At 37.3% G+C, this 144179-nt stretch overlaps 2 protein-coding genes across 2 annotated transcripts; one reads left to right on the top strand and one right to left on the bottom strand.

Annotated features, from left to right (window-relative positions):
- Positions 1 to 31948: 31948 nt before the first annotated feature.
- PTEN (phosphatase and tensin homolog) lies at positions 31949 to 130912 on the bottom strand. Its single transcript, XM_068961215.1, has 9 exons — positions 130711 to 130912; positions 101771 to 101855; positions 68505 to 68549; positions 62182 to 62225; positions 60178 to 60416; positions 46078 to 46219; positions 40648 to 40814; positions 38060 to 38284; positions 31949 to 35617 (listed from the first exon to the last, which is right to left on the bottom strand). The coding sequence occupies exons 1-9, from the start codon at positions 130787 to 130789 to the stop codon at positions 35432 to 35434; spliced, it is 1212 nt and encodes a 403-aa protein (XP_068817316.1). The 5' UTR covers positions 130790 to 130912; the 3' UTR covers positions 31949 to 35431.
- Positions 130913 to 132263: 1351 nt separating this feature from the next.
- KLLN (killin, p53 regulated DNA replication inhibitor) lies at positions 132264 to 133361 on the top strand. The gene is made up of 2 exons (XM_068961780.1): positions 132264 to 132344; positions 132822 to 133361. The coding sequence occupies exons 1-2, from the start codon at positions 132264 to 132266 to the stop codon at positions 133359 to 133361; spliced, it is 621 nt and encodes a 206-aa protein (XP_068817881.1).
- Positions 133362 to 144179: the final 10818 nt, after the last annotated feature.

Here is a 144179-nt window from a genome sequence, read left to right as displayed (position 1 = left end):
CATGTATGGACGTGAGAGTTGGACTATAAAGAAAGCTGAGTGCCAAAGAATTGATGCTTTTGAACTGTGGTGTTGGAGAAGATTCTTGAGCGTCCCTTGGACTGCAAGGAGATCCAACCAGTCCATCCTAAAGGAAATCAGTCCTGAATGTTCACTGGAAGGACTGATGTTGAAGCTGAAACTCCAATACTTTGGCCACCTGATAGGAAGAACTGACTCATTGGAAGAGACCCTGATGCTGGGAAAGATTGAAGGCGGGAGGAGAAGGGGATGACAGAGGATGAGATGATTGGATGGCAACACTGACTCATGGACATGAGTTTGAGTAAACTCCGGGAGTTGGTGATGGAGAGGGAGGCCTTGGTGCTGCAGTCCATGGAGTTGCAAAGAGTCAGACATGACTGAGCGACTGAATGGAATTGAATAATTTTTACCTTTATTGGTGATTTTATTCCACATTTTTAGGTCATATACATTTGGATCTACTTCTTGTATGTTTTTAAATGTTTCATTACCATCTTCTAACTTTCAGCTGATGCTCTAATAATTTTTCCTCCAGTTAGGAATTTGGAATATTTTAGTTCTGCCAGTGGTTATCTTTTTTAAAAAACTACTTAAACCCATGCTTCTCTTCTATATTCTCAAATGTCTCTGGTCACAAATGAACGGTATCCATTGGTGTCTCCTAAACTTTACATATTTAGAAAGACTATAGATTTTAATCATGAATATAATTTAAAATGTGAAAAAAGTATTATCCATTTACTTGAAAAATATAAAAAGTATAATTTTAGACAGGCATATTATGCATACAGTATATTATGTATATACTTTATACATATATTTCCTCACATGTCCCCCAAAATGTTTAAGATGAAATAGAAAAATAAAATGGAAAAATGAAGACAAAAAAAAAAGTTATGGAAATCAGCATGTGTGTATGTATATATATTGGTGGCTCAGTGGTAAAGAATCCGCCTTCATGAAGGAGGTGTGGGTTCAGTCTCTGGGTGGGGAAGATCCCCTGGAGAAGGAAATGGCAATCTACTCTAGTGTTTTCGCCTGGGAAATTCCATGCTTGGAGGAGCCTGGCAGGCTATAGTCCATGGGGTTGCAAAGAGTCAGACACAACTTAGCAAGTAAAACAGCAAAATATATATATTTACCCTCTTACCACCTCCCTTCCAGCTGCCATTTAACCCATTTTGGGTTAGTAAGATACATTATTGTTATTTATCTCCTTAATCTATTATATTCTTTCTAGTTCTCTAATCACTTTGTCCTTTACCTGTGTTCTCAAAGAGCTTCTTACTTGCCTTTCATTGAATTAATTCTCTGCAGTATCGATTCTGCTCTTTATTGCGTCTTATGCCACCGTAATTTCTCTTATACTCTTCCTTGTTTCCTCACATATCAGTCTCACATTTCCATTTTATTTTCATCTTGTTGTCTCACCATAACGTCTTTTATAGCTTATTCAAAGAATTCACAATTTCCTTAAGTACCCTGAAAACACTGAGCAAATTTTCCCTAACATTTAATTGTCTTTCTTAAAGTATGCTCACTCTGTGTTTGGAAATACTATGGTAATCCTCTAATATATGTGGCAGAATTTTTTCACATATCTCAATTTTGTTTCATTGCTCTTTAGTCACTTTTGAAACCATTCATTTAACTGAAAATATGTATATTAGTGGAATATATATAATGTATTATATATACATTAGCGGAAGATCTCCACAGGTTTGGCCCTGGAAGAAAAATGGTGAAATGGAAAAAAAAAATCCTAACTTACTAGCACTAGTTTACAGTTTCATCCTCTAACATGAAAGACAGACTTTAAGTAGGTGAGAAAGTAAATATCCAAAATGACAGGCGGAGGTGGGAGGGACCAAGCAACATGGGGGAAGGAGGGTTCCCTGTTTGGGGTGAGGCTTTCATTGGCCTGCAAGCATGCTCAGTCACTCAGTCCTGTCTGGCTCTTTGCAACCCTACTGACTGTAGCCCTCCAGGCTACTCTGTCCATGGGATTTCCCAGGTAAGAATACTGGAGAGGGTTGCCATTCCCTTCTCCAGGGGATCTTCCCAACCCAGGGATCAAACCCAGGTCTCCTGGACTGCAGGCAGATTCTTTATCATCTGAGCCACCGCGGAAGCCTTCATGGGCTTGGCCTGGGCCTTCTAACCATCTCTTGCTGGTTGTAGGAAGTTGCCCACATGAAGACTGATCTCTTTGCAGATGTTGTACCTAAGATGGCCAAGAATTTTAGGCAGTTCTGAAATGGAGAATTCAGAAAAGATGGGGTTCCAATAAGATACAAAGGGAGCATCTTTCGCAAGGTCATAAAAGATTTCAGGATGGAGATTTTGTTAATGGAGATGGTACTGGAGTTGCCTGTATTTTCCAAGGGCAATTTGCAGATGAAAAATTTAAGTTTAGACATAGCTCCAGGCCTGCTTCCCATGGTAAACAGTGGTCCCAGTACAAATGGCTGCCAGTTTTTCATCACCAGCTCTAAGTGTGATTAGCTAGATGGGAAGCATGTGGTATTTGGAAAAATCACTGAGAGACTTCCAGCGATGAGAAAGATTGAGAATGTTCTCCAAGGCCCCAACAATAAACCCAAGCTGCCTGTGATGATCTCACAATGAAGGGAGATGTAGAGCAGAGGGAGACTGAATCAGACCCTCCACCTCTGCGACTATAGGCCTTCCCTTGCTCGGGGTAATGCTCTTCAGTAAGATAAACTGGACTGGCCCCTTGTTGGCTGCACTGCTGGCTGCTGCCCCATTTGGTCAAGAGACCTTGGAAGCCTCACAGATTCAGAACCCAAGATTTCATGTTTAAGTTTTCAACTGTAAATGAAGTTGTTGTTTTTGAAAAAAGAAAAGAAATATCCAAAATGAATCGGGACAAATTATCAAAGAAAAAGAAAGGAGTCTTATGAGAGAAAATCTGGGAGAACCTACCTTACATTGGGTAATCCAAGAGACCTCTTTTTTTGTAAACAATATAGATTTTATTAAAATGTTCCTACGTGAAACATTGTATAATATACAGTTTTACTGATACACATGCTGAGAAGTGACATTTAAGATGAGATTTGGAGGATGGAAATAAGCAATCTATATGAAGAAAGAGTGTAAGAGTGAGCAAGGTAAAAAAAATATCCCCAGCGCATGTGAAAGCCCTGAGGCCAGAGTCATTGGCACTCCTCTACCCTCAGCACTCTGGAAGAGACAAAGTTCAAGAGGTCGGTAAAAACCAGGCCATGCCCAGCCTTATACAAGCTTGGCTTTTCTTGGAAATGTTAAAATAAATTACTAGGATCTGTAAAGAAAAGGAGTGTGTGATCCGATTGGCCTTGTGAATGCACTAAGCTGCTGTCTGAAGCATGGAGCAGAAAGACAAAAGTAGAAGCTGGGGACCAGTTAGGAGGCTGGGTTGGGAATCCGGATGAGAAATTATAGTCATTTGGATCACGGCAGAGGGATTCAAATTATATTTTGGAATTAGAACCTTGGAGTAGATAGACTGGATTAAATGTGGCAAGAAAGGGCTTATTAAACAAGAGGAAGAAATAACAAGGCTTGAGGCGTGAGCAACTGGATTGACAGTGCTGCTGTTTACTGAGATGTGAAAGGCTAGTGGAGGAACAGGTTTAAAGCTGAAAGTCAAGAGTTTGGGACAGGTTACATTTGTGATTCACTTGAAAAATAGATAAAATTGAGATTCTAAGGAAAGATCTGGGAGAGAAATATAAATTTGGGAGTTGGGATCCAGAGGTATTTAATATCTCATAAATGCATTAGAGCATCTCAGGTAAAGTACAGAGAGAGATGGTCATGTACCATAGTGTGGGGGCCTCCACAGTTTAGATGCATCAGTTCAGTTCAGTCGCTCAGTCGTGTCCGACTCTTTGCAACCCCATGAACCGCAGCACGCCAGGTCTCCCTGTCCATCACCAACTCCTGGAGTTCACCCAAACCCACGTCCACTGAGTCGGTGATGCCATCCAATCATCTCATCCTCTGTCGTCCCCTTCTCCTCCCACCTTCAATCTTTCCCAGCATCAGGGTCTTCTCCAATGAGTCAGCTCTTCACATCGGGTGGCCAAAGTATTGGAGTTTCAGCTTCAACATCAGTCCTTCCAATGAACACCCAGGACTGATCTCCTTTAGGATGGACTGGTTGGATCTCCTTGCAGTCCAAGGGACTCTCATGAGTCTTCTCCAACACCTGGTAAATAAGAAAAAAGTGAGAACAGAATCTGAGGACTGTGGAGCCACAGAAGCAAGGAAAGGAAAATATTTTAAGAAAAAGTGGTTGACTTTCATTTAAAATTGCAAAGTAAAGATAATTCTTCACACTTTTTCTCTCAGGACTTTCCTCCAAACCACAAGGACAATGAGAACAGAAACACAAATTCAACTTTAATGAATCCTGGAGACATCTGCAAATCATAAAAATATGAAGAATGGAAAAGATACGGATGAATAGTAACAACCTATCAGAAAACAGTAGAAAGTAAAACTTAAATGCCTGCCATGAAAGATACTGATGAGAAGAAAGTCAATTTATTCTGCCAAACCCAAAAAAAGGGGTGCAAAAAGCAGAGTGTTATAGACAGAGGGGTAAAACTGAAAACAGAGCTTTGAGATCTGGATCTCTTGCTTCTCGTTATGAATGGACAGCCAAGCAATATTTCCAAGCAATATCTGGAAAGACATTTCCATTAATGTGAGCAAAAATAACCAAAGAAACTTTAAAAAAGAAGTTGAAGAAGAAAAAGACAATGTAAAAGAGCAGATGAAAACTTAGAAATTTTAAAAACTGTAAGTACTTCCCTCAGAATAATGAGAATATGTGTGTCTATAAATCAACAACAGGAAGCCACGCAGAAGAGAAATTCAGAGAACAAGAAAGAGATTCTGGAAATGAAAATGTAACTTAAATTCTTTTTAAAAAATCAATAGGACTGGAAGATAAAGTCAAGAAAATTCATCAGAAAGTAGAACAAGGAGAGAAAAGATGTTTAAAAATCCAAAAATTCACATATGACTAAGAGGAGTTCCAGAAAGAGAGAAGAGAGAAAGCAGTGGGAGGAAAATTATCAAAGACACACACACAACAATTTCCAGAAGTTAAAAGACATGAAACTATAAATTTAAAAGATCTACTATCAAGAAAATGAATTTTTTAAAAAGTCCCTAGGGCACATGATTTTTGAGCACCAAAAGTAAAAAGATTCTGAAAGCTTCCAAAGAGAGAGAGAGAAAAAAAGAAGGGGGTGGAGGGGGCTGTAAAAGAAACAGAAATCCAATGCTATGAACTTTACATCAGAGGTGGCACCATCATGGAAAAGTTGGGAACCTGGCTGCCTGGGTTAGAATCCTGACTTTGATTTACATCCTTTAGTCAAGGCTATGGTTTTTCCTGTGGCCATGTATGGATGTGAGAGTTGGACTGTGAAGAAAGCTGAGTGCTGAAGAACTGATGCTTTTGAACTGTGGTGTTGGAGAAGACTCTTGAGAGTCCCTTGGAGTGCAAGGAGATCCAACAAGTCCATTCTGAAGATCAGCCTTGGGATTTCTTTGGAGGGAATGATGCTGAAGCTGAAGCTCCAGTACTTTGGTCACCTCATGCGAAGAGTTGACTCATTGGAAAAGACTCTGATGCTGGGAGGGATTGGGGGCAGGAGGAGAAGGGGACGACTGTGGATGGGATGGCTGGATGGCATCATGGACACGATAGACATGAGTCTGAGTGAACTCCGGGAGATGGTGATGGACAGGGAGGCCTGGCGTGCTGCAATTCATGGGGTCGCAAAGAGTCGGACACGACTGAGCGACTGAACTGAACTGAACTGAATGATGTAACATTGCACAGTTAATAACTATTTATGTCTCAGTTTCCTCATCTGAAAAATGGCACTAACAATAGCATTATCCCACAGAGTCGGACACGACTGAGCGACTTCACTTTCACTTTTCACTTTCACGCATTGGAGAAGGAAATTCCTTCTCACAATTGGAGAAGACAACCCACTCCAGTGTTCTTGCCTGGAGAATCCCAGGGACAGGGGAGCCTGATGGGCTGCCGTCTCTGGGGTCGCGCAGAGTCGGACACAACTGAAGCGACTTAGCAGCAGTGGCATAGGGTTGATATAAGGACTTTGATGTTGTTCAGTTGATAAGTTGTGTCCGACTCTTCTGCAACCTGGTGGACTATAGCCCGCCAGGCTCCTCTGTCCATGGGATTTCCCAGGCAAGAATACTGAAGGGGTTTGCCATTTCCTTCTCCACGGGATTTTCCTGACCCAGAGATCATACCAGCATCTCCTGCATCTCCTGCATTGCCAGGTGGGTTCTAAGCCACTGGGGAAGCCCGTTCTAAGGACTAGATGAGTTAATATTTGTAAAGTGCTCAGAATATTGTCTGGAACCCAATATTCCCAATTTAAGTATCTCCTACATAAAGTTAAAGAAGACAAATTGAACAGGACTTCAAAATTCTATGGCTAGGGACTTCCTTGGTGGTCCAATGGTTAAGAATTCACCCTATAATGCACGGGACAATGGTTCAGTCCCTGGTCAGGAAACTAAGATCTCACATGCCATGGGGCAGCTAAGCCAGTGTGCCACAACCAAGACCAGACACAGTCAAATAAATAAATATATATTTTTTAAATTCTAAGGATGAGTTGCTACCGAAAAGTCATAACTAAAACTCTTAAACAAGTATGAAAATAGAAAAAAACATATTTTCAGATGTGCAAAATAGCACAGAAAAAGAATTTATTTCCTCTGTACCTTTCCTTAGGAAGTTCCAGAATTATAAGCATCAGTAAAACAAGAATTAAACCAAGAAAGAGAAAGATACAGCAGCCAGGAAAGGACTGGAAGATAAAGGGGGGAGGAATGTAACACAAGAGAAAAGGAAAGTCCCAGGATCATATCAGGCCAAGAGGGCAACCACTGACAATCCAGAGATGGCTCCAGGGAAATAAATGGAATGAATATGTTACAGTTGGGTTTGCCCACGTGGAACACTACTTGAAAGAAAGGAGGAAAAATACCAAAGGGTACAAGGCACAAGGAAATAGACAAATGGAGGCAGATCAGGCAATTACTAACTACAGAAAAACCAAAAGTTATTTAAAAAACAATCAGCACAGTGCTTGGCAAAGAGAGCAATATTTATTTAGTCCAGTGATACAAATATTTAATAGTGATTTAACTGAAAAATGTGATATATCGATACCAAGAGGATTGAAAAGGGGTAAAAATATGGGAATATGTGTGCTAAATGGCATCTTCCAAATAGTAAATCAATATAAACTTCAAAATTAAAAAATAGAGTGCATATTGACACATCATTTAGACACATGGAGGTTATTATCAGATTGGGTATTCACCTCCAAATAGTGTGTATAGATTCTTCTTGCTAATCTTGAGCACCAGCAACACCACCTTTTAGATCCAACTGGAAGGCTGATGATGGGTGTTCTCATAACCACTCTAAAAGAAGTTTACAGAAGGCTGGAGAGAGCAGAGACCAGAGCCTGCCCCAGGGTCAGATTGGGGTGGGGGAATTTTTCTCTGCTGTTGGACTTCCATATTTCATTCTCTTGTCACAGGAAAGCAATTTTCCATGCCTTGTGCTTAGTCGCTCAGTCATGTCCTACTCCTTGCGACCCCATGGACTGTAGCTTACCGGGCTCCTCTGCTCATGGGGGTTCTCCAGGCAAAAATACTGGAGTGGGTTGCCATGCCCTTCTCCAGGGGATCTTCCCAATCCAGGAATCGAATCCAGCTCTCCTCCATTGCAGGCAGATTCTTTACCACCTGAGCCACCAGGGAAGACTACTGAGAAGATGGATCAAAGAAAATTCCCAATTTGCCCTTGAGAGATCCCCTCGAGAAGGGAATAGCTACCCACTCCAGTATTATTGCCTGGAGAATTCCATGGACAGAGGAGCCTAATGGGCTATAGTCCATGGCGTAGCAAAGAGTCAGACACGACTGAACGACGAACACTTTCATATTATTATTATAGCCACACCTCCCATCCTCACTCATAACCTTAATCACTTTAAATTAAGGTGTGTCAATAGAGTTTCCAGGATTTACCTTCTTCTCTGTCACTTCTGTCTGGTCCCATTGCACTATAGCTAATAGAAATTCTTTGAATTTTGTGGAATATAGTTGGCACCATTCCCTGGTTTCAAAACAAATTAGTTGGGGATATTTTGGTTTTGTTTCTTCAATGTCTTATCCATTTCTAATTCTGAGAAAGCTTCAGAATTTTGTACTTAAACTACCATCTTTCCCAGAAATCTGTGGCAACTGGCAAGGTTTCCTGATTCTCCTAAATGTGTTTAACACATATCTAAATATTTTTACAAAATGTATTAAAAATAGACCTTTTCAAATTCATAACCTAAAAAGGACTTATGCTTCAACCTATATTACTTCACACCACTTAGTCCTGTATTGATTCAATTATACATTGTTAGCAAGGATGTTTAAAATTTTAATGCAAACAAAAGGTGGTATACCCACACAATGGAATATTATTTGACCACAAAAACAAATGAAGTACACCATGGATAAAATGTGAAAGAAGCCAGTTACAAGTGGCCATATGCTGTATGATTTCATTTATATGAAATGTCCAAACTAGACAAATCTGTAGAGACATAAAGTACTTTACTGTTTCCCAGGAGGTGTGGGGAAGGAAAATGGGGAGTGACTGCTAACAGATACAAGTGATGAAAATGTTTTGGAATTAAAAAGTGGTGATGTTTGCACAACTTTCTGAATATACTGAAACTACTGAAGTATATACTTTAAAAGTGTGAATTTTATGGTATGTGAATTACAACTCAATAAACAATATCTCTTGCAATCTCCCTGGGGGCTTGAGACCTGTTGAAAAATTTCAAGCGATAGCATACACAATTGAATGCAAAAAAAAAAAAAAAAAACCCAAAAAACATGGTACTATGGAGAAAATCCCAAGCCCTAAATTACCTAAGGTAGAGCTTTATGTACCAATAATAGAATAAAAAATATTATTAAATGTTAAAACAAAATGGAATTTCTGAAATGCATATTGCATGCTACCATTTGTATAAAAAAAAAGAAAGTAGAGGCTATATAAATGATTTTAGGTATACATAAAATATCTTTAGGCAATACATAAAAGTTGGTTACAGTGGTTTCCTCCAAAAAGAACTGGCTAAGGAGAGTATAACAAGGTGGTGAGACTTTTCGCTATATACTTTATACTACATATACTGTATCAAACTTCAGGAGATGGCGAGGGACAGGGAGGCCTAGGCTGCAGTTCATGGGGTCGCAATGCGTTGGTCATGACTGGGCAACTGAACAACAACAACTGTATACACCATAAACTATTTAAACCATATGAATGGAATAATCATTCAAAATAAATCAAAATTATTCTTGCCTAATTATACTTCATATTACAAATGCAGTCTCCACTAGAGTTGTGGATTTGTCTATTTCTCCTTTCAGTTGTATTAGCTTTGCTTTCATATAGTTGAAACTCTAATATCAGATGTACACACATTTAAAGCAATTACAGCTTCTTAAAGAGTTGACCTATTTTATACTAAGAAATGTCCCTCTCTCGCAGACATAGAGAACAAACTCGTGGACACAGTCGGGGGAAGGAGTGAAAGTGTTAGTTGTTCCATGGTGTTCAACTTTTTGCAACCCTATGAACTGTAGCCCGTCAGGCTCCTCTGCCCATGGAATTCTCCAGGCAAGGATACTAGAGTGGGTTGCCATTTCCTTCTCCAGGGGATCTTCCCAACCCAGGGATCAAACCTTAGTCTCCTGCATTGCAGGAGGATTCATTACCATCTGAGCCACCAGGGCAGGAGAGGGCGAGACAAATTGAGAGAGCAGCATGGAAACATATACTTTACCATATGTAAAACAGATTGCCAGCGGGAAGTTACTGTATGGTGCGAGAGCTCAAACCGGTTCTCTGTGACAACTCAGAGGGATGGGATGGCAAGGGGTGTGGTAGGGGGGTTTAAGAGGGAGAGGACATATGTATGTCTATGGCTGATTCATGTTGAGGTTTGACAGAAAACAAAATTCTGTAAAGCAATTATCCTTCAATTAAAAAGAAAAGAAACGTCCCACTATATTTTGTAATATTTCTTGTTTATAAGTTTATATTGTCTGATATTAGTATAGCCAGGTTTCTTTTTATTAGAATTTGCATAGTATATTTTTCCCTATCCTTTCACTTTAAACCTGTCTTTATATAAAAAATGAGTTATCGAATTTGATAATCATGCTTTCTTTTCTATCTTTTAATAGATTATAACATTTTCAAAAACTATTTTAAGATCATTTTCTACTAATTTCATCACTGTTATTTCCAGGTCTGTTTTATCAGTCAATTATTTTGGTAATAGACTTCTTTAAAAAGCAGTTTTAGGTTCACAGCAAAATTGAAGGGAAAGTTCCCATATACATCCTGCCCTAACAAATGCATAGTCTTCCCGTTATTAGCATTCCACACCAGAGTGGAAAATCTGTTACATTTAATAAACCTTGACACATCATTATCACCCAAAGTCCATAGTTTAAATCAGGGTTCACTCTTTGCATTGTATATTCTATGGATTTTAACAAATGTTTAATTGCTATTGTAAGTTCATGCAAAATGGTTTCACTGCCCTGAAATTCTTTGTTCCACCCATTCATCCCTTTCTCCCTCTAATCTTTGGCAACCACTGATTTTTTTTAACTGTCTCCATAATTTTGCCTTTTCCAGAATGTAATATAATTGGAATCACAATATATAACCTTTTCAGATTGGCTTCTTTCACTTAGTAATACACATTTAAGTTTCTTCCATGTCTTTTCAAGACATGATAGCTCATTCTTTTTAGTGCTGAATAATATTCTGTTGTCTGAACATTTCACAGTTTATTTACCTGTTCACCTACTGAAGGACATCTTGGTTGCTTCCGAGGTTTGGCAACAGTGAATAAAGCTGCTGTAAACATCTGCATGCAAGTTTCTGTGTAGAGATAAGCTTAGAAATCCTATGAGGTTGAAAATATGCCAGAAGAGGAAAGGTATTAGGGCGTCCCTGGTGGCTCAGATGGTAAAGAATCCACCTGCAATGTGGGAGACCTGGGTTCCATCCCTGGGTTGGGAAGATTGCCTGGAGGAAGGCAGGGCAACCCACTATAGTATTCTTGCCTGGAGAATCCCCCTGGTGGGCTACAGTCCATGGGGTTGCAAAGAGTGGGACACGACTGAGCGACCAAGCACACAGAGGAAAGGTATAAGACTAAATGAGTAAAAATAATGAAGCAGTAGAGAGCGGGATGCTGAAAACCAGAGATTTGGGAGGCATTTGAAAATTGGAAATGGAAGGATCAAGTCTAAGAGAATGATAGCTGCTAGTTGAAGTGGAGGGAAAGGAAAGATCTATGAAAGCAATCATGTCAAGGAACTGTGGGTCTATCAGATGATAACCAACCAGGAATCCTAAGATTAAGGGGTAAGCCTGAAAAATTCCATGGACAGATGAAGCTGGCAGGCTACAGTCCATGCGGTTGCAAAGAGTTAGACACAACTGAGTGAATGAGCACACAGGAAATCAGAAAGTAAGGTGCTAGTCATCAGTGAAGAGAAACAGATGACCAGGAAACTGCAAGATGGAGGAGTACTGAATTGCAAAGTCTAATGCCATAGACTTCAGAGGGGATGTGTTTTTTGGCTTTGGTTTTTCAGGACAACAGAAGTAACAGTGAGGAGCAAGGACCATGCCTATCCCATCACTCCATCCCTACCAAACCTTGAGTTATCTGAAATGTAAAAGTAAAGTCCACTTCCCCTTGAGGAGGTCACGGGGAAAGCAGTGCCTTGGAGGGAGGTCAGATATGAGTTATAGATTACTAATGACAGTTAATATCATGAAATAGAAAAAAATCACCCAAGCAAGCTGTTGGTGTAAAAGAAGGGAAGAGGGAAAAGATCAGAACCCTGGGAAACATGGGCATCAAAATCTCACACTGAATTTTTAATTATTGTGAATTAAGATAACACATGCATATAATTTTTTTGGCCATGCTGTGAAGCGTGCAGGACCTTAGTTCCCCCACCAAGGACTGAATCTGTGCCCCCTGCACTGGAATGCAGAGCAGAGTCCTAACCACTGCACCTCCAGGGAAGTTCCATGTGTACATAATCTTAAACTTCAAATAATGCTAAAAGGCTTATACTGAAAAGGGACAGATTCCTACCTCTACCTTTGTTCATGCCCTGACCCTACTCTTCAGAGGGTCAAATCCATTGTCAGCTATTCTTGTTTTGCTTGGTATTTGCCTCCATATGTTTAATTAACCATTATGCTGCTATCTCTTGATTCATCAATGTTAGACTTTAGGTATTAACCATTGCCTTTCGATTATGGGGGATGAGGGCTTAACTCTTCCATAACATCATCTTTCTCCACACACCACCACTGCACCTCAGCCAACGTCTTAGTAATTTTTGATAAAACCACTGATCAGTGTTTATCTTCTAGTAATGCATGTTAATGCTTCTGAGGAACCTTTGCTATCATATGTTCTTCCTGTATTATTCAACCCTTTATTTTGCACAGAATCAATAAATATCCCATCTTTTCATTTGTTTGATTTTCAATGTACTTCTAACATTTTTTTTGCCCAAATGTTCTAACATCTCTGTCATCTACCATCAATAACTTACTGCATATACTCAAACACATCAGTCCCATTTATTTCCCCTGGAGAGCTTTCTCCCTGAAGACTCCATGTTTCTGCTTCTTGGCTGGTGTTTCTCTAGGCGTGCTGCACAGCTCTTATTTTTAGGACTTCTCTTTGCTGCTTTCCCTCCCCTTTTCCAGATCCCATGTCTTCCTCTTTCTTGGTTTACTTCTGCATTTTTGTTGAACATATTCTCATATACCTTCCGAAGAGAAGTCTCATGGGAGATATAGTTTCTGAAACCCTAAACTCCTGAAAATTTGTATATTCTACTTTTGTACTTGATTGATAACTTGATGAGGTATAGAATTTGATATATTTTTTACATATATGATTTTTGAATGTGGATTTATAATGGGATTAATGCATTAGATATTATAAATATAAAAATGAGATGTGAGGGAGTAGAGACAAGGGCAGATGTCCTTTTTGAGCTTGGGACTTCCCTGGTGGTTCAGACGGTAAAGCGTCTGTCTACAATGCGGGAGACCCGGGTTTGATCCCTGGGTTGGGAAGATCTCCTGGAGAAGGAAATGGCAATCCACCCCAGGACTATTGCCTGGAAAATCCCATGGACAGAGGAGCCTGATAGGCTACAGTCCATGGGGTCGCAAAGACTCGGACACAACTGAGCGACTTCACTTTAAAAAGCAAGAGGAGAGAGATAACTAAATAGGGTGCAAAAGAGAGTTTTTTTATTTCTTCACAATATAAATATGAAGGAATTTAATAATATTTGTGGATTTCAAGGGCTTCCCAGGTGGCTCAGTGGTAAAGAATCCACTTGTCAATGTAGGAGACGTGGGTTCGATTCCTGGATCAGAAATATGTCCTGCAGAAGGAAATGGCAAGTCACTCCAGTATTCTTGCCTAGGAAATCCCATGGACAGAGGAGCCTGGCAGGCTACATAGTCCAAGAGGTCTCAGAAGAGTCAGGCATGACTTAGTGACCAAACAACAACAACATTTATGTCAAAAGAGACTAAAGAAGAACAGAAAGAGAATCCAGTAAAACATGATCTTTGCCCTAGGAAAGAGAGGGATAAAGGCATAGTTGAAAAGTTATCCTTAAACAAGAAGAAAAATATTTTTTCCTCTAAAATTAGAGGAAGGCAGATTGAGGGAGGTAGAGGGTTCGTTGATGATGGCCATAAGAAGGTCAGGATGTTGAGGCAGTCGACACAGCACAGTGACCTTAATTTTCTCTCTTCAGTAGAGGCATGCATGGGTTCTGAGAGAGAGAATAGAGATGATGGGAGCAATAGACTGAGTAGGGAAGCAGAAGTTTAGGGATGGGAGAAAGCTGGATTAGTTGAGATCAGTTCAGTCGCTCAGTCATGTCCAACCCTTTGCGACCACATGGACTACAGCACGCCAGGCTTCCCTGTCCATCAACAACTCCCGCAGCTTACTCAAACTCACGCCCATTGAGTTGGTGATGCCATCCAACCATCTCATCCTCTGTCGTCCCCTTCTCCTCCCACCTTCAATCTTTCCCAGCATCAGGGTCTTTTCCAGTGAGTCAGTTCTTCACATCAGGTGGCCAAAGTATTGGAGTTTCAGCTTCAACATCAATCATTCCAATGAACATTCAGGACTGATTTCCTTTAGGATGGACTGGTTGGATCCCCTTGCTGTCCAAGGGACCTTCAAGAGTCTTCTCCAACACCACAGTTCAAAAGCATCAATTCCTTGCCGCTCAGTTTTATTTATAGTCCAACTCTCAAATCCATACATGACTACTGGAAAAACCACAGCTTTGACTAAATGGACCTTTGTTGGCAAAGTAATGTCTCTGCTTTTTAATATGCTCTCTAGGTTGGTCATAGCTTTTCTTCCAAGGAGCATCTTTTAATTCCATAGCAGTAGTCACCATATGCAGTGATTTGGGAGCCCCCCAAAATAAAGTCTGTCACTGCTTCCATTGTTTCCCCATCTATTTGCCATGAAGTGATGGGACCAGATGCCATGATCTTAGTTTTCTGAATGTTGAGTTTTAAGCCAACTTTTTCACTCTCCTCTTTCACTTTCACCAAGATGCTCTTTAGTTCTTCACTTTCTGCTGTAAGGATGGTGTCATCTGCATATCTAAGGTTATTGATATTTCTGCCGGCAATCTTGATTCCAATTTGTGCTTCATCCAGTCCAGCATTTCTCATGATGTACTATGCATATAAGTTAAATAAGCAAGGTAAAACCTTGACGTACTCCTTTCCCGATTTGGGACCAGTCTGTTGTTCCATGTCCAGTTCTAACTTGCTTCTTGACCTACATACAGATTTCTCAAGAGGCAGGTAAGATGGTCTGGTATTCTCATCTCTTTCATAATTTTCCAGTTTGTTGTGACCCACACGAAGGCTTTGGCATAGTCAATAAAGCAGAAGTAGATGTTTTCCTGGAACTCTTTTGCTTTTTTGATGATGCAACAGATGTTGGCAATTTGATCTCTGGTTCCTCTGCCTTTTCTAAAACCAGCTTGAACACCTGGAAGTTCATGGTTCATGTACTGTTGAAGCCTGGCTTGGAGAATTTTGAGCATTACTTTGTTAGTGTGTGAGATGAGTGCAATTGTGCGGTAGTTTGAGCATTCTTTGGCATTGCTTTTCTTTGGGATTGGAATGAAAACTGACCTTTTCCAGTCCTGTGCCCATTGCTGAGTTTTCCAAATTTGCTGGCATATTGAGTGTAGCACTTTCACAGCATCATCTTTCAGGATTTGAAATAGCTCATCTGGAATTCCATCACCTCCACTAGCTTTGTTTGTAGTGATGCTTCCTAAGGCCCACTTGACTTCATAATCCAGGATGTCTGGCTCTAGGTGAGTAATCACACCATTGTGATTATCTGGGTCATTAAGATCTTTTTGTATAGTTCTTCTAAGTATTCTTCTTAATATCTTCTGCTTCTATTAGGTCCATAATATTTCTGCCCTTTATTGTGCCCATCTTTGCATGAAATGTTCCCTTGGTATCTCCAATTTTCTTTAAGAGATCTCTAGTCTTTCCCATGGAGAAAGCAATGGCAATCCACTCCAGTACTCTTGCCTGGAGAATCCCATGGATGAAGGAGCCTTATAGGCTGCAGTCCATGGGGTCGTGAAGAGTCTGACAGGACTGAGCAACTTCACTTTCACTTTTCACTTTCATGCATTGGAGAAGGAAATGGCAGTCCACTCCAGTGTTCTTGCCTGGAGAATCCCAGGGACGGCAGAGCCTGGGGGGTCTATGGGGTCGCACAGAGTCAGACACGACTGAAGCAACTTAGCAGCAGCAGCATTCTTTCCCACTCTGTTGTTTTCTTCTATTTCTTTGCACTGAGAAGGATAGCAGAGTATAATAAAGCTGGTTAGCAAAGTATAAAAGGATTGCCAAGTAGCTGAGTTACAAAAATAATTGCTACTCACTATCTTTCTCTGTATTTTAGAATGGTAAGTCAGCCCCATTGGAAAAGACCCTGATGCTAGGAAGGATTGAAGGCAAAATGAGAAGAGGGCAGTGGAGGGTGAGATGGTTAGATAGCATCACTAATTCAATGGACGTGAGTTTGAGCAAACTCTGAGAGGACAGAGGAAGACAGAGGAGCCTGGTGTGCTGCAGTACATAGGTCACAAAAGAGACGTGATTTAGTGACTGAACAACAAGTCAGATAGGTGTCCAAGCCAAACACTTCAAGTTCCCTTTCCATGCTGCCAGGATGAGCAGGGTCAGCTTTGAATGGGAAAGCCAGAAGTAGAGAGAGAACGTGTAGGATCTCCTTGTGCCTAACAGGTCTTTACTGAATATGAAGTTCCCACTTCCCCACAAGGGACCCTCCCACCCTAAGATCAAGTTGCTCAGGGTGCCCAGCAATGTACCGAGCTGCCTGAATCACAAGCGCTGTGGAATTGCTTCAAAAACATGCTGCACAGGTGGTGACAGAGCCAAGGAAGTGAGAACATGTTTAATAACTGGTTTACAGGGCTTTTGGTTGTTACGTGTCATTTTCTCTCACAAGATATGATTTATGCAAAGCACTGCCAAATATGTTTAGCAACATGCCCTGTTTCCAGGGAAATCTACTATACTATATTCAAAGCTGTAAATGCAAAAATGTGCATTTTTTTTTTCAGATGAAGAAACTGAGGCACAGAGTGGGTGAGTAAGGTCAGAGCTAGTAAGCAGTGGCATAGAGAATTAATGTGATGATATGACTTGGTCCAAATCATGAACTCTACTACCATTTTACCTGAAGTATACACACACATTTTGTACACTCAAGCATTCACTCAGTTATTACATATTGAAGAGTTGTACACTTGGAGAGAGGAAGGGAGGAGACAAAGAGGATGGGAGAAGAGAAAGTCTCTCAAGTCCACCATAGACAAAGAGCTGGCAGAGCGCTAGCATCCATCTGAGAACAAACTGATAACACAATATAAACCAAATGCACCACAAATGGAGTCTTCTTTGAGGCTCCCTTGTAAAAACTGTGACCCAGCCCCTGCTTATATATCTCAAAACGTACAGCTAAAAGCAAACTTAAGTTCTTCTTCAAGCTATAATTCTTCTGTTGGAAATTCTGTTAGCTAGAACTGCACTGTCCAATAGAAATAAAATGCAAACCTTACTAGTAATTTTTAGTTCTCCAGTAGCCATGCGTTTTTAAAATAGGTGAAATATTTATAATAATACATTAATTTAGCCCAGTATATCTGCAAGTTATTTTAACATTTGATCAATATAAAAATTACTGAAGAGATATTGTACATTCCATTTCTCACACTAAGTCTCCAAAATCTGGTACATAACTGATACTTCCAGCAAATCTCAATTTGGACGAGTCATGAATTTCAAGTGCTCAACAGCCACATGTGGCTAGTGGCGATGGTATTGAACAGTGAAGAGCTGAAAGTTACTTATTGGGAGGCAAACTCGGCCTTCAAATATTCCATTCATAAATGCTGGTTATACTCCATGGAGTGAGAGAGTACAACTCACCCCTTTCAGGGGCCTTAGCCTCTTTAGTATTAACAGCTAGAGTATAGATCTAGAATTGAAGCAACTTGCCCAAGGTCATCCACTGAGTGATAGGAAACCCAAGATGAGCACTCAGATGTTCTAACTTCCAGGGCTGTGCTCTTTGGAAAACACCATGCCGTTAATACTTTCTCTCACATGGCAGACTTCAAATGTTTTACAACGTTTGGAAATACCCTTGGACTTCTTTTCTCAAGGAAAACTCTTTTAGCTGACCTCCATATGTGCCTCTCAGACCTGCGTCTTGCCTAATAGGGTATTTTACATATTGTAAGCGCTGTAAAAATGGTTTTTAATCAAATGAGATTTGTGCATTGTACAAGCAGTACATATAGAAATTATTATTCAACTGCCATTATGTAGTTATTCAAACATTGTCACATGTACACCATGTAAAAGCACTGGGTCAGATGATCATAAAGGAAAAATGAAACTTGAGATGACCTAATTTGCCCTCGTGACATCGGATAATCACTCGATTATTTTCTAATATTCTTGAATTCCGTGCTACAGAATATGGTATAGTCTTTTTCTGGGAATCAGTGTTAAATACCCTGGTCTTCATTATCCAGAATGTATCCCTCTGGAGAGTTAAGGCAATCTTTTCTCATTTCTATGTGACAGAACTTTCCCCCATTTCCCCTAATTTGTCACAGATTACTGTGAATGATTCTGAGACCTCATTTTCAAGTTCCTTCATCACTCTGAAAATTAATTTGTTTGGAGCTTTGTTTTAGGTAAATGTCCTCTTACTTGCCTATTCCCAATCAAAGCTCTTACGTCAGTGATCCTCAAAGTGTGGCCTCCAGCCCCTGCAGAATATTGAGATCCTTTCAGCAAAACAAATGAATACATTTCCTGTCAGTAATAAATTTCAAGCTTTAGAATTAAAATTACTATTTTTTAAAACTTATATCTGCCACCATTAACTTGACAGCTTTCCAATATTTAAAGACTTTTCTAACGAGCCTAGAGTGATATTAGCAACCATGATTTTTTTTTTAACATTGCGTAAAGAAATGCATCAACATTCGGAAGATCTACGCAACTCAGTGAACCAATATTTTCCAAATAATCCATGTATGATGTTACAAAATCATGCATGGGTGAAAGATCCATTCAAAGAACAGGATGAATCAATGTGTTTGCATTAACATAGAATACAAAAAGTTCAGTGAAGGTTTCCAATTCCACATTGTACCTAACTTTAAGGAAATTACAACTTGATGGATTGGTAGTACCAAATAAAAATATCTACCCTGGTAGCTCAGACAGTAAAGAATCTACCTGCAATGCAGGAGACCCAGGTTCAATCCTTGGGTTGGGAAGATCCTCTGGAAAGGAGCATGGCAACCCACTCCAGTATTCTTGCCTGTAGAATTCCATGGACAGAGGAGCCTGGCAGGCTACAATCTGTGGGGTCACAAGGAGTCAGACATGACTGAGCAACTTTCTCTTCACTTAACTCCACTTAACAATTATCTGAAAAGGCTGTTAACATACTTCTTTTCCTAACTACAAACTTATGTGAGGCCATATTTTCCTCACATACTATAACCAAAAACCATACCATAATAGATCAAATGCAAAAGCATGTATGAAAGTCCACGTAAAAAAAGATATGAAAAAATGTTTTTTTAAAAGCTACCCTTATCACTAAATTTCTGTTTCGGAAAGCATATCATCTTCATCAAAAATGTTATCTTAATATGTAATGAATGTATTTATTGTTACTTTAAATTAGTAAACATATGTCAGGTAATAAGGCTTGAGTTTTAATTCTCCCTTTTTTTTTAGCTATAAAGCATCTTTCTTTTTGGGGTTCCCTGGTGGGTCAGTGGTAAAGAATCCACTGCCTGCCATTGCAGGAAATGCAGGTTTGATCTTAGGGTCAGGAAGATCCCCTGGAGAAGGAAATGGCAACCCACTCAAGTATTCTTACCTGGGAAATTTCATGGACAAAGGAGCCTGGTGAGCTACAGTCCGTGGATTCGCAGAAGTGTCAGACACCACTTAGTGACTAAACAGCAACGAACTACACATGTAGACCTCACCCTGATACCTCATCTGAAGAGGCCTCCCCTGCTTATACTCGGTCTTATCTCCTGTCTGTTTCCATCAGAGTATTTGGCTTGGTTCTGTAATTACCTCATTTACTTCTTTACCATCTACTAGCTTTCTCCATCCGGAGAAGGCAGTGGCGCCCCACTCCAGTCCTCTTGCCTGGAGAATCCCATGGATGGAGGAGCCTGGGAGGCTGTAGTCCATGGGGTCACGAAGAGTCAGATACTTACTGAGCAACTTTACTTTCACTTTTCACTTTCATGCATTGGAGAAGGAAATGGCAACCCACTCCAGTGTTCTTGCCTGGAGAATCCCAGGGACGGGGGAGCCTGGTGGGCTGCCGTTGTGGAGTGGCACAGAGTCGGACACACCTGCAGTGACTTAGCAGCAGCAGCAGCAGCAGCTTTCTCCATCCACAAAGGACACGTGTGCACTGCCAGTGGTGGGCACAGGAATAGGACCTTAATTGGGGCTTCCTATGTGGCTCAGCCATAAAGTCTACGTGACAATTTAGGAGATGGGTTCAATCCCTGGGTTAGGAAGATCCCTTGGAGAAGGAAATGGCAACCCACTCCAGTATTCTTGCCTGGAGAATCCTGTAGACAGAGAGCTTGGTAGGCTACACAGTCCATGGGGTCACAAAAGAGTCAGACATGCTTAGTGACTAAACAACAACATTGACCTACAGCACTATGTTAATTCCAGATCCTGGAATGCTTCACAAATTTGCAGAAGCCATGCTAATCTCTGTATCATTCCACTTTTACTATATGTAGTGCCAAAACTAGTACTGAAGCTTAGTTTCTAATATGGTGAATATCAATAGGTAAAGCACACAAACAAAAGCTCGTTGAGATCCTCGATAAATGTTAAGAGTATAGAGGAATTCTGAAACCAAACACTTGAAATGTGCTCCTTACACCATTGTTCTACCCATTCCAGGTTGAAGACCATGTTCCCTTAAAGAAATGAAAGGTTTCCTCAAGTTGTTACAGGAAGTAGCATGTATAACACGATAATTAATGGCCTCGGGTCGGCAATCAGATTGACCTGGATTTAAGTCCTGGTTCTACTACTTACTGATTTTGCTATGTTCAACAAGTTGTTAACCCTTTCTGTACCTCAATTTCTCATGTATCAGATGGATATAATCATACTTCCTACCTTATGAGAATTAAGTGGCAAAACTTGTTACACTTTTTAATCCAGAATATTCATTGTCATCACAAAGTTTTATACTAACAGTTGAAAGATTATTGCTGGTGCTACAGCAATAATGGGAGATATTCTAAAGTCTTGAAATTCTCTTCCTTCATCAGGAAGTCATTTTTTTCCAGATGACTGCAACACCAGTTCAGTTTTTCTCCAAACCAACCTAGAAACTTGTCAAGATTTCTAGGTGCTAGAAACTTTAAACATCAAATCTTCTCTGTTGGAAAACTGAAAAGCATGTGTTTGTTATGCCTACATGATTGGTCAGTTTTCTGAGGATATCTCTGTAATAAAATTCATATCTAGGAAAAGGCCCAATTACAAAGGTTAAATCAAAGAGTTAACATGAGCAGGTGAGCAAAGTGATTACCCAGTACTGACTCTGAGGATGAGCTTAACCATTATGTATCTGGTGATGACTCTCCCATGTTTCAAAATTGCTTTAACTGTGGGTATACAAGACAATAGACCTAATCAGATACTATTTTCTGTCCATGCCACTTTGGAAATTGTAAGTCACAGAGCATTTGAAACGGGTTTTTACATATTGCATGCATGCTTAGTCATTCAGTCACATCCGACTCTTTGAGACCACCTGGACTTTAGCCCACCAGGCTCCTCTGCCCACGGAGTTCTCCAGGCAAGAATGCTGGAATGGATAGCCATTCTCTTCTCCAAGGGATCTTTCTGATCCAGGGATGGAACCCGGGTCTCTTGCATTGCGTGTGAATTCTTTAAAGTCTGAGCCACCAGAGGAACCATTTACATATTAAACCTGCATAAAACACTGTAATATAAAATTGACATAATCATGTTTGGACCTATGATAATGCTAATTTTTCACTCAGTGTTGTTGACAAACAGCAGGAACTTTATATATAGCTGAGGGAGTCCCATGAATGTTCTTGGTTTAATATCTTATTAAGGTACTTGTAGCTAATTGCAATCAGATATATTTTGCTTTTCAAGCACTCATCCACCTTTAAGGCTTTAAAGTCAGCATGAAAATCAGACATTTATTAATTTATCTTCAAGTTTGCTGACTCCAATCACTTCCATTTTTCTGTTGTCCATGTAGTGGTTTTTATTTTTAATATTAGATGGTATACTTTTGGTTGTAAGATTTCTATGCGATTCTCTTCATAATTTCTGTTTCTCTGCTGAGAACTTTTTCCATTCAGTTCAAGTGTGTTTATCTCTTTAAGTACAATTATAACAGTTGTATTTACATCTGATAATTCTAACATCTGGGTTATCTGGAGGCTGGCTTGTCGACATTTTTTTCTTTAGAAAAAGTTTTCTTGGTTCTTCCTGGTTATGTAAGTTTGGATATTGGTTTATACACCTCTGATCTTGTTGGAACTTGGGGGGATGGGGAAACATTTTATTTGATTGTTTAGTTAAGCAATCAACCCAATAAGGCTCAGACTGCAAATCCTGCCTCACTTTTTGTGAGTGGGGGCCCTGACCTGTTTCATTTGTGAAGGCTGCTATGGTGCCTTAGGTCTCTCCTATGCATGCCTGCTCAGAAGTGAGCCCAGGACACGTGGAATGTCACACAAAGAATTAGAGGGTTTTCTAACTCTGGATTTTCCTCAGGATATCTTCAAGATGTCCCCACTCTCCCCAACCCCATGCTGTCTGACTTAGATGAAACTCTTTTTTCTGGTTCCTCTGGCACGTAAGCTGGATGTCTCCAGCCATGTACAGCTCCACATGAGGCCCACTCTTAAGGATGAGCTGTAAGAGAAAAGAGAAATCATGGGAAATCCTCATACAAGTTGCTTTTCCAAGTTTTGACACTCCTTTATAGTCAGCTTGCTTTTGTTTACTTTTCAGGGTTCGTAGGTACTATACTTGCAGAAGGCAATGGCACCCCACTCCTGTACTCTTGCCTGGAAAACCCCACGGCCGGAGGAGCCTGGTAGGCTGCAGTTGGAGAAGGCAATTGCAGCCCACTCCAGTGTTCTTGCCTGGAGAATCCCAGGGACGGGGGAGCCCGGTGGGCTGCTGGCTGTGGGGTCGCACAGAGTCGGACGCGACTGAAGCAACTTAGCAGCAGCAGCAGCAGCAGCAGGTACCATACTTGACTTCCACATTTGCTTCAGAGGTTGCCATTAGCAAGAACTGAGTGGTCTGGGCACACTTGACTGGATCTGTAAGTTCCCTGCCTACTTCTCCAAATGCTTTCTTCCACCACTCTCCACTGTCACCTACTCTACACCAGCCTTTTTCTTCTTACAGGTTCCTACATGACTAAGTTTGCACCTACAACAAGCTATGGAGCTCGCTCTCCCCTCTACCCGAAATCTGTTTCCCTGCTCTTGAATAAACACTCTATGACCTTTTCTGACTTCTGAGTGTGCTTAGTTGCTAAGTCGTGCCCAACTCTTAGCGACCCATGGACTGTACCCTGCTAGGTTCCTCTGTCCATGGGGATTCTCTAGGCAAGAATACTGGAGTGGGTTGCCATGCCCTCCTCCCCGGGATCTTCCCAACCAAGGGATCAAACCCAGGTCTCCCTGGGTTTGCAGGTGGATTCTTTACTGTCTGAGCCACCAGGGAAGCTTTCTGACTTCTACACTACCATAATGCCCACTGGACATGGAAAGCAGGCAACCTGTCCTTGTTGGATGGCTAGCTGGCCTGCTTAACTGATAACCAGTTACTTTGAAGAGTCCAGGTATTCTGGTCCAAGCAAAAATAAAATGTGAGTTTAGTTGATCAATTTAATAATAAACTAGTAAATAGAAAGATCTCTCATTCTGTGTCTTGATATGAAAATGTGTCAACAGCTTACTATCATACCTGCCAAGAAGTTTGCAAGATAGATTTTCCTCTTTTATGGCCCTTGTAGCTCACTTGGTAAAGAATCTGCCTGCAGTGCAGGAGACCTGGGTTCGATTCCTGGGTTGGGAAGATCCCCTGGAGAAGGAAATGGCAACCCACTCCAGTATCATTGCGAAGATCCCCTGGAGAAGGAAATGGCAACCCACTCCAGTATCATTGCCTGGAAAATCTCATGGACAGAGGAGCCTGGTGAGCTGCAGTCCATGGGGTCTCAAAGAGTTGGGCATGACTGAGTGACTAACATTTATGGTTCAAACAATTCAGTATTTCTCTTTGCAATTCATTTTGCATGACATACCCTGAGCTGACGCTTGCTTTTCTCCTGTCAGTAATAAACAATATAGGCATGACTTCATTACCCACTAGTTGTTGAGGCTTTGTTTGCTTTGTAAATTCGATTCTGTTTAACAGGTAGGAAACAACCCTGTTAAAATCTGGATCTACTTACTAGTTGTCAGATGGGAAATTTAAGGACTCTGAACTTCAGCCTTTGTGCAGAAAATGAAATACAACTATCTACCCTGAAGGGTAGGTAAAGTACGTGAAATATCTACCACAGCGTCTGGCACATACTGCAGACTCAAAAGAACATTTTTTATTTTCCCATCCGTCCACCAGCCCCCAGTACTGAGTCAGTTTGAGCTCTCCCATGCGCTACTTCCTGCTTTCCCTTCTTTTCTTACTTCAGCTTCCTCTCTCTGTTTCATTTCAGTCTCTAGGTACCAGACCTATCATCACAGAATTCCCATGAATTTTAAATATGGGCCTTCAGGTTTTCTGATGTAGAACTGTGTTTGATTTTCCTGAAAAAGATTCAAGTTGCTTGAGGTTTCCAAGGACCTCCTAGTCAAGAATTTACCTCAGTAAATCATGTTCGTAGTGATATTCTTGTTTTAATCTTGGTGGATTTTTTATAGAAACAATGGCTTCAGTCTTCTCCAAGGACAGCTAAAACACATTAAATATCTGCTGGGTCTGGCAAAAGTGAAATTTTACCTTATATGCACCTACTATTTTATAAAAAGACTAAGATTTATTTTCACCTTCAAACATTCATTACTATACAGTACTAATAATCATAACAAGCCCATGCATTATTCATATGAATTGTGATAGCTGTACACAGTACACAATTAGCCAATTAATTACTTAAAGAACACTTGTGGTTCCCTTGTTGAATATAACCATGCAAAATGTTTTCTGACCAAATATACTTTCATGGAAATATTGAATAAAACTGGGAAGTTTGATAATTTTCATATCCATAAAATTTAAATACATTTATCTTCCTTACCGATAATAAGAATTAGAAAACTAGGAAATTTTTAATTTCAAAAATATTATAATAGAAAAGGAAAGCATGAGTTTCACAGTATCTATAGGTCATATTTTTGCCTTTGCATACTGCTCACTGACAACGCTAATGCCTTTGACTGTGTGGATCATCATAAACTGTGGAAAATTCTTCAAGAGATGAAAATACCAGATCACTTTACCTGCCTTCTGAGAAATCTGTATGCAGGTCATGGAGCAACAGTTAGAATCGGACATGGAACAACAGACTGATTCCAAATTGGGACAGGAGTACAACAAGGCCATATACTGTCACCTTGCTTATCTAACTTATATGCAGAGCACATCATGTGAAATGCCAGGCTGGATGAAGCACAAGCTGGAATCAAGACTGCTGGGAGAAATATCAATAACCTCAGATATGCAGATGACACCACCCTTAAGGCAGAAAGCAAAGAGGAACTAAAGAGCCTCTTGATGAAAGTCAAAGAGAGTGAAAACGCTTAGCTTAAAACTCAACATTCAAAAAACTAAGATCATGGCATCCGGTCCCATTACTTCATGGCAAATAGATGGGGAAACAGTGACAGACTTTATTTTCCTGGGCTCCAAAATCACTGCAGATGGTGACTGCAGCCCTGAAATTAAAAGACACTTGCTCCTTGGAAGAAAAGCCATGACAAACCCAGACAGCATATTAAAAAGCAGGGACATGCCGACAAAGTCCGCCTAGTCAAAATTATGGTTTTTCCCATAGTCCTATATGGATGTGAGAGTTGGACCATAAAGTTGAGCACCGAAGAACTGGTGCTTTTGATTTGTGGTGTTGGAGAAGACTCTTGAGAGTCTGTTGGACTGCAAGGAAATCAAACCAGTCAATCCTAAAGGAAATCGGTCCTGAATATTCATTGGAAGGACTGATGCTGAAGCTGAAGCTCCAATACTTTGGCCACCTGATACGAAGAACTGACTCACTGGAAAAGACCCTGATGCTGGGAAAGATTGAAGGCAGGAGGAGAAAGGGACAACAGAGGATGAGATGGTTGGACTGCATCACTGACGCAATGGACATGAGTTAGAGCAAGCTCCAGGAGCTGGTGATGGACTGGAAGCCTGGTGTGCTACAGTCCATGGGCTCACAAAGAGTCGGACACAACAGAGCGACTGAACTGAACTGATAGATCATATTTACCTGGGAAATATTAAATAGAAAAATATGACTAGCTCATTTTTTCCCAAGTCTCAGTTATTTCGAGAATAAACACTATGGTAAAAGCGTAGCTTATTTCCTTGAAAACTAGGTTGGAGACTTATTTATCAAAGCTTAAAGGAGCAAGTCACAAAAATATTCCAATGAGAGGTTCAGGAGATATTCCCAGTAAGTTTAACCCTTTAGCCAAGACCAATGGATATATGCAGTATGGTTTTCTAAACTGATTTGGCAGTTCGCACGTTAGGGAAGCCCATTCAGATACCTTAAATTCTTTCTGAAGTAAAATGCACTAGGAAAAAAAAGTCATGGACTCAGAATAAAAACAAAAAGCAAGACTGTCAAGGAAATCTTTTAAACCACTTAAAACCCCATTTAAAAAAAAGCTAATAGATAACATTTTCTTTCAAAATTTTATGTCCAGTTATACATAACTGCCTTGCTAGGAAAAGAAACTGGTCACTAGCAAATACCAGTTAAACAATGGCCGGATAAATAGCTGCAAATTTCTATTGTATCGACTTAATTTAAATATACTGTTTCCCTTTGATCACAAAGTTAAACTTCTTGTTTCTTGAATGGAGTAACAGAAGTGTGTGTGGGGGGGGCGGGGGGGGCCTCTGTGAAAAGACATTTCTTTCACTATTATACAGTTCCACAGGATTTTGCTTATGAGTTAAGAATATAAAGCACTAGGCCATAAATTTCACTTTTCTTGAGTAACTCAAAATTTACAACTTGTTTCCTATCAATAAATCGTAAGTGACATTTCCTTTCAGCTTTACAGAAGTGTTTAAGGCCATAACAGAACTTTAACGTCTACTGAAAAGTGCTATCAAATATTGCCAAAATACAAACACACACATTTAGTAAGACTGCAAGAAATTTAAAAATGAACACAACTCTAACAATGAAGAGAAACAGATTATTCATACAGATTTTGCCAAACCAATTTAGAAAATAACATACCTTAGAACATCGTAACTATTTTGAGTAGCAGTCTTTAAAATTCTCCCTAGATATACCAACGTGAGCACCTGCGTCCTCAGTAATGTCCGACTCTTCATGACCCCATGGACTGTAGCCCATCACGCCCCTCTGTCCATGGGATTTTCCAGGCAAAAATACTGGAGTGGGTCACCATTTGCTTCTCCAGGGGATCTTCCTAACCCAGGGATGGAACCCGGGTCTCCTATGTCTCCTGCGTTGCAAGTGAATTCTTTACTGCTTGGGCCAAGGCTCAGATATACCAACAGTAACCCTAAAAACTCAGGAATCAATATAGTTGTAAAAGGCGAGAACAAAATTTTATACAGGATGAGTGCATCTTGCTAATTAAAAGGATGAAAAAGTCTAACTACTGTTTCAGGGGAGGCCTATCGGGACTTACCCTATTCAACAGTGCAGTCTCTGCCTCCGTGTACTTGGTTCGTCCTTACCCTGTTCACATTCCCCACCCCTCTCCCCACACAGCATTTATTAACTTATAAGTGGTGTGGTGACCATTCATTATCTGTTGCTATTATCCCTTACTAGAATGTAAGATCTATGAGGACAGGGATCTATTGTTCACTCATTTGTATCCCACGTATCTAGATCAGCACCTGATACATATCAAGTGCTCAAGAAAACTGAGTGACTTACAATTTAGTTTCTTTATTGCATCATGCTGTTTTGTCGCTGTTTTGCCTTTTTTTTTTTTCCAGTTTGCTTTATTCTTAACTCCCTCTTCTTTGCTCAGCAAAGCCTTCCCGGTTTTGTTGTTCAGTCGCTACGTCGTATCTGACTCTTCGCAACCCCATGGACTCTCATGTCCTTCCTTCACTATCTCCCAGTTTGCTCACATTCACGTCCATGAAGTCGGTGATGCTATCTAACCATCTCATCCTCTGCTGCCCACTTCTCCTTTTGACTTCAATCTTTCCCAGCATCAGGGTCTTGTCCTTCCAAAGCATACACTAGAATACAATTAATGATGCAATGTAACAAACTGTCCCCAAATCTCAGTGGAAGCTAATCTTTACTTCTTGCTCATGCTAATACCTAACACATTCAATACAGGGGGAGGATTTGAGGAAGTTTTGCTGCATATAGTCACTCACGAGCCAGGCTGACAGAGTTGCACCATCTGGAACACATCATGTCCTTGGTCACTGTAGTAGAGAAGCCTAAGGATTGTACAAGGGATTTTATTTTCACTGCTTTTCCTTGGAAGTGTCATACCACTTATCACTGCTAACTCACGGGAATAAATTAGTCAGAAGGGCCCCTTCTAACTTAACGGGGGTGGAAATTTAGAGGAGCATATGGAACGTGTGGTAATCATCATGGTGTCACGTATCAATATTATAACTATTTTAATAAAGTTCATTTTCTCTATTAGGATGGAAACTCCTGAAGGGCCAGAGGATGTTGGTTGGATCTCTAATATAATCCAAACATCTACAGACTTGACAAACATTTGTTGAATAAAAAGTTTAAAACCAAGTATTAAAAATAATTAACCTTTTTAATTTTTTAAAGAAAACAAATACTGTCCATAAGAAAGCATTTCTGTTTTTATGTCCATCAGTAGCCAAATGGAATTTTGATATAAACATTTCCATCATACCAACTTTGGATAAATGCACAACTTAGAAAATAATTCAATAATGCACGTATCAAGATTCTACCAACAAATTCATTAATATCCAAGATTCATTACTGAATGTCAAAGTCAACCAAGGTTAAGATTATTTTCATTATGATGAACTGTAAAATTCCAGTGCCAACTGGTTGCCTGAATCAAACTGTTTAATCCCTAAAACTGGAATCTAGCACTCTCAAACACGTAGTTCACCCAGCCACCCAGACCTCACTACACACACACCCTCTCACACTCTCTTTTAAAAACTGCCCATTAGGGCATTATAATGGAAAAAGAAAATAGAAACTGAAAGAGCATTTGTAAACATGGGATATCACTTAGACAACAGAGTAGGCAGAAAAATCCTAAAAGTGTACATGAAAGCCGATAAATGATAAGCTACAGAAAGCCACATTTAACCATTTTAAGAATTTCACAACAGTGAGCAGATTTGACAAACTGAAACACCAGAGCCAGGACTATGAGCTTTGCTCCACTCCAGAACAAACAAAATCTCTAACCATTTTAAGAACAGATGAGAATCCACATGCAACAAAGGAGATATAAATATTATTTTTAATTGAAAAAATGAAAAATATAAATCCTTGTTAAACATTTCATTTAAAAATATGCAGCTTTATTTTAAAATGTGGTAATGCTCAAAAATGGCAGTTGACTTCACTCATATATGTAAAAATGTTGGTAAAATATCAATACATTGGTTTGTAAGTTATGTACTGCCCTCCAGCTAAATTTTTTTTCACCAAACTTAACTGTCAAGAAAAGTCTTATGTCCTAAGCCCACCATTATTAAACATGGTTAAGTTCCAGAGCTAAAGGCAAACCATTCAAGAAATAGGTTTTGATGTGACAGAGGCCTCATGAGCACAGATATAGAGGCAGCTAAGCGATAAACCAGCAGTAACTTTCTTTTTTGCAGGTGTTTAATTCACTCTAAATTGAGCAACTGTTTGGGAATTATAGAGTGAAAAGCTCATCCTTCTTTTCCAACTTATAAGGGAAATAGAAAGGTGATGATGAAATTAACTACTAATAGTGTTTCATACATTCTGTTTAGCACATAATTCCAAAATGCAAATGTTTGAAATAGTTTTTGGAGAAATATCTACAATCTTAAGCCTGTCTATGCTAAATAAATGTAACTGTCTTATCTACCTAGACATGTATTATTCTGATGCCAACAATATTTAAACGTCTATGACTGACCCACTGAATTGGAAAGGGCTCTCCAGTACACACACAATCTGCATCTGCAGCACTAGAAAGAATCCAATCAATGTCCATTTTCTGATGTAATTTAACATTCTACAAATCCATGAAGAGAAATACTAAGCTTAAAGGCTTTGAGAGTATGCACAGTACAAATTTCACCATTTAAAGAAAATATATACATGAATATACAAGAAAAAAAACAGGATTGTATAGTCACTGAAGTATTAATAATGGCTATTTCCAGGTGGTGGGATTATGAGTGAAGATTTTTTATGGGAAACTGTTCTCAACATAGCTAACTTAAAAACCAAAGGGTATTACCAACCAATGAAATTACTGTCCTTTATGACTTCACATTACAAACTTTTAAAGCTACCAACATATGTATTTGTCAGAGTGGCTACATATATTCTGATACACTTGGAAGATCTCTTAAAAGATGGAAAAATAGCAAGATCATAAAAGAATATATTTACTCTAAAATTAAAAACCACTGATAAACATTAGGTTTCCTACAGATATATAATTCCTTAGGAAAATCAGTCTCTTTCATCTCATCTTTAGAAGTTTTTAAATGTTTTTCTCTATTATCTTTTTTGCTAGTTTTTTATGTATTTATACCAGTTTGGACTGAATATTTACACTATTTCCATTCACAAACATTCCTCTCTGAACTAGTAACAGCACTGCTTATCAAAACTTACACTCAAGCCATTTAAGACTAAGTTTTAGATCTGTGGCTAATTATCTGACATGAATAAAAGAATAAGAAAAGTTTCATATTAGCAGCAAATTAACTAGATTTAAGGGTCTTGATTTGTTGTGAGCCTTTGGAAGCCTGCATATTAAATACCGGTGATTTTTAAATTCTCAATGGAAATGGTGATGGCATTCACTTAACCAAGCTAGCTCAAATTAAGGGTAGTGAGAACATGCAATTAAAAAAAAAAACTACAGTAAATTCCTATTTTTCAGACATCTCCAAGATCATCTTATAAATCAGAATGATCTTAGACTCCAGTATGGTTTTCATCCATACTTAAATATCTAAAAAGAAAAAAAAATGTGTGTACTCACACACACACACTTTTCATACTTTATATATTATTCACTTTTTTAAAGTTAGAGAAAATGTAAACTTGAAATAACATTAAATTGTTACATAAATGATCTGCTTTAACATTTCTATAAGCTACACTTTCACTTATTACCTTACTATGCTTTGTGAAAGGATATGCCTTACTTAGTCTTTGCACTCTTAAAAATATGAGAAATAACAAGATTAAGTTCAGGAACATAAAGTCTTTAGACTATTGTGGAATATCAATTTTTAAAGAGCATAAGTCACAATGATCAGATGAAGCTTCCCATGTTGATGGCGTATTACAGAATCAAAGAAAGGAAAAGCCACAAAATTGAAATCTGAGATATCAAATCCATTCTGGGCAATTATCTTCAGATACCCCACTTAGTAGAATATATATATATATAGATATATGCATGATTTTTCAAAAATCGTGAACATTTTGGGATTGGCATATTATTTAATATGTGCAATTTAAATTGTGCTTAAAACAATTTACTAAGTATTAGACTAAGATCCTAAAAAAGCTAGATGCCTCTCAAACATGAGTAGATTGGTACTCTACTCCCAAACTGATAAGGGCCCATGTTTTTATGTAACTGTAGACTTTGAAGGACAGCAGGGGGTTCAAAAAAAACCTTACAAAAAACTTATTAATCACATTTGGCTGCCCATCATTAAAATGTCAGTGAACCTAAGCAATTTAAATTCTAAATATTCTCATTTAATAAAACACCCACACAATGACAAGAATGAGACTTTAATCAGTTTTAAGTGGAGTTTATAACACTAAGAGATAAAGGGTTGTTAACAAACACAATAACAAATGGACATCTGATTGGCAGGAGGCATTATCCTGTACACATCGTATTTTTTGTGCATCCTCAGTGCATAGCATTTACACACAGAGCCACTGCTGCACAGCACAAGAGTATCTGAAGAGGCTGAATCAGAGTAAGGCTGTTGAACAGACTGAAGTTTTTTAGTATATATATTCTATATGAAAACAGATTGAACTTTTGAACTGGCAGGGTAGAAGGCAACTCTGCCAAACACTGCAGTTAAAGCCCCCACTTTAGTGCACAGTTCCACCCCTTCCATCTGCATGCATGACACATTAACAGTATTTAAAGGTAAACGAGGCACTTTGTGGCAACCACAGCCATCGTTATGAACATATTGCACAAATTTTCTAGAACTAAACAGTAACTTGTACCCTACTTTTATTTTTTAAAGCTGAAACATTTGATGCTGCCGGTAAACTCCACTCAAGTTTATAACCTGTGCCACAGTGAAGAATGGTGATGCTATTTACTCAACTACCCTTTAATAATTATGGCAGAAAGATGTTCAAGAGGAGCTACAGAGGACTTGGGATGGTACAGAGCCCAATTGTAAGCTTTCTTAAAAGTGATGCCTTCAAGTAACTTCAGACAAGTAAGCGGCTGCACATCCAAAAAGTCTAAGAAAACATTCCAGAAACTCAAGAGATTTACCTACAGAATGCATTTCAGGCTAATCATGAATACTGTCATAAATAAAGTTTTAATTAGGACTCGGAAACCTTTCAGTCATAGCAATTCTTGTCAAATTCTATGGGCATGGTAACTGAAATAAAGGAGAGTAGTATGTATAATATATATTTATATATATATATAATATATATAATGCCATTTTTCCATTTCCAATGACTACACCATAAAATGTAAGCAAGGCTTCTCAAAAACATTGAAACATTCAAAATCAAAACCCTCATTCAGACCTTCACATTCCAAAGGAAAAATAATAACAGTGCAAAAGCCCATTATAACGTCATTATTTATGACCTGGCCCTCCATGTTACATATTGGAACAATACAAGTTATGCTTTAATATACTGTGCCCAAAACTGTAACAAATAACAGTATTAATAACTATCTTCAAAACACAAATATTTGATTTTCATTTTAGTCAACAGTTTTCAGCTTTTATGAAAGACAAGGTGAGATAAATTTCAATGATGAGAGCTGAGGAATAGGTGTCTCTAACTTTACCAATTTAACTTATGAGCAGTCAATCAATTCTCATATATCAATGTTTAAATATAAATGTGTAAATACTAACCACTTTGTTAAAAAATTTTAAAACCTTATTTTTTGAATGAAACTGACGAGGTATGGAAAACATGTCAAGATTATTTACCAAAGAATATTTTAGATGAAGTTCTGCCTAATCTATTTACCATCAAACTCTATAAATGCTGCTCTAGTAGGTCCTATGCAATCTGTATTTGTAAATTAACTAGGTCAGACCACAGCTAGTGAACAATTTCAGCACCAATAAGTTATTGAAAATGAGATTTTACACCATTAAGAAATAAATTGGCTGGATAGTCAAACATTTCAAGGTCAAGGTGTAATTTGAAAGATATCAAATTTCTGGGGAAAAAAATTATTTTTAATCATATCTTCACATTAACTTTACAATAGTAGTTGTACTCTGCTTAAAATCATATGCAGTCTGGGCATATCAAATATATGATATTTAAGAAGTGAAATTGAAGCCCTAATCCTAACTCTAGCACTATGAAGAAATGATTCAACACTGCACATTTAAAAAAATCTATTCTTTCAATAGCAAATTGATAAAAGCATTATGTGGGACAATTTCTACTGAAAAAGTAAATGACTTATTATTTGCACAGTGTTGAAAATTTACTGCAACTCTAATTTCCTTTTTAACACAAATAACGTCCTTTTAAATATAAACATTATATGTATTCAATATTCAAGTAAAATTCCCTAACAGTTAATGACATTTAAAAAATGTGCAAAACTGCAAAACTCATTGTAATAGAATGTGTAAGGTCAAAAGGGTGGAACGGCTGACATCTATTGGATTGAATAAGTGCATCATAAATTTTTAAAGAAAAAAGAAAACCGCTTACTGTAGAATCTCAAATTGAAATTTCCTGTGCAGCATTACAAAATATTGTATATTTAATGAGAAAAAAGAAGCTTGTAGGCAGCACATGAAGCATCCACAGCAGGTACATGATTGAAAACTAATAACATAAGTGTAAGTTGTTGACTGATGTAGGTACTAATAGCATCTGACTTTTAGCACTGGCCTTGATTACACAGGAGATGGAGCAGTCATTACAACTGAGAAAACATATTTAATAAATCATTGTCGATTTTTATAATGTTTCAAGCCCATTCTTTGTTGATAGCCTCCACATTTGTATGGTTAAGTCATTGTTGCTGTGTTTCTTATCTATGACCACATTACTTTTATATCCCTTCATTTGTGGATTCTTAAGATGTTGTGGAAGGTTCATTCCTGTACCCCAATACAGATTCACTCCCTCTAGCTGCCTTTTCTAGCACCAATATGCTTAAAAAAAATAAAATGCACAAATAACAAGCAGTGACAGCGGCCAATTCTTCAAACGTCCAGATTAATAACTGTAGCATGCTAAAGAAAGGTGCGTGTAAATAGCTGGAGATGGTATATGGTCCAGAATCCAGCACACAACAAATGCCTTTCTGAGCATTCCCTCCGTTCCCCTAACCCGAATACATGCATTAGAATGTAGCAAAACCTTTTAGAAACTCCTCTTAGCCAACTGCAAACTTATCTGTTGCCACAAGTGCAAAGGGGTAGGATGTGAACCTGTGTATCACAAAGCTCTTTAGCCACTTCAGTTGGTGACAGAACACAAAATGAGAAATTCCTACGTATACACATCAGTCTGTCTCCACTTTTTATAAAACTGGAATAAAATGGGAAAGTGCCATCTTTATTCATCCTAATTGAATTTTAAATGTCCTTTTGACACAAAAAGGTATATACATGACACTACACAATCTTTTTTCAACTGGACAACAAGTGTCAAAACCCTGTGGATGTATAGGGTAAAACAAGATTGGTCAGGAAAAGAGAATTGTTCCTATAACTGGTAATCTGACACAATGTCCTATTGCCATTTAAAAAAAAAAAAAAAAGGTCCATTTTCAGTTTATTCAAGTTTGTTTTCATGGTGTTTTATCCCTCTTGATAAAAAAAAAAAAATCAGACTTTTGTAATTTGTGTATGCTGATCTTCATCAAAAGGTTCATTCTCTGGGTCAGAGTCAGTGGTGTCAGAATATCTGTAATGATCAGGTTCATTGTCACTGACATCTGGCGTTACAGACGTTGAACTGCTAGCCTCTGGATTTGATGACTCCTCTACTGTTTTTGTGAAGTACAGCTTCACCTAGAGAAAGAAGAGAAAGTGTAAATGGAAAATCCATAAATCTGACCACTCTCAAACATACATATCTTTATCGGATTCAGTTTTAAGTACTATGACATACATAACCCTTAAAGAGCCTTTTCAATGACCTTCTCAAGATTTCCTACATTTTCTTTCTTGGCATACACTGAAAAGAAACTGAGATGTTAATATACTACGTGTTTTTTTAAATAAGCATAAACTACAGGCATTAACGAAATAATTCTACAAAAGAAATGTATTGATTTCAATAGTCCACATAATATTTTTTCGATCACAAAATTCAACTCACATAGAGTTGAGTTTCAAAAGAATATTTCACTTACAGCCTGTCTGAAATTCAATGTATTTTCTAATACAGATAATATTAACAATGATGTTTAGGATTCCATTCACCCTAAAAACTTCACTGAAAGGGAGTAATAAAAAAGTTAATATCATACAGTGCTCTAAATAGTGAACCAACAACCTTTACAAGCAGAGGTGAAATAACTGTCAAAACAACTCTACAGGATAGGTCTTTCTGTTTTAAAAGAGAGAAAGCTATAGTTCAGCAAGGCTAGGACACTTGCTAAAGGCCACATATCTAGTAGGCAGTGGACGTGGGATTTAAATTAGATCTGACATCCAATTCTTTGATCAGTCTATTATAGTGTCCTAGCTTTCATTCTTGCCCTCCTCTTGCCTTTATTTTAAAGGAGAGGACAGAGTAAACTTTTAAAGACAAAAATCAGATTACCTCTCTCCTGTGGAGAAGACACTCAATGTATTCACACTTGGACTGATGTGTGTTAGTCAAAATGATTTCTTATCTATTGCCCTTCAAATACACTAAGCTCACTCTTGTCCCAGGGTTCCTACACCTGCTCTTTCCTCTTTTCCCAGGCATTTTATAGCTCCCTCATTTCACTTAGGCCTCTAATTAAAGTCAACTTCTTGGAGAGGCCTTCTCTAACCATCTCACTAAAAAATACACCAAGGCCACTCTCTCTCCTATCTCTGCTTTATTTTTCCAAAGCACTTACCATTATATGATATTATATGTGTTTACTGATAACTGCAATAGCTTTTGTTTGTAATAATAAATATAAAACCTCTTGTAACATTAAAACAAAAAAATAAAATTAGAGGAAGTTACACTTTAAAAGCTAGTAACTGAGGAAAATGTAGACGGAGAAAAGAAAGTAAACAAACTTACAAATTCTAAAAGACACTTCAAAACACTTTAAATATGAGATCTCAAGGTACTTATTCGCTCCATTTTCACTTGAAACAGGTAGCCCCTCTCTATTTTTATTACTACCAGCAATATCCTTAAACTTAGGTGAAGAAAGAAGTAGGAAGGAACTCAGCCCTTTAGGAATGATTCATATGGAATGTTTTCACTGCTTCTATCATTCTCCCTCTCCATTTTATTGGAATGGAATGAAGAGAGAATTTATTTAATGGGATGAAGAGAGAATTTTTAAAAAGAAAGGAAGAGGGTGTGGCAAAAGGGAGAGAGAAAAATCAAGTACAATAGAGAAGAAGAAATGAGAATAAGAAAAAAATGGCAAACAACCATTAGGGAATGTTCACAAGTCAGATTTTTAACCTGATTCCATCTAGAAATATAAACAAAAGTACACAAATACATGTGACATACAGATAAAAGTAAAATGAACCAAATAATTCTGTAACAAGAGGAGGTAGGCAGAGTTTAAAAAAAGGAAGAAGAGCAGAGGATGATCAGAGAAGGCCTTTCAGAGCACACGAGACTGAAGCGAAGGTTAGAATGTAAGGACAGCCAAGTGAAGGGCAGGGAGAGGCTGCGGGCTGGAGCACTATGGGGAGAAGGAAACGAACTGCAAAGACCTGAGGCAACTGAAGAACTGACAAGAGACCAGTCTGAGTGAGCTGCAGAAAGAGAATGTGGCTAGACTAGACGCAGAAAGTAGTCCCATGCTAAATTACACAGCTCTCTGTAGGGCCCATCAAAAAACCACAGATCTTTAAAAAGTATAAACAAGACTGATGATTACAATCAAGTCATTTTTAAGATAGCTCTAAGGAGTTGAGAATAAAATGGAGAGGGAGAATGGGAGAAGCAGTGAAAACATTCCATATGAATCATTCCTAAAGGGCTGAGTTCCTTCCCACTTCTTTCTTCACCTATTCCTACTTCATATCCAACTTAAATCCCGTCCCCAACTTATGCCCCATATTTCACCAAACTGCAAAGAACAGGGTAAGGAAAAGGTAGCCTTTTGACTCTCTGTGCACCCTGGATTTCATTAGAAAGTTTTAGGTTACTGCTAGGTAAACAATGCTTATGAATATACTTAATTTAAAAATTAACCATTTAAGTCTTTCACCAGCTATATACCTAGAATAAAACAAACACACAGAGTCACTCACCAACTTCTCAGTATGGTTTTAACTGACCTTAAAATTTGGAGAAAAGTATCGGTTGGCCTTGTCTTTATTTGCTTTGTCGAGATCATTTTTTGTTAAAGTGAGCACTAGATACTCCTTGTCATTATCTGCACGCTCTATACTGCAAATACTATCAATTTCTTGATCACATAGACTTCCATTTTCTACTTTTTCTGAGGTTTCCTCTGGTCCTGGTATGAAGAATGTGTTTACCCAAAAGTGAAACATTTTGTCCTTTAAAAAAAAAAAGAAAGGCATATTTGAATTTTTTTTTTAAAGACAATGCTAATTTATTCAACATTTGTCCTAGGAAGTGAACAAATCATGCCATGTACTATTTAATATTCTGAACAAAGGTAAACACAAAAACTAATACTGGACAATCTATGGGTTATCTATCTATAGCATCTAATTCCCATAGGAAGTTTCCTTTAATTCTAATCTAGACCAAAAATGTATTTCCACAAGTGCTAAAATAAACTTACTTTAATACCTTAAGTAAAATATCTTTTCTAGTCTAATGTTAGTTTTTTTAAGTGTTGAGTTTATATTATATACTAAAAAAATTCAGAAATGGATTTAATTTCCTCTGTGTTTCAACAAGCTATTACAAAATTTACTTTAACAAAAGCTCTTGAAATGTCAGTTCAACTTTCCAATGAAGCACTGAAGGGTGTTACGAACTTCAACTTTTCGTTGTTACAAAATGCCTGCCTTAAAAAAAAAAATCACTTCTTACTAATAATGAGGTCTTGTAAAAAAAAAAAAAAAATCACATCAGAAATTCACTACTTCAAACCTTTCCTGATCAACATAGAAACTGTTCTCTCTCTAGATTAGTGGAACTGGCCTGTATGCATCATTTGACAATTAATGATGTACAACCCTGTGACATCTTATCTGGTACCTTAAACTGCCATTTAAATCTTTTATTCTAATTTATCTTCAAGTTTTTTTCCTGGGAAGATGGTAAGAACCTTAAGAAACTTATCTCTTAAATGTTTTTGTATCTTTTAACAGCACCTAGCACAGCAATAATGTGGTAGAAGTCTTTTAAAAATGTTTTATTAATTTCAATTATTTTAGCAAAGTTACTTAGTAACTACACACATACTTAAGAGTCAGAAGAAAATAAACTAGCAAAATTTAAAACTTCAAAAACTGTGGATTGTGCTAATGCACTAATTATAGAAAAACTGCTTTGTTTAAAACAAACCAAACTCTTACAACATGCAAGGAAAATCACATAAAATGGAAATAAATAAGGTAATTCAAGATAAACAAATTATTATAAATATTTAACTTAACCTTCAATTTTACATGTGTTAATGTAAATTGAAAGAATAAGAATTAGTGCACTCCTAAAAGTATAGAAAAAGTGATACAGGTGTTTATTTTTAAAAGCAAAATATAAAATTTTTATGTGTGCTAGTCTTATGATGAATAAAAGAAAAAATTTACCTTAACTGCAAAACATTTATTAATACCTCTTGGATTATTGAAAAATATATTTTCAAAGTTATGGAGATAATACTTAACTTTTATTTATATAGTACACATAGGAAATGGGTTTCTGGTGAAAAGAAATCAGTTTTACATCTTGTGATTTTTCAGCTACTTGGATTCTGGATAAAAAAATATGTATTTCTTCTGATAAGCAAAATGGAAGTCAAAATTTTTGTAGTTAATGAAGCCTCCTCATTTTCTCTCAACAACAACAATAAAAAGCTAAAATTCAGGAAAATGAAATCAGTCTGACTATGGAGACTGTCTAAAAATTAGTGATACACTACTACCTGGTATGTTTAGGAGGCAGTAACAATACACACAGCTACTGTTTCTGCTCATTACTACCTAAATATTTTGTACCTTAGGCTCACCTTAAATGTTCACATTTAGTATTTTAAACCAAGACTGTTTGTTTTAAAATGAGCTCCTATATTCTCTAAACATAGCTCAGTGAGATGCAAACCTCACTAACTTTCTAAACGAGTATATTTAAATACCACATTTTTTCATTCTTTATTACTTCCTCTTCATATTTATTCCTCGCCTAGCTGAAAACTGAAATAAATTTACTTCCTCAGTAAATCTGAGGAAGCTAAATATAAAATGACCCAGTCTCAACAAACATTAACCAAAATGGGGGAAACAGATTTTATTTATACAAACAGACCAAAATTTCTTTTCAAACTCATGCCCCATGCTTACTTCTCGGTTTAATCAATCGTCTCTTCTAACAGGACTGTAACCGACTGAACGGGGTACATATGCAATCTTCAATGCTTTTATAGAATTCATTTGCATAAGCCAAGTTAAGAAAAATTCATCTCAAATTACAAAGTCAGATGGCCTTTTCCTTCTGCTAGGACTATGTACCACTATAACGGCTCACTGATGCCATAGTAAGCAAAGCGCGTGCAGATTTAGTAGAAAACTATTCATGATTTATTAGATGTCAGACAGAAAACACATCTTTTAGTCTCTCCTTTCAGAATGATTTCTGCCCAACTAAATGCTTTAAGCAAAAGATCTGAGGTTACTATTCAAGGTATGGCTATTTTGGATATTTTTCCCAACAAAAGTAAAGAGCAAACCTTTTTTAGCATCTTGTTCTGTTTGTGGAAGAACTCTACTTTGATGTCACCACACACAGGCAACGGCTGAGGGAACTCAAAGTACATGAACTTGTCTTCCCGTCGTGTGGGTCCTGAATTGGAGGAATATATCTTCACCTTTAGCTGGCAGACCACAAACTGAGGATCTGCATGGTCAAATACATACTAGTATCACTTCACAGGAAATGTTTTTAACTGTCAAAAGCTATTTTGATGATTAGTATTAGCAACAGACACAAAGTAGTAATTTTGCATCTTTAATGCCCCAACTAAAACAAATCAATGGATACAAAATAACAGAGATACATAGATAGAAATAAATCAGTGGATATCATCTACAGCAAAATATAATCAATACCAGATTTTCCCTAATTTGTACCATCAATATGAGGTAATATTAAAAGGAACTTTTAAAACAGGTATTTGCTGCAGTATTTTAAAGTCTGTAAAACAGAATAAAAACCACAAAATACCAATCCTTACACATTCAGAAGAAGAAAATATAACCTATAACAAAGTTATAATACATTCCATAAACACAAGTTTCAATAATTATAAAAATATCAACCATATTTCATTTTACCTATAATTCATATTTTATTTTTAAAGGTATATAAAGCCACCACCACAAGAAACAGGAGGAAAGAGACTTGAAGTGTTTGCAAAGAAATGCAACAGACATCAAGTACAAATTATAGCACAATCTCCCTCTCTTCAAAACACATTCCATTTTCATTAACAAGTATTTTGACTTTGGTCCATGTCTGTTTTAAAATATATGGTAAAAATAATAATAATAATAAAAATAAAGTAATCTCAAAATACATCGTGTTTATATTAGCAATGCAATTAAAAGGCAGCTAAGTGTGAAAAGAAAGGCTTATGTGTTTTATTTTTTAAATCGACTCATAAATACATTTATACTAATGACACTGATGACAGAATTTGGCTTCAAGTCACGGACATTAAGATCCTAGCAGTTAAGAAAGAAAGTAATTAAACTGAGGGGGGAAGAAATGGGTTTTTCAAGTTTCAAAACATACCAAGATAATTAAGAAATAAAAACATAAGCTTGCATAAAGTGAATGAGAAATATATAAATATATAGACATTAAGTTCTCATCACCAAAAGACATCATTCTTAAATATGGGGGGAAAAAATGTATCACATTCTTTATCAATGTGACCACAACTCTGGACAAGGCAAAAAGCTTATTCAAGCTAAATAAATTTTCCAGTATAATAAATACCTACTGACTCATCTATACAATATTTAATGCAGTATCATCAATCACATAATAAATAAATAGTAAGCTTGATAAAAAGTATGAGTGCTTACTGCAATATGGATTTGAGAGACATTGATGAGAAAAAGGAACTCCAAAATGAGAAATGTTACTCTAACAACCTATCAATAATCTTCACTTCCTTGACTAAAGATTCAAAGTACAATGCGCTATTTTACAAGACTTAATTTGATACTGAAAATTTCACTGAGAAGTCCAGCTTGAAGAAGCGAACAAAGTATGATTTTAAAACTGTGATAAAAACCAAACAGGATGAAAATGCCTTGTAATCATATTAATTCAAACTCCACTAATTCAGAATCTGATCATCTTAATCTTAGGCGTTTAAAAAGCAAATTCACTGTGAAATCTGAATTAACAGATTTTAATTAAACTACGTCTAAAATGTGCACCTTTAAGAATTTTCGAATTGTATAAATATTCTTATTAGAAATTAGTGTTACTTAGATATTTCCTCAAAAAACTAAGCTCAAGTTTTAGTAACTGAAAAATATTCCCTCACATCCCTAAAGAAGACAATTTTCTTTACAGTATGAATTTCACATTTTAGATAGATAAGACCACACTTAACAGAAGTCCAACATCAGTATGGTTCTTTTGACTAAGACACAACTGATATATATATGTCTTCGATAGGACAAACGGTGCTCTAATAAAACAGAAATGAAATAAAACTTAGAATTTTATATGAGAGAAAAATCAGTGATCATCTTTTATTAACTTTTTTAATCCTTTTAGATATATAGAAGATAGTAACTTTTTTTAAATTCAGAAATATTAAGACAATAATCAAAAAAGAAAAAGGTTGTTAACCCCTGACAACTTTGCAGAAGATACTTTATTTCCACGTTTTGTTTTCTTCACTGATTCCTCTTCCTCCTCCTAAACCAAAACCATTATGGATCCTGTTTGTCTCAGCCCTCACACCATTTCTGTCTGAGCCTTCCCACATTCTCAGCTCAGTTCAGTTGCTCAGTCGTGTCCGACTCTTTGCAACCCCATGAATCGCAGCACGCCAGGCCTCCCTGTCCATCACCAACTCCCGGAGTTCACTCAGACTCACATCCATCAAGTCAGTGATGCCATCCAGCCGTCTCATCCTCTGTCGTCCCCTTCTCCTCCTGCCCCCAGTCCCTCCCAGCATCAGAGTCTTTTCCAATGAGTCAACTCTTCGCATGAGGTGGCCAAAGTACTGGAGTTCCAGCTTTTAGCATCAGTCCTTCCAAAGAACACCCAGGGCTGATCCCATATTCTAGCCCTATACCAAATTTATATGAAAGGCTTAACTACCATGTCTCATTCCTGATGCTTCTAAAAGTATGACATATCTTTCACATAAGTTCAAATCCATACTTTCAAGTACCAATTGAATATGTTCATGTAAAGAGCTCACCTTTACCTGATTTAAAACATATGTTTAAAACCAAAATATCTAACATTCATGTCTCCAAGTCTCAGATTCCTTTTTCTTTCTTCCCTTTTCTGTGACTTATTCACCTGACCAGAGTAAAATATTTAGATATAAATGGCAAAAGAAAAACTAATCATTTGACTGCCCCAGCAAAGCATACCTGGCTTAAAGAAAGTCATGTAATTCAACTGTTTAATTTTCCACTGTTTTTCCTTCCCTCATGCAGTCACTACTTTCTACAAAACTGTACCTAACTACAGCTTACGCCTCTACTATGATCACTGACAACACAGCATGTATCAAATCAAGTCCAATATGCCTATTCGGAGTCTTCTAACAGTCAGCCACACATTTTATTCCTATTCTGTTCTCCATCCCTATATTCTTGTCCAGCTCATTTCCTTCTGCTGTGCTTCAATTCAAGCTATTTCCTACTGCCTGTAATTTTCTATAGTTTAAAGGCCAATCTAAATTGCATGCTTTCTCCAATATTCAATAAAGAGCTGGACTTCCTTCACAAAAGTATTTGACAACTCCCCCCAACTTGATTTTTCTGAATATACTATTTGTAATTTACACGTACAACCACACATTTAGTTATATATTACAGCTTTACTAGACAGTATTGAATCATAATATGTAAACAAAGAACTAGAAAATTGGTAAAGATTAAACAGATCTCAGTAGTAACTTGCAAAGTTTAAATATAATACTAAGAGGTCCAATATACACAGACACACACAACACACATGGTTTAAAGGCAGAGCACAACTATAGAGAAGAACTGACGGATGTTTGCTAGAGAGACCAATATGGAAAAATAAATTAGAGTAGATAAAATTACTGAACTAAATGTGTATTTCTGTAATATTTTGTACCTTGCCATTTGGCTCTTACACTGATATCTAACACTATAGGAAGAACATGAGTTTTTTTGCATTTTTTTTTCCCCTTTCCCTTCTCTGCTATAAATCTAAGTTCGTATGTCAATCACCTCTTGACAGCATAGTACCTTGTACTCAGCAGTTTTTAAAATTGTACTGAGATGACAAAAACATCAATGAGGTCTCTTTGAAGTCTTCCACATGCTATGCTAAGGTCTTTGGTAAATAAAATTAACTTGCCCTAAGAATACAGGAAAGATCTAATGAAGGTGATCACACCTGACAACATAAACAACATAAAGAAATTAACTCCCTAGGTATAAATTAATTCAGCGTCACAAGGCTTTTAAGTTACATAAATACTGTAAGAAGAAAACTTTAGGCTAAAAAATAAAACCACCAACAAATTGCAAAGAATCACTGAAATACTGTTAGAGGTATTAGAAAAATAACACAGTTACATCTTATCTAGAAACTACAAAACTGTATTCTAAATAAACAAAACACAGTTCTTAAACACGAAATGCAATAGGAAATGGCAACCCACTCTAGTATTCTTGCCAGGAAAATCCCATAGACAGAGGAGCCTGGCGGGCTACAGTCCATGGCGTCACAAAGAGTCAGACAGAACTGAGCACACACAGACACAAACATGAAAATACGACTAATCACTTCCAAGACAGAAACTAATACAAAAGACTCTGTAACAGAAAAAAGCAGCACAGTCTGTTCTTTTATAGGGCTGTATTAACACTTCCACATGTTCTCTCGTGACCGCCTGCTCAGGGTCAAGGTTTTAAGGTTCCTATCAGTCTAGCTTAAGAACTCTGGCAAAGAATAGGAGAGAAGCAGAAAAGGACCAGGAGGCCTGAGGTAGGCTTACAGAAGTCAGGATGAGAGAGAAAGGCAGACATCAATGACATGATCTTCTTTAAGCACTTTTCTAGGAAGTTTCAGATTTCAGAATATCCTCGTATTATTGATAAACAAAGACAAAGAGAGGTGCGGTAGATGATGTGCCCTTGGTTACACAGCACATTAATGACAACTGTAGCACTGGAGGGAGACACAGGGGTCTCAGTCACTTAGTCACGTCCAACTCTTTGTGACCCCAGGGACTGACTGCAGCCCGACAGGATCCTCTGTCTATGGGATTTGCTGGGCAAGAATACTGGAAAGACCTGCCATTTCCTCCTCCAAAGCAATCACGCTTGAGGGCACCCATGGATCAAATCCACATCTCCTGTACTGATAGGTGATTCTTTACTACTGAGCCATTTGGGAAGCCTCTTTAGCACTGGAACTCAGATCTAAAGCTAGGCTTTCTCTAATACTCCACACTCAATCAATATACTTCAGCATGTTGCTATGTCTTATAACTGTTTTTTTTTAATGTCCTTATCACCATTTCTATTAACATCTGGTCTTCCTAAGATACTGAGGAATTGGTTCCTACCCTAACACCACTGAAGTGCTGAATCTCAATGCTACTCATACTGAATCACTGACAGGACAAGCTTTAAGTCACCAAGTCAGAATATAGGCTGCATTTGGTGGTTGTGGCATGGAATACTTCTTTCATAAATATAATATGGCTTCAAAGTCTTTCAGACCCAATGGTCTGGGCTTCCTTAGGCCAATGTGTGCTGAACAGCTGAGTTAAGTAATCAGTTTGGACACCTCAGAAATATACAAACTTGCATAAAGTTTAAGTGTGCTAAATTTCTTTATAGACTTTTTATAAACTTCTACATATGTTAAGAAAAGTGTTATAGTAAATGAGAGGATGAAGATTTAGAGCACTTACTGCAAGTTCCACCACTGAACATTGGAATAGTTTCAAACATCATCTTGTGAAACAATAGTGCCACTGGTCTGTAATCCAGATGATTCTTTAACAGGTAGCTATAATAATACACATAGCGTCTCTGACTGGGAATAGTTACTCCCTGGTGAACAGACAAAAAAAGACAGAAAGGCAAAGTCAGAAGAAAAGTTTCATTGTGTCTGCTGAAGAACATATATACATTAAAAATTTGACCTTTAATGATCTAACATTTAAACCTAGCTTGGTAATAGAGTAAATCAAAGCAACATCAATATGAAGGAAATATCACAGTAACTCTCCTCCCTTAAAATCAATTATCATAGCACTCCCATCTATTCAATGGTCACAACAACCTTTGAACCATGCACCCAATAAGCAAAGGCCAGTGCATATCCAAAACAACTGTCAAAAGCCTTCACACATAGGGTTCCCCCCAAGGATTTATAGAACAAAATTTCTCACAAACCTGGATACTTATTTTCTAGGCAAGAGAATCAGCAAACTAAATAAAGACATATTGCCTTTATGAGACAGAAATAGCAGCAGCAAAAAAGATGTTGGCTTTAGAACCCAACAAAAACAAGAGTGTGTGGCTGACACAAATGTATGCTATAATCTGATAACAACGGTACTTAGAGGTGTCCCTGAGCTATGTTACCTTGGAAATACATAATGTTTTAGAAAAGTTAAGTATGTTCTTGTTCAATTGCGAAGTCATGTCTGACTCTTTGCGATCCCATGAACTGCAGCATGTCAGGCTTCTCTGTCTTTCACTACCTCCTGGAGCTTGTTCAAAATCATGTCCACTGAGTTGGTGAGGCCATCTAACCATCTCATCCTCTGTCATCCCCTTCTCCTCTTGCCCTCAAACTTTCCCAGCATGAGGGTCTTTTCCAATGAGTTAGCTCTTCGCATCAATCAGGTGGCCAAAGTACTGGAGCTTCAGCTTTAGCATCTGTCCTTCTAATGAATATTCAGGGTTGATTTCCTTTAGGATTGACTGGTTTGATCTCCTTGCTGTCCAAGGGACACTCAAATATACAAATGCTAAAAAATATATACAATTCATGTGGTGTTTAAATGGAGACCCTGACTTACCTCAAGAAAAAAAAAAATCTAATGTGGGCAGCAATGCATTCACTAATGGGCTGAGTAAATGAGGTATTAGGGAACTTACTGAAGGTTTCTTTTCCTGTTACACAATATTACTTCAGGAAAATTTAAACATTCAACCTAGAAGTTGCAGTATTTCTCTTTTAGATGTTATATCAGCATCTAAATTGCCCTATGTTGTAAAATCTCTGGACTTTTATGTTTTCCTTCTCCAATGAATAGTAGAAAGCACATTTATGTAAGTTTAAAGATAAGTATGTTGAATGGCAGGTATATAGGTACTCATTTCAGCACTTTCATAAAGGTTAGTATGATTTTATTACAATTAAAAAAATACATAAAGTGCCAAATAATGGATAAAAGTCACTTCAAAATCTAAGATTATGGCTATAGCACAAAGATCATTTAATCAGGAGACTTGGATGTGAATGCTGATAGTCAAAACACAAATTTTGTTTCTTCAGGAAAATGAAGACAATAATACTACCTTCACAAGATTCTCATGGGGATTAAACACTAAATGAAGTTTACACAAAACCATGCTAAAACAACAAAATGTTACAGAAATCCGAATCAGTGATTTTAGAAATTCTACCAAATATTTAAGGTATAATTTTTGGAACTGTAGTATTTTTAGTTCTACGTATTTTCTTAAACAAACAGAACTAAAGCTGTGTTATTTTAAGAGCTGCTACACATACCAATGTAAAAATTTATCATTAAATTTTAAAAACTGTTAAGCTTAAAATTATTCTCTATATCATATTACTTAATTCCACTTAACCTTGTCCCCCCAAAAAACCCTTTTCATGTTTATCAAGATAAAATACAGAATTGCAAAGCAGGTTGGGGGAAACAGCACACAGAAGATGGATGGGGGGGAATCTTTTTTGAACCATGTATATTTATAACCTAGTCTAAAAATTAAAATCAAATTAAAATTTAAAAATTAAATCAATGGAAACCTTTAAGACGACCAAGCTGTCAAGTTTTTATTGGGGTTTAGTGGAATGAAAGATGATCTTTTTCGTCCTTATCTTCATTCTTGGTATAAGTGTGCATGAAATAACTAGAAGATTTTCAAAGTTTTAATTTTATTCAAGTAGCAAGTGATTGGTAGTTTATCTGTAATACAGGTTTTAGAAACTCAGTTAATCCTTAACAAAAAGGCAAACGCATAGAGAAAAAATACTATGAATCTAATAGCTGCTAGCAATGAATGAGTAGTTAATGTGTAATTACAAGAATCAAAGTTACTGACACATTTCAAAGAAAAATGCTGGAAAATGTAATTTAAATGTATTATTTTACTATCAAATTATGTATAATTAGTCTTCTGTATCTTAACTTTGCAATCCTTATCTGTTAGCTAACCAGCATCTCAAATTCAATGTGCCTAAATTAACAGAAATTTAAAACTTGTGGAGAGATCAAAAGCTTCACAGATACAGACAAGCAAATGCTCGGAGTTCAGCACCACCAAGTCAGGTTAGTTTTCTGTTAGGTCTCTACATTTGGTAATACATAAACTCTAGCTTTGCTTGGGAAAAAAAAAAGTTGGAAGGTCCAAATGTGTACTATAAGCCCCTGAGATGTTGTCCTCACTCTATTCTTGTCTCTCACAGCAGAGATGCACCTAACTAAAATTTAAATAACAATACAATGAATCACAATGTAATCTAGGATTTGAAATAAAACGACTAAAACTTCCACACTAAGTTGACAATGTGATTTATAACGTTTTAAACATCATATATCCTGAATGCATACACTGGAAACAACGATTCATGTGCATGTTTTACCTACAGCATCTTGAATATTACGATTAAATTTAAATATATATACATATTTTTAAAAAAATCTAAGAAATGAACTTACTGATCTTAAAAAAAAAAGGGCTGACCTTTAAAAGCTCTTGAAGATTAAAAATTACATGTTCAAATTTTTCCATTTTTCATTAAATTAAGACTAATAAAATCAATTCTATTCTTGAATTAGTAATTTTAAAGCTAAACTGGTCTATAACTACATCCCCCAAATATAGTTCTACTCTCTACCACTAAATATTCTCCTAGAAAATTACTTATATTCTTAACTGTTTTTCCTCAAGTGAAACATTAAAATCACTTTAATTCTAGCTAAACTCAGCATTCTAAGGTTGGCTTAGCATCACATTCCTGGCCATCATCTCAAAAAGCAGCCACTGCCTCCTCTTCAATCCCCTTTTATTCACTGGCCAGGAGGGTGTTTAGTGCTCCTCCCACTCTTCCTCCTAACTTACATTCTACTGTCTTTACTTAGCCTCACCAATGCCAAATCTGTATCATTCAATAACTTCCCCCTGGGATACACTTATTAACACCTGACTATAATGTTTTCAGCATTTTGTTTATCCACCTCTCTTTCTGTCCAGTCCCAAACATCATGGTCAAATAACTAAGTTCTCATTTTACTGGAAACCCTGAGGTAACCCAATGTGAGCACCCTCAGAATTATTTTCTCTCACCTTAAAATCTTTTTAGTGCTGATATTTTATAGAAGTGTCTCTTCATGTTCACACTGGTTCCATTTCTGCAAGTGTTCTATTAATTATCGCCTCTCTGACATCGGCCTTTATTCTCTCCACCTGTCCATCCTAATAAAAAGCTCAGATAACTCATCCTTTATCCAAAATAAGCAAACAACTCTAAGACCAAAAACCTATTCTCTCCCCAAATCTTATATCCCTCTCAAACTTCCATCTTCTCTCTCTTTATAAACTCTTGAAGAGAAGTCTCCTTAACTCTTGGAAATCTGTTAGCATAAGGCTGATTTCTTTAAGGTCTTTAGTTCTAATGGTCAATAGTGGTCATTTTCTATCATTTTCCTACTACCACTGTGGCTCATTTGTTTGGCTGCCATTCTGAAAACTCCCTGCTTCTTTCACAGGATACACTCTCTAAAGGTATTTTCTTATCTTTATTGGCTATTTCTTCTCTTCTTGTCCCCCCAAAATCGATCTCAGCTATCCCCTCTTTATATCAATCCTATCTACTTCAGTCTCAGTTTAGTCGCTCAGTCATGTCCGACTCTTTGTGATGCCATGAACTGCAGCACACCAGGCCTCCCTGTCCATCACCAACTCCCGGAGTACACCCAAACCCACGTCCATTGAGTCGGTGATGCCATCCAATAATCTCATCCTCTGTTGTCCCCTTCTCCTCCTTCCCTCAATCTTTCCCAGCATCAGGGTCTTTTCAAATGAGTCAGCTCTCCAAATCAGGTGGCCAAAGTACTGGAGTTTCAGCTTCAACATCAGTCCTTCCAATGAACACCTGGGACTGATCTCCTTTAGGATAGACTGGTTGGATCTCCTTGCAGCCCAAGGGACTCAAGAGTCTTTTCCAACACCACAGTTCAAAAGCATCAATTCTTCAGCGCTCAGCTTTCTTTACAGTCCAACTCTCACATCCATACATGACCACAGGAAAAACCATAGCCTTGACTAGACGGACCTTTGTTGGCAAAGTAATATCTCTGCTTTTTAGTATGCTATCTAGGTTGGTCATAACTTTCCTTCCAAGGAGTAAGCGTCTTTTAATTTCATGGCTGCAGTCACCATCTGCAGTGATTTTGGAGCCCCCAAAAATAAAGCCAGCCACTGTTTCCACTGTTTCCCCATCTACTTCAGTAGTTTAATTATAAATCTTACACATTAACTCCAAAAACTGTGTCTCTCAATACGACTTCACTCCTCACTCCCAGTCCAGAATTCACATGGCTGGACATTTTGAGCTGGAAATCTCACAAGTATGTGAAAAACAATATATCAGAGCTGAAGCTTTCATATTCTTGCATGGACCAACCTCTGTTAATTACTCACTTACTATTTTCTCCAGCAGCTGAGGGCCAAATCTCTTCTAATACCATCACTATCATAGAGCAAAGGAAACACACTTTTTATTTGACAAAAATATAAGATTAATCACATAAACAATTAATTCAAAATGTTAAATGGCTTCCCAGTGTCTACCCAAATAAGAACAAGTTTATCAAATACTGTAATTCTTCATGTTTGTTGTTTAGTTGCTAAGTCATGTCCAACTCTTTCACAACCCCAGGCTCCTCTGACCATGGGATTTCCCAGGCAAGGATACTGGAGTGGGTTGCCATTTCCTTGTCCAGGGAATCTTCCTAACCCAGGGATCAAACTTGCGTCTTCTGCTTGGCAGGCAGATTCTTAACCACTGAGCCACACCAGAGAAGCTCGTAATTTTTTAACAAACATAAAAATAAAGTCCAACTTCATTTTCTACTCTTATCTCTCACTACTCCTTTCCACATACTCTTACTTTTGGCCAAACTTTTAACCTCCCTGTATTATGCTTTCTGGTTTTAAAAATGTTATCCTTATCACACTGAGGTTGGAGGGCAATGTGAGCAGTCCTCTGGAAAGCTACATCCCTTCCAACACCTGGACCAATTTAAATAACATAATTATTTGATGCTTCAAGGTATTATAGCAGGCTGAAATACAAATCTGGTACTTAATTCTTGAAGGCTCCTACACATTTTCACTCTTAGATGGTCTATTCAGACTTTGTATTTCATCTTGAAACACTTATGATAACACACTTATTAAGAAAGTCGTGGTACATATACACAATGGAATATTACTCAGCTATGAAAAAGAACACATCTGAATCAGTTCTAATGACGTGGATGAAACTGGAGCCTATTATACAGAGGAAGTCAGAAAGAAAAACATCAATACAGTATATTAACGCATATATATGGAATTTAGAAAGATGGTTATGATGACCCTATAGGTGAGACAGTGAAAGAGACACAGATAGAACAGACTTTTGGACTCTGTGGGAGAAGGCGAGGGTGGGATGACTTGAGAGAAAAGCACTGAAGCATGTATATTACCATATGTGAAACAGATCACCAGTGCAAGTTCAATGCGTGAATCAGGGTACTCAAAGCCGGTGCACTGGGACAACCCAGAGGGCGGGGATGGGGAGGGAGGAGGGAGGGGGGTTCGGGATGGGGCCACGTGTGCACCTGTGGCTGACTCCTGTCAGTGTAAGTAAAACCACCACAAGACTGTAAAGTAATTAGCCTTCAATTAAAATAATTTTTAAAAAACTGTCCATTTTCCACTGACATTTTCAAATTCATTAGCATAGATCTGAATATAATTTTTAATACCACTTTCACACTGTCGTTCTATCTCTTCTCTCAAACCTAACATCTGATTTTTCTGTTTTCTCTTTTTCCTTTGATTGGCTTCCAAACAGATGTGTTGATTTTAATGGCATTTTTATACAATCAGTGTTTGGATTTATTAGTTCAAATGACTTACTGTTTGCTAACTCATAAATTTATATTTTCATCTTTATTAATCCATCTCTCTACAATTTGCTATTATCTTAAAAATACCTAATATGAATTTCTATTTCTTCAATGACCAAAAATTATTTGAGTTTTTAAGTTTCCAAACAGTTGATTTAGTTTGATTAAACATTTTAACAAATTTTCTCATTCTACTGAGTTATAACAAAGGGACGGAGCTTATATATTTCTACCTGGAGATGAGATTTTTATGGTTGGCCTAATGAATTATTAATATTTATAACTTTTTAAAATGAGAAAACCAATATATTTTATGGGAGTTTATTATATTATTCAAGGACTCTACATATCTTCTTATTTTGTATCTTTCTGGTCTTCAAGTGAGGGCTCCCCAGGTGGCTCAGTGGTAAAGAATCTGCTTGCCAATGCAGGAGACACGGGTTTGATCCCTGCGTCCAGAAGATCCCCTGGAGGAGGCAACAGCAATGCACTCCAGTATTTTTACCTGGTGTATCCCATGGATAGAGAAGCCTGGTGGGCTGCAGTACACGGGGTTACAAAGACTCGGACACGACTGAGCAGAGGAGCACGCACGTACAATCTTAAAGTACGTTAAGAAGATTTCTACTAGCATTGCCATCAATTTTTCTAATTTCTTCCAGTTTTTGCTTAATATATTGTGATGTTATGTTTAACACCCTATCATTGCTGAATCTGCATTGTGGAGTGTGCCCTGTGTTAATACAAAATGGTATTCTTGGTCCAGTTTTACACAGTTTGCTGTGCATCAACCCTCTTATATCATCTTCTTCAAGATGAACTTACAATCTAGATTCCTCAGCTTAAAAAGTAATTTTCTTCCTCAGTACTCACTGGGACATCTAAACTCAGAAACAATGTAAATGTTTTAACATGACACTGTTTGCTTAAAATTTGGAAACCCATGTTTCAGAGTGATCACAATAAGATTATTACAGGAAAGTAATTCAACAAAGGAAGAAATATGGTTCTTAAGAATGGTGATTATTACAATGACATCATATAACAGTGTATGCTCAGATGCTCAGTCGTGTCCGACTCTGTGCAACCCCATGGGCGCAAGTTATTGTATATTAAGCTACAACTACAACCACTTTATAAGATAGATCTCTTCTATTTTAAGGATAAGAAAACAGTCCTAATGTACATAATCACTTGGTTAAAATACAAGATCTGAACCTAAATAAGAGTCTATTTTTTTTTTACTCCTATGTCCTGGGTTTTCTAACAGTATGCATACTAACTATGTAAACTGAAAGATGTCACAACCTCTCAGAACTCTTGTTTTTCCCACTGACAAAAGACCTCCAAAGTTTAGAGTACTACTGTGCTTCAGTTCGATGAAACTAACTATAAACAGTGTGCTGAATAGTGGTACATTAACCACAGAATCCTTGAGAATAATATGAAACAGAACACTGCTGCTTTTCTCTTTGTGTAGCTACAGGTTTATATGCTGTCTACTCTGGCAACTGCAATGGGAAGAGAGCAACGATGCTCTCTATGTAGCATCCTTTCCCCTTTGGGACGCTCTCTCTCTCCCTGTGACTTGCGGGGAGAAAGAGGTGGGGCCTAGTCTTCAGCTTTGGATATATGCTCCAAGCCTCTGGCTAGAATGTTTGGTCAAGGATAGGGACATACCCTAGTTCAGGTAAATTGGAACCTAAACCAGAAATTTTTGCTTGAATTGTAGCTCTCGTCCCATTGCAGTTGCTAAAGTCGCACGCAAACCCGGAGCTACTACCTTGCCATTACTTGTGAAAAGTCTGCCTAAAATAAAGTACAGAAAGATGAAAAAAGAGAGTTGAGAGACAGATTTCTGACGATATGGTAAACATCTAGCTCCAGGTCAGAGTTTTTAGGTTTACACAAGCCAATAACTGTCTCCTCATGTTTAAGCTATTTTGAGTTGGGTTTCTGTGACTTGAAACTGAAAGAGTTCTAATACATTAAAATACACTTCTTTTTTCCTTTTTAAAAATGTCTATTTTTACTTTGGCTTTGGGGATTATAATAACAAAACTAATTTGGACAGGAGAACATAGTACAGCAAAAAGAACACTGGATTTGAGGTTAGGAGACATGGTTTTCAGTTATTACACAGATTAAATGACCAAGGGAAAATGATCTTTGCAAATCTATTTTACCATTTATATGAAATGGGTTCTGAATTAAATAACTGCTAAGATTCTTCATGGCTCAGTGGTAAGGAAACCACCTGCCAATGCACGAGACAAGGGTTTGATCCCTGATCAGTAAGATCCTCTGGAGAAGGCAATGGCAACCCACTCCGGTATTCTTGCGTGGGAAATCCCACAGACAGAGGAGCCTGGGGGGCTCTGGTCCATGAGGGGGCAAAAGAGTCCGACATGACTTAGTGACTAAACAACAAAAGATTCTTCAAGGTACAATAACAACTTTATGCATATATAGATCGAATAACAGCGAAACACAAGTTTAGCCCAGGAGAATTACTGCGTTAGAAAAAATAAAAACCTTATAGTCAGCTTTATTAAGCCAAAAAAGAGGATAATTATAGCTTACTTTGTTTGAAATGAAAAGATGAGAAATTTTCATTAGGTTACCATATGGGGAAACTTAATAAATAGACCAGAAAAAAATAACCTGATTATACTAGCACATAAATTCATTCTTCAAAGAAACTAGAAAACTTCCTCTTCTTGGGGTCACTCGGAATAAAGTGTCTATTACTTTCTAGAAGACAGAAGTCTTCATTAAAGATAAGCTAATGAATTCATGTATAGAGATCATAACACACAAGAACTTTAATAACTGCTTTGAAAACAAACCCTATCAAAAAGAAAATCAAAATCTCAAAATTTTTTCCTAAAAGTTAAAGAAAGTAAGTATTAATGCATACTTAATCTGCCACCATTCTAGAAGGGAGAAGACAAAAGAAAGAGAGGAACAGCAGAGATTTTGGGTATGTTTGTCAGGAATAGAAGTTTGTCTCTCTGAATTCAGAAATATGGGGCATCTTTCCAAAATATACACTTACCAGTATTGGTAGGGCATTTTAATTCAATTCATAGTTGGTGATAAATATGGTTATCTATTTTAATTCTGAAATATAAGTACAAATGCAGATAGGGTAAGTCATAGACTAGATGGGAAGCAACCCTAGAAGTTTTATTTGAGTGGGAACCATCAACAGCTCATTTTAGACTTTTTGCCATGTGCTCGTAAGGTAAAGACCAAATATGCAAAGAAATGATTCCTAGAAAAGCAATAACATGATTGCTTTCTTATAAATGACTGAATGAAAGAGTCTTCCCTCAGGGAGTTATCCTACTCTCAGAAAACTTTTTTAGGTAAGAGGTTATCAGTTGTACTTTTACTTCTCTGCAACCATCAAACCCTGAAGTATTATTTGGGTATTACCAACTGCACATTTTATGGTGAAGAGGCACCACTACTCTACCATCTAATTTGTACCACGTATACTGAGAAAAATGGCAAGACCGCACTAGATTAACCTGAGGAGAATCTCTGCAAAGTCTATAAATCTTAAAACAAAAACAGGACAACTAGCTCCTCTTTCTTCAAATCAAGGGGGAGGAGTGGGGAGGAGCAACATGCTAGAGAGGGTAGAGGAGAGGGAGGGGAAGGGGGAAAAGGGAGGAGAAGAAATGTCTTGCTCCTATAAAAATGTCACAAAGACATAACTTTCTTCAGTATCTTAGCGTTTCTCTGTAGTTAAAGTTGGGCTTCCCTGACAGCTCAGACAGTTAAGGATACAAGCAAAAGAACATTAAAGATAGTTCTAATAAAATTAATCCTACACAAACTGCAAAACCGATAAAATGCATGTATCTTCTATAATTGTGGTTCACAATTTCAAAAATTCAAATTCACAGACTCAACCTAAAATACTGGTAAGAGGATAAATCTCTTAGCAGATGTTTCAAGAATAAAACTACTTTGGATAATCAATTATATTTATTATAAGATACTTATTTCTCTGGAAAAATTCCACAGTTAGATAACATCAGCTTTAATATGCTCCACCAAGTGTTCTTATGATAAGATTTCTCATTTTTATTTTCCATTAAGTTTTCTTATGAGAAAGACATATATTTAAAAGTTAAAAATATATTATTATACATATTATTATTTCTAACCATCAAATGAAGTCATACTTGTAGTTTGCAACAGAAAAAGTAAGACTGTTGTATTACCTCTATCAAACAATTTTTTCCATTCCAAATAAACCTGAAAACTATGAAGCAGGTCATGAAAGGACTGGAGGCGCCACTTCTCTTCAGCATATGACATCTCAGCTTAGCCAGCTACCAGTTTTCATCAAATACATGCATGGTGACACGAACAATAACTCCTGATTTTGAGTCCTTTTTGGAAACTTCAGAGGACATTAATATTTTCAAAACGGTGAAGTTTCTTGGCCCAGAAAAAGGCTTCTGAAACAATCTCTTTATTCTGTAGACAGAGAGTATACCTTAATGCCTAGCAAAACATGGTTTTATGGCTCTGGTAAAATCAGAAGTCCTACCTGTCACTGTGACTCCATCCTGAGTTCACCAGAATGCACTAGTGTATAAGACTCTACCATTAATCCCAAGAGAAAGCTTATCTACTGTTGTGAAAGTATCCTACTGCTTCACAAGAGCCAAGTTTTGAACCACAGACTGTGCAAGAGATTTGTCACAAAAAAATCTACTGTTGAGAGAGGTGCCAAATTCAGGAAAGTCAGGACTTTAAATAAAGAATTCTTATCAGGTTTTTGTCAACAAGTGGTAGCATCTATGCAATTCTTTGCGATACATTAAGTTCACTGTCTTTAGGAAGACAAATACTATAGCATAATATACGAATTCATTAACACAACTTAACTCTTCAATACTGAAACAAAACTGTGGAGTCATAACCCTTTCCTTCCTAACACATGCAGGATCTTGCCAAAAATGATCTCAATAACTAGAAGACAAAGAAAATTATGCAAAATGAATTTATCTGAAAAGTCTTAGAGAATTCTTATTTGCTAACACAAGCCTACTTTCATCTGGCCAAAAAAAAAAAAAATCCCAGTTTGCTCTTTCATGAGATAGGGTTCTGAGCATTTGTTTTCACCCAGAATGAAGTCAAAGCTAACTGGATATCAACTATGACATAAAAATTGCCAAGTCAAAGACAATGCCATAGTTTCAATGTGTTAAAGGCTAAATAGTAGGACTCTTTCATAAAATTTACTACTGAGCAGAACACCAAAGTTTAATTTTGGTTAATCTGTACCACCTGGATTTATTCATTACTCTCAAGCAGTGGCCACTGATTCTGGCATAAAAAAGTGAAACAAAATTCAGGGAATATTTACAGATTTTTTTCATATTTTTTAAAAGGTATATAACACAAATAGTTTAAAAGTCCCTACCTTAAAGCTAGTTCTATGAAGAACAAGCTAGAATCAAGACTGCCGAGAGAAGTATCAGTAACCTCAGATATGTAGATGACACCACCCTTATGGCAGAAAGTGAAGAAGAACTAAAGAGCTTCTTGATGAAAGTGAAAGAGGAGAGTGAAAAAGTTGGCTTAAAGCTCAACATTCAGAACACTAAGATTATGGCATCTGGTCCCATCACTTCATGGCAAATAGATGGGGAAACAGTGGCTGACTTTATTTTTGGGGGTTCCAAAATCACTGCAGATGGTGACTGCAGCCATGAAATTAAAAGACGCTTCCTCCTTGGAAGAAAAGCTATGACCAACCTAGATAGCATATTAAAAAGCACAGACATTACTTTGCCAACAAAGGTCCATCTAGTCAAGTCTATGGTTTTTCCAGTAGTCATGTATGGATGTGAGAGTTGGACTATAAACAAAGCTGAGCACCGAAGAATGGATGTTTTTGAACTGTGGTGTCGGGAGAAGACTCTTGAGAGTCCCTTGCACTGCAAGGAGATCAGTCCTGGGTGTTCACTGGAAAGACTGATGTTGAAGCTGAAACTCCAATACTTGGGACACCTGATTTGGAGAGCTGACTCATTTGAAAAGACCCTGATGCTGGGGAAAATTGAAGGCGGGAACAGAAGGGGACAACAGAGGATGAGATGGTTGGATGGCATCACTGACTCAATGGACATGAGTTTGGGTAAACTCCGGAGTTGGTGATGGGCAGGGAAGCCTCGCATACTTCAGTCCATAGGGTGTGAAAGAGTCAGACATGACTGAGTGACTGAACTGAACTGAAAGCTAGTTCTGGCTTCACATTACACAAGTTTTCTATTTTTATTTTAAATTCTTTTTACCTTCTTTCTTTTCAATGACCGAACTGTGTGGTGCTCATCAACCCTGTTTTACATTTCTACCACTGCTTTGGTGACTGTACTTTAATTTGATCCATCTGTCTAGCTCTTCTTCTCATTCAGTCTCTTTTCCTTGTGCTGTCCTACATTTATTCACTTAAGTACAGAAAAATTTACCTTCTGTATTTTCAGTTAGTAAAGGCAGCTGTTTCCCTCTACATGAAGAAAGAATGAACCAAAATAAACACCTCAGGTCCTCTGCTCTGGAATTCATTTTAGTGCTATCATTCCACGGTACACTCAGTATACAGAAATGTATAGCAAATTATTATAATCAATATTCACCAAATCATGCATTAACAGTAAGATTCAATTTTGTAAACTATCATCAATAAACCATGCTTTGGTATCTTTAGATATAATTCAAAAAAGTAACAACAAATAAAACAGGTGAGGAAGAAGTAAAGGAACAAAAATCAGTGCAACTATACAGCTGAAAATGATAGTTATGATCACCTATGTTTCTGTTTTGAAGTTAAATTAAACAGAAATTAAACTCAAAGAAAGCCCTCCTCATTGCAAAAATTACTAAAACTATAATAAATTTTCACATAAAGTTCAGGTGTCTTCCTCAATAGAGCTCTCTTTCCCCTATAAGTACTTTGGTTTTTTTCCTTTCTTGGAGACAGAAATGTACAAACTCCCTTTGCAAGAAATGTAAACATGTTTTGTCATACTTACTATCCAAAGAAATAAATTCCTTGAAAATCACTGTAAAAATTCTCCAAGAGTTCACTTGTATTACACAAATTTGTCAATGATTTTTAGCAGCCTTTGGTTTTCTGAATAAGAGAAGAACCTTTGACTAATCTTAATTATAATTTCACTTATAAATATTCAAATCAAAAAACAATCTTTATGTATTATAGAAGTAAAGATCACACTTTACTAAGTAATGATATCCAAGCTATTATCCACAGATATTTTATTTTCAAGCAAGCTTCAGGAATATAAATCTTACTTTTGATCAGTGTGCTACTTTTTAAAATACTTTGTAAAGATTTCATGAGACCAAACTTTGCAATCCTGTTAATAGGTAAGATCTGCCAGCATGATATGCAAATGCAGGTATGAAGAGAAAAACTTGAATGAATCTGCCATTTGCTCATATGAAAGTTAAGGTAGCATACTGACTTCAATGTTTAGAGGAAGGAAAATAAGGGTTACCAATTATCTTTGTGAAAATTTATTTTCCAATAAATTCTCAGATCTAAGAAGACAGAAGGAAAAAAAATCAAACGTAACTTACCTTTTTGTCTCTGGTCCTTACTTCCCCATAGAAATCTAGGGCCTCTTGTGCCTTTAAAAATTTGCCCCGATGTAACAAATATGCACAAATCATTACACCAGTTCGTCCCTTTCCAGCTTTACAGTGAATTGCTGCAACATGATTGTCATCTTCACTTAGCCATTGGTCAAGATCTTCACAAAAGGGTTTGATAAGTTCTAACTGTGGTGGATTATGGTCTTCAAAGGGATACTGTGCAACTGTGATAAAAAGATAACCTCAGAATAAGAAAATAATCTCACTTGAATTGCTTATTACAAGTAGGTTAACTTTAGAAATGTTGCATGCAAATAGTTTAAAAATATCTGAACTATAGAGGAAAAGAATTTATTGTCTGATAATTTTGTAATTTTCGAACAGAAAATAATCTCTCATTAACTCAAATTTATCCATTCGACAGGTAAGTCAAGTATTATTTTCCTCACTTTATGATGGAGGCAATGGAGTAGCAACATATCAGAGGTCACAACATAACGGAGGAAGAGGCAAACTCAGAATGAAACATCACACGAGCCTCTTATCAGGGCTCTCAATACGTTTCCTAGCAAAAAGAACTGTAACATCTATAATATCGCATTATCACAAAACATGTATTCCAAAGAAAGTACAGATCACTAACAAGTCAACAATGCAGAAGACTGCATTTTATGCTTGATGTAACAGAAAGGCCAAGCATATTATTTTAAAGATGGTCTCGAAAATGCAACTGTTGCATACACACAATTCCAAAGACATTTACAAAAGACACTTAAAAAATTTTTCTTTTATAATGTATACAACTGCAGCAAAGTTAATCAAGCAAAGTTTCAGGACTTTTCACATAAGTTATAAGAACTCAAAACTTCTCTGTTCCCCATAGTTGGGGCTGAGGTTTTAAAAAAGTTTTTCTAGAAATGGGACTTTAAATATATCAACTTAAATTTTACCTTATTGGTCTCTGCCTAGGTTCCACTCTATAAAAATCCTGACTAACATTCAACTAATTATCCTTCGTGTCACTTAAATATGTGAAAAGTATGTCTTTTATATCTTCAACCAAATCATTCATAATGTGACACGAGATATACTCAATGAAGCCTTTGGTCTGACAGAACAGCTCTTCAGACAATGACTACTACTACAGGGAGTCGTCAGGACAGCTCTGATTTAGTCATCTGCCCAGCTGAACCATCATTTCATCTTCATTTCCCCAGTGGCATCCAAAAATATCCACGAAAACCTGTTAAATGTCTATTCGAAGGTGGATAAAGCGTGATAAAGACACTCTTTGACCAGTAAACAGCAAAAATCCACTAAAAATGAAACAAATCTACCCTAGCTCTCAGTTATTAGCACTTCTAAATTCTTAAACCAACTGTTTGAAAGTCTGTCCCTAAATATTTAGGAAGGAACAATGGCAAATGTATTAATCTGTAGCTCAGGCATCAACTTTCTCTTTATGACTATCACAGCAGCATCTTGCCAAGCTTCTCAACATTTCAGGTCTCTCGGGGTTCAAAGAGTTTCACAAACACAAATGAAAGTTTTTGTGGACTCTGAGATATGCTACACCTGGAGAATAACTCACTTAAAGCAGTTTTTGCTCTCATCTATCAGGCTCCGTTTATCCATATTTCATTATACCCTTTTCCACTGTGCAGGTCATGTTCACTACAGAATTAAGCCATTCTCCTTTCTCCCTGTAATCTCTTACTATTATGCCAAATGCCTCAAATCACAGATATAACCCTCTATTCTGTTAGTCTATAAACTTCTCCTAGTTTTTAGTTAATTCAATTTAGTCGTCCTCATTTACAAGATCCTTATTTCCAAAAACACAACAGCAAAGTTAATTTCAAATTTTCTCAGACCATCTTTAACACAAATATATTACTTAATACTTGAGATTATTCATTATTGGTATGACAGTAAAATTTAGACTGTTGGCTTCAAGTTATCTAACATAATATGTGTACCTGTACTTACCTCTGCAATTAAATTTGGCGGTATCATAATGTCTTTCAGCACATCTAAAAGAAAAATTTTAATTTGATATGAAATTATCTTGTGCACTCGAGGAAAAAAAGTGCAATAGTAACAAACATTTTCTGAACCTTTATAATATACCAGGCATTATGTTAAATATCCTATATTAACTACTTTTTTAATCCTAAGAATCCTATGAAGTAGGTCCTATTCTTTAATCCACATTTTACAATTAAGAAAACCTAGGTTTAAAATGCTAAGTGTACACAATCAGAGCTTATACACTGGTTACAAAACTTGTAATGTCATTAATATAAAACAGGGCAAATTCACCTGCATCCACACCTTCACCATTCCCTTTATGAAAATTATACATGCTAAGGGATTTGTTTTTTATTTCACAAGTATGTATAAATAACTAACTAGTTTCAATTTTATCTTTGCCTTATAATTGAGCATACATAGTTTTCTCAAACTATTAGTATTAAAGGTGTATGTTAAAAGTTAAAAAAAAAAGTAGGGGAAAATTTAAAGCAAAGAATGAAAGTGAATGATGCTAATCTACTCAAACACAACATTTACTCAGTTATTCTAAACCTGATCTTTCCCTCTGTAGATAAGCCAAAGGTCATCTTTTTCAATAATCTCTCAGATTGTTTTAATTAAAGTCTGAGAGTAATGAAAGAGTAGTAAGTAAAATCAATACAGAAAAACACTGACTTAGCATATTTACAGCATGCTAAAATTTGTCTTTTTACCAGTAGTCACACATTTGCTATCATGCACTGGCTGACTCATGATTAACAGGCCACATTTACAGGCTCAGAAAGGGATTCCATACATTAGAGTTTATGGTCAGCAGCATCCTGGTAACTCCAACAACTAGCCAAACCAGGTATTTTCAAAAATTTAGCACTTTAAAACAAATAAAGCCTCTTAATCCGCCACTGCAAAATCCCCAAATTTTTAAACACCTGAAATTTTCTCTTAACTGTATGGTAAGCTCAACTGCAGGAGACACAGGTCTGAGTTTATAAAAATGTGTAGTCTTTAATTAATAGAAATACATTTAGAACGAAGAGTGAAACAATCTATTCTAGGTACTGTTCCAAATCCTGCTGGGGTGTTATGTAATACAGAATATATGTTTCCATGTTAACGTTCTAAAAAAACTGAAAAATTCTGAATGCTGAAACAAAAATAGTCACATGAAAGTTGAAATAACTCTAAGCAAATTGCAATCCACTATTGTTTAACTGGTCAGATCTGAAACAAATCAACTTTTATACTACCACTGAAAACCAAGTCTTCCCAATTTAGGATATTATAATTCAGTATATTGAGTTTGCTAGAAAGAAAATTTATTTAATAATGACATGCATACATACACATCCTTGCTAAATAATTTCATATTCACTTAAATTTTTTAAAAATGACATGACAAAGAGAACTAACCATGAAAATAGTACCATTTTACACTGTCTTTGGTACAGACTAAAGAGGAGTATGGTCAATAGTGAAGAATCCGTGAAAAATGAAAGTGTTAGTCATTCAGTTGTATCTGACTCTGCGACCCCATGGACTGCAGCCTGCCAGGCTCCTCCGTCTGTGGACTCCTCCAGGCAAGAATACTAGAGTGGGTTGCCATTTCCTTCTCCAGGGGATCTTCCTGACCCAGGGATAAAATCCAGGTCTCCTACATAGTAGGCAGATCCTTTACCATCTGAGCTACCAGGGAAGCGAAAGAGTCCACAATGGAATATTTTATAAGGAATCATGTAAAGATAGAGCTTAGGAGACAAGGGGAGCACTGTATGCCAGGAAACAATTCTAAGAAACTGGTCTCATGACAACAAAACAAAAATAAACATTCTGAATTTTATACAGCTTCAGTTATCTATAAAATTCCCATACTTTTCCGGCAGCTCACACACTATGACTACCTTCATACTTTGATTCTCAAGCAGTATCGTTAACTGGAAAAAGACGGAGGGAAAGTGAAAACAATGAGCTACTAAATGTCTACTAGATGTGCATACAGTACAACCAAGATCCCTTGTTTTCAAATGCATCCTCTCAATCACATAAGAGTTAGTATTATCTCCAGTTTATATATGAGCATTACAAAACTTGCCCCAAACCACAATATATAAATGGAAGAGCCCAGCACTTCTGATTACAAAAGCTGAACTTTTTTCAGTAGTTTCACACTTCCACATAAAATAAAGAATATAAAACAGTTTAGAAAACAATAACAAATTTTAATCAAAGTCAGCATTCCTACAAGAGCATTATTTGGCAAAACAGAACCAACAAACAGTGATAATGAAAACATGACTAAAAAATTGCAAAAATCTCTACAAGTATGGATAGGACGTATGTAAAAACATATACTGGGTCTGGTAGGGATAAAAGTGATCTGGGAAGAGGTTAGTAGGGTAAAAAAGAAGACCCTCAATTAAAACCTTCTCTGATAACCACACAAATACACACATACACTATTCCTTATAAAATTTTTTGTGGTATATTAGTGATAGGACAAGTTTTTCAAAACAAACCAAAATTGAATATACATGAGTGGGAAATGGAATTTAACCAAGACAAGTGTTAGGAAGATTTAACCATTTATGCTTTCTTATAAAGAGAACTCAAAAGACATCTTTTTAAAATCATCATCTCCTTTGGCTTTTAAGAGATAAGAAAAATGAAGACACACTGAAAGAGTTTTTATGAAAATTAAGCAGCAGAAAATTAAGAAAGGGATAAGATTAATAGGAAAAGCTTCCAGAGAAGTGAGACTTGCCATAGATTCAGCCAGGCATGTAGGTCTCTACTTTCTTCAACAGAACTATCCCTATCTTACAAAAGAAAACTTAATAGATAAAAATTAATAACAGCTAAAAGTTTACCACAAAAGGATGGAGAGTTGTATGTTAAAGAGAATATATGATGAAACAGCCAACCTTTTAAAAATTAGTATCTAAGGAACATTTAACTTCCTCAGAGGCAAGAACTATATTGTATCTTTCTACCCTATCTTCCCCCTCCTCACCTTACCCCCCCCAGAAGATAGATTATAGAGGCACATACAAAGATGAAATATACACACTTGCACAAAACAAACTGATTAATGTACTAATTCACCAAGCATATCTGAATTTGGTTAATGATTTGAAGCTAATTCTGTCCTTTCTTAAAATAACCTTACTGAATGCCCAATAATATAGAGATAAACAGATAGTCAATAATTAGAAAGTCCATGTTAAGAACTCATCTACATCCACATTATGTCATAGTTGCCATAAAAACTTTTAATATACTATTGAATATAGGTACGTTAAGCATAAGTATTTTAAGGTCTTTCCACTTACATATGGTCTCAAAGACATATATCACATGTAATTAATATCCTAAAAATAAAAGAAACAAAATAGAAACATCTGCTACTTATCAGACTCACTGACCCAGAGCCAGAAATATAAACAGGGATAGGTAAAGAAGATTGAAAAATGATGTCAGAAATCAAAACATTCTACAACTTGGTAATTCTAGAAATTTCTGAAGTAAGTAAAATTTGGGGAGATTAAAACAAACAAAAAAACCAGAAAGGGAATACTGGTATCAACAGTGGACGGTCTGCTAACATATGTACCTGTGTGACCTTGTTCAACTCACTTAACTTCTCTAGGCCTCAGATTCCCCATCTGTAAAATGAGAAGGTTGGACTAAATGATCTCTTTCAGGTACTTTCCAGTTCTATGATTCCATTAAATGGATGGGGGAATAAGCGAGTTAAAATATGTGCACCAAAAGCTACTCTCAACTAATAATGAGACAATTCATTAACTTTAGAGTCCAATGTTTGGATATACAAACAGGCAATCAAGTTTCCAGGTTAGATCCCAATGCCAACTTTAACCAAATAACACAAGTGACCCACAATACTGACAGTACAAACCTAAGTTCTAAATTCTGGAAGCAGGAAGCCACTGCATACAGGAATGAAAAGTATTTCCTTTCTTTTCTTTGGATATAATGTTAAAGTCTTCCTTCTGGGGCTCTACATGCTCAATCCTGAGAGTCTAAATCCAAATGGACTCATTTAGTGGACTCCAGCTTTGAAAGTTAGTTCATGGCCTCTTTTTTTTTTTTAACTTAAATTCTGAATCCATTTGTTCAAAAATTACAAAACTCTGTAACTTATTTTCCTCCACATAAACCTCTGGCACCTGCAACAAAAGTTGTTGCAGAAGAGGTTAATCCAGAAAAGAGAAAGATATATGCACAGATCATTTGTAAACTGCTGCTGCTGCTGCTAAGTCACTTCAGTCATGTCCAACTCTGTGCAACCCCATAGACGGCAGCCAATCAGGCTCCCCCATCCCTGGGATTCTCCAGGCAAGAACACTGGAGTGCGTTGCCATTTCCTTCTCCCATGCATGAAAGTGAAAAGTGAAAGTGAAGTCACTCAGTCGTGTCCAACTCTTCGCAACCCCATGGACCGTAGCCTACCAGGCTCCTCCGTCCATGGGATTTTCCAGGTAAGAGTGCTGGAGTGGGGTGCCACCTAAACTAAGTTTCTATAGCACCTGTTACTTTCTTTCATTTGATTATTTTAATACCACTGGTCCCTCCACACACCATAATCTGACCATAATGGACCCAATCTGGCCAAATCTGGCTTAATTACAGCATATTCCTAGACAGTATTATACCACCAAGCTTCTCACATGCCATTCTCTAGGTCTACAACACCAGCTTCCCTCCTCCTAAGCCTGCAGGTCAACCTTCATGATTCTTTTCACCTCAGCTGAAGCATTCTGTTCTTTATGAAATCTTCCCTGTAATAGGCAATCACTATTTTGACTGTTGTCCACATAGCTCTCTTCTATACAAGAGTTACCTCTCCTATAATACTTTGTCTACTTTTTACATTAGACTAATTACTTGAGGGCTGGAATGACATCTTATTCACCTCTGCACTAGCTAACGTTTTAGAATGTCCAACAGGTAACAGGCACTCAGTAAATATCTGCTTCTTTGTGGATCTGAGGAAATCATTTTACAACTAAGAGACACAACACCTGCGCCTATGTCACTCTCAGATCTTCTGAAGTCTTATCAGAGCACAAAGATCACCAAATTAAAGGTAAATAAGCAACATCCCAGAAGCCAATAAGGTGCTGCTGCTGCTGCTAAGTCGCTTCAGTCGTGTCCGACTCTGTGCAACCCCACAGACAGCAGCCCACCAGGCTCTGCCGTCCCTGGGATTCTCCAGGGAAAAACACTGGAGTGGGTTGCCATTTCCTTCTCCAGTGTGTGAAATTGAAAAGTGAAAGTGAAGTTGCTCAGTCGTGTCAAACTCTCCGTGACCCCATGGACTGTCAGGCTCCTCCATCCATGGGATTTTCCAGGCAAGAGTACTGGAGTGGCTCGCCATTGCCTTCTCCCAATAAGGCACAGAGACGCTTTAATTTTTTGGTGAATATTTGAAAGCCCACTCTAGAAAAGAATCTTCTTACATCTGATAAACTCTACAGAAATTAAATAGTGGATAGTATACATAACTTGGGATTAAAAATTTTTCCAATGCACCATTTATACATATCACCCAGGAAAAATAAAGGCCATGTAGAAACATAACACATTTTATATATCATTTTTTAGAATTAGAAAATGGTCAATATTTGGGGAAGAAAAAATGGTCAAGGGCAGAAAAGGGAAGATATTAATATTTGACTCACATTTTTCTTTCCTTTTCTTTTTTTTCCACATCTCTACTCACAAAGTCAAAAGGAAAAGTTAAAGATAAGGTCAGCTAGCTGAATCAAGAGGCAATCCTTACACCCCTGCCTCAAACAAGAAGAACCACCCATTTTAACAATTTAGGTAACTTATTTATCCTATATACAGTTAGAGAATATACTAATAACTTTTTCAATCAATTGACCTAGAGACAGAGAATCAAATTATATTAGAAGCTTCTCTCCATAGAAGATGGCATTGATGCTTTAACAGAAGCTCTGTGTGAATTACACTTCCAGTTACCACATGGTTATGGGCGCAAAGATGGGCTAGATGCCAAGTCATGTGAAGCAGATCTAGCAGCATGGATCTGTGCTGGCACTGTTTTACCTCATCACTACACTTTCTAAAATGGCCTAACAATGCTCTCAATCAGACTTCGTGAACTAATTGTTTTAGGAATACAATTCTGTTAAATTTTATCTTTAACTCTACTTCACTCTAACAAGGAAACAACTTTCACTCAATAGTTATTTTAGAAGATATTTGCAAGCATACAAACAAGAAAATATACTTACAGATTGTATATCTTGTAATGGTTTTTATGCTTTGAATCCAAAAACCTTAAAACAAAACAAACAAACAAAAAGCCACCATTAACAAAAATGAGCTAACATTTGAAATTACATTAATACTATTGAGAAAAACGAAAAGACAGATTCTATTTTTCCTAATCTCAAATGTAATTTAAGAAAAATAAACTCCAATAAATATTCCCTCCATGGGTTTAAGCTAGCTAGTAAGCAGTTCCTTCTTATATAATTATTATATTACACAGATTTATAAAATCTGCAGTAAAGCCATAGCTTTTCATAAAATGAATATTTTCATAATCTCTCTTTAGCCTAACATAATGAAGTTGAGTGTTAAGAAATAACTTCTTTAAAAAGCATTATTAGCATTTAGCTCAAGTTACCTAGCTTATACATTTTTCTGAGTCACATGCAATCAAGTAATATTAAAAATAATCCTGGTAACTCAGTCATCAATTCTTTCAAACTAAAAACATTTGATATTTGAAAGATGCAAGCAATAACTACTAGTTTTATACAGTGTACTAAACATTTTCACATACATATTCTTATTTGATGCTCACAAACATCTGAGAGGTAGAGCTTATTCACATTTTACAGATGAGGGAAGTAGGTAAAAGAAATTACAGGACTTGCCTGAGGTCATACAGCTACTATGTCAGAACTCAACACCAGAGACCTGGCTCTCAATAATTAGTGGAGAAACTAAACAACAATTACAGCCAACACTTTATGTACCAGGCACTACTTTCGATACTTTATACATATAAACTTATCAAATCCTGTGAGGGAAGTAACAGAGGGATTAGAAATTTGTAAAGCTGAAGAAATAGAATAAATAGAAGAACAAATGGAAAACAGAAGAGACAATTTTAAGAGACCTAAAATCTAGGAGATGCAACATATGAATAGGTATCCAAGAGCAAAGGATGGAAAATACAGGAGGAGAAATCTATGATATAATTCAAGAAAAAGACCCCAAACTGAAGGACATGAATTTCCAAACTGAAAGGGTATAATGAATTTTTTTTTTAATTAAAACAGATCCAAATAAAGGCATACATATTTTAGCGAAGTTTTGGAATATTGAAGAGATAAACCTAAGATCCTAGAAACTGCCTGAATCGGGTTTCATAAAAAAAAATCTGGAATCAGAATAACTTTATACTTTTTAATGGCAACACTAGCAGCTAGAAAACAATTAGACAAAACCTTCTGACTTTACATTATTCCTAGTCTAGAATTCCACAGCTGCTGCTGCTGCTAAGTCGCTTCAGTCACGTCCGACTCTGTGCAACCCCATAGACGGCAGCCCAGCAGGCTCCCCCGTCCCTGGGATTCTCCAGGCAAGAACACTGGAGTGGGTTGCCATTTCCTTCTCCAGAATTTCACAGCAAGATACACTATAAAACAAGTGTGAATCTGTAATAAAGGCATTTTTAAATAAGCAAAGTCTCAAATAATTTTGATTTCCACATATTCTTTCACTCAGGAAATTATGAGAAAATTATGAGAAAATGTGTTCCACCAAGACAGGGGTGGGAAACCTATGGAAAAAGATGACAAATTCCAGAAACTGAAGAACTCAACTCATGAGAAGAAAACAGAAAACAGAGAACCCCTGAATGAATAGTGAAGGAACATCTCAAGTAGACAGTCATACAGCAAGCTCGGAGAACAACTAAGCCAGTTCAGGGATGAACAGAAGGTTCCTGCAGAAGATGAAATTGATATAATGCCAAATGTGCTCAAACATTTCCAGAGATTCAAACTTAGAGGCAAGTTTAGAGATAAATTAAAGTTAAGGCAGAGACTAAATGAGAGACAGAGAAAGGAGAAAGGGAGAAAGAAGGGGAAACAAAATGCGTAGGAAAAACCAGCTATAATATACTATATCGTTTACACTGAGTTCAGTCGCTCAGTCGTCTCTGACTCTTTGTGAACCCATGGACTGCAGCACGCCAGGCTTCCCTGTCCATCAACTCCAGGAGTCGTTGATGGACAACAAACTCCAAATTCATGTCCATTGAGTCGGTGATGCCATCCAACCATCTCATCCTCTGTCGTCCCCTTCTCCTCCTGCCTTCAATTTTTTCCAGCATCAAGGTCTTTTCCAATGAGTCAGTTCTTCCTATCAGGTAGCCAAAGTATTGGAGATTCAGCTTCAACATCAGTCCTTCCAATGAACACCCAGGACTGGTCTCCTTTAGGATGGACTCGTTGGACCTCCTTGGAGTCCAAGCGACTCTGAAGAGTCTTCTCCAACACCACAGTTCAAAAGCATCAATTCTTCACCGCTCAGCTTTCTTTATAGTCCAACTGTCACATCCATACATGACCAGTGGAAAAACCATAGCCTGGACTAGATGGACCTTTGTCCAAAATAATGTCTCTGCTTTTTAATATGCTGTCTAGCTTGGTCATAGCTTTTCTTCCAAGGAGCAAGTGTCTTTTAATTTCAGGGCTGCAATCATCATCTGCAGTGATTCTGGACCCCAGAAAAATAAAGTCAGGCACTGTTTCCCCATCTATTTGCCATGATATGATGGGACTGGATGCCATAATCCTAGTTTTCTGAATGTTTAGTTTTAAGACAACTTTTTCACTCTCCTCTTTCACTTTCATCAAGAGGCTCTTCAGTTCCTCTTCACTTTCTGCCATTAGGGTGGTGTCATCTGCATATCTGAGGTTACTGATACTTTCCCCAGCCATCTTGATTCCAGCTTGTGCTTCATCCAGCCCAGTGTTTCTCATGATGTACTCTGCATATAAGTTAAATAAACAGGTGACAATGTACAGCCTTGACATACTCCTTTTCCTATTTGGAACCAGTCTGTTTTTCCATGTCCAGTTCTAATTGTTGCTTCCTGACCTGCATATAGGTTTTTCAAAAGACAGGTCAGGTGGTCTGACATTTCCATCTCTTTCAGAATTTTCCACAGTTTATCATGATCCGCACAGTCAAAGGCTTTGGCATAGTCAATAAAGCAGAAGTAGATGCTTTCTGAAACTCTCTTGCTTTTTTGATGACACAACGAATATTGGTAATTCGGTCTCTGGTTCCTCTGCCTTTTCTAAAATCAGCTTGAACATCTGGAAGTTTACAGTTCACATATTATTGAAGCCTGTCTTGGAGAATTTTGAGCATTACTTTGTTAGTGTGTGAGATGAGTGCAATTGTGCAGTAGTTTGAGCATTCTTTGGCATTGCCTTTCTTTGGGATTAGAATGAAAACTGACCTTTTCCTGTCCTGTGGTCACTGCTGACTTTTCCAAATTTGCTGGTACATTGAGTGCAGCACTTTCACAGCATCATCCTTCAGGATTTGAAATAGCTCAATAGGAATTCCATCACCTCCACTAGCTTTGTTCATAATGATGCTTCCTAAACCCCATTTGACTTCACATTTCAGGATGTCTGGCTCTAGGTGAGTGATCACACCATTGTGATTATCTGGGCCGTGAAGATCTTTTTTGTACAGTTCTTCTGTGTATTCTTGCCACCTCTTCTGAATATCTTCTGCTTCTGTTGAGTCCTTACCATTTCTGTCCTTTATTGAGCACATCTTTGCATGAAATGTTCCCTTGGTATCTCTAGTTTTCTTGAAGAGATCTCTAGTCTTTCCAATTTTATTGTTTTCCTCTATTTCTTTGCACTGATTACTGAAGAAGGCTTTCTTATCTCTCCTTGCTATTCTTTGGAACTCTGCAGGCAAATGGGTTTAACTATAAATGACATTTATCTAGTTATAACATAAAAACTCAATATTGATAAAATCAAAATTACAATATAACCACTGGAAGTATGGGAGAATGAAAACATGTGGCTGGATTAAGGGGGAAAAAAAAAAGTCCAGAAACTTGAATGTGAAAAAGTATGTTACACAGTCAGTCAAGCAGTACTTAAAACTTTATCACTAACTGATGTCACATTATGGTTTTCGAAGATACCAAAATATTATTTACAATCAACACTGCAGAATTAACATTAGACCTGCCAACAGATTTAAATGTGTTTATAACTATTATTATACAGATATTTTAAAATACTTTATAACCACTATAATAAAAACTAATACAATAGGCATATTTATAATCCTATGAATTTTATCAATTTAAATCATTCTAAGAAACAGTTCATAAGCTTCAACAGACTGTCTACAAGATACACGGCATAAGATTATGAACTCTTGCCATGGGGCAGTGGTTGTTAATAAACCCTATAAATCTGATTCTAGTACTTCATATGTACATATTTAAGGTATGTGTAACTTTTCCTAATTCTTTTTTTTTTAACCCAGTACTTCAACCAACCCCGGAAGCATTGATTTTGCTATGAAGACTTCTATTGAGCTATAAATAATATTACAAGAAAAAGTGGTATGCTACAGACCCTTTCATTCTATCTCTTTTACCTTCTTTATCTTCTATATTCTTGGATATTTCTCAATTTGTACTTTTGGATTTTTCTTTAAAATTAGGTAAAATTTACATATAGTGAAATACATAGATCTCAGGTACACAATTCTATGAATTCTGAAACAACCACTCCAATCAAAATATAGGACACTTCTTCCATCCCAGAAAATTCCCTCATGCCCAATTGCAGCAAAGCCCCACCAAGCTCTCAGGGAGCTACTACTATTTCATGAAGTATGCATTCTTTTCTAACTGACTTCCTTCACTTATTTTTTTAATTTATCCATGGTGTAACATGGATCACTAGTTCATTCTTTTTATTCCAATTATTATTCTGTTGTATGAACATACCACCACTGATCCACTCTTCTTTGATGGATATCTGGGATTTTACAGTTTGGGGTTATTATGAACCAAGTGCATAAACATTCTTGAGCAAGTCTTTTATGGGGACATATGCTTTCACTCTCTTGAGTAAATAATAGCTAGGCGTAGAACTGCTGGGTCACAGAGTAGATAGGGGTGGGTGTACACTTATCTCTGTGAGAAACTACTGAACACCCTTCCAGAGTGCTGTTCTATTCCACAGATCTACCACATTTTAAGAGTTTCAGTTGCTCCACAGTCTTATCAACATTTGGCACTGTTGGTTTTTTAAAAAAATTCTAGTCCTTCATTTGTTTATTAGTCATTTTTATACTTCCTTTTGTGAAATATCTAAGTTACTGGCTCATTTTATCCCCCAACTGGATTGTCTTTTTTATTACTGATCTAAAGGAGTCTTCTATACATTCTAGGTATAAGTCCTTTGTCATATATTTGCTCCCTGTGTACAACTTGCCTTTCCATTTCCTTAATAATGTGCTTTGATAATCAACAACTTTAAATTTTTATAAAATCCAATATATCATATTTCTCTTTTGTTTAGAACCTTGTAGTTTCTCTGAGAAATCTTCCCATACACAAAAGCAGTTCATAAATATATTCTCTATCTTTTATTCTAGAAGCTGTATACATACTTTTAGACTTTTCTCAGTTTCTATTTTAATTTGGTTCTATTTAATTTGGTTTAATAGATAATGCTAAGGATAATTAGAATATCTAAAACATGGACAAATGATTTCAAGGACAGTGACCATAAAATTTAATAAACAACAACTCATTGCTACCTGCAGTATCTTCCACCATGGGTTGCTTATGAGAGAAAATGAATAAGCAAAAAATAATCTACAAAATACAATTTTCTCTCAGAAAGCCTACAATGTAAATGTGAGCAGAGGAGGGGAGGGGAGGTATTATGGAAGATTAACATTTTATTTTTACTTCATTCTGAGTTTGGTAACTTTATGATTTGAATCCAAATACATAAACCTACACTATATTAATAGGAATGTACACATCCTATTGCCCAGCTCCAGGGAATACTATTCAAAGGCAGTAGTCCTATACACTTAAACTGGAGCCCAAAGTAGTGGCAGGACACATACCAAAATGGTCATAGTGGTTATCCTGGGTTTACAGGGAGAGATGGGCGCTTTCATGATTTACTTTCAACACTTCTACAATTTTGTTGTTAAAATATAAGCACATACTACTTTCAAAAGAAAAAAGTTTTCTGCCCTAATTTATTTCCCCTAAAAAGTAAGAATTGATGAAGTTATATCACATTGTTCTACCTCCAAAGAGTAGGCTTCATGAAAGTCTAGGTTCTTTTAAACAGTATTTTTTAGAGTTTACATGAAATTATTATTTTTATATACTGTTTTGAAGTACAAAAAAAAGAATCAAAGTTTTTTTATGTGACAACAGTTCTCTTCGAGAAATAATTAGTTTTAATGAGATTCATGCAATCCCTATTTATAACGACTTGGGAGGTTTTTCTTAATTGTATTTTCATTCAAACTGAGCCTGTCCTGAGGATATTAAAAAAAAAAAAATTTTACTAGCACACACTTGGTGCCAAATCACAAATCTGACATCAGTGAGAAATGATATCAACAAAAAAAGAAACGATTCATTAAAATGCTGGTAATGTGTTATTCCTCTAAACCCCTCGTAGATGTTCCAGCCATGAAAAAGGTTTTTCTTCAATTTCATCAACATACTTTTTATGTTACTTTGGCTAGTAACTACTTTGTTTATAATGTGTATTCGAAGATAACTTATCTTTTTTTAATGTTCAAGGATTATTTATTATGGGCACAACTGCTAAGAATTTCTGCTTCCCATTCTTTTATTTTTCTACATTCCTTTCAGGAAGGACAAAGGCTTACTAAATAGTCTCATTTGATTCTTCATAACACATACTTAAAAATAAAATCACTTCAGTTCTAAAAAAGAAAAGTATCTGTAAGGGTAAACTTTCATTAAATTAAATATTCCACAAAATAATAATGACTGAGCTAGTAAAATGAAAATAGATTTGAGTAGGCAAATAGGTACCAAACTGGTGGTGGCTTATTGAGGTGCAATGTTAAGGCTATTAGAACAATATCTAGGTTGGAGACTGAGAAAGAATATGATGATTGATTACCAATGTCTGCCATTAGTGAGGGAGAGAGGATAAAATAAAAATGTTCACTCTGCCATCTCCAGAAGACATCAATACAAACTTATGGGTTGTTGTCATTCAGTCACTAAGTTGTGTCCAAATCTGCAACCTCACAGAATGCAGCACGCCAGGCTGCCCTGTCTTTCACTATCAACTTAGAAAAAGAAAATTTGAACATTATAAATTATTATACAGTAGGCAAAGTTACTGTAACCAGATACAAGTCTATTATGAATAAGCCTTAAAAAACTTTGTTCTAAAAATATTTTTTTACACTGGCATTCAATATAAAGGGGCCATCTCTTAAAATTTCTCTTACAGGAGCATGTATACACTTTCGACGATTATAGAGTACTGGTATAGGCATTTTTTCCTTTGTAAATAACTGCAAAATTGGGGGAAAATACATGAGGAACTAAACAAAAGGCAGCAGAGGCCTATGATCTTCATGGAAAAAGAAACCTTACCTGCCTCGTGCAAAACCTGTATGCAGGTTTTTCTCTAAGTTTACCCTTATAGATACTTTTCTTTTTTAGAACTGAAGTGATTTTATTTTTAAGTGTGTGTTATAAGGAATCAAATGAGATTATTTATGTAGTAAGCTTTTGTCATTCCTGAATGGAATAATAAATAATCTTTGAACATTAAAAAAGGAAAACAATTATCTTTGAATATACATTATAAACAAAGTAGTCAAGAAGCAACAGTTAGACTCAGACATGGAACAACGGACTGGTTCAAAGCTGGGAAAGGAGTACATCAGGCTGTATTTTGTCACACTGATTATTTAACTTTTATGCAGAGTACACCATGTGAAATGCCAGGGTAGATGCAGGCACAAGCTGGAATCAAGATTGCCAGGAGAAATATCAATAACTTCAGATATGCAGATGACACCACCAATGGCAGAAAGTGAAGAGGAACTAAAGAGCTCTTGATGAAGTTGAAAGAGAAGAGTGAAAAAGCTGGCTTAAAACTCAACATTCAAAAAACTAAGATCATGGCATCTGGTCCCATCACTTCATGGCAAATAGATGGGGAAAAAATGGAAACACTGACAGACTATTTTCTTGGGCTCCAAAATCACTGAGGATGGTGACTGCAGCCATGAAATTAAAAGATGCTTGCTCCTTGGAAGAAAAACTATGACAAACCTAGACAGCATATTAGAAATCAGAGACATTACTTTGCCAACAGAGGTCCGTATAGTCAAAGCCTCGGTTTTTCCAGTAGTCATGCATGGATGTGAGAGTTGGACCGTAAAGAAGGCTGAGTGCCAAAGAATTGATGTTTTTGAACTGCAGTGTTGGAGAAGACTCTTGAGAGTCCCTCGGACTGCAAGGAGATCATATCAGTCAATCCTAAAGGAAATCAATCCTGATTATTCATTGGAAGGACTGATGCTGAAACTGAAGCTCCAATACTTTGGCTACCTGATGCAAAGAGCTAACTCACTGGAAAAGACCTAGATGCTGGGAAAGATGGAAGGCAGGAGGAAAAGGGGATGACAGAGGATGAGATGGTCAAGATCACATCACTGACTCAATGGACATGAGTTTGAGCTAGCACCAGGAGATGGTGAAGGACACAGAAGCCTGGTGTCTTGCAGTCCATGGGGTCGCAAACAGTCAGATCAACTAAGCGACTGAACAACAACCCCAAGCCTGCCTTGTTTTCAGCTTGAAGACTCTATTTTGACAGAGCAGAAGGAACTGGAACAAAGGTTTCACTGAGGTAAACAGACAGAAACTGGAGTTCTGGGTAGTAAAGCAGCTAGGGTTTGTGGAACAGAAAAGCAGAAAAAGGAGGATGGACAGATGGAGGGACTTCGAAGTCTGTGTGGAAATTAACCTCAGGGCCTTGGCATGGGTTAGGCTGCATAGCTGCAGGTTCTGAAGCATAATGAAGACAACATCAGAGAAAGGACAGTACTGGGAGAAAGAGTTCTGTCCAACCAGAATGGAGACACTTTAGGTATTCAGCCGAGACCCTGGAAAGCCACACCTGAGGAATAAGGACCATGACACGAAGCAAAAGACAAAACTGAAACAGGCCTACCTTAACAAAGAAAACCAAGTCTGATGATATAAGGAGATTAGCCATCAATTTAAATGCCTGCCAAAATGAAACTCAGCACACTTAAAGTAACAATTCAGACTTCCTACAACATGAAACATTCATCATACAATTGAAACTTATTAGGCATGCAAAGCAGGAAAATATGATCTATGACCAAGAAGGAAAAAAAAAAAAGCAGTCAACAGAAACCAATTCCAAGACGAACCAGATGTTGGAATTAGCAGACATGGATTCTGAAGCAGCTATTATAAAAATATACAAGAATGTAAAAGAAAATGATTATAGCTTAAGTGGAAAGATGAAAAATCTTAGCAAAGGCATAGAGATTATAAAAGACAGAAATTCTAGATCTCAAAAGTGTATTATCTGAAAAGAAAAATCTACTCGCAAGACTGAGGACTGCAGAAGATGTGGGAGATTGAGTTTTCTAAGAATGGACATATTCCCCATTACACATGCTCCTCTTAAACATACCTTAACAATGGTCTCTTTTAAGTGGTGGAGTCTACGGTCCATCCCCCTTGAACTTGGGCACACTTCTATGATTACCTCAACCAACTGAGTACTGGCAGAAGTGAGATAAAGCTATTTCTAATGCTAGGTCATAAAAAATGCCATATACTTCTACCATGGACTCTGGATCTTCACTTTCAAGAAGGTGCCATGCTATGAGGAAGCTCAAAATAGCCTACATGGAAAGGCCAGGTGTAGGGTTCTGGCCAACAGCCCCATTAAAGACCTAGATAACAGACAGTCTATACCAGACACATGAGTGAAAACACAAATAGATGATTCAGCCCTCAATCTGCCAAAACTCATCTCCTGTCACTGAGTTTTCCCAACTAAGGCCCCAAATATTCTGGAGCAGAAATAAGTCATTTCCACCATGCCTTGTCCAGATTTCTGACTCACTTAATCTGCGAGTACAAAATAAATAAATGTTCTATGCTATTTATGTTTAGAGGTGGTTTGTTATACATACATATAAGCTGGAAAATAAAGATATGAATTTGATAACACATAGTAGTTAATTATTTAACACAGAGAACAGAAGAAAGAAATTGAAAAACAAAAATTTAAAGACATCATGGCTAAAAATTTCCCACCCACAGTATATAAAACATCAACTTAGAGACACTACAAGCTCAATAAACTCCAAATAAGACAAATATAAAAAGAACCAAACTATGCCTATCATAATCAAAACCACTGAAAACCCAAGGGAAAAAACAAAAGGAGTCAAGAAAAAGACACATTATATATGTAGGAGAATACAAGTATGAATAATGGCTGACTTCTCATCAGATCTAATGACGCATTCAAAAACAACAACAAAGTCATCACAGAAGTCTATATCCAGCAAAACGCCTTTCAAAAACAATCAACAAATATAGAGGATTTGTCACCAGCAAACTTGTTCCTAGGCTGAAGGGAACTAATTCCAGATGAAAACTTTGACTCTAAAGAAATAAACAAAAAGCATCAAAAATAGTAAATACAGGAGTAAGTATAAAAGGTCATCTTTTTTCTTGATTTCACTGAAAAATAACTGGTTAAAGCAAATAAAATAACATTGCATTCTGTGGTTTACTACATACGTAGACATAAAATACATGACAAAAATCATACAAAAGAAATGGAGGAAAACAGAAGTTTACTGTTGTAGGGCTCTTATATTTTAATGCTTACAATAACAACTCTAAGAGAACTGTAACAAGCTGTGTTCTATAATTCTGAGAACAAACTCTAAATATATACAGATACACACACAGCTAAAAAATAGAAGAATTTAAATGGAATACTTTAAAATATTCTATTAACCCCAAGGAGGACAGAAAAAAAGGAATGAGGGAGAATGAGGAAATAGGAATGAATGGAATAAAATAGGAATGAATGAACAACTAAACACAAATAGGAAGGAGTTAAGACTAAAACAAAACATATTAATCATCATATTAAATATAAATGGACTAAACACTCCAATTAAGAAAGTCAGTGATTATAAGGCAAGTTCAAAATTACAAATACTTGCTATACAAGCTGGCACACTCTGCAAGCAATGAATACACTATGCAACGCTAAAAAGTGAAAGAAGTCAGATTACGTAAATCAAATGCAAAACCAAATCTAGATGCAACCAACTCTAGAGGCTCTATACATTAACACCATGCTGCTGAATTCATTCCAACAGAGGAGAAAAAATCTAGGTAGTAAGATAAGCTTTTACTGACTCTTAGAAGGTATCAGAAATTCAGTTATTATTTTGGTGAAGTTACTGGTGGTCCAGAGTCTGATCTTCTATCTTTCAGAATTAAACTTGATCATGTCAACATATTGAGCAGTGTTTCTCCCCCCCCAGGAAATCAGAACCTGTATCGTATGACCGATGTATAATTATTATAATGATCATAACGGCAATATGTTAATTTACTGAAAAATCCAATTGCCGTAAGAACTAAATTATTCATTTAAGATCGTATCTCACCATAAGGAGATCTGAGAAGTGTAATCAGAATGTTGCTGAGTAAGTGTGAACTCAAATAAGAGAAGTTAAATGAAGCAATTTTTAATAGACTAAGATATTCTGATGTTTCCATCTCCACAAAAGGTATAGCTTTCCCAAAACTATCTGAAGTTCATTGGCTAAGACTTCCTTTCTCTTGGCAGTGTTTTTCCTGTATTTCAATAGCCAACCAATCTTTCTTTACACTGAAAGGCTTTACGTAGATGAAGTAAACATATTCCAATGGACTAATCTGAAGTCTTACTCTAAGTTCTAAGAGTCCTTCTGTTTCTTAAAGGTGAACTAGTATATTTCTGCTCTGTGCCAGTATTTATAGATTAGAGCATTCTATCATTTGCAAGTGCTTGGACAACTGATAAGATATCCAAAAAATATTTCTTGAAAACTTGCAAAGTGACAAACACTACTGTAGATACACTGGTAACAAAACTCCAAGTATGAACAACCACAATCATTAATAAAAACTGCTTCCAGCAGCTTGACAGAAACCCAGCAAACCCGGTTTTACAAAGGTTCCCATTCAGAAAGCAGTCTAAGGACACTGGACAGTTCCTGCCAATCCAGCGGAGGCTAAGAAGAAACCAATTACTTTACATGCTGCACAGTCGTGCAGCAAAGCAACTATTTGGAAACCACATTTAAGTCATCTGCTGTGTCCACGTTCAATCAATATTTGCCCTTACAACCCTAACAAACCTACAGCTGCTACTGCTACTACTGAAACGTGAAATTGGATTGCTGTTTTTCTTTTTAAAACATAAATCGTATCATGCTTCATCCCATTAAACAAAGGTAAACTTCAAATACTCTACTAGGTTGGTGCAAATGTCATTGCTGTTTCAGACTGTGAATTTTACTGTTATAACTAGGCTCAAACACATCTTTATTAATCAAAATGGGAACCATTATAATAAATACATTTGTGTCAATGAGAAGTAAGTTTGTTTACTCCTGTAGCATAAAAATCCGAGCTTCAGGATTTGACGAACTCTTGGAGAACATTTTCTGCCTCCTGCTGGTTGTAGAAGTGTTTTGCCTGCAAAAAATTGAGATACTTGAAGAAATGGTAGTTGGCTGGTGAGATGTCAGGTGAATATGGTAGATGAGGCAAAACTTTGTGGTACAGTTTATTCAACTTTTGAAGTGCTGGCTGTCTGATGTGTGGTTGGGTGCTGCTATGGAGGAAAATCGGGCCCTTTCTGTTGACCAATGGCACCTGCAGGCAATGCAGTATTCAGTGCATCTCACTGATTTGCTGAGCATACTTGTCAGATAAAATGGTTTCGCCAGGCTTCAGAAAGCTATAGTGGATCAGACTGGAAACAGGCCACCAGCAGTGATCATGACCTTTATTTGGTGGAAATCGGTCTTTGGGGAAGTGCTTTGGAGCTTCTTTTCAGTTCAACCACTGAGCTAGCTGTTGTCGCCTGTCATATAAAATCACTTGTTATAGAAAAGCTGTAACAAACCTAGACAGCAAATTAAAAAGCAGAGACATCACTTTACTAACAAAGGTCCATCTAGTCAAAGCTATGGTTTTTCCAGCAGTCATTTACGGATGTGAGAGCTGGACCATGGAAAAGGCTGAGCACCAAAGAACTGATGCTTTCGAATTATGGTGCTGGAGAAGACTCTTGAGAGTCTCTCAGACAGCAAGGAGACCAAACCAGTCAAATCTAAAGGAAATCAACCCTGAATATTCATTGGAAGGCCTGATGCTGAAGCTGAAGCTACAATACTTTGGCCACCAGATGCGAAGAGCCGACTCACTGGAAAAGATCCAATTGCTTGGAAAGACGGAAGGCAGGAGGAGAAGGGGGCAACAGAGGATGAGCTATTTGGACGGTATCACTGATTCAATCGACATGAGTTTGAGCAAACTCTGGGAAATAGTGAAAAATAGGGAAGCCTGGCATGCTATAGTACATGGGGCTACAGAGAGTCAGACATGACTTAATGACTCAGTTCAGTTCAGTACCCCAGTCGTGTCTGACTTTGCAACCCCATGAACCACAGCATCCCAGGCCTCCCTGTCCATCATCAACTCCTGGAGTCCACCCATAACCCATGTCCATTGAGTCGGTGACGCCACCCAACGATCTCGTCCTCTGTCGTCCCCTTTTCCTCCTGCCCAAAATCTTTACGAGCATCAGGGTCTTTCCAAGGAGTCAGCTCTTCGTATCAGGTAGCCAAAGTACTGGAGTTTCAACTTCAACATCAGTCCTTCCAATGAAAACCCAGAACTGATCTCCTTTAGGATGGACTGGTTAGATCTCCTTGAAGTCCAAGGGACTCTCAAGAGTTTTCTCCAACACCACAGTTCAAAAGCATCAATTCTTCACCGCTCAGCTTTCTTTATAGTCCAACTCTGACATCCATACATGACCACAGGAAAAACCATAGCCTTGACTAGACAGACCTTTCCTGACAAAGTCATGTCTCTGCTTTTTAGTACACTGTCTAGGTTGGTCATAACTTTTCTTCCAAGGAGTAAGCGTCTTTTAATTTCATGGCTGCAATCACCATCTGCAGTGATTCTGGAGCCCAGAAAAATAAAGTCAGCCACTGTTTCCCCATCTATTTGCCATGAAAGGATGGGACCAGATGACATGATCTTCGTTTTCTGAATGTTGAGCTTTAAGTCAACTTTTTCACTCTCCTCTTTCACTTTCATCAAGAGGCTCTTTAGCTCCTCTTCACTTTCTGCCATAAGGTTGGTGTCATCTGCATATCTGAGGTTATTGATATTTCTCCTGGGAATCTTGATTCCAGCTTGTGCTTCATCCAGCCCAGCATTTCATAAGTTAAATAAGCAGGGTGACAATATACAGCCTTGATGTACTTCTTTTCCTACTTGGAACCAGTCTGTTGTTCCATGTCCAGTTCTAACTATTGCTTCCTGGTCTGCAAATAGGTTTCTCAAGAGGCAGGTCAGATGGTCTGGTATTCCCATCTCTTTCAGAATTTTCCACAGTTTATTGTGATCCACACAAAGGCTTTGGCATAGCAAAGAAAGCAGTAATAGATGTTTTTCTGGAACTCTTTCCATGATCCAGCAGATGTTGACACTTTGATCTCTGGTTCCTCTGCCTTTTCTAAAACCAGCTTGAACATCTGGAAGTTCACAGTTCACATACTGCTGAAGCCTGGCTTGGAGAATTTTGAGCATTACTTTACTAGCATGTGAGATGAGTGCAATTGTGCAGAGGTTTGAGCATTCTTTGGCATTGCCTTTCCTTGGGATTGGAATGAAAACTGACCTTTTCCAGTCCCGTGGCCACTGCTAAGTTTTCCAAATTTGCTGGCATATTGAGTACAGCACTTTCACAGCATCACCTTTCAGGATTTGAAATAGCTCAAATGGAATTCTATCAACTCCACTAGCTTTGTTCGTAGTGATACTTCATAAGGCCCACCTGGCTTCACATTTCAGGATGTCTGCCTCTAGGTAAGTGATGCCATCACACCATTGTGATTATCTGGGCCGTGAAGATCTTTTTTGTACAGTTCTTCTGTGTATTCTTGCCACCTATTCTTAATATCTTCTGCTTCTGTTAGGTCCATACCATTTCTGTCCTTTACTGTGCCCATCTCAGCATGAAATGTTCCCTTAGTATCTCTAATTTTCTTGAAGAGATCTCCAGTCTTTCCCATTCTATTGTTTTCCTCTATTTCTTTACACTGATCGCTAAGGAAGGCTTTCTTATCTATTCTTTGGAACTCTGCATTCAGATGCTTATATTTTTCCTTTTCTCCTTTGCTTTTCCCTCCCCTTCTTTTCACAGCTATTGGTAAGACCTCCCCAGACAGCCATTTTGCTTTTTTGCATTTCTTTTTCTTGGGGATGGTCTTGATTCCTGTCTCCTGTAAAGTGTCACAAACCTCTGTCCATAGTTCATCAGGCACTCTGTCTATCAGATCTAGGCCCTTAAATCTATTTCTCACTTCCACTGTATAGACATAAGGGATTTGATTTATGTCATACCTGAATGGTCTAGTGGTTTTCTCTACCTTCTTCAATTTAGTCTGAATTTGGCAATAGGGAGTTCATGATCTGAGCCACAGTCAGCTCCTGGTCTTGTTTTTGCTACTGTATAGAGCTTCTCCATCTTTGGCTGCAAAGAATATAATGAATCTGATTTTGGTGTTGACCATCTGGTGATGTCCATGTATAGAGTCTTCTCTTGTGTTGTTGGAAACAGGTGTTTGCTATGACCAGTGCGTTCTCTTGGCAGAGCTCTATTAGCCTTTGCCCTGCTTCATTCTGTACTCCAAGGCCAAATTTGCCTGTTACTCCAGGTGTTTCTTGACTTCCTAGTTTTGTATTCCAGTCCCCTATAATGAAAAGGATGTCTTTTTTGGGTGTTAGTCCTAAAAGGTCTTGTAGGTCTTCATAGAACTGTTCAGCTTCTTCAGACTTAATGACTAAACTACAACATATAAGTCATTAGCAAAAAAACACAAAGCAAGAAATGTGCATTAAAATGATGTATAACGTAACTACATTTATTTAAGAATGTATTTCTATTATCAATGACCAAGATCAACAATGTAAAACCACAAATACTTTTACACCAACCTAATAGTCCTTAACTATTTTCTCCTAGTCATTTTCAGGTTGTCACAATCAAAATTAGTTATATATCTGACAAAAGAAAAGTATCTTGTTGAAAATGTACTCTTGCCTGCACAGTAGTACTTTCTCCAACATTATCTCAAGTTAAACAGAAAGGCAAAAATAAGAGCTTTATATTAAATTCAGGTGAAAAATAATAATCTCCACAACTAAAGGAAATCTATTTTATCTAAAGAGGTATAAGATTCAAAGGAAAAGAGGTTTCTGGGGCTTACCGGGTGGTTCAGACAGTGAAGAATCTGCCTGTGATGCAGGAGATTCAGGTTCAACCCCTGGGTTGGGAGGATCCCCTGGAGAAGGGAATGGCAACCCACTCCAGTGTCCTTGCCTGGAGAATCCCATGGACAGAAGAGCCTAGTGGGCTACCATCCACAAAGAGTTGTACAGGACTGTGTGACAACACTTTAGGGTTCTACTATAATCCATTTTCAGTTAATTTTTGTGCACAGGCATACCTCAGAGGTGTTTTGAGTTCGGCTTCCTGGTGGCTCAGATGGTAAAGAATCTGCCTGGAATGCAGGGGACCTGGGTTCGATCCCTGGCTCAAGAAGATCCCCCGAAGAAGGGAATGGCAACCCACTTCAGTGTTCTTGCCTGGAGAATTCCATGTACAGAGGAGCTGGTGGGCTACAATCCATGGGGTCACCAGAAGTCGGACACAACCGAGCAACTAACACACACGCTAGACTCTGGCAATAAAATGGCTATAGCATTCTGGCTTCCCAGTGCATATAAAAGTTAAGTTTACACTATACTATAGTCTATTAAGTGTTGAAAGGCACTGTATGTCTAAAGAAATGATGTACATACCTTAACTGAACAATACCTTATTGCCAAAAAATGCTAACCATCACTTGACAATGAATAGCTTCCATAAACTTTCAATTTGTTTAAAAAAAAAAATGCAGTATCTGTGAAGTGCAGTAAAGTGAAGCACAATAAAATGAGGTATGCCGGTGGTATAAGAAAGGCTCATTCTACTTTTATACTGAGTTACAGTTGCTTCTGTATCATTCTGTTAACAAGAGTATCCTTTCCCCAGTGAATTACCTCTGTACCCTTGTCAATAAACGATGTGTTTTTCTGCAATCTCTATTGTGCTCTAATGACCTATAAATACACGAGCCAGCCATTCCACTCACAGATAGCCAATAGAAACGAAAACACACATCCACAAAAATCTTGTACGTGAATACTCACAGCAGCTTTGTTTTTAATAGACCCAAACTGAAAACAAATGTCCACCACGGGTAAATGGATAAATTATATCATATCTGTAAAATGGAATATCATTCAGCAAGAAAAAGAATGAAATTAATAATAAAAGCAACAGGGATGAATTTCAAAAATACTATGCTAAAAGAAAGAAGCCAGACCCAAAAGAGTACATATTACATGACTGCATTTATGTAAAATTCTAGAACAGGCAAAACTTATCTACAGAGTGATAAACTTGCAGACTGCCTGCAGGGCAGCCCCAGAAACTGGGCTGGGGACTGATTGCAAAGGGGCATTAAGAAACTTTTTATGGTAATAGAAATGTTCTCAATCTTGATTGTGGTAATGTTTTTACATGGGTGTATACAACTGTACACTTAAAATAGGTAAATGTTGTTGCATGCAAATTATACCTTTAAAAAGTTGGTTTTTAAGAGTGTATGATTATAATTATCAACTTGTAAAATACAACTCACCTCAAAAAAGTCTCAAATTTACTTTGATTAACAGCAGAAACAGCAACAGAAGGAGCACATCATATTGAGGAATTAGAACTTTTTAGAAAGAAATGCAAAATGGCACCATCTACAACAGTACTGTATAACAGAACTTTCCACAATGATGGAAATGTTCTATATCTGGGCTATCCAACACAGAAGACACTAGCCACATGTGGCTAACTGAACACTTGAAATGTGACTATTGTAAAAGAAAGTAAATTTATTTTTAATTACTGTAAACTTAATAAATAGCTACATGTAGCTAGTGGCTACCATATGGGTTAGCACAAGTCTAAAAGATGTATCGGCGAAAAAAATCCAATGGAACATGCTATGCGTGCTTCTTAGAAAGTATGTTCTTGGGATAGAGCATAAAATTGAAACACAAGAACGATACATTAATAACTAGGGACTTCACAACTGTCAAAATACCTACTGAAAACAATATGTTCAAGTACATGCAATTTTCTAACAAATTTTTGATATGCTTGATTTTCTTTTATCAGTAGACTAATAAAGAAGGGAACTACAATTTTGGATGTATTTCTAACCAAGAATGAGGAACAAGTTTGAGTGGAAATGCCAGGAAACAGGGAGAAAGTATTCATATAATTTTAGAATTCACGTCAGACAAGGAAGGAAACACTGGCATAGTTAGATATGATACAGATCAGTAAAACGGATTTCAAAAGCTTCATTTAAATAACAGGCTATGAATTCATAACTCAATATCTAAAAGGAAAGACCACAGAGAGGTTTTAAAAACTAAACTTCTGTATAAACAATTACAAATGACCCTAGTTTAAAACAGACAAAAGAGGAAAAACAAAAATTATTTAAGACCAATAAATACAGCTATAGAGAATTTACCCAGATTAGATTAAATATATATACATATATATATATGTATATATATATCTCTCTCCAGAAAAAAAGGGAGGAAATATTTACAGATGAATATAAAACAGTAGCATACATAAAGGAAAATAAAAATGGTAAAGACAGAAGAAAAGGCTTGGAGTGTGAAGCAATGTTTAAACCAAAAAGAACAATAAATGAGACAGAATTCCACAAGTTAGCTAGCTATATAATGCTAGAGGCAGAAAAAAAGCAGGAACCCCTAAATTTCCTTTTCACTTCTGTTTTCTCTGTCCAAGAAAATATTGCTCTGAATGAATAACTCAAGAGTGATGGATGCATGATATTTTCTGGATTAAAAGTTTTATTTGCAATTTAAACAAGGCTATTTCTTAACAAACAGCTACAAACAAAAATCTTTTCATATTCCATGATTATACATATTAGTAAAGCAGAGAGCAATCAATGATTCAAAACAGAGATAAACCACCAAGCTTATCACTGCTTTATCTGAATCTTATAAAATTCAAATGTAAGAGTGGCATTATAAAAATTGTCTGAAAAAAATAGTACCACTAATTTCCAAAGAGTTTGTAAAAATCAATAATCACAGCAAGGTCAGCACACACAAACCAACCAAGGAAAAACTTGTAAACCAGTAAAGATCACCAAATTGCTTAAACTCACACAGAAATACAATCAAAAATCACATTACAACAAACTGCAAAAAGTTTTAAGCTTGGTAATATTTATTTCACCAAGACTGTGAAGACATCTTGGGGGGAAGATGCATACATGTTGGTGAGAATATAAAATGATACCATTTTTAAGTTTAAACCATGGACTCACTGCAAAGAAATTTACCTTAAGGATATATGTACTTGCAAAAGGACACCAAGACAAATGTGTGAAATTTCTGTTTAGAGCACTGTTTTCAATAGCAATAACTGGAAGCACCCTAAAACATGTATCTGAGTGGGCTGTTTATTACGGTATGATCATAAAATGGAAGACAACCAATAAGAGAATCAATTTCATCTCCACACCAATATGGAAAATTCCAAAGTATGTTAAATGAAAAAATAATAATATGAAGTATGTTCTCATTTGTATTTCTTAAAGGGTGACTATAACATGAAAACAATTTTTTAAAGAATATATGAAATTTTTAATTGCAGGTAAGAGAGTCTGAGGATGTGTGTGACGTGTAAAACAGGAGAAATGTGTAAGGGATATTTGCCATCTCTACGCTGTTTAGCATCCAAAACTATTCCAATCTGGAGAGAATTTCAAGAAATAAACAAATACTCCCTTCCCCATCATTCTCACATTACACGTGCAAGGTCTAAGATCAATTAGGTCCTCATGTTCTGGACACTGAATCCCAGGTAGTAAGAACAAGGTACAGATGAGTCAAGGAATTATTCAGAGAGATCTCCAGCGGAGCTTAAAGTTTATGAACCCAGTCATCAATATCTAGTCATGGTGGTAGTACCTGGGACAGCAAACATCTAAGCAGCAATGTCCTCAGCTGGGGGTGCTCTTCTTTATAACCTCTTGACTTAATCTGCTTCTCTTAGCTTCTGACAGTCTTCAAAGCCTGGTTCTCTGTGAGCTAATTTTTTTTTTTTTTTTAGAATTCTCTTCTAATTAAGTTAAGAGTTACTTTTTGTCAGGTGCAATCAAGAACCCTGACCTCTTTTATTTTCCTATAGTTTTTTTTTATAAGTGAGGGTTGGTGAAATCATACTTTTTTTGAGTGTTCCCTTTAATATGTGAACTTCACGGTAATTTCTTATCTAGCACTGTGGGCAACAGTGAGACAGGCAGGAGAATAAACAATCTATTTAAAAGAAAATATCACAGCATTTTTTCAAGGAGCAGGAGTGAGTTCTCTCAAAGAACTTGAATATTACTTAGGGAAACATTCAGCATGACTGCCCCTCCCACTTCCTCCTCTCTCCTCCCAAGGATTTCATGCCCACAATTGGCTCACTGCCTTCTAAGTTTGATACAATGGAAAGGCGGAAAAAAGCAAGAAAACAGCACTTTCCAAAGGGAAATGGGAAAATTTAACTGTGGATACTTGGAAAGTTGAGACTGAGAACTTTAACGAGAGCAGAGAGTAATACTCTCAAAACTTCAAAATACTAGAATTCAAATCTTCTAATTTTTTACCTTATTTCAAATAATTTCATATATATATATATATAAATCTGAATTAGTTGTGAGAATAAACACTGTCTTATAAAGTAAGTCTTTACTTTCCTCATTCCACGGAATAGTCCTAAATAAGCTTCCGACATGCAAAATTTTTTATTTTACTGGCATAATCTGTCTGGTGTAACTATTTTAGAACTCTGGAGTCTATTCAAAAGTTTGCAGTTTTCAGGAGAGAAGGCCTGGACAGTAAATCACAATTAATTTCAATTTCAACTCCTGGTGTGGTAGTAGTTAGCCACCCATCATCCCCTCCCAGCAGGCAGCCACACATGCATTCCTAGAGCAGTCTGATGCAGCTTGTGGGACTCCATCCGCCAGATATTAGAGATCTGTGTCTGGATCCTTGACAGCTGCTTCTGATTATGATTATGGATGTGCACACACAAGCAGGCTGCCATTGCTGCAATCCCCAGCAACAGAAATGGCTTCCAGGGCATTTAAAGATCCACAGCCTATTTTCTTTTCCCTTTTCTTCTTCCAGGAGCTGGGCATTTAAGAAGTATGACATCCATGCATAGGATGAATGGTAAGTCTTTCTGTGTGAATATTAGTCTTCAACTCCTTTGCGTAAATAGCCAAAGGGGTGTACTGCTTGATTATAGTAATTATGTGTAGCTTTGTAAGAAACCACAATCTTCCCAAAGCAGCTATTTCATACTGTGTGCTGTGGACTTTTCATATACTGCCATACTGAATAGGAACAGAGTTTCTGTATGCTACATGCTGGATAATTCTACCTATGTAACATTCTGGAAAAGCTGAAATTGTGGAGACCATAAAAACATCAGTGGTTGCCAGAGGCTGGGGACAGATAGATGAACAGGCAAAACACAGACCACTTTCAGGGCAGTGAAACTACTCTGTATGATACTATAGTAGTGAATGTATACTTACATAATTTGCACAAATCCACAGGCTGCACAATACCAAGAGTGAGCCATAACATAAACTATATATATTCTCTGCATAATGATGAGCCAATGTTGGTTCATCAGCTTAACAAATGTACCACTCTGGTTGAGGACACTGATAATGAGGAAGCTATGCGCATAGAGTAGGGGTATACAAGAAATCTCTGTACTTTCTGCTCAATACAGCTGTGAACATAACATGGCTCTTAAAAAAAAACACTCCACAGCTAATGATATGCCAAGATAAAAGACAAAGTGTTTTCTTCTGAAGTAAATGACAAGGCAGCAGGCCTACTTTTGCCACTTCTATTCTAACGAAGTATTGAATGTTCAAGCCAGAGTAATTAAGCAAGAAGGAAAAACGCATTCAAATCAGAAAGAAGTACAATTACCTGTTTCCAGATGACATGATCTTATACAAAGAAAATTCTTAAGATGCCACACACACACATACAAAAAAAAACCTGTTAGAATAAATAAATTCAGCAAAGTAGCAGCATACAAAATTAACATGCAAAAATCAGATGCATTTTTATATAATAAACAGTCCAAAAAGGGAAATTAAGAAAACCATGCTATTTATGATAGCATCAAAAAGGATAAAATACCTAGGAATTACCTTAACCAAGGAGGTGAAATACTTGTACATAGAAAGCTAAAAAATACTGCTGAAGAAAATCAAAGACCTAAATAAATAGAAAGACATCCCATATTCCTGGATTAGAAGACTTTATATTATTAAGGTTTCAATACTATATTATGCAATTCCTATCAAAATTGCAACAACTTTTTGCATGAATAAAAACTTCCATCCTAAAACTCAGGGACCCTCACAGGACCCTAAGTAGCCAAATTAACCTTGAAATAGAAGAGCAATGTTGTAGGACTCAATTCCCGATTTCAAAATGTACTTTGCACAATGCTACAATTGGCAATCCACTCCAGTATTCGGAGAAGTCCGCGGACAGAGGAGCCTGGTGAGCTACAGTCCATGGGGTTGCAAAAGAGTCGGACACAACTGAGCACGCACGCAACAATGTATGGTACTGACATAAAGACAGACGTATACCAATGGAACAGACTAGAGAGCTCAAAAATAAAACTTTGCATATATGGTCAAATGATTTTGACTAGTGTGCTAAAACCATTCAACAGGGAAAGGAGAGTCTTTTCAACAAATGGTGATGGGAAAGGAAAGCTGGATATCCACTTGTCAAAGCACTAAGTTGGATCTTTATCTTTTATCATATACAAAAATTAACTCAAAATGGATCAAAGACTACACCAAAGACCTAAAACTATAAAACTCTTAAAGGGAAAGACAGGAAAAATTCATGACACTGAATTTAGCAATGATTTCTTGGATTCAACACCAAAGACACAGGCAACAAAAAAAGATAATACTGAACTGCATCAAAATTTAAAACTTTTATGTACCAAAGAACAGTATCAACATAGTAAGAAGGCAATCAATAGGATGGAAAAAAATATTTGCAAATCACATTATCTAGTAAATGATTAACATCCATCATATATAGAACTCAAAAACAAACAAAAAATCCAATTCATAAACTAGCCAAGAGCTCAAATAGACATATCTCCAAAGATATACAAATGGTGATTAAGCACATGAAAAGACGCTCAGCATCGTTTATCATTAGAGAAATGCAAATCAAAACCACAATGGGATATCACTTTATACCCATTAGGACAGCTGTTATCCAAAAAACCCCAAACAAACAAAATAAAAAAACCCCGGGAAAAAAGTGTTGGCAGTGAGGGTTTGGAGAAGTTGCAACACGTGTGCGTCGCTAGTAGGAATGTAAAATGATATGGCCGCTGTAGAAAACGGTCAGACAGCTCCTCAAAAAAGCGAGCAGAGGATGATCATGTGACCCAGCAATCCCACTTCAGAGTGTGCCTTAAATTAGAAGCAGAGACTCAAACAGATACTGGCACACCCATGCTCATAGTAACGTTATCTACAATAGTCAATAGGTGGAAGTAACCCAACTGTCAATTGACAGATGAACAGATAAACAGAATGTGGTATATACACATAATAGAAGGACACATGCCACAACGGGGGTAAAACGACGTAAAGTAAGTCCCCAAAAGATAAATATGATATGGAAACTTAGGTAATATATGATATATGATAAGTGATATGGACACTTATATAAATACATAAGTGGAAACTTATATAAGATACCTAGAATGGTCAAATACACAGAAACAGAAAATATAACAGTGGTTCAGGGGCTGGAAGTAGGTGGAATGGGAAGTTACTATTTAAATAGTACAACATTTCAGTATGGATAAAACAGTTTTAGAGACGGACAGTGGTGATAAAGAAGAATGTGAATATACTTAATGGTACTGAACTGGACAATTAAAAGTTGAAATGATTAAATTACCCTATGTATATATCACATGATAATAAAAAAAAAAAATACTCATCTCCCATCACTCTTCATCTTCAAACCCATGTTTTTTCCCCAAAAGTAACTACCCTCAAGTATTAGAATTCTTTCTCCTGGTATTTAAGTCAGCATTTCTATATAAGATAAGTAACAGTGCTTCTTGTAGATTTATCAATTACCCACATATTTTCTGCCTTTGTAGCAAAGGCTAACAAAACCAGTAGTATCCCCAACACACGCTTCATTTTTCTTAATCTCCTTTAAATGGTAACATCACAACTTTGGGTTAAATCAACAGATGTTAAAATTGCTTCCTGATTCTAATTCATCAAATTTTCGAAGAATATTATTATATTTTCTCCCAGATATTATTATTTCATTATCCACCTGTAACGTTCTTCCCTGAAAGCCTTCCATCTTACTTCTCTAATCAGAACTGGGTGCTCTTTAGCTTTGCGGCATCGTTGTCACCCTGGGACTTGACTGTGGTTTCTGAGTTGGATTCTCCGTTGGACTCTCAGTTTGTCAAAGCCCTTTTCTTCTTTCATGGTTTCTCTCCCTGTTTTCCTAGGGCACATCTTCTAGAAATTGCCTAAGAAATGTTACAAGGACAAAATTTTTTTGTTCAGTCCATTAAGTGTCTTTTTTCCTACTCTTGCACTTGATTGATGGTTTGGCTAAATATAGAATTCCAGGTTGACTGCAGAACATCTGAAGTGCCGTTCCTCAATCTTCTATCTTTAATTCTACCGCTGAGAAGTTAGATGCTACTGACATTTCTCAGTTCAGTTCAGTCGCTCAGTCGTGTCTGACTCTTTGTGACCCCATGAACCGCAGCACGCCAGGCCTCCCTGTCCATCATCAACTCCCAGAGTCTACCCAAACACATGTCCATTGAGTCGGTGATGCCATCCAACCATCTCGTCCTCTGTCGTCCCCTTCTCCTCCTGCTCTCAATCTTTCCCAGCATCAGGGTCTTTTCCAAGGAGTCAGCTCTTCATATCAGGTGGACAAAGTATTGGAGTTTCAGCTTCAACATCAGTCCTTCCAATCAACACCCAGGACTATCTCCTTTAGGATGGACTGATTGGATCTCCTTGTAGACCAAGGGACTCTCAAGAGTCTTTTCTAACACCACAGTTCAAAAGGATCAATTCTTCTGTGCTCACCTTTCCTTATAGTCCAACTCTCACATCCATACATGACCACTGGAAAAGCCACATTCCTAATCCTTTCTAAATGATCCTGAAAGCTTTTGAGAAATTCTCATTCTTCTTCATATTTTTTTTTAACTTCTTAATAATTTGCCTGGTATTGACCTATTTTCACTTATTGTGCTTGGCACTAGTAGGTCTTTTCAATCTAGAGACTCAAAACCTTGAGAAATGTTCTAGTATGATACTAGAAAAGACTTTCCTAGATGATTTCCCACACTGAGTGGGGAAGAACACTGTGTTAGGCCAAACAAGGAAATCAACAGGCTAAATGAGCAGGAGTTTCTAGTTTTTGTCCTCTGATATACAAGATTTTATGGTTATTAAGGAAATCAGCTTTGGAATCTGACAGACCTGGACTCAATCCTCAGCCTGTTCTTACCAGCTGTGGCACTTGGGGAAGTTAGCTTCTTTCAAACCATCGATGAAATGGAGATAGGTTTACTGTAGCAATTTAGTAAGAGAACACATGCAAACTGCTTTTACAACAGTAATACATATATATAAATGCAAATAAATGTCACCTATTATTAAAATATTAAAGATTAGATTGGTACAGATAATTTGATCACTGTCAAATCCATCATGGCTCTGCGATTTGTAAAGAATAAAGACTAACAAAAGAAGCAGGAGGAGTCTCTGGGGACAGAGTTTTCTTCTGGGGAGATAAAATGTTTCAGAACATGACAGAGGTGATGGTTATAAAACATTGTGAAGACACTAAATGTCCCTGAACTGTACACTATGAAGTGGGCAGTTTCATGTTATGTGATTTACATCTGAATAAAGAAAAAAAGGAAGCAAGAAACAGACAGGCAATGAGGGAAGAAGTCAAAAGTTGTTGGAAAGGGAGAAGGGAATTGATATCCTCCTAAATTATTTTTGAAGCTTTCCTATAAATAATCTCTTTTCAACCTTTTTAAACTGAATAACCAATAATGGTAATGTTGAGAAAACAAACATGTCCTTTTTTTATTGAAAATCAACATAATGTTGATTGAGAGATCATTATATAATTAAGAGAAAAATATTTGAAAAGTTTCTTCAGGAAGAAAATGTATAAAACAAGAAAAGGGAAGATGGACTTTTGAATCGGCAATATGGCTGCTTACACACGGGTGAAAAAGCTGATCTTTCCAATAAAAGAGGAGGAAGTAATTTATTTCCTAATGACAGACAAGAGGAAAATATTGTTATATACAACTTTTTCATTTCAACATTTCCAAAACTGTGCTCCATGGAACACTATTGAGAGAAATGTTATTTACTATACTACAAAAGAAAAGAAAGAGAGAAAGGGCAAAGGAAAGAGGAGAAGAGAAAGGGAAAGAAGAAAAAAAAGGAAAGGAACATATTAGAGTTTCATTCTTGGGAGAATTACAATGCATAATAGCACATTAAGGTTCTGCAGTAAGAAAGCCAGTTCACCTCTATTAAATTTACACTTCTATGATTTATTACATACAGAACAATTCTTAAACTATGTCTACTAAACATATGAAGCATCATCAATTTGTTAAAGATTGCCTAGATTTATACAGGTAACATATAAATTATTAACAGATAACTTCAATATTAACCTGAGAAATAAGATTAATAAACATATCAAAGAACAATAAATCACCCAAATAAAACATTGCTTCACATTACCAGCTGGTCAGAGCAAGAATTTTAGAGGCAAGAAAGAAAGGAGAGAGAAGGCAGCATTAAGATGAAAAGAAGAAAAAACAATCTGGGAAGAGTTCGTTTTTCCATTTCCATTCTATGAAATGACCCTGTCTTGCCCTGTCAATTCTAACTGCTTATTAAAGAAAACACCTGCAGTAAAGATAGTAAAAAAAATTTCAACTTGGTTCACTTTTCCTCCACTCTTATTCTTTACATTAATTCCTGATCCCAGGAGGTAATCTCAAAAGGAGAAGTTAAATATTTGAATACCTCAAGTATAAAATTTTACATTGCTGTAACAAATTATATCCATAAACAGTTAATACTTTAAGCATGAAGATATCTGGAATATGAGTTTTACTCAAAGCAATGATGTACAGCAACAACAAAGTCTGAATTCTGAACAATATTTCTTGTTTGGGGGGAAAAATCATAGGAATCATAGGAAACACATGGGATTAAAGACGAAAAGGTAACTGTAAATACTCTTTAGATATCCCGGTTTCTAAATCCCAAAGTTTACTGTTAACAGAAAAGATGTAAGAAAATAAAGACATTTTTTCACTGAGGTGTTACCATCTTTGAATAAAAAAAAAAAAATCACTACTAGTGATTAGTACTAGTGTCTCCAACATCATGAGAAATGCTGGACTGGATAAAGCACAAGCTGGAGTCAAGATTGCCAGGAAAAATATCAATAACCTCAGATATGCAGAATGACACCACCCTTACGGCAGAAAGCAAAGAAGAACTAAAGAGCCTCTTGATGAAAATGAAAGAGGAGAGTGAAAAAGTTGCCTTAAAACTCAGCTTTCAGAAAACTAAGATCATGGCACCTGGTCCCATCACTTCATGACAAACAGATGGAAAAACAATGGAAACAGTGACTACTATTTTGGGGGGCTCCAAAATCACTGCAGATGGTGACTGCAGCCATAAAATTGAAAGATGCTTACTCCTTGGAAGAAAAGTTATGACCAACCTAGACAGCATATTAAAAAGCAGAGATATTACTTTGCCAACAAAGTTCCACCCAGTCAAAGCTGTGGTTTTTCCAGTAGTCATGTATGGATGTGAGAGTTGGACTATAAAGAAAGGTGAGCGCAGAACTGATGCTTTTGAACTGTGGTGTTGGAGAAGACTCTTGAGAGTCCCTTGGTCTGCAAGGAGATCGAACCAGTCCACCCTAAAGGAGATCAGTCCTGGGTGTTCATTGGAAGGACTGATGTTGAAGCTGAAACTCCAATACTTTGGCCACTTGATACGAAGAGCTGACTCCTTGGAAAAGACCCTCATGCTGGGAAAGACTGAGGGCAGGAGAAGGGGACGACAGAGGAAGAGATGGTTGAATGGCATCACCGACTGAATGGACATGGGTTTGAATAAACTCTGGGAGTTGGTGATGGACAGGGAGGCCTGGCATGCAGTGGTTCATGGGGTCGCAAAGAGTGGGACACGACTGAGCAACCGAACTGAACTCCAATATTGTACAAGCCATTCAAGGAAATCAGTTATCTAGGTACTAGAGACAGTTATTTCCACAGAGAGGTTAATCCTAACACACAAACTACTTACGAATTATTCATTTTCATTTTAGCTCATAGGAAAAGACACAACTTCCTTCATGGTCACTCTGTTCACCTTTCTCATAAACTAAGGGGGGAGGGGTAAACTGATAACAGCAAAGCGTTATGGCCATTTATCCATCGATCAAAAAAACAGGAAAAAAAGACAAAACAAAACAAGTACAGCGTAGTTATTATCTTCAGTTGATGATTCTTCATTTTCATGTGCTACAACCATTATTCACTAGGGTGACAAGACCAGTTGGTGACCAGATCAGTTGGCTAAAGTAACCACTGGCTAACCTTTTTCTATGGAGAAGGCAATGGTACCCCACTCCAGCACTTTTGCCTGGAAAATCCCATGGGCGGAGCCTGGTAGGCTGCAGACCGTGGGGTTGCTAAGAGTCAGACACGACTGAGCAACTTCCCTTTCACTTTTCACTTTCATGCATTGGAGAAGGAAATGGCAACCCACTCCAGTGTTCTTGCCTGGAGAATCCCAGGGACGGGGGAGCCTGGTGGGCTGTCGTCTATGGGGTCGCACAGAGTCGGACACGACTGAAGTGACTTAGCAGCAACCTTTTTCTAAGAGTGACATCTGAAAAAGTTAAAAGCTAGATAAAATAAATTAGATCCATTAAAGGAGACAGAATAAACCTCAACCGCTGTTCCTGATTACAAGCCAAATGTATATGAATCTTAATTCAGAGGCATAAAGGCAAAGGTTTCTGAAGTCAGAAGATGACAGATCAAAATACTTCCCAGCACAGTATTTTCTTGATGGAGTTATTATAACTTAACATTGTATAGGAGTCAGTGACTAAAACCATCCCAAATGAAAAGAAATGCAAGAAGGTTGTCTGAGGAGGTTTTACAAATAGCTAAGGAAAGAGAAGTGAAAAGCAAGGTAGAAAGGAAAGTTATATCCAACTGAACACAGAGTTTCATAGAATAGCAAAGAGAGAAAAGGAGGGTTTCTTAAATGAACACTGCAAAGAAGTAGAGAAAAACAATAGAATGGGAAAGACTAGAGATCTCTTCAAGAAAATGGAGAGATCAAGGGAACATTTCAAGGACAACAGAAGCAGAAGAGATTAAGAAGAGGTGTAAAGAATACACAGAAGAACTATACCAAAAATGTCTTACTGATCTGGATAACCATGATGGTATGGACACTCATCCAGAGCCAGATATTCTGGAATGTGAAGTTAAGTGGGCCTAGGAAGCATTACTACAAACAAATTCCAGCAGAACTATTTCAAATCCTAAAAGATGATGCTATTAAAGTGCTGCACTAAATCTGACAGCAAATTTGGAAAACTCAGCAGTGGCCACAGGACTGGAAAAGAACAGTTTTCATTCCAATTCCAATAAAAAGCAATGCCAAAAAATGTTCAAACCATCATACAATTTTGCTCATTTCACATGCTAGTGAGGTTACGGTCAAAATCATTCAAGCTAGGCTTCAGTGGTATGTGAGCCAAGAACTTCCAGATGTATAAGCTGGGTTTAGAAAAGGCAGAGGAACCAGAGATCAAATTGCCAACATTCGCTGGATCATAGAAAAATCAAGAGAATTCCAGAGAAACATATACTTCTGATTCATTGACTACATTAAAGCCTTTGTGTGGATCACAACAAACTGCAGAAAGTTCTTAAAGAGATGGGAATACCAGAACACCTTACCTGTCTCCTGAAAGGTTTACCTGTTGTAAAGAAGGTAAACCTGTTGTCAAGGAGCAACCATTAGAACCTTATATGGAACAACAGGCCGGTTCAAAATTGGGAAAGGAGTATGACAAGGCTGTATATTGTTAATTTAACTTATATGCAGAGTATATCATGCAAAACGCTGGACTGGATCAATCACAAACTAAAATCAAGATTGTGGGGAGAAATATCAACAACCTCAGATATGCAGATGGTACCACCCTAATGGCTGAAAGCAAAGAGGAACTAAAGAGACTCTTGATGAGAGTGAAAGAGCTGGCTTAAAACTCAACATTCAAAAAACTAAGAGATTATTTGAAGATTTATAACTTCTCTATTTTTTGTTTTAGAAATAATAAAGAAACTGGGGGGGGGGGGAACTAAGATCATGGCATCCAGTCCCATCACTTCATGGCAAATAGAAAGGAAAAATGTGGAAGCAGTGACAGATTTTACTGTCTTGGGCTCCAAAATCACTATGGACAGTGACTGCAGCCATGAAATTAAAAGACGCTCGCTCTTTGGAAGGAAAGCTATGAGAAACCTAAACAGTGTATTCAAAAGCAAAGACATCATTTTGCCGAGAAAGGTCTGTATAGTCAAAGCTGTGGTTTTTCCAGTGGTCATGTATGGATGTGAGAGTTGGACCATAAAGAAGGTTGAGTGCCAAAGAACTGATGCTTTTGAACTGTGTTGTTGGAGAAGACTCTTGAGACTCCCTTGGACTTCAAGGAGATCAAACCAGTCAATCCTAAAGGAAATCAACCCTGAATATTCACTGGAGTACTGATGCTGAAGCTGAAGCTCCAGTACTTGGCTACCTGACGTGAAGAGTTGGCTCACTGGGAAAGACCCTGTTACTGGGAAAGACTGAAGGCAGGAGGAGAAGTGGGCAGAGGATGAGATGGTTAAGTAGTATCACTGACCCCATGGACATGAATTTGAACAAACTCTGGGAGATGGTGGACAGGGAAGCCTGGTATGCTGCAGTCCATCGGTCAAACATGTCGTGGTGACAAAACAATACACCACCACCAAAGATCTGATGATCATATGAAAATCACACACACAGAACCAGAAACTGGACTTATCAGTAACCGGAAAGATGACCAATCAGCCTCAGCATTAATCCACAGTCAGAAGAGACAAATTCACATTCAGAAGAGAACAATGTAGAAATTAGCACATAAAATTAATTTATCAAAAGGATATTCTTACAGTGACTGGAAAATGTATTCTCTACTCAAGAGTATTCATTTTCTTTTTATGTATGAGTATCAATCTGACTTGTTTGAATTAGTAGTTGGTTGAATGCAGAATTACAGTAATGTTAAGTAGATCGACTTTAGAAATGATTCTTCTAGGCCACAAAGAGGCCTGATAAAACTACTCCTTCACCGTAACAGCAAACATGTTTCATGACAGCACTGCTCGTTTCCAAGATTCTCCATCTCTCGAGTCAAAATTTACTTCTCTTAATCTTTTTTCTATCATTCACTGTATTTCTGTAGATTGGTATTAACATTGACTAAGCCATATCAAGCTGTTGCTCCCATTCCTCCACTGTGTCCTGCCCAACTACTAGAAGGCAAACTCATTTCTTAATCGCAGGCTCTTAAATCATTCCTCTGACAGCCTCATGTACCAACCACAAAGTAGTCTGGGAGTTTTTCTGTCGATACTGAAGTTTAATTCTGAACACAATAGAAGCATTACAAAAACCCAACTGGGTACAACTCAATACTGCAAAAATGTAAACAGACTTTGGTTCAAAGCAAATTGCTAAAAATTAACCACTGAAAAAAACTATGGTTGGTTCATATAAGAGTATATAGATAGTTTAAATATTAAGACAACTATTTTAAAAGAATCCTGTATCTGCATAATGCTTTACAAAGTGCTTTCCTGCCCATTGTAACATTTACTTCTCATAACCACCACATACTTAAACTGGAAAGTCTCCAAAAAGGATACTTCTGAAAGAGGGTACACGGGATGATAGAAAATTTATACTTTTAAAAGCCAATTACACTTCTACTGACATTTTACAGTTTATTTATACACAAATTTTTTGTTCTGAAATTAGAAAACATATTGACTATTTACAAAGCAGACACAAATTCCTTCTTTCATAAAATATATTATGTACTCTTAGGTCATAAATGTATTTAAGGTTATTTAAATGAGCCTTGAGAACTATTGCTCAGATACGAATGATTATTCCTCTTAAAAACGATGCAAACCTGAAAAGCAGACACCTAGGCTTTGGTGTCTAACAGATTCCTTTCCAGATCCCCTGCACTAAATACTTCTCCAGGTCCTCTGTACATTCATGCCCCTTTATAAACTGTTCTACGTAAAATTACATCATTTATGTATACCTTAGCATAAAATTAAGTGAATAAATCCACTCAAGGATTTTAAGGCTAATACCCAATTGTGAAATAAAAGACAAAAATAGTGCAATGGAACCCAGATATTAAACTGGTAAGGGGCATTTTATGGAGTCCAGGAAATCATAACACATATACCTGATTATGTAAAAGGTCAGTTCTTATCTAATGAGTTTTATCCCACTGACACCGAGTAGGTACATGAAGCAAAATAAACAAAGCAGTTATAGATCATCAACGTGATAAAAATAAACTCAACATCAAAAAGTACATCTTTTTCTGTGGTTTAGAAATTTTCCTAAATGAAAATACAACATGAATATACATCAATATTTGAAACGGAAAGTTAAAAGCTCTTACCTGACTACATCGTCTATATTGTTCCTGTACACGCCTTCAAGTCTTTCTGCAGGAAACCCCATAGCAATAATGTTTGGATAAATATCTGAGTGCTTAAGTTAAGGAAACATGCAACAATGTAAACCACATGTACACATTTTAAAACATTAGCTTACTGAAATACACAATGCAAACCTCATGTAAATGTTTTAAAACATTAGCTGATTATAAAAAGCTTTCCCCACTACAAACCATGTTAATAATAAGGCTGTCAAATGTATTTATTTATAAGCCATCATGAGTAATTAAGAAATACAGGTAAATACACTGATCCCAAAAAATATCAATGGCAACCCACTCCAGTATTCTGGCCTGGAAAATCCCATCAATGGAGGAGGCTGGTGGGCTATGGTCCATGGGGTCCCAAAGAGTCAGACACGACTGAGCAACTAACACACAATCATACGACAGTGATTATTAAATCTTACTCAGTATGTTTAGAATGCATCTAAGGTAAAAGGTACTTTCATATTTACAACACTAAAATATCCAGACAAAATCAAAAAATCAAAAACAAAACAAGAAACAGCTGCACAATTTCTGCTTTTTCAGAGAAAAGTAGACACAGTTAAGAGTTAGAAAATTAGATTTAAGAACAAGTTATTCCTCTAATCAGATGCATAAATTGCACAACTGACCCTTTTTAGACTTCAATTTCCTATTCTACATGGTGAGGAGGTTGAGAAAACCACAATGATCTATCTTAACCCTTGGTATTTATGATGATAATACTGAACTGAGGTAGAAACTTAATCTCATATCCAAACAAGGTAATAAATACTTAGCGTGCCCATTCTATTAACTTATATACAACAGCTGCATAAAACAAACTTCTACACTCAAGAAAAACTTATATAAAACTATAAAGCAGCAGAGATTATCCACATATCTGAGGACTTTGTCCATCAGACTGGCTCTCATTTCTTGAGCTCCATCAATTCTCTCTAATCTCATGATTTTCTGACAAAGATGTTTCAAACCAGCCAATCTTAACTGGTTTAAACCACTCAAGACTATCTCCAAAGCTCTATGCTCACCTATTGGACCCATTTATCTTCCAAATACAATACAAAATTCATCAAATTCAGTGCCTTTTTAGAGATCTTTTTAATTTCTGCTGCATTCACATTAGTGAGCTTATTTCAGTATTATTTTCAATCCAAAATAACATTACTAAAACCTTTCATTTTGATATTGTAATTTAAGAAAAGATTACCTATTAATTTTATGTTCTATATAATTATTAGTACTGCTTGGACAGATCTACAAAATATTTTAAGGAAAAAAATGTGCATAACAGAGTATATAGTATGCCACCTTTGTCTAAAAGAAATACTTTATAAACTAATTTTTTACACATATATTTGCCTGAACTGGAATGCTCCAACACACATAAAGATAACTGAGAGACTAATAAAAATGGCTGCTTCATAGAAAGGAGGAGGAGGAGGCAAGCACACACTGAAACAAATCTGATTAAATATCAAATTGGTAACCAGGAGAAAGGATTTATTTCAAGGGTTCTCTAGACACTGTAATTTTACTGTATTTCTGGGCAGGAAGTTTTCTAAGAAAAAAGAGCTACAAAGAAATTTTAAACCTTTCCAGTAATTTCTAATGACATCAGTATTAATATCTTCCAAACTTTTCCTTTATATTATAGGAAAAAATCAATGAAGTTATGTTAACGACTTGAAGGTTTGTGATTATTACTGTAAAAGAGATAACATTATAAAATCAAGAAATCAAGTAATAACTGAAAATATTAATATGAACTCATGCTTGCAGACATTTACATTGTTTAGGTCTTTCCAAAGAAACAGCCTAAAAGTATGTCACCTGAGCAGCAGTAAACACTTCTAGAACCCTGATTTCATCTTTAATATCATACTACACTAAAAGGTATCAACTCCTTGAAAAAACAGTTGGCATCACATCTGGGGGCAGGGAAAGCATACATACATTAGTGGCCTATATCAAACAGACATAGGAGCTAGCATGAAGCATGGCTAAATTTGTGACAAACTGAGCATCAGAGGAAAAATGTAAATGGTAGTAAGTCAAAGAACCCTGAATAAAATGGAAATAAATCCCCGAGTCTATAAAGATACTCAATATAGAAAAAGTTATAACAAAACAAAAAATTATTTTCACTTTTAAGCTTTGCTATGTGTCTACTGGAATAGTTACTTTCTTTACTTTGAAATTGGTAAAGTGGGAGATAAAGCATTTATCCTACTTTTCCTGTAGGAACTCTATTTCAGGGCAACTCAATAGCTCCATTTCATAAAGCAAACACAACAGAAAACACCAGTTAATAAAAACAAAAATTTTAGAAAAATCAGTTAGAATCAGAAAAATCAAACTTTGAAAGCCCTAATAAAATTACTAACTTAGGCAAGGATCAACAAATGGTACTAAATCAATAGGTGAGTGGATAATAAGGAACTGAACTTTCTAACAGAAGCAAAGTGATACCACACAATATATCTTCTAATGTAAGAAAACACCACATAATATATCTTCTAATGTAAGAAGACACACATAATTGAATAATGCACAGAAAAGACTGTCATCACCCAATTTCAGTGGTCAGTCTCAGCATCACCAAGCAAGTTAAGCTGAGATCACATAACTTTTGATGTGATGCAATCTGATGGACACAGCATCATCTATGAGAGCCGGATTATCCTCAATCTGAGAATCCACGAAGCACTTACATATAAATTCCAACTTACAGATATGAGATAGAACAAGCTAAATGACATTATGTGTATAAACTGGACAATTCAAAAAGTCTGTAGGACGTGACTCAGTATCTTTCAAATTATCTTTTTTAAAAAAAGTCAAGCATCATTTCACAGCTGAAGAGAGGAGAAATGGGTATCTGCCCTTGGTTTAGAAAGACTTAGGGTTCTAAAAGTCAAGTTCACTGGTATAATCCTGTTCTGGTTACTGTTTCAGAGCAACCAGCCATTAAGGATATTTTTGAACCAACTAGAGAAATTTTAAATATGATCTAAGTATTGGCTGAGATAAAAATTTACAGAAATGGAAAAGTAGACATTACTGACTGGAAAAAAAAAAGGTTTCAAAAGAGAAGGTACAATGTGATACTATTTTAATAAAAGAAAACATATACAGCATACTAGTATAACTAAAATATGTAGACAGAAAGATTACAAACTAAAGTACTGAAGGTAATAATATCTAGGGAGTAGGAATACTGGAGAAGGCAATGGCACCCCACTCTACTCTTGCCTGGAAAATCCTGTGGATGGAGGAGCCTGGTGGGCCTCAGTCCATGGGGTCACTAAGAGTGTGACATGACTAAGCGACTTCCCTTTCACTTTTCACTTTCATGCATTGGAGAAGGAAATGGCAACCCACTCCAGTGTTCTTGCCTGGAGAATCCCAGGGACGGGGGAGCCTGACTGGCTGCCACCTATGGGGTCGCACAGAGTCGGACGAAACTGAAGCAACTTAGCAGCAGCAGTAGCAATATATAGTTTTTCTCATTTTTGCTTGTTTTAATATGATCACCTATACTGTTTCTATAACAGGTTTAAAAAACTGTTTTATAATTATCTCCAAATCTATTTCCTAAGTGTCGTAACAAAATAGTCTTGCCCTGTATGACTTACAATCAACTTTGTATGTAATTTTTTAAAAAGCTGAATTTCTTAAAAAATAATAATAAAAAAAGTATATAGGCCAGGGATAATTTTTGAAGAATACACAAATTCACCCTCAACCTCAAAGGGTTCCATTAGGATCATTTTTAACATCACAAATATTAGCCATCATCTATCATTCTCACATAAGAAAGCAGCCCTACCTAAAAATGTAATTCCTAATTACCAAAATGTTTTAGGTGTCCACTCACCAAAAAAAAAAAAAAAAAAATGAAGAGACAAGAGGCTCAAATCAAGCCTGAAGCACTACAATTCCTGAACATGAATAATCTTTACTTTTTAACTGTCTTATAGAATACAAACATAAGAAAATGGAAATTAACAGAAAAAACAAATGAGGCAGCAGTAGGGAACAGCAAGCAGTGGCAACTACCACAAATCTGGAATTTCTAACTAAATAATTATAAACACATTTTACTAAAAAATATAAATTGAAATTATGCCAAGGTTTTCTGAGCAATGCAACAGAAATTTTTTATGTAAAAAAGTTTTATTACTACTAACAAACTTACCTGACCTAACCATTAATTTCAGTGGGAATGCTAGTAAGCTTCCACCCTTACAGGAAAGCATATAAGTGAGGGAAGGGATAAATTAGGAATTTAGGGTTTATACATACACACTACTATATACAAAACAGATAATCAACAAGGACCTACTGAACAGCACAGGGAATCATATTCATCTTGAATATCCTATAATGGAAAAGAACCTGAAAAAGAATATATACATATATGTATGTGTACATACATACATAATTGAATTACTCTGCTGTACTCCTGAAACACTGTAAATCAACTGCACATCAATAAATTTTTTAAAAAAGCACAGAAATATAAAGCCCCTTGAAATGCAGTCATTTTAACAAAGACTAAATTTAGATTTATCCTTCTACTATGAATATTAACAAATAAAGTAAATAAGGTTGCAAAGGGCTTGGTTTACTTACTTAAGAAAAATACTTGTCAGTAACTACACATGAATGGGGATACTCATCGGCTCCCTCCTTTACTCAATTATCCAAACACACACTGAACATTCACATACTGAACATTGTGCATGGGACACTGAGAACATAAGTCTAAGTAAGCAAAGACTACCACACTCTGCTGCTGCTGCTAAGTCGCTTCAGTCGTGTCCGACTCTGTGTGACCCCATAGATGGCAGCCCACCAGGCTCCTCAGTCCATGGGATTTTCCAGGCAAGAAGACTGGAGTGGGGTGCTATTGCCTTCTCCACCACACTCTAGGAGTTCCTATTCTATCAAGGAAGACAGACACACAAACCTACAACTATGCCAAAGGCCCCATTATATATACATAAGATCAAGACGTTTTAAGAGCAAGACAAAGAAGGATTAATTCTGCAGAGGTAGAGATAAAATAGGTAATATGTTAGAAATCCTTAAGAAATAAGGCATACATCAGACAAAAGAAGAAACAAAAGCAATTACAACATTCTAAAAAGAGGGTAGAACAGATACATGGAAATACTGGGTTGGTCAAAAAGTTCATTCAGGTTTTTCCATACCATCTACGGAAAAACTCAAAAGAACTTTTTGGCCAACCCAACACAGAAAATATTCAGAAAAAGCGAGCAGTCCAGTACAGCTCACACACAAAGCTTTATGCAGAAGGTGGCAGGACTGACTAAGATTAGGTCTCGGTTTAAGGATGCTGTGACAGGAAGTTCAAGTCAATCAGACAGATAAGGAGTCAAAGGCCAGGATCAACAGGGGAGTTTCTAGCAGAGCAACAACCCATGGCTCTGCAATCTCTTACTGAGCAACAATCCAACTCTTCCTTTAACAGAACTGAGGAATCAAGCCTTCTTAAAGTTTCATTTTCCTCACTTACACCTTCCTTATTCATACAGTCTGAAATTTTACCCAATACTTTGGCATCCATCATAAATTAGAAAAACAGAGACCATGTCCCAGACAGTATGCCAAATACATTCTCATTTAATCCTAACAATCCTTTGAAGTAACGTTACTTCACAGATGATGACAGTGAAAGTTACTCAGTTGTGTCTGACTCTTTGCAAGCCCAAGGACTATACAGTCCATGGAATTCTCCAGGCCAGAACTTTCCCCTTCTCCAGGGGATCTTCCCAACCCAGGAATCGAACCCAGATCTCCCACATTGCAGACGGATTCTTTACCAGCTGAGCCACAAGGAAAGTCTACAGATGATGAAACTGTGGATCAAAATGAATGGTCCCAAAGCCATCAGTAGTTAAGCTACAATTCAAACCCATTATGTATGTAACTTCAAATGGAAGCAATTTACTAATCAAACATTAAAAAACTTCTAAAAGACAACAGAAAAATCTACTAGTATTTTCAAAACTGATGTTAGCAACTAATGACTACTCAATTTTGAGGCAAACATTTCTTAAGCCAAGAATTGTATAAAATAAAATCTTTCTTACATACAACTTTTTTGCTTCCCGTTAAAATTTTTATGACATACATTTTTAGATGATTTCAACCAAACAGGAATAACCAAGGGAGGAAATATTAGAATAGACTTAACTTGCAATTACTGGATATAATAATAAGTAGAAGGGGCTAATAAAAGTACCCATCATATAGGGTTTTAAGGATTAAATGATTTAATATATGAACAATGCCTAGAACATAATGATGTTTGTCTATCAACTGAACAAATGGTATAATACTAGATCTTAGGAGCCCACTCTAACTGTTCAGTTGTTTTCCAATGACACTGACTTGCTGAATAACCTAACCCTTCTAAAGAACATTAAAGCCTAACAGAAACTTTAACTCTTTATAAAATCTTTAGTATATTGCTTTTTTATTTAACTGAAGAACATATGCAAAATGTAACTCCAAAAGGGGTTAAAAGCCTTTATTCCCTGCAGCAGTGGCTACTGCACATGAAATAAGGAGACAGGTAAGAAATGCATACATGGTCCTCTCTTGCCCAGGATGAACGCCACCACAGCTACAGGAGATCTGATAAACACTGGTAGTCTCCACCCCACTCCCCCTCCCTCAAACAAACATGTCAAATTTGTTTTGTTTCACTTTAATAGAGGTATGTGAAGTTGCTCAGTCGTGACCAACTCTGCGACCCGTGGACTGTAGCCCACCAAGCTCCTCTGTCCATGGGATTCTCCAGGCAAGAATACTGGAGTGGGTTGCCATTTCTTTCTCCATAATAGAGGTATAACTTAATACAATTAAATACACAGATTTTAAGTGGCTGGTTTATGAGTTCTGATAATTATACACAGTATAGCATATTTGAGTCAAGTGCTGCAACAATCCTTCTCACATCACAGAATACTGTCCCAAAGAAAAAAACTTAAGTTTTAAAATATAATAATTTTTAAAATAACGTCCACAGAAGTTGATTCAACCCATAACTGACCTATTATCCTTACAATGTGGCTATGATAAAAGCTAAACAATTTTTTATTGGCTGTTCTAAGCATCCAAGCATAACTGAAAAAACTAAAAATATGTTCCAAGTTACCTCTAATTAACAAAACGTCTTCTAAAAGAAAACTTGTGGGGGCTTCTGGTGGCTCAGTGGTAAAGAATCCACTTGCCAATGCAGGAGACACAGGTTCGACCCCCGGTCCGGGAAGATCCCACAGGCTGTAGAGCAACTAAGCCCGTGTGCCAGAACTACTGAGCCTGTGCTCTGAGCCCAGGAACTGCAGGTACTGAAGCCTGCGCGCCCTAGAGAGCGTGCTCCACAATGAGAGGAGCCACCACCAAGAGAAGCTCCCACGGCGATGAAGACCCAGCACTGCCAAAAATAGATAATAAATAAATGAACAACTACAAAAAGCTCTAAAACACGTGGGCTGAGATCTCATGAGTCTACCTTACCTCAGAAGTTTATTTGAGCCTAAATTAATGGGGTTCATACGGTAAATTTACCTTGAATTTTCAAATAGAGGATAACAACCAAATATAGCTCCCTAAGATTTTCTGTTTCACTACTTTCCATTCTATTGCATATTTTATTAAAATGGTAAGGGAGGGAAAAACAGGCCCCCTGAGCCTTCTTTTACAACAATGTGTTCCCGACACAAAAGCTGCATCTTATTTGAAGCATAATTACCAACAGTAAAGCAGTTCTGGAAGTTTCTCTGTAGTGCTCCATATAGCACAGATCAATAGACATGCTTGTCCCTTTACAACTTACAGACTGAAATGCAGTCTTGAGTTATAAATCACTGACTCCTTATTTTTCCTGCTATAGTTATTTCTAGGAAAATTATTTCCATAAGTCACATAAAAGTTGTTTTCAGAATCTAGTTAACTGAAAGGTGTGCAATATGAAGCTAGAAACTATCCCATACATGGAACATGACAGGTCAAATAAAAGTGACATATAGATTTGGAGACTATCAAAGAGTATCCAGAGCAAATCTGAAGTTGCCCAGATCACAAAAGGAACATTGAGCTAAACTGGCAGCAGGAGTAAAGGAATCAAGTCAGACTAACAAGACAACAATCAAAAACAAGTTAGCAAATACCAGAACTTCACCATTTAATTTCATTTTCTAGGAATATCTGGAGCTTTTCTCGGCTATCTGGGAGTGCTTTCAACTCACAGGCACTTAAGGCTCAGGTGAGAAGAAAAATTCAGCCACTGATTCATTAGTTACATCAGCTTTACATTCCTTTCAACAAATTTTAACAGGTTTAAATTTAACAAATACTTTCCAAATATGTCACAGTTATATCCACGTTATCAACTTTTATAATCAATTATGCTTTAAATACCAGCCATGCTCATAGACTTCTATGACCTTCTCATTTAATAAAAGATTTTATATTTCTTACTAGAATTTTTTTTCCTTAAAAAGTGTGTTAAATGTTTGGATCTCATTTCTAAACTGATGATTCCCATTGGGAGGAAAGCAGAAATAGAAGGTGCTTGAATTTCCCAGTTGATAAAGTGTTAATTATTTATTATTTAAGAACATCTGCCCTAATATATATCATATAATCATCTCTCTACAAACCAAATTAATGCAGCCTAAAATTTTATTTTCTAAACTGAAAAGGGCACAGAGGTACAAAAGCATGAGCTACAGAAGTAATGAGAAAGAATGGTCTAAAAGATGGGAATTTTAAGAATTAAGGAGAAATGAACAGAACACTGGAAATATTTTCTAGGTGAAAGGCCCTGTTCTAAGCACTTAAGTGTATACTGTTTTTTAATATAGAATACCAGAATTCTATCCTTAGCTTTGCAACTTAAGCCTAGACTTCAGGTTAAGTTACTGAATCTCTGAACCTCAAATACTTTTGTTTCTCTATAAAATAGTAAGACTTGCTGCAATTTCTTCACTGGTTGTTTCAAAGATCAGATGAGATATGAGGAAATATCTTTAAATTATAAAACTGCAAAGGGGTCTACAGGGGCTGTAACTATTTGAAGTTGCGTAAGTTAGAAATGTCCTGTTTTTTTTTTTTTAGTTTAAATGTCTCATTACAAGGCAACTCAATACAGTGTCTTCATAAACAAATTATAAAAGGAATTTCAATATATTAACTTAAATTCACTTTAGCATAAATTTTAGGTTCCATTGAACACTTTTAAATTTTCTGCTAGTACTGTGAAACCAGAAAGCCAAATAACTGAGGAACTATTAAGTTTTCTATTTCTCCAAGCAATTTAAACCTCTCAACTTTCTTTGATGTTTTTATACTATACCAACTCTTCTTGACACAAAAGTCTACATAAATTTATATCTCACTTTGTAAATGAAAACATCACATTCTTCAAAGGTAATATTAAGAACTGCTAGTAAATCTTCCACTTAGAAGCAACCCTATAAACTGGTTCACTTGGCAAGAAATTCGCAAGCTGTAACACAGAGCTGTGAAGCTGCTGTACCTTTTCACTCTGGCACTCCTACTCTAACACTACACTCTAAACACAAACCAAAGGAAAAGGTAAACTATACAAAGATACTTACAGTAGTGCTCTTTAGCAAATCACAATATTTAGCCTGATGAAATATAACCTGTATAGCTTTTAAAATAAGTACCTATTAACATAAAAAATGTTTATAAAAGAGATCACAGAACAATATGGAAACACTGATTCGTAAGATCTAATTATGTTCATATGTACATTAACAGGGAAAGATAAATTCCAGTTGACAGCTATAAAACAGAAGTAACTTTTTTCTATTAAACCATTCAAATTTAAGAATAATTCTGAAAATATTTCAAGCCAGACACATTAAGATTCCACTGAGTTAAAAAAAAATCTTTTTAAAGGAATAATCAAGGCACTGTGAACTTTTAACTATTTAAATTTAAGCAAATTAGAACCACAGAAAAATACGTTATCAAGTCACTGATATGTGTATGCTTAGTCGCTCAATCGTGTCCCAGTCTTTGCAACCCCATGAACTAATAACACAGAAAAATATCTTATCAAGTCTCTGATAGTATGAGCAATACTCTTAAAATCCAAAGCATTATTTATTAGTGCATTGAGCTGAGGTGTTTAGTGTATTAGTACCCTCAACTAACTGAATCAGTTTTTCTCCAGAGTAGTTGTTAATTATGAAATAATATATCCAACAACTGTTCAAGCCTGCATCTGTGAACCTCTAAAAATTTAAGTTGCTCAACTAACTGGTTTTAACGAGTACACCGAACAATTACCTTCTTCCTAGGTCTCTGGATGAATACGATAAGACTGATTTCCTGTTTCAGAACTCTGCTGCTGTTAAAATACACACACACACACACCCCCCTCCCTACAGCGCTGCTCCCACTAAAAAACATCTAAGATTGACTACTAATAACAAATAATAACATTCAAAAAGATTATCAGTTCAACAACATGCATTAGACACTTATCAACATTATAAACTTGAACTAAGCCAAATAAAAGCATATTAAGACTGTAAAAATTGAAATTACTTCAATCCATTATTACACTAAAGTACATAAGAGGGTGTCTTTTATGTTCTACTATTCATACTCAATGTTAAGATTTATGCATTACTTCTGTAATATTCTATGATAAGTCATTCTTTTATCATTTAATAGAAGTAATTACCTAAAACATTAGTTTTGGCTACTGTATAGCTATGCAAAAAGATAAAAGGTCATTAACTTTTACAGAAAACAAGACATTCAAAGAGTTAAGGTACAGAAGATGACAAGGGATTTGTCAGTAGTAAGACAACAAAAGCCTAGCAGCATTCAGTGCCAGCTCACTCAGTATTAGCAAATTGCATTCTGGAAGGAAAAAAGATGGCAAGAGTTGTAACTCAATTGACCTTTTAGATACAATCATGAACAAATTTTCTAACATTCAAAACTACCACACACTAGCTAAGAAAAAACAGTTCTAATACAAATGTGTCTTCAACAAGTGCATTTTCCTTCTATTAATTCAGCCAAAACTGCAAAATTTTTAAATTAACTTCTAACAATCAAATCTACCTTTAAAAGAAAGTCATTAATTTGATCCATTTTAAAGGAAAAAAAGCTCCAAACAAGTATGTACTTACTGCTTCATTTTATATTTGGCTTTAATATTATAAAATCTATAGCTTAAGTCAGAAAATCATTTAGAAATTACCTACTTTTTTCCTCAACCAGCAAAAATAGTGTTGCCTCAGTGCAGTATTTTAAATCTGGGTAAGAACACTATGAACTAGAAATTCAGGTAGATTTTAAAATATGAAGGCAAACATACTGGCATTTGTTCCTCTACTGGTAACAATCATGTTACTGATCTTATGATAAGTGCCTTGTTCTAATACTGTGTGATTCATATTCCCACTGATGGTATTTTAACCATACCAATTTAAAACTGCTTGAATAAGTGTATTATCCAAAAGAACTTAAATTACATATTTGCTAAAATACTAGCAAAAATTCATCTTAAGATTTAATAAGATAGTTTTAGAATATACTAACAGCTCAAGAATAAGTCTACATAGATGGCTTTGAACTGTTATCAGTCTTAATCCTAGACAGTGTTCCATTTTAGTAGGAACCCAATTACTGCAACTAGGGAAGAGACACAATTACTGACCATGATTAGTTATGGAATCTTCATATCCAAAGGAGAACACAGTAAAAAATCTTGGAAAATAATTAAGCTGAAACATTAAAAAAACTGAGTAACTTTTTCATCCAGTAAATAAACTTTTAAAAACACAACATTTAACACAGAGAAAGACAAAAATACCAACAGTTATTATGAAAGGAGAGAAATGAAGAGGGGGGAAAGCTCTTATTAATACCTCACACCCTTTAAATACTATTAAGTAAACAGAACAGGTGAAGACTTTTAAACCTCGAGTATTTAGACAGAAAATCTCACCTACATATGCACCACATTCCATGTAAGAGCTATAATTTAGGTATGTACTACCTATCCACCACCCGCCCACCGCCCTACCAAAAAGGGCATCATTCCTTTCATGGCCTACAATTCAAGAATGAACAAATTCTATAAACTGATACTAGTAAAACAATTTGCTTTAATCAGACATTAACTTTAAATTGGCAAGACATTTCTTACACAACTAGAAACCCCAGATACAAAGCTACATTTAAGAACATAAATTCAAAATCATATCTAAATATTACATCTGATCATATTAATCACACTTGGCATGGTACCAAACTTCTCAGTAAAAAACAATGTCAACATAATAAAGTAGATTCAAATTAATCAGATCCTATTAAGCCCAATATGCAATTTTAAAGACAGCTAAGAACCGACGACTAAATTCTTAGGGATGATAAGAAATTAACAACCACTGCTGTGGTTGAAAATGTAACACCAAGATTTTACAGGAAACTCATATACTAGCATAAAGACAAGAACTGAGCTACAGAAAAAAGCAAAGACTTGAAAAATATTTAAGTAAATTTTTAAGGAAGAGTTATTCTATCCAATTCCTGGTTGAGTTCTAGAATAATGAAATTCTATAAATCAACTCTTAGGAAACCTAAAGCTTAAAAACCTTATACAATCACAGTACCAAAATCTTGTATAACGTATCTCAAGTTAAAACATTATGTTTCCACTTACATATCCAAACAATCTTAAAAAAAAAAATAAGTCAGACTTTCATTACATAATATTTAGTTCCCAACCACTATCTTCAAATTTTAGTAGAAAAGTATCAACACTGGCATAACCAGTGTTTTATTTTTGCAAAAGCTTAAAATTTGATATTTATTTTTAAAAATTTTAATTAATAGATGATTCCAAAAGGAGAAGTCTCAAAGCCACTTATATCACTAGATTATCTTAACTTTTTCCTATATTTGTGTAACAGATGGCAAGCCTTACTTCTTGGACATTATACAATAATCACAATCTGTGTGACCTTTTCAGCACCAAAAGGAATCCAAATAGCCTTAATAACCACTAACAGTATGGAGGTTCCTTAAAAAACTAAAAACAGAGTTAGCATATGATTATTCAATCCCATTCCTGGTCACATATCTGGAGAAAAACAGGACTGAAAAGGATACATGCACCTCAAAGTTCACTGCAGCACTGCTTACAGCAGCCGAGACATGGAAGGAACCTCGATGTCCATCAACACAGGACTGGATAAAGGAAGTGTGATACATATACACCACAGAATATTACTCAGCCATCAAAAAGGATGAAATACTGCCACCTGCAGCAACATGGACGTGCCGAGAAACTCACAGTGAGGAAAGCCAGAGAGAGAGGAGTCGCATATGCCACCCCTTATATTCAGTGTCTGCAAAGAAAGGATACAAATGAACCTATCTATAAATCAGAATCTGCCTCACAGACTAGAGAGAACAAACTCATGGCTCAGGTGGGGTGGGAAAGCAAGGGAAAGGGATAGCAGTTAGGGAGTTTCAGATCACCATGTACACATCGCTATGTTCAAAATGGATAATCAACATGAACATATTCTATAGCACAGTGTTATGTGGCAGCCTGGAGGGGACGGGAGTTTGGGGGGAAATGAATACGTATGTATGTATTGAGTCCCTCTGCTGCCACCTGAATATTGCTGCCGACTATCACAATATTGTTAACTAGCTGAATTCCAATATAAAATAACAACTTTTAAAATTTGAAAAGAAAAAAAGAGGGTGAGGACTCGAATCAAAAAGCTAGAAATGAAAAAGGAGAACAACTGACACTGCAGAAATACAATGGATGTGAAAGAGGTTACTTCAAGCCCATACACCAATAAAATGAACAACCTGGAAGAAATGAACAAGTTCTTAGAAATGCACAACTTTCCAAGACCCAGGAAGAAACAGAAAATATTAACAGACCAATCAGAAGTAATGAAATTGAAACTGTGATTAAAGATCTTCCAAAGTCCAGGACCACATTGCTACACAAAAAATTCTATCAAACACTTAGAGAAGAGCTAACACCTATCCTTCTCAAACTCTTCCAAAATACTGCGGAGGGAAAAACACTGTCGAACTCTTTCTATGAGGCCACCATCACCCTGATACTAAAACCAGACAAAGATAACAAAAAGAAGACCACAGCCCAACATCACTGATGAACACAGATGCAAAAGTCCTCAACATAACACTGGATTGGCCAAAAGGTTCCTTTGTGTTTCTCCCTAAAACGATACAGAAAAATCTGAACACTTTGGCCAATCCAAAACTAGCAAACTGAATTCAGATCCACTTTAAAAGGATCATATACCTTGATCAAGTGGAATTTATCTCAAGGATGCAAGGATTCTTCAATATATGCAAATCAATCAATGTGACATTCCACATTAACAAATTTAATAATAAAAACCACATGGGGCAGTTGCTGGCAGTCCAGTGGTTAAGAATCCACCTTGCAATGCAAGGGACACGTTTAATACCATGTTCCAGGGAGCATCCAAGCTTGTGCACCCAACTACTGAGCCCATACTCTAGAGCCCATGAGCTGCAATTACTAAGCCCACGCACTGCAATTTTGAAGACTACAGACCTAGAGCCTGTGCTCCACAACCAGAGACAGCATTGCAATGAGAAGCCCACACACAGCAATGAAGAGTAGCCCCTGCTTGCTACAACTAGAGTAAGCTTATATGCAGCGATGAAGACCCATCACAGCAGAATATTTTAAAAATATATTTTAAAAAAACGGTCATCTTATAGATGCAGAAAAACTTTTGACAAAATTCAACACCCATTTATGATTAAAAAAGAAAAAGGCTCTCTAGAAAGTGGGCATTGATGGAACCTATCTTAACATATTAAAGGTCACATATGGCAAACCCACAGCAATCATTATTTTCAATGGTGAAAAACTGAAAGCATTTCCTTCAAGATCAGGAACAAGACAAAGGTGCCCACTCTCATCACTATTACTCAACATAGTCTTGGAAGTACAAGCCACAGCAATCAGAGAAGAAGAAATTAAAGGAATTCAAATTGGAAAAGAAGTAATACTGTCACTGTTTACAGATGACATGATACTATACTTACAAAATCCTAAAGATTCTATAAGAAAACTATTAGAGCTAATCAATAAATTTAGTAAAGTTGCAGAATACAAAACAAAGAGAAATCTCTTGCATTCCTATACAGTAACAATGAAAGATCAGAAAGAGAAATTAAGGAAACAATCCCATTTACCACTGCAACAAAAAGACATAAAATCCAATCCTAAGGAGGCAAAAGACTGTACAGAAACCTGTAAGATACTGATTAAAGAAATCAAAGACCACACACACACACGGAGAGACGCACCATGTTCTTGGACTGGAAGAATCAATATTGTGAAGGCGACTATACAACTCAAAGCAATCTACATATTCAATGCAATCCCTATCAAATTACCAATGGCATTTCCACAGAACTAGAACAGAAAATCTTACAATTTGTATGGAAACACAAAAGACTCCGAACAGACAAAGCAGTCTTGAGAAAGAAGAACAGAGCTGGGGGAATCAGGCTCCCTAACTTCAGACTATACTACAAAGCTACAGAAATCAAGAAAGTATGGTACTGGCACAAAAACAGAAATATAGATTAATGGAACAGGACAGAAAGCCCAGAAATAAACCCATACATCTATGGTTAATTAATCTATGACAAAAAATGACAAGAATATACAACCAAGAAAAGACAGTCTCAATAGGTGATGCTGGGAAAACTGGATGGCTACATGCAAAGCAATGAAATTAGAACACTCTCAAACACCATACACAAAAGTAAACTCAAAATGGATTAAAGATCAAAATGTAAAGCCTGACACTACAGAGCTCTTAAGGGAAAACATAGGCAGAACACTCTTTAACATAAATCACAGCAAGATCTTTTTTGACCAACGCCTAGAGTAATGAAAATAAAAACAAAAATAAACAAATGGGACCTAATGAAACGTAAAAGCTTTTGCAGAGCACAGGAAATCATAAATAAGATGAAAGGACAGTCCTCAGAATGGGAGAAAATATTTGCAAACAAAGCAACTGACAACGGATTAGTCTCCAAAATACACAAACAGCTCATGCAGCTCAGTATCAAAAAGATAAACAACCCAACAGAAAAATGGGAAGAAGACCTAAACAGGAATTTCTCCAAAGAAGACACACAGACGGCCAATAAACACACGAAAAGATGCTCAACACTGCTGCTGCTAAGTCACTTCACTCGTGTCCGACTCTGTGCGACCCCACAGACGGCAGCCCACCAGGCTCCCTCGTCCCTGGGATTCTCCAGGCAAGAACACTGGAGTGGGTTGCCACCTCCTTCTCCAATGCATGAAAGTGAAAAGTGAAAGTGAAGTCGCTCAGTCGTGTCCGACCCTCAGTGACCCCATGGACTGCAGTCTTCCAGGCTCCTCCGTCCATGGGATTTTCCAGGCAAGAGTGCTGGAGTGGGGTGCCATTGCCTTCTCTGCACCACTGCTAATGCAAATAAAAACTACAGTGAGGTATCACCTCACACTGGTCAGAACAGCCATGATCAAAAATTCTACAAACAATAAATGCTGGAGAGGGTATGGAGAAAAGGGAATCCTCCTATGCTGTTGGTGGGAGTGTAAATTGGTATGGCCACTATGGAGAACAGTATGCAAGTTCCTTCAAAAACTAAAAATAAAACCACCATATTACACAGCAATCCTACTACTGGGCATATAACCTAAGAAAATAGTAATTCAAAAAGACACACGTACCTCAATGTTCACTGCAGCACTATTCACAATAACTTGGAAGCAATTATTGGATGCATATAAACAAGGGAATATTACTCAGTCATAAAAAGGAATGAAATTATGCCATTTGCAGATAAGTGAATGGACCTAAAATCACTGCAGATGGTGACTGCAGCCATGAAATTAAGAAGCTTACTCCTTGGAAGAAAAGTTATGACCAACCTAGATAGTATATTCAAAAGCAGAGACATTACTTTGCCAACAAAGGTCCATCTAGTCAAGGCTATGGTTTTTCCAGTGGTCATGTATGGATGTGAGATTTGGACTGTGAAGAAGGCTGAGTGCTGAAGAATTGATGCTTTTGAACTGTGGTGTTGGAGAAGACTCTTGAGAATCCCTTGGACTGCAAGGAGATCCAACCAGTCCATTCCAAAGGAGATCAGTCCTGGGTGTTCTTTGGAAGGAATGATGCTAAAGCTGAAACTCCAGTACTTTGGCCACCTCATCCGAAGAGTTGACTCATTGGAAAAGACTCTGATGCTGGGAGGGATTGGGGGCAGGAGGAAAAGGGGACCGACAGAGGATGAGATGGCTGGATGGCATCACCAGCTTGATGGACGTGAGTTTGGGTGAACTCCGGGAGATGGTGATAGACCGGGAGGCCTGGCGTGCTGCAATTCATGGGGTCGCAAAGAGTCGGACCTGACTGAGTGACCGAACTGACTGACTGAACGGACCTAGAGATTGTCATACAGAGTGAAGTGAGTCAGAAAAACACATACTATACATTAATGCATATATGTGGAATTTAGAAAAATGATATAGATGAACTTATTTGCAAAGCACAAAGAGACACAGAGGTAGAGAAAGAGGACAAACCTAAGAATACCAAAGGGGAAGTGGAGGTGGGATAGACTGGGGCCCTGGGATCGGCACATATACACTACTACGTATAACATCCGTAACTAATGACAACTGACTGTGTAGCGTAGCACAGAGGATTCTGCTCAGTGCGCCATGGTGACCTAAGCAGGAAGGAAGTCCAAGGAAGCAGGGATATATGGATATGTGTAGCTGATTCACTTTGCTGTAGAGCAGAAACATAAGGCTGTTCAGCAACTATACACACTCCCCCAAAAAGGAATTGAAACAATTATATCTCATTTGGAAAATGTTAACACTAAAAAGTAATTTTGTTGAAAAAAGAAAAAGTGTTTCCTTTGCAATATTTTTGTTCTAACTACATGAATTAATAAATTCACTGAGAATAATCATTTACCTAATAAGGTTAAACTCATTTCCATGTTTTTATAACTGATAGTTAAAAATAAAATTTTATATAGACTACCACAAAAATTAATAGATTATTAATGCAAATACACAGCAAACCTGCATCAATTACTATCACCAATTACTACGACCAAGGCAACCAAGAAAATATAAATTGCTATCATTCAAAATATGCTCTAGGGCAGCGATCCCTAAGCTCAGGGATACAATGCCTGATGATCTGAGGTGGAATTGATGTTAATAAATAACAGAAATAAACTGCACAATAAATGTAATGTGCTTCAATCATCCCAAAACCACCTCCCCTATTCTGGCAAATACAAAAATTATCTTCCATGGAATCAGTCCCTGGTGCCAAAAAGGTTGGGGACTGCCACTCTAGGGAACAGAAACATCTCGACAAGTAAAACCCTTTCTAATTAAAGAGAGGAAAGCAACAGGGTTATAATAACTTTAACACAAAATGATGCGATAGTTTAATCAAATGACTTCTGTATCCACTCTCAACAAAACAGAATACTCCTACCACAGCAAAAGAAAATTTGACAGATCAAAAGTAGCTAAATTCTATTTTGCCTCACTTCAATATTACTAAAATATGCTTAAATTTTAAATATGCAATACCTATCAGACAGTAAGGAAAAAAAGCTGCTAGACATTAAACTTCAGCTACTTTTGTGTAACAGGTTATAATCTTGTGAATCAAAATAATGACAGCCTTTTCGAATATTTAGGTTATCTTAAATTCACAGTAAGGAAAATCAGAAAAGAACAGGAAAAAAATTTTGCCAAATATTAGAAAAATGTTTAATGTGTAACTACAGAGAAACAAATATTTCTGGTGATTCTGCCATTTAAAATAATTAACGAAATTATGAGGTGCTTTGGAAATTGTTAAAACACACACACACCTTCAAGTTCAAACATACACACACACCTTGCAGCTCAAACACACACACACCTTTAAGTTCAAACACACACACCTTTAAGCTCACTATGATGAATATTTTAAAATACATTGATATCAACAAAAACTAAAAGCTAACATGGAAACATGAAGTTCCAGAGAAGTAAAATTCTTTAAGTAGTTTTTATAAAATTTTCTTAAGAAAACGGAGTTTTTTATTCATATACTGAAATAAACACCATATTTATTCAATTAAATTACAGCAACAAGTGCTATTTATTTTTCTTAAATGTGAAGTTATCACATGATTAGCAGCCCTGGTTTTAAAATATTTATCAGTATCTCTGACTAGCTCCTATAATTTCATAAAGAATCAAAAGAGTCAAAACTTAAATTTCATAAGGATTTTTAAAATAGGCCTTGACATCTGCCTGTGCAAAGTTGACAAGCAAAGCAAATTGTAATATCAAGCGAACAGAAAAAATTAATCATAGCAAACAATCTATTCCTAGAACACTTTTGTAATTATGTTTATCCTAAAAACAAAACAAAACTCAGAATCCACTAAGCTACTCCCTTGGCATCTTCCCGTCTTCGGACTAAACTAAAACTCTGTCCCAATTTTTTCTAAAAACTTCACACATTAATGCAAGTTTTTAAATGTAGATAAGTAAAGCACTTATTCAATGGGCTGACAGCAAATTTAGGGTCTCAGAAAGAATGTAACATATCCATCAGAGAACCTTAGCTGGCCCTACTTTCTTCATCTGGAAAGAAACAAGACATTTTTAGAACTTGTCAGAGATTTGCCATTTTACATCAGCATATGTAACCACACCTGATTATAACAAAAGCAGCTTTAGAATTAGAAAAGTGTAAGATTAAAGAATGCATTGAACACCACAAAACAAGTATCCTGTAAGTAAAGTATCTCCTAATTACGTAACTACTTTTAAAACTAGTGGCAATATAAAAATGAAAAAAAAATGCTTTAATAAAGCATATCCATCCTGTTAGATAAGTTTTATGTAACATCCTTCTGAATACCTCATATAGTGCAATATACTTAACTTGAAAATATCTTTAGCCTTTTCTGACAGAAGTTCAAAGCAACACTTTCACAATCAGCCAAGTAACACATGAGCCTTCTTCAAATAAACCTTTTTTTGTTACCAGGGAACTTTTGTGGAAAAATTTCTTATAAAGAATACTAGCCTAGCAGCAGTCAAAAAATACGGATGTTAAAAGCCTAGCTCTATCATTTATTAGCAATTTGACCTTCTTAAATACCACAACCTAAGGGCAAAGGTACTGACTTCTATAAAATATCATACTTATTATATACCAAACACTTAAACCTCTAAATCAGAGTTTCTCAACCTCAGCAATGTTAGCAATTTGAGCTAGACAATTATTTGTTGTGGATGAGGCTGTTCTGTGCATTGTAGGATGCTTAGCAGCATTCCTTGCCTCTACGCCGAGACAGATGACAATAGCTTCCGCCCTTTGCCCCTCTTCCCCAAGCTGTGATCACCAAAAATGTCTCTGACATTGCCAAATACCCAGACAAGGCAGAGGGGGATCACCCCCAGCTGGCAACCAATATTCTGAAAATATATTCTTCCAACCAACCTAAAAAAAGTACACACAAGGGTTTTTACCACGTTAGAGATATGAAAACCAAGGTTCACCAAGGTTAAGTATTTTGTCTTTTATTACATAACTGACAAATAGCCAAGCAAAGACTTAAGCTAGACTTTAAATCTAGCTAATTTCCAAATCTATACACCTTCCATTCCACTATACTTTTGTAAAACTCATTGTCTTCATCTGCAAAAATTAGAGTAACAATTGCCATCTGAGCTATTTCGTATTTACAAATAAAATTATATGTATGTGTAAATTCTATTAAACTAAAGGAGGTAACATATTAAGGATTTGCTTGACAGGAGATTCCCCTGATGCTGGGGAAGACTGAAGGCGGGAGGAGAAGGGGACAACAGAGGATGAGATGATTGGATGGCATCACCGACTCAATGCACATGAGTCTGAGTAAACTCCAGGAGCACAGGGAGGCCTGGCGAGCTGCAGTCCATGGGGTCGCAGAGTCGGACACGACTGAGCAACTGAACTGAACTGAACTGACAGGAGATAATGTAATACAGTGGTTCACAAAGTGTGATCCCCAGACTACCATCATCAGTACCGTCTGGGAACTTAATGAAATATAAATTCCCAGGCTCCAACTCAGATGTTAATGAATCTGAAACTCTGGAGGTGGGGCAAGTAATCCATGACTTAAGTCTTGCAAGTCTTTTACATGCCCATCTAAAGTCTGAGAACCACTGATGTACGTAACGGGAAAAATACTGCATCACCAGGTGCCTAAAAACCCAGCACCCTCTTTGGACTCAATCTTCTGGTAGCCTTTAACAAGTTACTGATTTTTTTTTTTTTTTTTGGAGCTACAATTCCTGTATTAAAAAATGAGGAAAGTAATGCTTGTACCATATTTTAGGCTGCTCCTTTTTTCTTGCAAAATCAAATGTATTAACAATTATTAAAGGCTTTATTAATGAAAAATGCTAAAACAAATATAAGACACAGGGTATATGCTAGCTAATTCTATTTCATTTTTCAAAAAACATCCCTTCTGGCTTAAGTCCTCATTTCTTCATCTTTCATATTTCATAAATGAAAAAGTGAAAATGTTAAATAAATTTTACAACAAAGCTAAGCCTGACAAAGTATTATTTTCACATAATAAAAGAAAAAAAGTCTACACATTTCACTTTAACTCTGATAGATTCAAAGTCACTGATAAATACATATTTTAAAAATAACACCTAAAAAATACCAAGCGTGGTAACATTCCCCAAACTTCATTTTAAACGTAGAATAAAGATTTCCATTCTATTTATTTAATCTCCAGTAAGTTCCAAATAAATAGAATACTGAAACAGAAGTGTCTCACTAAATTCATGACAGCAAAAGAATTTTAAATGAAAAGAAAAAAAAAACTATATATTTAAAACAGGGACTTGTTTGCAATTCAACATATATGCTGTACTTATAAATCACTTTAAGAATATATCTGATTCGGGACTTCCCTGGTGGTCCAATACTTAAGAACTCATCTTCCAACGCAGGAGACAAAGGCTCAATTTCTGGCCAAGAAATTAAGGTCATACGTGCCGCAGGGCAACTAAGCCTGCGTGCCACACGAGAGCCTGTGTGCACAACTAGAGAACCCATGCACCACAATTCCTAAGCCCATGTGCTTTAGAGCCTGGGCTCCACAAGGAAGCCTGTGGGCCACAACCAGAGAAAGCCCAATCACTGCAACAAAGACCCAGAACAGCCAAGATTTTTTTTTAAATTTAGGAATAAAACCATATATATCTGATGTAAGGACTACCTGCTTCAAATCACAACCAATTTATAACACCTTAAATAATTACATCTTCCTTAAAAGATCAAAATACTAAATATATAAAATTAGCAGAATGCAATTAACACTAGTTAATATTTAGTTTATTTGGTTATTAAATTATTAATGATTTAATAATTTAGTCAATTAATTAGTAATTAATACTAAAGAAGTGAGAACCTTATTCTACTCAGCCTAAAAACCTACAAAAAGCAAAAGAAATAAAACTGAAAGCTATTCTGAAGGGCTTTAATAACACTAAATCAACTGTATGTTTGGGGTAGTGATATAACACAAAATTTAGGTGCATGTAACACAGAACAGAGAAGTCAGGGAATTGTAGACAATTAAGTTTTCCTAGAAGTTGTCAAAATGCACAGTTCAATTCTGCAACCTAGACCTGGACCAAAAATACAGCTAGTTTACCTAACATATAACAAAACATGTAGAAACCATGTAATCAGAGAGTTGCATACATAATTAGACAGCACAATTCATTTTGTAATACAAAACAAATAAGGAAAAAACAAAAACCTCCCTGGTAATCAAGTGCTTCGGTACTGAGGGCACTGTGACACAGCAAGGAGTCCCGAACAGGGAAAGAAAAAAAAAAAGACTGATCCCTATACACAAGAAATGAACGGCCTCTAATAGGCAGGTCTCAAGCTTATTCCATTTTCCCCACACCTGGTAAGAATAAATTAAGAAAAAAATCTTTTAGTTCTTCCCATTTCTAGGGCCTAAAACTGGATCAAAAGTGAAAATGGGAAATAATACAAAGGTTTAACCTAAATATAACTCCCATATTAATGCACTGCCAGATTATTTTAAGTGCAAATAATAATGTAATAAATGTAACTTGGCGTTCAAAGCTGCATGACTCCAAAAATCTGAACTTAAAAAGAAATGCTACAGTGCCTTCACTGATAGTTTATGTAACTGTTGTATCACATAATAAATGTTTTGAGACAGAGATTATTCTGTGAATAAAATATGATATTTTAGTTGACCTGTCTTTAACTCTAAAGAAAATTTAATATTTTAACAAATTTTTAATGTTATAATGAAATTTTATTTTTCTACTTCATATAGAGGAAGTTTTCATCATACCTTAGTATTTAAAGTAAATAGTCTTTGATTAGTATGATTAATGCTTCCATAGTATGAGGGAGCAGAGGGTCAAACTACTTGTGATGAAACAGCAAAATCAGACATTTTATACTCAGAGCTCCTAAAGGAATACTCCTATTTTAAAAAATACTCATAGCATAAACCAATTTATATGGCAACATATCCAAAACTGAGGAAATTCAGTTAAAATCACTGCTCTTCCCATACATGAAAAGACAAATAATTTCTCATACACGGGTAACCTGGAATTATAATTTTTAACAGCAGCAGTGCCCATTTAAATATTTACAAGGTGGCAAGTTCTATGCCATTACTTATCTCATTTATTCTTCAAAATAAACATTATATGGGTGGGTACCATTATCCCAATTTCACAAATAATACAGATTGAGAAAAGTTAAGCAACCTACACAAAGTCATTCAGCTACTAAGTGTCAGAGTCAGGATTCCAACACAGGCAGTGTTGGTTCCAGAGCCTACACTGCCACCTTAAAATCTAAAATGAAACAATGTACAAACAATGTGTGGAAATAACTCATACTCAATATTTTAATGTAATTTAAAACAGATTTAACCTTATTTAAAACTTATAAAACCATACCCACTAGGTGAACTCTTCTTTAATGAGAAATTCAACTTTTAGAAATATTACTATGATTGCCTAACTTTGTATTCACATACATAAAAGTATTCAAACGCTTTTAAGTTAGATTCACTGTCCATAGCTGAAGTGATGACTACTATAATAACTGTGTAACAACTTAAAATATGATATACAAATATCATATTCCTTTTCCCACACTACATACAGGTTAAGAACAATTTTTCTGCTGGAAGGTATTGCCATAGTATCCAAATCTGCCAAAAGGACCAATAAGCACACACCTAATACCCTGAAGATGTCCACTCATCTCTGAATGCAAACTGGTGCAAATGAAGTGAATCTGCCTTAACCATACTGAACTAAATTGAAACTTTCCATACAAAATTAATTCACCCCTAAGTTATGTTTATTCTTCTTAAATCAGTATTTTTCCAACAGTCTTTTTAATTCCAATGCAAATTATTTTAAAAGTACCAAACTGCTAATAGCTTTTCTGTAGCCAATGAAAAAATTCCAAAAAGTAGGGAATAGTAGGTGAACAGTCAAATCCAATATACTAATTTCACCTTTCCTAAGTATTTTAAGTAAAACTGAATATTTACTGAAATAATTTCTGACCCCAATCTCACAGTCTGATACATCTTAAGCCACTATCCTTAGAATAAATCCTAACAGAAATCAGACCACATAAGAATATTGACTTTACTTAAAATCATGTTTATCTAACAGAAAAAGAGAGGAGAAAAGAGTGACAGTTCTATGAAATACAAATAGAACTTCGGAACAAAGAGTGTCTACAGGAAAAAAAGTATACCAAATACATTTCCTTCATTATCATTAACAACATTTTTCTGAAAGCTAACCTCTTAATAGTACAGCCAAGGCCTAACATTTCAAGTTAAGTGAAAAACTGTCATAAACGTGCAAACTTCTAAATTTCTTTTTACAAACTCCAATTTCACATACAATATTAATATAAAAACATTTCCTATGCTGCTGTCTTACTAGAAAGGTTGAGGTAAAAATTTAAAAATAGAATGTCTGAGAGTGATTTAATGTAGAAATTTTGTGAACCGATTTTCCCATAATAAATACTCTTACATTAAAAGTCACTGAAGTGATTACTTAAGTGGGCTTAAAAATTAAAAAGTATTAAGCTATCACCACATGAACAAATAGCAAATGGGGCAAATCTCAAAGTGAGGACATCTGAAAATCAGACTTCCAAAAAGTATCTTGTGACTTTAAGAGGTCTGTATTGTTTTTTTCGTGGTTTATGGAAAAAAGGAGATACTACACTATACCACACAAGAATTAAAATATCACCAGCTACCTTCAATGTTGTTAAAATTCTAAAAGGTAATATATACAAATGCATCTTTCTTTACTATCTCTCTAAAACTATATTTTAAATTAACGTGGTTATGTCTCACCATATTTTATATTTACTATTTCTTTAGCGTATCATAAACAATGTTAAATCTGCACTGATGACTACTATAGTGAAAACTTTTACAATGAACAGCAATAAATTCCTTTTTCCTTATATTAAGAATTACATAAACCGTAAATTTCTCAGATGTGCTTTATTCTTTAGTACGCTTTATGAAAATGAAGTTTGTAGATTATCCTGTAACAATTAGGTGGCCCAGTCATTTTGTACAGGAAAGAGATACAACTTACCTGATATAAAAAGTGTAAAATAAAAACTTTTGAGTAGAATCTTTTTTTAAAAAAATCTTCACTATACAGTCATTTCAGTAATCACTAATCTTAAAAGATAACAGCTAACTTCAACAGTCACTATACTCTCTATGAATTAAAGTTTTCCCTATGAACATTAATTATTTGAAAAGATGCAAACTTATCAAACAATTAAAATTCAATAGAAGCCTAAAGTGTCCATGAAATCTAAAAACAATGAATTTTTTATAGTCTCATGTTCAGTACTATTTTTCAGACTAATATTAAGGATAAACCCCCACCAACAAATTATTTTTAGAATAATTCAATTTTGCAGAAAAAAAAAAAACCAACCATAGTTCTCAATTTTCCTTTAAGGAAGTCACTTCATTACTGACTTTCATAAAAATACTCCAATCACTACTTTCATTAAAGAACTGAACTTTGAGAAGGCTAACTGTTGAAATAGATACTACAACTTGTCAGAGAAAAAGCCTTCAATGGCCATTTTAATTTTTCCCCCACCACAATAAACACAAAACACTGAAGTGAAACCAAGCAAACCAGTGCCTTAGTGTATCAAAATTATTGGAAGTGCAACTATCAAAAAGGCAAACCCTTTACTGACTTTCCTAACATGATTTTTTTTTTCATATCAACATTTGGCTCAATAAAACCACAACTCTAGAAATTAAGTGTTATTAGTCATTTGATGCAATATATGATAATGCTTTCTATGCATACCATAACTAAAAGGACAGTTTTAGAGAAACTTGTAAGTCACATAAATTTCACACACAGAGGCACGCACCCTGAAATCAAAGGAGAAATGCCTAATCGCTGCACTGCTCACATATAAAAACCTGGTAGAATAATGATAGTCTTATAACTGATAATTTTAAATCAAAAATAGCAAAAATACCATTTTTATGCAAAAATAGCATAAACATACTCTAAATACTAAAAGCAATCTGCCAAACAAACAGCATTCTAGAAAATTTTTTGAATGGGGGTTTACTTTAAAAAGTTAAACATTTAATTAATTTGTTCCTATACATCTAGATGACTGTCAAGTCACACCAACAGACTACTTCTGAAATAGGTTACAAATGAGAAGAACCAAGTTTAAGTATTTTTCATGATTATCTTCTGGGCAAACAGGTCAAGCTCAGCTTTAGTACTTTTTCAATTAATGCAACTCCAAAATGTCCAAATATTCTTTTAAAATACTATTTTTAAACTTAACAGAAAACTTAAGTTATGTGTGTGGTAAAGCTACTTCTTCAGTAACTTTTACCTTCACTTCATATCAGAAACTTGGGCAAAATCAGCTGCAAATACTATGTATGTATATATGTATGTGCAGATATATAATCCAAAGAAATAAAACCTCTTCATGTATGTAACATTTTTCTTCAAAAATATCTTCCCCATCGTTTTTAGCTAGAGATACAGACACTTCAGTGTCACTCTACTATTAGGCAAAATGTTTAGTGATATTTGCTAAGAAACCATTTTTTTTGAGTATACTCTATTAACACCTACACAACTGCTTAGTTTTAACTAAGTATTGTCCACTGCTACATTTCGTATCACCAAATTTTTTTGTCTTAATAGAAACCTTAATAAAATGCTTCAGTCACCTCAGACCAATAACTTAATCCTATTTTTCATGCCTTATACACTGGCCTACCAGTGACTCTCAATTCCTAACATATTTCCCATTCTGCCAAAAAGGAGGGCTCTACCTCCTATCCTTGATCAAAATTTGTTCATTATACCTGAAACTGCGAAGATTCATGCCTTTCAATAACCACTATCTTTTGAAATACAAAAGCCTAACTTTCAGACAGCCAACTGTACCCCAATGAAATTCTTGGGTTTCTGTCTTATTCAACAAGCTCACTCAGTAAATTTAATACACCATATGAAAAAAGCGAACACACCTACAATCCAAAGATGGAGTAAATCCACTCTTGCCAGCATTTCTGGTTATCAGCTGGTAAATTATATTTGATGTTCTACACAAGTCAGAGTAAAATTAACGGATACCCAAAGGTGACATAGGACCTGAAACCTAAATAAAGGTGAGCATCAATTCAAGTATCACAATCAATACTTAAATTTTAAGTGAAACTGAAGTTTAATCTCTGCAATCACCATTTGCTACACACAATACCCTTGAACCTACATAACATTATCATCTGAGATCAAAAACCACTCAATCTCCATTCTATTACGTGTCAGAAGAGCACTGAATCTACAATGCTACTGAACTGTACATTTCATGTCCTATTCTCCATCATCTTAAAGAGACCAAAAAAAAAAAAAAAGCAAATTTAACAAAATCTAGTAAGAGCGTCTTTGAGAAGTATCAGACTATTGATTTCAAACTGCAAAACTTCTGAACGCGGTTCAAAGTTGTAATTAACTTAGTTTTAACACATAAACCTACTTTTGCCTTCAAATGAGCACCATATATGCTAAAATGATTCTCTCTAAAGTTATGCAAATCAGTTCACAACTCACATTTTAAAAGAATCTATCAATGCAACCCAGGAAACTAAAAACAATCACTGCATGATTCTGATGCAATAAGCCGTACGTGCAACACTAATTTTCCTTTTAATCTGATCTATACCCTTGATCTAGGGCCTAAAGCCAAGATTTAATCGAAATATGCTCAAGCTCAAAGCACCTACTTCTCTGTTCATTTAGTAGACCGGATTACCGAGCTCACTAATCCACTAACAGTGTACTGGATTCTGCGGACAATAGCCCTTAGAAAGAGACCCATCCGTGCCTTGACACTTGCAACCAGGCAGGAGTTCCGTCTAGCCGAACACACCCTAGGCTGAATGCATTCAAAAGAGACACAAAATATACATCTAGAAATCCGACCGGGGTTAAATGTCACCCACACTATGGACATTTTTTCGCATCCGTCTATTCCCACGTTATCAGAGAGAGTGACAGAAAGGCAAAGAGGAGCAGCAGCCACAGAAATGGATACAGGTCAAGTCTAAGTCGAATCCATCCTCTTGATATCTCCTTTTGTTTCTGCTAACGATCTCTTTGATGATGGCTGTCATGTCTGGGAGCCTGTGGCTGAAGAAAAAGGAGGAGAGAGATGGCAGAAGCTGCTGGTGGCGGGGCTTCTTCTGCAGGATGGAAATGGCTCTGGACTTGGCGGTGGCTGATGCCCCTCGCTCTGCTGCCGCTTGGCTCTGGACCGCAGCCGGGTAATGGCTGCTGCGGCGGCTGCTGGATGGTTGCAGCGACTGGGCCTGCTTCTCCTCAGCAGCCAGGGGTCTGGCAGCGGCGGCAGCGGAATGGGGAGAAGAATAATCCTCGGAACGGCTGCCTCCTCCGGCGGCCTCCGGAGCCCGGGCCAGGGGGGGTGCGGCGGCGGCGGAGGGGAGGTTTAAAACCGGCCCGGGTCCCTGGATGTGCCGCCGCCGCCGCCGCCGTGTTGGAGGCAGTAGAAGGGGAGAGACCAACTCTCCGGCGTTCCCAGCCCTGGAAATGGTGACAGGCGACTCCGACCCCCTCCCCGGAGCTGCGGCCGCCGCCGCCGCCGCTTCTCCCCCCCGCTCCAGGAGCGGGAGGTGCCGCCGCCGCGCCTCAGCCGGCTCCCGCCCGAGCCCACGGCTTCCACCTTCCCTTTCAGGAGAAGCCGAGAAAGAGGCTGCACGGTTAGAAAAGACGAAGAGGGGGCGAGAAACGCCGCCGCTGCCGCCGCCGCCGGCCGGCCGGCTCCCCGAGGGCGCTGCCCCCGCGGCTGCTCACAGGCGCTGAGAGGGGCTCTGGGCTGCGGCCGCCGCCGTCTCTCATCTCCCTCGCCTGAGCCCGGCCTCGCCTCGCAGCGGCTCAACTCTCAAACTTCCATCATGGCTGCAGCTTCCGAGAGGAGAGATCTGAGCGCAGCCGCGTCCCGGCGCCCGAGCGCGTATCCTGCCGCAGTGCACAAAGAGTCCCGCCACATCACCGCCCGCCGGCCTGCCCGCCCCCTCCGCCGCCGCCGCGCCGGGAGTCCGGGCGCCTCGGGAGCCCGAGGGGAGGAGGGAGGCGTACCCGACCGCGCCAAGGGAGGGAAGGGCAGGGCCGAGACTGTAGGGAGGCGGCAGAAGGTGCAGCTCCGGGTCCCCAACCTGCAGGCGCACTGAGCATGCCCAGTATGACTGCCTAGTGCTAGATCGGGCTTGTTGCGAGGCGCCCGCCTGTAACTGCACTTGCCGCGGCTTCTTCTGCAGCAACGCAGGGTGGGGGGAACGAGCTGAGCCACGGCCGGTGCCCAGCCGGAGGCAGGGTAAACTATTGCGAAGGTGGGCAGGCGGGAGCGGGCAGCGGGGGGAGGGAAGGGGAGCGGTGAAGGTTGAAGCAGGTTTATTCATCTGTCTCACTGACTTGAGGGTGAGACTCCCTGCGCACAGGTGGAAAAGACCAGGTGACCGCGCTGGTCAGTGTTCAGGGAAACGCAGGGACAGCCCGTGCAGCGAGGACACCCTTCCCCCCACGCCCAGACTTCCCCGGCACGGCCTGCAGCCTTCCTCTGCTTTTGTATCGATGTCGGATCATAAGCGTTTGCGGGGATTTGACTGCAGGAGCCTCCGCCGAGAAGTCCCACCTCTCCACCCATCCCCGCCCGTGTCCTCAAGGTGTCAGTCTTAGTACAAAGAACAACCCCCCTATTGTGTCTCCAGTGTGTATCACCTCACCCGGCTCCCTTTCACCGCCCCACCTCCCGCTCCCCCGGCTACTCGATTCATTTGCCCTAAAAATGAAAGCTCCTAGCAGAGCGCGCTGAGTGTGAGCACATCGCCCCTGAATTTCTAGATCCCCAAAGGCAACTGTCCAGGTGGGCTGAAAGCGGATCCCCGAAGATGGAATGCGCCCTGCATTCCCCCTGGAGAGCCGAGAATCTCTCCCCTGGGGTTTCCAGCTGAGTTCACCACTCCAATTCAAGCTCGATCCTTAGAGGCTCCTCGACCCGCCCCTTTTGGACCGCTGTGAAAACCTCGCTGGGTGAATCGCCCCGGAGCCAGGTTCTGCGCTCCCCCTAGCTGGGGAGTGCGCGCCGCAGACCCCTGTTGCAGCGCGGGAGGGCGAAGTACGTGATTGTAGGAAGCTGCAGCCCCTGTGAGTGGGCGGAGCCGAGGAGGGTTCAAAAGGAGGTGGAGGGATACGCGGGCCACAGTCGGAACTACTTTCAGGAGGAGGTCACGTGTACTTCTAGTTGGGGAACTTTCCAAATTCCCACTCCCATATGATAGCTGTAGAGGCAAATGCTTCGCTTCCTTTGCCCAGAGTGCTCCCGCCTTGCACCGGCAGCGGGACCCCAAAGCCTCCCGGGTCTCGGTGGAAGAACAGGTTCAGACGAGCCTCCTACTGGAGCGCTGTCGGGGCTGGCGCCGGAGGAGCTGGTTACACAAGCACCCACATCCAAGCACGTGCCCCCGCCTTCCCTCACCTTGGCTGCTGCCGCTGATTCTTACAGATCTCGGAGCGAGGGTTCCCAAGCTGGTCGCACCCTTTGCCCGCTACCCACAGAGCAAGCTAGAGGACCGAAACCTGAGACTCCGAGCTCTGGAATCACTGGCTCTGCCTTCCCAACCGTGGGAGAAGGGACTAGATTTCAGGGGTCTGTCGCATCTTTCTCGCTAGCGCCCTGCCCCTTAGGGCGTAACTTTTCTGGTGCTGTACTCGCGGGGCAAAAGGGTATCTCCTGCAGCAGCCCGCTGCGTGAATTCAACGACGTTGCGACAAACTTTCAGTCAATACTTTCGGGCTGATGAGCGCGCCCCACCTACTGTAGACTCAGCCAAGTGACTTATCTGGTCGGAGAACCTAGTCCATGGCCTTCAGCCCAGAACAACCTTGTCAAGTCTGCTTACAGTTTGGATTGGTTGACCTAAACCGCGAAAGAGCTGGTTCAGAAACGCTGAGAACTAGAGTGCATTTACCCCAACATTGATCGGCCTGTAAAGTGAGTTGTCCACCGTCTGCTTGGAGAGAAAGAGGGCATCAATACCAACCTAGGAATTCTTTCTTTCCCCTGGGAAGTAAAACTCAATGAGAATTTGAGTCCAAAAGAATTTAAGCTGATACCCAGGTTGAGGCACTGGTCGTTTTTTTAGATCTTGAGAATGGGATCAGTTTGCATGTGCATTGCAGTAATTGTGAATATGTGGCTAGGGAAGGTCTAAAGAGAATTTACTCAGTGTATGACAAAGAAAGTGATACATGAGCACATCATAGTTGCAGGCAGCCCCTGAAGACTAGAAACCTCAAGAGAGCTTGCTTAGACGCCACAGACCATTACCTAACTCCAGCACTACTAATTAAACCAGGGATATTTACACTGCTCTTAAGAGATCTCTGAGGCTTCATGAAACTTTGAATTTATATGCAACATCCTTCTAAGATAGCCCTACAGGAGTTGCTGCTACTGCTGCTAAGTCACTTCAGTCGTGTCCGACTCTGTGCGACCCCATAGACAGCAGCCCACCAGGCTCCGCTGTCCCTCAGATAGCCACCTGCTGAATCTTCAGTGTTGATATTTATTGAAGCCTGGTTTTGTGCATGGTCCTGGTCAGCTTAGGGGAAGGAGGGGCCACAAGTGAAAAAAGAAATGGAGAGCAACCTAGGAAGAACAGGAGAAAGGCCTCCATTTGGTTTCCAAAGATGAAAGCCCTGTCCACACAGCCTAATGTAAACCAGAGATTTCTCTATTTTATAAATAAAAACAAGAAGTCCGTGGTTTTTAGATGTTCCACTAGATTGCATGGCAAGATCCTGAGAGTGGCATTCAATTGATTATCAACTACTGCTTGGTGAGGAAAGGGAAAATGAAGATAAAGTTAAATGAAGGCAAGTGATTACAGAGGGGTACAGTGTCCCATGTTTATTTTTCCAGTTTCTGATCTTGTCTCCAGAGTTCCAGTTATTAGCACTGCTCTTCCTTACCCACTCCCTATGTGAAGATGAGCCTCACAGCATCTGAGAAGTCCTGAAATCCACTCCCTGGGAAGAAAGTGGATTCAGTCCTGCCCTGTTGGGTGTTAGGTATGAGGAAAGAATCCTTTTCCTTGCTGTGGCACAGAGCTATTCCGGAGCAGAGAGGGTGTACATCACCAGCACTAATGTGCTGGAATATGAGACTGGCCCACAAGCACTTCTATCTGCTGAAGGAAGAAACTGGAAAATGAGTTTTGCTGCTACTCTAAACATCAGGTCCCTCTACTCATCTTCATGGTGAGTTTAAGGACCACCAACGTTGGCAGATATTTGACCAACCTGATGGCAATATCAGGTGGTTATTAGAAGCTGCTGAGTAAAAATTTCTTACCTTTCCCAGTGTTAAGTGTGTTCCTGGAGGAAATCCTGTTTTGTTTGTTTGTTTTTCTTCACTCTGTCCTGCTATTCCCCAGAGATCTCCTTACCCAGGTGGTGGAGCTGAAACCTCTAAATAGGTGACCCTATCTAATATACAGAAAGTGTTTTTTTTTTTTTTTTTAATTTCAAGTTCAACTGCCAAGTATCTCTTTGGCTGTACAGGTATTACAATACATTGGTTTCTAAACACTTCAGTTCTACCTGATTGGATTCAGATTGCCCTGGGAGAAATAGAAGCTTGTAACAAAAGGAGAATTCTATAAAGCTTCAGGGAAAGTAACCATATAGAATAATTAGTGAACATGATAAACTAGCTTTAATTATAGTTTCTAACAGCTGATTCCAAAACTGTATTGTTACTGCATCCAGAGAATATCTAAAGAAAGTTCCTTTCTTATTTTCTTTGATAAGTGAAATGACCAGCAACTTGATGGGGATGATATAAATAGTTGATGTGCTCTTTGTAGGTCCTACTGCTAAAATGTCTCTTGTAGAACACTGATTGCTATAGTGCCTTTCTCATCTCCCACACACTGACCTTTCAAATAGAGATCTAAATCAATGGCTTTAATTTTTAAGCAATCTTCTCTATTTTTATCTGCTTAACCACTGTTTTCTAACTGCTGCTGCTGCTGCTGCTGCTAAGTCACTTCAGTCGTGTCCAACTCTGTGCTACCCCAGAGATGGCAGCCCACCAGGCTCCCCCATCCCTGGGATTCTCCAGGCAAGAACACTGGAGTGGGTTACCATTTCCTTCTCCAATGCATAAAAGTGAAAACTGAAAGTGAAGTCACTCAGTCGTGTCCGACTCTTAGCGACTCCATGGACCGCAGCCTACCAGGCTCCTCCATCCATGGGATTTTTCCAGGCAAGAGTACTGGAGTGGGATGCCATCGCCTTCTCTGTTTTCTAACTAATACAAGACTAAAACATATACAATAATTATAGATTTTCATTTAAACCATCCCATTCTTCCAACGGTCTGAAGACTTTTCCCTTATTTCATTTATCCTAATTACAAATATTCCTATTGTTTTAAAAAAGATATTTTGCTTACCACATTTCTCCAGAAGGTATCAGTATGAATCATACAAGCAACCACATCCTAAAAGAAAATTCTCCACTCTCTCTACAAGTTCTTCATGCCCCAGTCTTCTGGAACTATTTCAGATGGCACTTGTGTCTCTTTCACATCTCAGTAGAGAGAGGTGCTGTATGAAATTATCACTCTCAGAGAAATAAGGGTTGGGCTGGGTGCTTCTTGGAGAACTATAGGGGAGACTAGGCACTCACTGTGAACAAGTAACATTTGGAAATTGTGATTTGGACTAGAGAGTGATTGAAGGGAAAGACGTAACATCACAAGACAGCTTTGACTGTTCTAGTCTCTTTATCTGACACCGGCTATGGGACATTCCATTTTGGTGCCCTTAATACTAACACTAGCCCTGTGGAACACATTTTTTGTCTTTCAGCTCTTCCAGTAATAGAAAAAGATAATAGCTTTTATGTTACCAGTAGATATTTGGGCATTTACCAAGTGCTTCAGAGAGTAGCCCTCATTTGTCTAAGTATAGGAGGGACACTGAGAAGGAGTCAAAGTTAACTCTTACCTCACTCCTCCAAATCTTTCCCTTCAGAACATCCTTCTGGCTTCTGAGGTATCACTTTTTCTGATAATAAAGTAACAGAAAACCTTTTTGAAAGAGAAAATGCAGGGTTAAAACTCTATTTGAACTATAGGGTCTTAACTCCATTCAGTCGTTTAATGATTCAATCAACAAATATGTGGAAGTCTTTTCTCTGCCAGTACTAATTGTGCTAAGCTCTGTGGACACCACAATGACTATGGTATATAGGGTCCAGCCTTTATGGGATTTAGTCTCGTTGAAAACTTGGCTTCTTTGTCTGACATTGTTGCAACCCCTTTACAGTCTAGGAGTAAAGTTAAAGCTGTAGAAAACATCCTAACATTTGATAACTGTTTCAACTATCTATTGCTGCATAACAAACCACCATAAACTTGGTGACTTAAAAGAACCACCACCATTTGTTTCCTCACAATTTTGCAATTTGGGAAGGTCATAGCCAGACAGGTTTTCAGCTCCCCCTTGATATCAGCTGGGTCAGACGTGGTTACGTCCAGCTATGAGTCTAGCGAGAGCTGGAATGTCTCTGACATTCCCCACACGTCTGGCACTTCAGCTGGAGCACCTAAAATGTCTGCCCACCCCCTGGCCCCTTCTCTTCATGTGACTGCTCATCATTCTGAGGTCCAGCCCAAGCATCTCTGCACAGCAACTGAATCTCAGGCAGAAGAAAGCAGAGGCTTCAAGGCCTCTCAAAGCCATGGTTCAGAAGACCCAGAATATCACTTTCATTGTATTCTCTTGGCCAAAGCGAGTCACATGGCCAGCCCAGATCCAAAGGGAGAGGAGTCTCCACTTCTTAGTAGAAGGAGTGTCTGGGATGGTTGGAGTTATGGGCAGTTGTATTTGGAAACACTCTACCATAATCCATCTTTTGGCCCCAACAGTTCACACATACACGCCCACACACAGACATGCAAAAGACACTTACTTCCTCCCCCCAGATTATCATTCTGTATAGCACTGGCTCTAAGGTCTAGGATCTAGTAATAATACACCAGACCCAGATGGAAATGAGGCATTTCAGATGCTGCTCCTCTTCATCAGGAGACCCAGGAACTAAAAAGACAAGATATATGGCATACAGTGCTGAACCAGGGACAGGATAAGTGCAATAGACACTTCTGTTCAAAAGGGGGGGAAATGGAAAGCACACAGCAGTCACCGACCTGTAGCAGTTCTGAAAGTCAGCCAGGTACTGTCATCCTGACTCCGAGGATCTAGTTCTCCACTAGGACCTGGTTTTTCTCCCTGGAGTAGTTTCCTAATCCACTGTTCTTGGCTCCCTGCTCTGGGGTCTAGTTGACCTCTGAGTCAATCTTCCTTTTTCATGAGAAACTGTCTGCCTTTACAGTTGAATAGTTCCCTCAGCCTGCTTCTTGCCCATAGAAAGTTGGAGACCAAGAGGCTTTTTTTTTGTTTCCATTTTGAACTGTCTCCTGCCTGTTTGGTCCAAGCTTCTGGTGCTTTTACCAATGAAATTCTCTTTAAAACTGTGTAGGTTTTCTATGATTCTAATTGGAGTTCACTCCTTGACCACAAAGCAACATCTACAATTTTTTAAAAAACAAACTTCTCTCTACGTTGGGCCTTGTCTAGGTGGCTGTGGTTGGACCACCCTTAAGATTCTTAGAAGCCCTTTCTGTCTAGATGTGAGGATCTTTCAAGCAGGTATTACATTTGTTAGAGGTCTTAACAGAGTTTTGATTAAATCTTTTCCTTGAGGTCATATTTTATAGGCAGTCCCTGAGGCCATTTCTTAATTGAGACCTTTTGCTGACTGTAAAGAGTCTCCTAGGCCCTGTGTATTTCTTCTACAATCTGCTTAAAAACTGAATAATTCTTTTTTTTTTTAAAGAAACACGTTTCTCTCCTGCGATACATCGTATATCAGTAAAAGAAGCCAACTGACACTTTAAACATTTATATTGAAAATCTCCTTTGCCAAGTCTGTGAGTTCATTAGGTACATTTTCTGTGTTTTACTGCATACAAGTGCAAATGTTGCCAAACATTTTCCACTACATAACACCACTTAGCCAGCCTCTAATAGCAATTTCCTCACTATTCTTATAGCCTCTATTGAGAGCTCTCAACAAAACATTAGCAAACAAATTCAACAATACATTAAAAGGATCATACACTATGATCAAGCAGGATTTATGCCAGGAATGCAAGGATGGTAAACATCTACAAATAACATGATATACCACATTAACCAATGAAGGATAAAAGTCATATAATCATCTCAATTCATGCAGTAAAAGCATTTGACAAAATTCAGTATCCACTTACGGTTAAAAAAAACACACACAAAGTTTGTAAAATGGGAACATACATCAACATAATAAAGGCCATGTATGATAAGCCCACAGCTAACCATACTTAACAGCAAAACAACTGAAAGATTTTCTTCTAAGAGCAGGAACTAGAAAAGGATGCTCACTTTCATCACTTTTATTCAACACAGTATTGGAAGTCCTAGCCAAAGCATTTATACAAGCAAGAGAATGAAAAGGCATTCAAATTAAAAAGGAAGAATTAAACTGTCACTATTTGCAAATGACATAAGATTATACATAGAAAACCAAAAGATGCAACCAAAAAATAAATTCAGTAAAGTTGCAAGATATAAAATCAACATATGAAAATCAGTTACATTTCTTACACTAACAATGAACTATCAGAAAAAGAAATTAAGAAAACAACTCCATTTACAATTGCATTGAAAAGAATAAAATAATTAGGAAAAAAATGTAATAAATAAAGAGGTAAAAGACCTGTACACTGAAAACTGTAAAACACTGATGAAAGAAATCAAAGAAGGCACAAATGAAAAGATAATCTGTGTTCTTGGATTAGAAGAATTAATATTGTTTAAATGTCCATACTACCCAAAACAATCTACAGATTCAATGAAATTTCTATCAAAATTCCAAAGGCATTTTTCACAGAAATAGAATATATAATCCTAAAAATTGTATGGAACCACAAAGTACCCTAAATAGCGAAGCAATCTGAGAAAGAAGAACAAAGCTGGAGTCATCATTTCAAGATACCTTACAAAGTTATAGTAATCAAAACAGTATGGTATTGGTATAAAAACATACACATAGACCAATGGAACCGAGTATAGAGCCCACACACAGATATGCATATGTGGTCAATTAACTTACTACAAAAGAGGTAAAAATATACAGTGGGCAAAGGACAAGCTCTTCAACAAATGTTGTTCGGAAAACTGGACAGTCACATGCAAAAAACTGAAACTAGACTACCATCCTCAGTTCTGTTCAGTTCAGTCACTCGGTCGTGTCCGACTCTCCGCAACCCCATGAACCGCAGCACACCAGGCCTCCCAGTCCATCATCAACTCCCGGAGTTCACCCAAACCCATGTCCATCGAGTTGTTGATGCCATCCAGCCATCTCATCCTCTATCGTCCCCTTCTCCTCCTGCCCCCAATCCCTCCCAGCATCAGAGTCTTTTCCAATGAGTCAACTCTTCACATGAGGTGGCCAAAGTATTGGAGTTTCACCTATAAAAAATTAACTTGAAATGAATTAAAAACTTGTAAAACCTAAAACAATAAAAATTCTAGAAGAAAATGTAGATGGTAAGCTCCTTGACATTGGTCTTGGCAATTTTTTTGCATCTGACTCCAAAAGCAAAGGCAACGAAAGCAAAAATGAACCAGCAGGACTATATCAAACTAAAAAGGAAAGAACATCAAAGGAAGTCATCAACAAAATGAAGAGTCAACCTACTGAATGGGAGAAAATATTTGGGAATCATATATCTGACAAAAGGTTAATATAAAAATATTATATACAAAGAATTATATATAAAGAATTTATACAACTCAATAGCAAAAAAAATATATTCAATTTTAAAAAATGGTCAGAACATTTTTCCAAAGAAGACATACAGATGGCAACAGGCACATGAAAAGATGCTCAGTATCATTAACCATGCTGAGCAAAGCCAAAGAAAGCAAAAACACTAATTTGAAAGGATATATGCACCCCTAGGTATTACTTCCGGAGAAGGCAATGGCAACCCACTCCAGTACTCTTGCCTGGAAAATCCCATGGACAGAGGAGCCTGGTAGGCTGCAGTCCATGGGGTCGCGAAGAGTCGGACATGACTGAGCAACTTCACATTCACTTTTCACTTTCGTGCATTGGAGAAAGAAATGGCAACCCACTCCAGTGTTCTTGCCTGGAGAATCCCAGGGATGGGGAGCCTGGTGGGCTGCTGTCTATGGGGTCGCACAGAGTCAGATACTACTGAAGTGACTTAGCAGCAGCAGCAGCAGCAGCAGGTATTACTTCAAAGTCAAGATATGGAAACAATCTAAATGTTTGTTGGTGAATGAATGGATGAAGAAGGTGTAATAGATGTATTTAAATACACATACACACACAGAGTGGAATACTATTCAGCCATAAAAAGAATGAAATTTTACCACTGGCAATAACAGGAATGGACCTTGAAGGCATTATGTTGAGTGAAATAAGTCAGACAGAGAAAGACAAACACTGTATGACTCACTTATATGTAGAATTCTAAAAAGGAAAACAGGATTTGAAAGTTGCTAAGAGAATACATCTTACATGGTGATTATTTTCCAAGAAGAGTAAAAACTAAAGTTTTCAGGTCTAGGCCCAGACCTGTAGTGGCATCATTTTTGCCTCATTCCATTGACCAAAGCAACTAACAGGTCCATCAAGATTCAAGAGAGGGGAAAAAAATCTCTACCTCCTCATAGCAAGCTTGCAGAGAGATGGAAGAATTATTGATGGTTATCTACCACAATGAGCCTTGCTCTCTTCCTTATAAATGACTCTTCAAAACAGACAATTTTCCATGGTCAATTCTGCCTAGAATCTTATCATTTAAGAATCACCACCATCAGCTGACAATTTGATTAGTAACTGAATAGTTTCAGTTTGTTATCAATTTTGTTCCTTAACCATATAATCTTTTCATTTGCTCACTCATCTATTTCACATGCATAAATCTACTCTAGGATCAATATATTTCACAAAAGCATTCATTAAAATTCAGTAAAATAAAACAAAAGGGATAATACGTGTATACATATATGTTTACATAAATACATCGAAAATATTGATATACGGAAGAATAAACCAGAGAGAAGACAACAGTTATTTCTGAGGTTAGGATGGGGAGGGAGGGCTTCAGAGGCAAAGGAGTTTCTCTTTTCATATTCTGCTTTTTGTGTAGTTTGAGGGTTCTTTACAGCGATCATTTATCATCTGAAATAAGTCATTTCATCAAATAGAATTAAGACTAAAAATAAATTCCTATCATCAAAAGAATATCAAATAAACCAAGGTAAAGAGCTCAACTCTAATTTCATTTTTAAATAAATGAGCTCACAAAGGAATTTCCAGCATTTAAGCCTATGGGTCTGTTTGATGGCTGCTGCACAACAGAAATACATGAGAATACCTGCCATAAATGCGGTCTAGTGGGAGATGCTATATGATAGACAGGTGTGTCTCACTCCGAGTACCCTCTCTCCCTAGATCAACCATCTCTACAAGAGCTACTCTTCACTCTTTGTGCTATCTAATGACTTGCTGCCCAAAGAAAGGATGGTCCGGAAATAATCATCTGGTACCACAGCAATACCACCACTCAAAGCAGTGGCAGACTATGATCCAAGGAATCTCAAAGATCCCTTAGTTCACCAATCCCACTTTACGGATGAAAAAAACTGAAACCCAGGGAGTTTGCATGCGCAGGTTACATAGCTACTCAATGAAAGATCCTGGATTGGAGTTTGGGAAATTTCTTGATATCCTATTAGTGAATAATAAAGATGGGAAGAAAACCTCACTTTTAGAGACTTAAGTTACTAGAAATTTCACTGGAGAAGGCTATGAATGGTATTTTCAAGCTTAGACAGGGGAGAATGAGGGCAGCAAGAAGACTCATCAGAAACAGTACATAGAGTTTGGAATAAAGAAAGATGGTGACTGATGCTCACTCTCTGCCCTAAAGTGTCCTGAAATCTGACCATGAGAATTAGAACCTTAAAGACCAGACATGAAAACATGAACTGCTGCACGTTACAGCTTTGTTTTCCTCCTCAGTTCCTAAGATCGTTGGCTAAATATCTTCCAAACAGGGACGGAAATGAGGAAACTGTTATAAGTGGAGTGAGAAAAAGAAAAGGGACCATGATTTTGAAAGGAAGGAAACACCAAAAGCTTCCGGTAACAGAGGGAAACACTGCCACCTGGTGAAGAGTTGGAGTTAATGAAAATGGTGCCGGACATGGTTAGAGGCCACATCTCCTATAGAGGTCAAAATTTTATTAACGAGTCTATTTGCGGTCTGAGCTGGTCAGTGTCAAGAGAAAGTTTAGTTTGGGATTTCATCAGGCCAATCTGTGGTGGAGAAAGGTCAGTTTGTCTCTACTGTGAGGATGGTAGAGGACCGCATGCCTGCTTCCCTTTCTTTATTGAACATTTATGCCTATTAGCTCTGAATTTTTTCCTAAAAACCTAAGTCTCAAAATAATTAAACAGGGATTCCTTGTTGACTCAGTGATGAAGAATCTGCCTGTCAGTGCAGGAGACACAGGTTTGATCCCCAGTCTGGGAAGATCCCGCGTGCCATGGAGCAACCAAGCCCGTGCGCCACAACCACTGAGCCTGTGCTATGGAGCCTGGGAACCACTACTGAGCCCATGTGCTTCAGCTACTAAAACCTGCACACCCGAGAGCCTGTGCTCTTCAACAAGAGAGACCACCTCAATGAGAAGCCCGCACACAGCAACTATGGGAATAGCTCCTGCTCATGGAAACTAGAGAAAAAATTACAAAGCAATGAAGACCCAGCACAGCCAAAAAATCAATAAATAATTTTTAAAAGATAATAAATATACTTGGTTGAGACAAGATAAAAGTGATCTGAGAGTAAAAAACAACACAAAGAAGTTTATTCATATAATACATGTACAAAGCTAAAAATCCTCAGTGGCTCAACACAACCCTTCCTGAGACTTTTTTTTTTTTTCCTTCCTTTTCTATTCATATACAAATATACACACAAAGGACAACTGCAAGAGAGGGCTGGGAGAAAGGTGCTTATCCTTTGTATAAAGACTCAGTCTTTCTCTTTGCTATGGTCTTAATGTGTCTTCTCTAAATTTTTACATTGAAACCCAACCCCATGGTGAGGGTATTAGGAGGCAGGGACTTTGGGAGGTGATGAGATCACAAAAGCAGAGCCCTCTTGAATGGGATTAGCGCCCTTAGAAAAGAGGTCTGATAGAGCTCCCTTCCCCTCTGCCATGCCAGGTGAGGTCACATCCTAAAGACAGCATTTATGAAGCAGGCCCTTGACAGGCACAGACCTGATCATGTGGGCACTCTGATCTTGGACATTCAGCCTTCAAAACT

The sequence above is a fragment of the Capricornis sumatraensis genome, chromosome 23 (assembly GCF_032405125.1).
Source record: "Capricornis sumatraensis isolate serow.1 chromosome 23, serow.2, whole genome shotgun sequence".
NCBI classification, from domain to species: domain Eukaryota; kingdom Metazoa; phylum Chordata; class Mammalia; order Artiodactyla; family Bovidae; genus Capricornis; species Capricornis sumatraensis.
This window is presented reverse-complemented; position numbering and strand designations above follow the sequence as displayed.

Bases quoted from the DNA above. Each gene is read 5' to 3' on its own strand.
- PTEN (XM_068961215.1), bottom strand. From the start codon at position 130,789: ATGACAGCCATCATCAAAGAGATCGTTAGCAGAAACAAAAGGAGATAT. The intron at 60,417-62,181 runs GTAAGTACAGGT...TTTTTATCACAG, and splicing joins CGCCAAATTTAATTGCAGAG to TTGCACAGTATCCCTTTGAA. The intron at 35,618-38,059 runs GTCAGTTAAAAC...TTCTTTCTCTAG, and splicing joins ACTTTTCTCCAAATTTTAAG to GTGAAGCTGTACTTCACAAA.
- KLLN (XM_068961780.1), top strand. From the start codon at position 132,264: ATGTCGGATCATAAGCGTTTGCGGGGATTTGACTGCAGGAGCCTCCGC. The intron at 132,345-132,821 runs GTGTCCTCAAGG...ACGTGATTGTAG, and splicing joins CTCTCCACCCATCCCCGCCC to GAAGCTGCAGCCCCTGTGAG.